Source organism: Bos javanicus, chromosome 8 (assembly GCF_032452875.1).
Source record: "Bos javanicus breed banteng chromosome 8, ARS-OSU_banteng_1.0, whole genome shotgun sequence".
Lineage (NCBI taxonomy): Eukaryota > Metazoa > Chordata > Mammalia > Artiodactyla > Bovidae > Bos > Bos javanicus.
In genome coordinates this window covers 20,385,473-20,529,651 of record NC_083875.1, presented here as the reverse complement: position 1 = coordinate 20,529,651, position 144,179 = coordinate 20,385,473, and the positions used below count along the sequence as shown (strand labels likewise).

The following is a 144,179-nucleotide window of genomic DNA, read 5'->3' as shown; positions in this document are numbered from 1 at the left end:
TGTAATTGTCTTTTTAAAACCAGAGTTAGAATTTTTCTTCTTCCCTCAATATTATGGAGTGCATCTGGAGTATGACTTAATTTTGCCTCAGCCTCTATTAGGGTGCTTTGTGTATTAATGTTCACAATAAAGTCTCAATGAATAAATGTACACTTAATAAATATTCATAGTATTTAATTATCCTGATCCTTCAAGGTAGCTCCTTTCCATGCTGGTTTACACAGACATAAGGACAGTACTTGGGGATTTTTAGTTTTCTCCTTCTAGACTCTAGGAATGCAGTTATTCTCTGTTCTGTGTATATTTATATACTTTTCAACTAAAACAGCAACACTACTTTTTCAAATAATATCCCTAATCCTACTGGTTCTACCTGTGAAGTTGCACATGTGTCCTCTTTCGCATGCCTGATGTAGAATAATCTTATATACATCTCCTATATATCACTGTATTCTGATGCAAGTAGGAAAGAAAAGTAAGTGTTTCTGATTGATCATTCTTTTTGAATTGGAGGCTCTTTTGTTTGAATGACCTAGTGGAAAGAATGTAGATAATAAAGTTACCAGGCCAGAAGGCAGATCTTTTATGTGTTTGTAATCTAGGTGATAATATTAGTTATGAATCATTCATTCATTCACTCAGCTCTCACTGAGCACTTTCATGTACTGGGCATAATTAGCAATAAACTCCCTGCCTTCTTACAGTCAAATTCTGTTTGTGTGTGTGTGTGTGTTTTATAAAGCTAAAAAATAAATTTAGAACATAATTTCTATTAGTGATAAGAACGGTAAAACTATATAAAGCAGGTTAAGAGGATAAAGGAGAATGATAATAGTGGGCCCTAGAAAAGGTTTGTATGAGAAGACATTTGAGCAGAGAACTGAGGTAAAGTGTAGAGTGAGACGTGGATGTTGGGGAAAATGGTCTACAGGCTGAGTGAACAGCAGATGCAGAATTGAGAACAAGTCTGGCATGCTGGATGAAGAGTAAGATTTCCGGGGGTAATGGAGTGATTGCAGTGACTGAGGAGGTGAGTTTGACAAATGGGCTGGCCCATTATTGTGGGTGTGGTAGCTGCTTAGTAAATGGACACTGTTCTACTCTTATGCTTAAACCTTTCAGTGGCTTTTACTGCCCTTAGGAAGAAGATGCAAGAGCTTGAATGAAAGCTTAGTCTTCCAGCTTCATCAGGCATGCCATCTTTTCCTAAATTCCCTCTGCTCCAGACACAACCCACTACCTCCTCCACACCCCACGGTCTTTTAGTCCTTCTCTCTTCCTGCTCTTCTCACCACAGGGCCTTAGTGTGTGCCAGTCTCACTACCTAGAGGACTGTCCAGCTACACCCTCAAGCCTTTGCCCCTTCACATCTCAACTTCATTATCAATTCTGTAGAGAAGATTTTTCTGGCCCTCCAATAATCCCTGTTATTATGCTGTCAGAGTATCATGTACCCCTTTTCATTATGCTTACCAGCATTTCAACTTTACATTTGTGTGGTTCTTTGTCTTTTTCTACTACCAAATTATAAGCTCCATGAGGCCGGGAACCAGACTGGTTTTTTCCCACTACTTTGCCTCTGACACCTGGAGCCAGAGTCTGTCACACAATAGTGGCTCAATAAAGCCCACTTGAATGGGCTTCCCAGATGGCTCAGTGGTGAAGATTCTGCCTGCAAGTTCAGGAGATGCAAGAGATGTGGGTTTGATTCCTGGGTCAGGAAGATCCTCTGGAGGGAGAAATGGCAACCCACTCCAATATTCTTGTCTGGGGAAATCCCATGGACAGAGGAACCTGGTGGACTACAGTCCATGGGGTCAAAAAGAGTTGGACACGACTTAGTGAATAAACAATAGCAACAACACGTACTTGAATAGTTGATTAAAAAAAAATTCTCTTAGCTTTTTTCCACATTTTATTTCTCTTTTTCTGAAAATTCATATTTATCCTTTTTCCTTTGTTCTCTATCTCTCATTTCTTCCTTCTCTCATCTTGCCTGATGAAGACTCACTGCTGAGTTTAAGATTCTGTATATAAGTGAACATTTTCTAAAGACTAAAGGAAAAAGGTAGAAAAGAGTTGGTGGCATTTAATAGCATGTTGCCAGTGTATGTGAAATCAAAGATAGCCCTTCATAAGAGAACGTGGCTATTATATCTTCCTTAAAATGAAGACCTACCTCAAACACTGCGGCAGGGGTGTTTTTCCATTTCATTTCTTTTGTTCTGCTTGTGGCTTTGCTGGATCCATCTATCATTAACATTTATAATTTAGCACTGTCTTCTGGCACAGCGTGATGCTATCTGTATTGCTGACAGATTTGTCTCAGTCTTGGTCTTAGGTCTTTCAGCTGTCTGGTTTCCCAAATTTTGCTTATCCAAGCATTTCATTTGTCACACTACCTGCCATTGTCACCACGTTTTTCTTTATCCTCAGTCATTAGTTTTCTATGCTCTGTCTTAATCCCATTACAGGGCTTGTTCTTGCTATTTTTATTTGTCACGGTATCTATTTTGGTAACAGATGTAGTTGTCAGAACAGCTCCTTTACTCTCATTACTGGTGTCACTTGTGTGTTTGGTGTGAGAGTTTGTCTTGTATGCTATTCTGGATCTTTCTGTGTACACATGTTAGTCCACTTCATTGTTCTAACTGTATAAAATTTTTCTTTCTATGATGATACATAACTGTAGTTTATTTCTACTCGCCATTCTGAATATTGTTGACTTGCTGTCTCTAAGGAAGGCATTTTGGGGAGGCCAGATCCATAGAGTAACAGATGAGAATGCAAATTGATGAGTGTTTGCTCTTAACATGTGTGCATTCAGTCAGAGAGCTGAGCTATACAGTGTGTGTGCTTTTGATCATGTTAGGATAGTATGTTCATTGACTGAGTTTAATTTTTAGTATATGCTCTTCACATTTGGTTTAATATCATATTCAATGGGATGCTATTTATTTATTTATTTTTTACTGTTTGAAGTTACTGTATTTCCATGGTAAATGAAGTTTTGAAGGAAATACACTTTGTCTCTCCTACTCTTGCATGATGAGTTAACAAAGCACAGCATAACAGATTTATTCTAAAGTGAATTTATTACTTGAAGAAAAGCTTACTAAGCAGCATTTAGTGAAAAAATATAAGATGAGGAGAAACATGGAGGAGTGCAGATAATAAAAATAAATAGAATTTGTCTTGAGGATGGATACAAAGAGGATTAGCTTCTCTGAATTAGCCCTCTAACCTTTATAATTTATTCTCAAATAATTTAAAATAACTAAGGGTATGTGAGAGAACTTCAGCTTACTAAAAGATAGAAGAAGAACTCATTCCTCAGGGTTGTGGGTACTCTCTCAGTGAGATTAGCTATAGCTTCTCTAAGGTTAGGTCTAATCCAATTTGTGAAAGAGAGGAGAATGTATAAACAGGTTAAATCTTGAAATCTTGCAAGTGTATAAAATGTTTTATGTTCAATCAACTGACTTGGAACCAGACCATGATGAAATTCACATTCTTCCTCTGCTCCATGATTTTATGATTGCTTTTCAGTTGATATTTGAACTGCTTTGTTAGTTTGATTCCTCTAAACTGAGAAAATTAGAGTATCAACCACTTGTGGGAAAAATTCAGTTTCATTGTGGAGTCTTAGTAGTCAAGGAATTCAAGGGATAGTAGATACGTAAAAGTTATGAAATACAACAGTGTAGTCCCCACTTGTCAGTATCTGCCTCCCATTTCTAATTTTTATAAGATATGAGCTAGCAGGGAAGCTCTCTAACCATTAAATGGTAGGAAAATGGGGTTTTGTAGGTCAGAAAAGGGAAATGTTCATGGGAGTCTGGATTTTCTATGACTAAATGACACTCAGCAGTTATGAATTTGAAAGGCCTATATATTGCTCCTCAAGTGAACAGGAGAATGTGTGCATGTGTATGAAGTCGCTTCAGTCATATCTGACTCTTTGCAACCCTATGGAACATGGCCTGCCAGGGTCCTCTATCCATGGGATTCTCCAGGCAAGAACACTGGAGTGGGTTGCCACACCCTCCTTTAAGGGATCTTCCTAACCCAGGGATCGAACCAGCATCTCTTTAAGTCTCTACATTGGCATTTGGGTTCTTTACCACTAGCACCACCTGAAAGCCTGTACAGAATAGCCTCCACATTTTTCCTGTGAAGGAATAAAAATACACAATAGCAATTTGTGAAGAAGAATATTTCATGTATATATTTAAATATCATTTCAGAAATCTCCTTATCTATTCTGTGGCATTTTCTCTCCTTTGTACTGCTGTGGTGTTTGGTGTTCAGCTCTTACATAAGACTTTTCATTGCATCCCGATTGCATATCTTCTACCACCCTGGCTATGAGCTCTTTGAGTGTGAAGCTTACTTATCCACTATTTATTAATGTCAATGCTTTGTGAATAATTGCTTTTCAATATATGATTGGAAATGAAGAGTTACTATTTTATGGTTTATGCCAGGTAATTGTTATGAATACATGCTTTAAAACATTTATTTATCTGATTGAAGATTTTATAATCTTAAATGAGTTAGTGAAAAAAAAATCTATGTTGAAATATTTGAGGCAGGCTTCTAATCTTTGTTTTTGCATGTAAAATACTTGAAAAGGTAATTTAAAGCAAAAGAAGGTCTTTGAAGTGCCAAACGTATAGTCCAGACAGGGCAGGACACTATCTGTAAATATGACTTCTAATTTACTCCTTGTAACAACCCAGTGAGGTAGGGATTTACAGTAGATAATTCTTAGTGAGCTGCTGACTCAAAGTAATCTCCCTTTTTCTAGAGAAATACATATGAGCTCTCTGTGATGACATTTCTACTCTTAACTCTAAACCTCTGCCCGTAGTTTGTTGATCCAGGATTTGGGTATGATCTAGGCAGGGATAGTCAGATTTTATCTTTCAGAAACTGGAATGTGAGACAGAAAGAGACTGAGAATTGTTGCAACTGAGTCATATAATCAACAGAGAAATTTCCTTCCTTCATTCATTCAACAAATATATATTGAATGCTTTAAGTGTTCCAGACACTAAGGAGAGGTTGGCGATTAAATGAAACAAAATCAGACATAATCTCTGCTCTTAAATACTTATAGATTACTGAGAGAGGAAGACTGTAATCAAAATCTCATAAAGTTAATTAAAACTATTAAGTGATATAAATGAAGAAATGGAATATAGCTTTCTGATAGCAAATAACAGTAGAACCTGCAGTGGAGAAAGATTGAAAAGGCTTCTGCAAAGAAATAAAAGTCATTTAATTTACAAAGAGTGTTAAATAGGTGAAAATAGTGGATGTGGTTGAGAATGAGACATTTCAGGAAGAGGCAGCAGTGTGGTAGAGGCTCTAAGGTACTAGTAGGAAGCATTCAATTGAATGTTTTTCATCACATATCTAGTATAATCATGTTTGTCACCAGATTTACTCCAGGGAAGAGTGGATGTTAGTTTTCTATGACAAGAGCAATAGAGTAGGAAGAGAAATGGATGGGTTTGAGAAATATAAAGGAAATAAAGTCAACAGAATTTGGTGATAGAATTTATGTGGTGGGTAAGAAAAAAGTGTCAAGTATGATTTCTAGATATTTAGCATGCAGAATTAGAGATAAAAAAATTTAGCAACTGACAAACAACTGATCTCAAAAATATACAAGCAACTCCTACAGCTCAATTCCAGAAAAATAAACAACCCAATCAAAAAATGGGCCAAAGAACTAAATAGATATTTCTCCAAAGAAGACATACAGATGGCTAACAAACGCATGAAAAGATGCTCAACATCACTCATTATCAGAGAAATGCAAATCAAAACCACAATGAGGTACCATTACACGCCAGTCAGAATGGCTGTGATCCAAAAGTCTACAGGCAATAAATGCTGGAGAGGATGTGGGGAAAAGGGAACCCTCTTACACTGTTGGTGGGAATGCAAACTAGTACAGCCACTATGGAGAACAGTGTGGAGATTCCTTTAAAAACTGGAAATAGAACTGCCATATGACCCAGCAATCCCACTGCTGGGCATACACACCGAGGAAACCAGAAGGGAAAGAGACACGTGTACCCCAGTGTTCATCGTAGCACTGTTTCTAATAGCTGGGACATGGAAGCAACCTAGATGTCTATCAGCAGATGAATGGATAAGAAATCTGTGGTACATATACACAATGGAGTATTACTCAGCCATTAAAAAGAATACATCTGAATCAGTTCTAATGAGGTGGATGAAACTGGAGCCAATTATACAGAGTGAAGTAAGCCAGAAAGAAAAACACCAATACAGTATACTAATGCATATATATATGGAATTTACAAAGATGGTAACGACAACCCTGTATGCGAGACACCACAAGAGACACAGATATATAGAACAGTCTTTTGGACTCTGTGGGAGAGGGAGGGCAGGGGGATGATTTGGGAGAATGGCATTAAAACATGTATAACATCATGTAAGAAACGAATCTCCAGTCCAGGTTTGATGCAGGATACAGAATGCTTGGGGCTGGTGCACTGGGATGACCCAGAGGGATGGTATGGGGAGGGAGGTGGGTGGGGGGTTCAGGATGGGGAACACGTGTACACCCGTGGTGGATGCATGTTGATGTATGGCAAAACCAATACAATATTGTAAAGTAAAAATAAATAAATAAATACTAAATGGTATTTCAGCATTGAAGAATGTAGGAATTTTGTGTGACCATTTGAAATGGTTATGATGGTCACGGATTTTTGTTTCTAGTACTTATAAATGATAAGTTATGTAAATTCTGATGTTCAGTGTTTGACTGTAAAGAGCTTGACTAGCAAAAGATGGTAGTTAAGATTTTTTAATTTTCTAGATATTTCCAAGAGAAATTCATGAATAGTGTTCACCCAAAGTGAACCAGAATGCCATCTGGTGACTATTTATAAAAATAGCAGGCACATGTTCCCTGAGGACAAACTTATAATAGCTAACATTTCCTGAGAAATTATAAGTGCTTGGAATCTGTGCTAAGCAATTATATGGCATCACATTTATTAACACTCTAAAGCATACTGGATTTTAAATGGCAATATAAGATAACATTAGATATAAAGAAATTATATAATTGCATGGCACATGAATGATTTAAATTAAAAAGTGTTATGATTTTAGGTTGCTTCTGTGTCCTAGCTATCGTAAATAGTGCTGGAGTGAACACTGGGGTACAAGTGTCATTTTCAGTTTTGATTTCCATGTTGTAAACCAGTTATCCTCCAATTAAAAATAACCAAATTAAAAAAAGAAAAATTCTAAGGACAAAAGGAAAAAAAAAAGTCTGGTGATTTCAATAGGTTAATGAATTGCACTCTTCCTTTTGCCTAAAATGCATATGCATTTATATCACCTGTTCAGCAGGAGAAAATGTGGAATCAATTCTGTTGTAGGATTTGTTGTCTTCTCTCCTAAAGAAAAAAGGAATTATTTGCAGCTCTTGAGTTATGCTTTTCAGTGTAAACCAGGCTTTGAAAAAAGTCAAACATTATTTTGCATAATTCAACCATTCATTTACTCAGCAATTATGGTTGTATATTGAGCAACTATTATGATGGGGCACTTTTCTACTGAAGATGCAACAGTGGAAAAAATACGCAAGAACTCTTATCTTTATGGAATTTTCCATTAGGAGAAATAGAAAGTGACTAGTAGAATATATAATATGTCAGATACAATTAAGTGCTGAGGTAAAAAACAAAGCAGAGAAAGAGAATAAGTAGTGATGGTAGAGGTGCAATGGTGTTGCTCTTTTAAATAGATGCCAGATCTCATGGAATAAAAACTTCAAAGGGGTAAAGAAATGGACCATAGGAACTTTTGAGGTAGAGTGTCCTGATAGAAGGGCCAGAAGGTGCAAAGACCGAGAGGTAGAAATATTCCTAGTTTAGTTAAGTAAAACCAAGAAGACCAATGTGGCTGGCGTAACATAATTTAAAGAATAAATTAGAAAGTATTCCTTCTGCTTCTATTTTCTGGAGGAGATAGTGGGAAATTGGCATCATTTCTTTCTTAAACATTTGATAGAATTCACAAGGAAAACCATCTGGGCTTAGTCTTTTATTTATGGGAGATTATTACTGGTTCCACTTCTAAACCTGATATAAAGCTCATTGAAGTTATCTGTTTCTCTTCCTGTATGTTTCAGTAGATTGTGTTTTTCAAGGAATTGGTTTATTTTATCCATGTTATCGATGTTTTGGGCTATAATGTTTCCAGTGTTAATTTATTTTACTTTTAGTGTCCATGTAATTAGTAGTGATGACCCCTCTTTCATTTCTAATATTGATAATTTGCGTCTTCTTTCTTTCCTTTTTTGGCTAGCCTAGCTAGGTGTTTAGCAACTTTATTGGTGTTTTCAAATAACAGTATTTTGTTTTGCTGATTTTCTCTATTGTTTTCTTGTTTTTAATTTCATTGATTTCTGCTCTGTTTTGTATTATTTCTTTTCTTCTGCTAGCCTTAGGCTTAAATTACTTTTTTAAATATTGAAGGACAATTGCTTTATAGAATATTGTTGTTTTCTGTCAAACCTCAATGTGAACCAGCCATTTGTATACATATATCTCCCTCCTTTTGAACCTCCCTCCCATTTCCCTCCCCGTCCCACCCCTCTAGGTTGATACAGAGCCCCCGTTTGAGTTTCCTGAGCCATACAGCAAATTCCTGTTGGCTATCTATCTTACATATGGTAATATAAGTTTCCATATTACTCTTTCCATACATCTCACTCCCTCCTCCCCTCTCCCCATGTCCTAAGTCTATTCTCTAAGTCTGTTTCTCCATTGCTGCTGTAAATAAATTCTTCAATACCATTTTTCTAGATTCCATATGTATGGGTTAGAATATGATATTTATCTTTCTCTTTTTGACTTACTTCACTCTGTATAATAGGTTCTAGGTTCATCCACCTCATTAGAACTGACTCAAATGCATTCATTTTTATGGCTAATATTCCATTGTGTATATGTACCACAACTTCTTTATCCATTCATCTGTTGATGGACATCTACATTGCTTCTATGTTCTAGTTATTATAAATAGTGCTGCACTGAACAATGGGGTACATGTGTCTCTTTCAATTTTGGTTTCTTTAGAGTATATGCCTAGGAGTGGGATTGCTGGTCATATGGCGGTTTTATTTCTAGTTTTTTAAGGAATCTTCATACCGTCTTCCATAGTGGCTGTATCAATTTATATTCCCACCAACAGTGCAAGACCATTCCCTTTTCTTCACACCCTCTCCAGAATTTATTGTTGATAGACTTTTTGATGATGGTCATTCTGACTGAGGTGAGGTGATATCTCGTTGTTTTAATTTGCCTTTCTCTAATAATGAGCGATGTTGAACATCTTTTCATGTGTTTGTTAGCCATCTGTATGTCTTCTCTGGAGAAATGTCTATTTGGATCTTTTCCCCACTTTTTGATTGGGTTGTTTGTTTTTTTGGTATTGGGTTGTATGAGCTGCTTGTATATTTTGGAAATTAATCCTTTTTTAGTTGTGTCGTTGCTATTATTTTCTCTCATTCTGAGGATTGTCTTTTCATCTTGCTTATGGTTTCGTTTGCTGTACAAAGGCTTTTAAGTTTAACCAGGTCCCACTTGTTTACTTTTGTTTTTATTTCCATTACTCTAGGAGGTAGGTCATAGAGGATCTTGCTTTGATTTATGTCATTGAGTGTTCTGCCTATCTTTTCCTCTAAGAGTTTTATAGTTTCTGGTATTACATTTAGGTCTTTAATCCATTTTGAGTTTATCTTTGTGTATGGTGTTAGGAAGTGTTCTAATTTCATTCTTTTACATGTAGCTGTCCAGTTTTCCCAGCACCATTTATTGAAGAGACTGTCTTTGCCCCATTGTATATTCTTGCCTCCTTTGTCAGAAATAAGGTATCCATAGGTGCATGGGTTTATTCCTGGGTTTTCTATCTTGTTCCATTGGTCTGTATTTCTGTTTTTGTGCCAGTACCATACTGTCTTGATGACTGTAGCTTTGTAGTATAATCTGAGATCAGGAAGGTTGCTTCCTGCAGCTCCATTCTTTTTTCTCAAGACTGCTTTGGCTATTCAAGGTCTTTTGTGTTTCCATATGAATTGTGGAATTTTTTGTTCTAGTTCTGTGAAAAATGCCATTGGTAATTTGATAGGGATCACATTAAATCTGTAGATTGTGTTTGGTAGTATAGTCATTTTCACAATATTGATTCCACCTATCCAGGAACATCGAATATCTCTCCATCTGTTTATGTCATCTTTGATTTCTTTCATTAGTGTCTTTTAATCTTCTGTGTACACCTCTTTTGTCTCTTCAGGTAAGTATATTCCTAGATATTTAATTTTTTTGTTGCAATGGTGAATGGGATTGATTCTTTAATTTCTCTTTCTGATTTTTCATTGTTAGTATATATAAATGCAAGTGATTTCTGTGTATTGATTTTGTATCCTGAAACTTTTTTAAATTCACTGATTAGCTCTAGTAATTTTCTGATTCTATCTTTAGGGTTTTCTATGTACAGTATCATGTCCTCTGCAAACAGTGAGAGCTTTACTTTTTTTCTTCTAGTTTTCTAAGATGAAAACTCAGAGTTGTAGATCATTGTTTTCTCCTAATATATGCATTTAATGCTATAAATTTCCATCTAAGCAATACTTTCAGTATATTTCACAAATTTTCATATATTCTATTTTTATTTTCATTTAGTTCAATTAAAAAAACATTTTCCTGGAAACTTCTCCTTTGACCTTGTATTTATAGAACTATGCTATTTAGTACCCAAGTATTTGGATTTTCCAGCTGTCTTTTCTAATGCTAGTTAAAGCCCATGATGGTCTGTGAACATGCTTTGTATGATTTCTATTCTTTTAAATTTATTAAGGTGTTTTATGCCCCAGAATGTGGTATGTATTAGTGGATGTTCAATGTGAGAAGAATATGCATTCTTCTCTTATTGAATGGACTATTCTATAAATGTAAATTAGATCAGATGGATTGATAGTGCTGTTTAAGACAACTATGCCCTTACTGGTTTTATGCCTGTTTGATCTACAAATTTTTTTTGAAGGAGAGCTGTTGAAGTTGAAAAAAGTAAGAGTACATTTGTCTTTTTATCATTGCAGTTCTATGAGAGTTTGCCTCACATATTTTGCTGTAGTACTGTTAGGTGCACATATGTTAAAGAGCATTCCGTTTCCTCGGATAATTGGCCCCTTTATCATATATTATGCCACTCTTTATCCTTGGTAATTTTTCTTGTTTCGAAATATATTTTGTCTATAATTATAGTAAATCCAGCTTTCTTTTGTTTCATGTAGGCCTGCTACAACTTTCTCTATCCCGTTACTTTAAACCTCTCTGAGTTTTTAAAGTAGGTTTCTTGTACATAACAAATAGTTCGGTCTTATCTTTTACTTCTAGGTGTTCTGATAATCTCTGCCTTTTAATTGGCATATTTAGATCTTTCATATTTAGAAGGATTATTAACACAGATTATATAACTTATATTTGAAACCATTTTCTTATTTATGGCATTCAGATTTGTTTCTGTTATTTTTCTCTTTTTATGCTTTTTCTCCTTAAAATTGAGTACTTTTCCCTATTTCATTTTGTCTCTTCTCTTTGCATATCAATTATACTACTGTAAAAAAGATTTTTAGTGCTGTTCTAGGATTGCAATACACATTTTAATCTAATCTAAGTGCATATTCAGTTCAGTTCAGTCACTCAGTTGTGTCTGACTCTTTGCAACCCCATGGACTGCAGCACACCAGGCCTCCCTGTCCATCACCAACTCCCAGAGTTTACTCAAACTCAGGTCCATTGAGTCAGTGATGCCATCCAACCATCTCATCCTCTGTCATCCCCTTCTCCTCCTGCCTTCAATCTTTCCCAGAATCACGGTCTTTTCCAATGAGTCAGTTCTTTGCATCAGGTGGCCAAAGTATTGGAGTTTCAGCTTCAACATCAGTCCTTCCAATGAATATTTAGGACTGATTTCCTTTAGGATGGACTGGTTGGATCTCCTTGCAGTCCAAGAGACTCTCAAGAGTCTTCTCCAACACCACAGTTCAAAAGCATCAGTTCTTCAGTGCTCAGCTTTCTTTATAGTCCAACTCTCACATCCATACATGACTATTGGAAAGACCATAGCCTTGACTAGATGGACCTTTGTTGATAAAGTACTGTCTATGCTTTTTAATATGCTGTCTAGGTTGGTTAGTTTTTCTTTCAAGGAGTAAGCATCTTTTAATTGAATGGTTGCATTCACCATTGGCAGTGATTTTGGAGCTCCAAAAAATAAAGTCTCTCCCTGTTTCCATTATTTCCCCATCTATTTCCCATGAAGTGATGGGATGAGATGCCATGATCTTAGTTTTTGAATGTTGACTTCTACGCCAACTTTTTCACTCTCCTCTTTTACTTTCATCTAGAGACTCTTTAGTTCTTCTTCGCTTTCTGCCATAAGGGTGGTGTCCTGTGCATATCTGAGGTTATTGATATTTCTCCCAGCAATCTTGATTTCAGCTTGTGCTTCATCCAGCCTGGCATTTCTCATGATGTACTCTGCATATAAGTTAAATAAGCAGGGTGACCATATACAGCTTTGATGTACTACTTTCCTGATTTGGAACCAATCTGTTATTCCATGTCCAGTTTTAACTGTTGCTTCTTGACCTGAATACAGATTCGTAGGAGGCAGATCAGGTGTCTGGTATTCCCATCTCTTTTAGAATTTCCCATAGTTTGCTGTGATCCACACAGTTAAAGGCTTTGGCATAGTCAATAAAGCAGAAATAGATGTTCATCTGGAACTCTCTTGCTTTTTTGATGATCCAGCAGATGTTGGCAATTTGATCTCTGGTTCCTCTGCCTATTCTAAATTCAGCTTGAACATCTGGAAGTTCTCAGTTCATGTACTGTTGAAACCTAGCTTGGAGAGCTTTTGAGCCTTACTTTGGTAGTGTGTGAGATGAGTGCAATTGTGCAGTAGTTTGAACAACCTTTGGCACTGCCTTTCTTTGGGATTGGAATGAAAACTGACCTTTTCCAGTCCTGTGGCCACTGCTGAATTTTCCAAATTTGCTGGCACATTGAGTGCAGCACTTTCACAGCATCATCGTTTAGGATTTGAAATAGTTCAACTGAAATTCCATCACCTCCACTAGCTTTGTTCATAGTGATGCTTCCTAAGGCCCATTTGACTTCACATTCCAGGATGTCTGGCTCTAGGTGAGTGATCAAACCATTGTGGTTATCTGCATCATGAAGATGTTTTTTTATATAGTTCTTCTGTGTATTCTTGCTACCTCTTCTTAATATCTTCTGCTTCTGTTAAGTCCATACCATTTCTGTCCTTAATTATGTCCATCTTAGAATGAAATGTTCCCTTGGTATCTCTAATTCATATTCAAATAGTATCAAATTGCTTAATGTGTAGTGCAGTAATTTATAAGAAATTATTGGGTTGGCCCAAAAGTTTATTTAGGTATGGAAAAACTCTAATGACTTTTTGGCCAATCCAATATGTCCAATGTCTTACTCCTCTCCCTCATGATATTGCTATCATGCATTTATTTTCAGTTTGTTCAACTTTACTTATATAACTAAAAGTCATGACTTCTAAGCTCTTTACATGTTGAAGTGGAAAAATGGAAGTGGATCGTTTCTTTTTAAAAAAAATAATTAGCTGCTAATAGTTGTCCATGATTTTTTTGAGCTGTGGGTCAGAACTATTTCCTTGCTTTTTTAATGCCCTTTCACTACTGCAAGTATCATAGTGGAAAGCATGTGTCCTGGAAATGCAAAAGAGAAAATAGCAAGCTTTTAAATCTATCTATCAGTCTAATCTAGTTCTGTATTACTATCTCATTTTAAACAGGACTTATCGACCACTATGTGGTCTGCCCTGGTGACTCAGAGGTTAAAGCATCTGCCTGCAATGTGGGAGACCTGGTTTCAATCCCTGGCTCTGGAAGATCCCCTGGAGAAGGAAATGGCATTCCACTCCAATATTCTTGCCTGGAGAATTCCACGGGGTCGCAAAGAGTCGGGCATGACTGAGCGACTTCACTTTCACTTCAGTTCAGTTTAGTTCAGTCGCTCAGTCATGTCCGACTCTTTGCGACCCCATGAATTGCAGCACGCCAGGCCTCCCTGTCCATCACCAACTCCCGGAGTTCACTCAGACTCAGGTCCATCGAATCAGTGATGCCATCCAGCCATCTCATCCTCTGTCGTCCCCTTCTCCTGCCCCCAATCCCTCCCAGCATCAGAGTCTTTTCCAATGAGTCAGCTCTTTGCATGAGGTGGCCAAAGTACTGGAGTTTCAGCTTTAGCATCATTCCTTCCAAAGAAATCCCAGGACTGATCTCCTTTAGAATGGACTGGTTGGATCTCCTTGCAGTCCAAGGGACTCTCAAGAGTCTTGGAAGCAACCTAGATGCCCATTAGCAGATGAATGGATAAGAAAGCTATGGTACATATACACAATGGAGTATTACTCAGCCATTAAAAAGAATACATTTGAATCAGTTCTAATGAGATGGATGAAACTGGAACCTATTATACAGAGTGAAGTAAGCCAGAAAGAAAAACACCAATACAGTATACTAATGCATATATATGGAATTTAGAAAGATGGTAACAATAACCCTGTGTACGAGACAGCAAAAGAGACACTGATGTATAGATCAGTCTTATGGACTCTGTGGGAGAGGGAGAGGGTGGGGAGATTTGGGAGAATGGCATTGAAACATTTATAATATCATGTATGAAACGAGTCGCCAGCCCAGGTTCGATGCACGATACTGGATGCTTGGGGCTGGTGCACTGGGACCTCCCCAGAGGGATGGTATGGGGAGGGAGGAGGGAGGAGGGTTCAGGATGGGGAACACAGGTATACCTGTGGCGGATTCATTTCAATATTTGGCAAAACTAATACAATATTGTAAAGTTTAAAAATAAAATAAAATTTAAAAAAAAAAGAGTCTTCTCCAACACCGCAGTTATGGACCACTATAAATGAAAAAGTTGGAGTGTGAACAGAGCAATACAGTTCAAATGACACAATAATAAGATTTACATATTTATCAAATATGATTAATTTTTGTACTTTTCCAGTAGTTTTAGCTTTCTGTTATACTTTTCTATTTCTAAGCACTATATATATATTAAAAGCAAATAAGTGAAAATCCTAGTAAATATAAGTAATTTAAAACTTATAGGCAAGAGTAACCAAAATAAAGTTGCATTTAGAGCTGGGGGGTCAACCACATAATGTGGGTAAATATCCACATTTCATGTTTTAAAAAATTTATGTTAATTCTCTATTTACATCATTCTAGAAATTTCAATGTCTTTCTTTTCCTCATTGCATTTATTTTTCATGTTTCCTATTGCTCAGAAACAAAGGTATTTACACAACTATTGATATGCTAAAAGTTTTGTTTGCTACCTGCACAATGTACATTAATAGTGAATAAATACTTTGAATGAAGCTTGACTGATATCCTTCTGCAACACACAGACAGAATGGGGCACCTTGACTGAAATCGGCCCTGATGATTTTTGAAATCTGAAAAGTTAGGGCTCTACAAGCCACCTTTTCAAATCTCTAAGCGGTTTTGATCTTTCAGAACTGAAGCCTTCAATTCATCCTGAGTGCAAAGTACCAGTGCTAATGCTTCCAGTTCACACAAGAGGTTAACTGTGCTGGTGTGCTATATGTGTCAGCTCCCTCAATTCATTTTTTTTTTTTTTTGGTGGAGATATTTAAAAAAATTTTTTTTTGGCTTTCTATGTATTTAGAATGCACTGTGCCATATGCAAACCGTGACTTATTCAAGCAGAGTTTTGGATATTTTTTCATTTGTCTCAGTTTGATGAACGATGATGAGTACAGGTGGAGAGAACTGGAGGTGCCACTCACTCATGCTAAATTAAAAACTAAGAAAGGAACTGGGATGTTAAAATCCTACGCATAGTGTTAGTAACGAGTGGATAATCTATAACAGAGTAATGATAGTCTGTTGGTTTGGATATTATGTCCGCAGACTTAGGCCATAACTAAATGGGTAGGTCGAAGGTGATAAACAGCTTATAATATAGTTATCTTTATTCATGTACTTCTGAGAAGTCATAGAACTCCTTTTATAGTCGCTAAACTCAGGACTCAATTCACAACTAATGAAAGGGTTTAGAGAGCGTCAGCTGGGATGTCTGTCTTTAGCACCTTCTTGGTGTCACTGATGTCAGTTAGCTGCCCTGAAGAGAAAGGGCAGCCCTGAGTGGTGTGGGGGTCGATGGGTGGATAAGAAATTCTTCCTCCCTTTGAGCATTTTGCAAGGCTGGTTTCTGAGAGTAAATGTATTTGTAACACTGGTAGTGGTAGGAGAGTAGGTGGTTCCTTTGTGAGAAACACACAGGAGGAGCCTATCAGAATGACGCCCAGTAAGGGAATCGGAGGACCATGAAATGCTACATATAATCGTCCTAAGTTATTCTTGAGCTGCTTTTATTTTAAACTTACAAGCTTTCAAAGATGCTTCTTTAAGAATGATGTCTTAGTTTTTATGTGAAGAATTAAGGACAAGGCTTGCCCTATATTGGGTAGAAGAAGGGAAGGAAATAATTTTTAACAATTTAGACTAGTGATTCTCAATGGGAGTAATTTTTGCCCTCCATGGATGTCTGGCTATGACTGGAGACATTTTTGGTTGTCACAATGTGGGTGGAGGAAGGATTTAATTGGTAGTGGTTAGGGGTGTTGCTCAACCTCTTACAATGCACTGGACAACTTTTTATAACAAAGGATGATCTGGTCTAAGTCCATAGTGCTGAGATTGGGAAACCCTGAATTTTAGATATTTTGAAGGAATTCCTGTGTGGGCATATGCACGTGTGCTCAGTCATGTCCAACTCTTTGTGATCCTATGGACTGTAGCCCGCCAGGCTCCTCTGTCTATGGGATTTTTCAGACCAGAATACTGGAGTAGGTAGCCATTCCCTTCTCCAGGGAATCTTCCCAACCCCAGGATTGAACCTGGGTCTCCCACATTGCAGGTAGATTCTTTAACATCTGAGCCACCAGGGAAAAAGGATTATATTCCACATTTAGTCTGCATGTTGCAGTTACACTGTAGAGCCTATGAATATGTGTGCATCAGTTCAGTTCAGTTGCTCAGTTGTGTCCAACTCTTTGCAACCCCATGAACTGCAGCATGCCGGGCCTCCCTGTCCATCACCAACTCCTGGAGTCCACCCAAACCCATGTCCATTCTGTCAGTGACGCCATCCAACCATCTCATTCTCTGTCATCCCTTTCCCTTCCTTGCCCTCAATCTTCCTCAGCATCAGGGTCTTTTCAAATGAGTCAGCTCTTCGTATCAGATGGCCAAAGTATTGGAATTTCAGCTTCAACATCAGTCCTTCCAATGAACACACATATATCAGAAATAAGCTTTCCTGCATTACCTTCTCTATCATAAACATTGCAAACACCTTTGTAAATTATATTGTATCTAATAGTCCATCATCACTGCATGAAGAGAAATCAGCAAAGCTCAAGTTGGTGGTCACAAAGAAAAGGACCGTTGCTTCTTATGATCTTGACTGAAGTTAATGCTTTACTTTGCCTTGAAGTTTTCTTTTAAAAAATTATTGATCAAGTTTTGTCTTTGTATTTCCTCTGTACCTGGATACTTTGTATTATTATTATACATACTAATTTTTAGTGATTGTAGAATACGATGAAGTGTTCTCTGGCTCTTCTATAAATTGGTGATAGATACTCCTGGAACAATTCCAGAATTTGAGATAAAACATTCCTTAGAACATGGCCTTCTAATGAAACCCATCCCTTTCTTTCACTCCGATCAGCAGCAAAGTAAAAGTTTTACTTGCCACAGATGATGACGGGAATGCTAGATGTCAGTCTTGTGCTGATAGTTCTTTGATCAATTTGACCTGTCAGTAAATCAGTTCAATTTATGGTCTAACTTTAAGAATATCAGAATTGAAATGCAATTTTATGCCCTACCTTAATTTCTGTGATTATATTAATATTATTAGAGAAGGCATTTTATACTAATTTAGACAATTAGAAATAAAAGAAATTCTAGTGATAATATAGTCTTTCTTTTTTAAACCTCTCTGGCCTAACATAGCCTTTCCAGAAAGAGTAGCACCAAATGCTATGACTGCTAAGGTAGTTTCGTAGGCCATATTGTGACTCTCCTGGTGGTAAAGAAGCTGTTGTCATGTGACAGGTCTCCCATGGATAACCATTACCTCCTGTCAGTGAGAAATGTGAAGATTAAAAACAGTGTCACCAAACACCGACACCATCCCGTATTTTTTATTTAAGAACTGCTGAAAGATTTCCCGCTGGCTGATCAAATATGTGAACAGCTGGCTCCTGACCATAACCTGTCACTTGCAGCACATTTCAAAATGCCCATTTAAGAGCAACATAACATCCCTGGGACCTTCAAGCTAGTCAAAGGGGCAAGAGAACGTATAAGGAGGCACAAAGCTAGCCAAAATCTTGGGTAGCCCAAACACCATTGCATGGTTTTTGAGTATCCAGTATGACAAGTGAAGGCAGAGGCTACCAGCATAGATTCTGGCATGGATTGTAAATCCTGGGACTGAGTCTTTGAGAGTTTAAATTCTTTTGGATGATTAAAAGAGTGTTAAATGACAGCTTATTATCACCTAAATAGCACAAACAGTGGTCTGGAATTTTAAAAAAGAATACCATAGATATGCTTGCTTATTTATCTAACTGTCTAAGGACCTATCATCTCTTTATGAGATTTATAAATAAAAAAGGGGAATGGTTGTTTCATTCTTTTCTTATGACCCCAAATTAATCCTACTCTCAGCTATCAATCAGAGATTGGAGTGCCAGTTTGGCTGATATCCCTGTAATAGAAAGACTCATTTGAATGGATTGATCAGCTGGATAACTTAGATAAAATGCAGTCTGCTTTTATTCATCTTTCTATTTAATAATGAGCTGTCTGGAATTTCTACTCCTTTGATATATGTTGTATTCTAATAAAAAGCAATCGGTTACAGAATTTGCTCAATTCTAACACCTAAGCTTCCTTGCTTATTGTTGTAATGTTAAATGCTCTTTTTTGAATCAAGTATAGATATAAGCCATTTTAAAAATAAATTTCCAAAATGTTGAGAATGCTTTCTAATCTGAAATAGAAGTGACCCTCTTTGGCTGCTTTCTCAAAGTCAACCTAGAAAATTGCCATCTACCTCCACCCAAAATGAGACTGGAAAGGCAGACAAGAGTTCATTTATGAAAGGCCTTATTTTACCAAGATAGAATGCACGGATCCTGTCCTTTATGACGGTGAGCTAGGTGAGATGTTTAAGAAGGGACTGATATGATGCATTTCTGGTAGAGTACAAAATTGCAATGATAAAACCAAAAAGCAGCTGTTTGAAGTAGCCAACTGAGGTTTCCTCAGTGATTGAAAATATACCGTATCTGAATTCCCATCCGCAAATTTGTCAGTAATATATATTAGCACTTTAAACATATGATACCCTTTCTTCCATCAATAAGAGGTATTTGACTATAGAGTAGGAAAAATACTTGAGAACACAAATTTTATTGAAGACCTATATTGATTAAATGAATAGTACCTTTCTATCTTTCACTTTATTCTACACTCATTTAAGTCAATTTTGCTGACAGGGGGAAAAAACAACAACAACAACACCTGTTTTCTAGAAGAACATGGAGAAGTAGAAAGGATGAATGAGAAATAAATGTTTGATATGATAAACTCAAAGGAAGAAGTAAAGACCCTTAAAGACCCATATTACATGTATGATTATGTTCAGGATTGAAACTTATGTTTAAAAAATACTGGAACATTTGAAATGTCAATATTATTGTTTTTCCAAAAAGTTTATGTTATTTTAAGGCAAAGTTCATACTTTTATTTTCCGTAGAGCAAAAACATCATGAATGCTACACAGATTTTCGGTAATTACTTGGTGATTGACAAATTATTTGCAAAATTTTTTGAGTACTAACTCTGAGCTAGGTACTATGGGGTGTTGAAAAAGGCATAAGATAGAGATAACTGTTTCATACATGTTACACTGAATTCAAACCAAATAGAAATGAGAGACACATATGCCCTTTAGGATCACATAATAGTATAATAGTAACATCTGTTTCTCTCTTTTTGTGTCTCTAAAGAAAACACAAGGGATATTCACAATAGCACAGATTTTTAGGAGAGATTGTTGTGAGTCTAATGAAATTATATTTGTGTCTTATGTAGTGCATTCTTAAACTTTATTAAAAAATACATCAGTATGCCCAATTAATATCTGAGGGAAACCTTTGCAACAACATATACACAAAATTGGAATCAGTATTAAAACTGGAATCCCTTAACAATGAACAGAACTTATTTTCATATTGGTAGGTCATCATCACACTTTCCTCCTATATCACATCAACTTAGGACACTGAAATATCCTCAAAGAACAGTCTAGAAGGAGTTTCTGAGGGATTGGACGTAGTTTTCCTATAGCAGAAGCTTCCCCATTTACCATCCATCAAGGAAAAGCAAGAATACTTTGGGCAGTTGTTCTCTTTACTATTGGTGCAGAGCTAGGATGCACTTTTTAAAGTAAGTCTTGGGAGAGATTTCAGATCCTTTTTCAAACCATGCTGGAATTTTGCTCCTTTTTCTGACCATTTTGGGTTGTGTAATGATAACTTTTACATGAATCGTTATAATACAAAGACATGTCCTACAAATTTAATAATGGCCACCATGAACGCCAGCATGCAATAAGGTTTCCTCAGCAGGGACATATTCTTTCTGGAAGGGAAATTTAATTATCTAGCTTGACTACTGTGTAATTCAAACGCTAGCTATCGTGGCTCTTTTATACTACACACTGGTGTTAGTGGCAGACAGAAGAGTGATGGTTACCTCCCTACAGGCAAACTCAGAACTGAACTGTTCAGTGTTTTACTTTTACCCCATTTTTGAATCCCTATCCAGCTCTTTAGGCATTCCTCGCTCATAAGCCATGTATGATAGAAGAAAAAGGGGGGGGTTTAATTCTGTGGTGATCATATGCCATCCTCTATTTTTCTTCCATTTCATCTTTTACCTTTTGGTAGAGGCAGGTGGTCAAAAAGGGAAATTACTGTGGAGTCAAGCAACTTAACATAAAGGGAAAGTCAGGCTCACCACAAGACCTCCCTACCCTTTAAGCAATTAAAACAGTACTCTGGGCTTCTGAAAACAGAATGAGAAAAAACAAAGCTATATAAACCGAAGGTTGTTGTTATTTCTGTGCTCAAACTCTGAAATGTATAATTAGCCTGTTAAGAGAACGGAATTCCACAGGAGATGATGGGATGGAAAGGGGAAATTTGCGAGGAAAAGTGCTATGAGATCATAGGGGGCGCCCATGGGATTTATCTCTGTCATGTCCTGCTTTACCTGACTCTCCTCAATTGCTGAGTGCAAGAACAGATTGGAGAGTTTAGGATGACCTTGCCCAATCCATTAGAAACTAGTTAGCTTGGCTTTCTGGAATTTTATTATAGCAAAAATGTACACATGTCTATTATCTCCTACATATTTAGTATTGAATATAATGGAAAAAAGAATAAGCCCAATGCTATAGCATTTGGATTCTGGAACTACTCCTTTTGATATATATATGTATGGGAGATAAAAGGATAGGTCCTGCCTAGCTCTCCAGCTCCTTACAGAGATGCTGTGTTGATTATATGAAATACTAAATTTGAAAATAGTTTATAATTTATAAATATCCAAGAAACATGTGATATTATTATTGTTGTTAATTAAGGAGAGCGTGGTGCCTAGTATAAAATTAAAATCTCTTGACTTTCTATCACTTTAAAGTGAATATATATTCTGTGCTTTTCTGCTGAGAGGAGGAGATGGTGCTAATTTATTTACCCTGGCATTTTCTTGTGCACAAATGTCACCCCTCTCTGTCCAAAAAAATCTGCTTGCTGGCATTTCTTATAGATTGCTTCTTTCTCTAGCTGCTGAAGTGAGACCAAAGGACATGTGTATGTAAGTCTAGACTATTTTTGATATTGTAAGTGATATAATCATTGCACTTTCCTGTGTAAAGTAGATGGCAAGGCAAAGAGTTGTTAAACACAGTTGGCCCTAGATTCTGAGAAACTGTTCCCTGAGCCTGATGATTGAGACTGTCTTCACAGTCAGGGTACACACTAATCAAATCATGCCCTTCCCTGCCTATAACTTTTCACTGAAACTCATCACCTTTAGAGAATAAAATCCAGGACTGTTTGCAATGCATGCAGCTCACAATTGAGGTTCTTATGTACTAGACTCATCATCTACTTCTTATACTTTTGTGAGCCACCAGGAAAGCCCCTCTTATACCTCAGACTTCATTAATTTCTTGGCAGTTATCCAGAAAATATCACCATTTTATTTATGACTTTACACATGCTACTTCCTTTGCCAAATATACTCTTGCTGTCTTGCCTTCATGGAAAACATCTACTTACTCTCAAGAGCAGATTCAGTCACTTATTCCATGAAGTGTTCTCTGCCTGTCCCATGCAGAGAAGTTCCCTACCTCCTCTCTGCCTTCGTGTACTTCGTGCATGCTTCTGGTGTGGTCTGATTGAAAACTGAAGATGAAACTTCATTTCCTAAGTCTGAAGATGAAACTAAGAACAGGGCTTTTCCTCCAACTGAAGAGACAAAGAACAGAGACTTACACCCTAAGAGCTTATTTAGCAGGAACAATCAACTCCCACTTCTCATCCATCTCAGAGGGGAAGAGGGCTCGGCTTCCCACCACACAGGCGGGTACATGCTGATATTAGAATGTTTTCCAGGCAGAGCCGGGAGAGGGCTTCTTTTAGCACATCCCTGCAGATTCAAATAGTGATAGCCTGGAAAGAAACATGTCCTGCTGTGTTCAGTAGCTCTAGGGAGAAGACCAGGGGCTGTTCACATTCTGAAGTTGAGTATGATTTTTGCTCTTTAGAGAGCAGAGAGAGATTTCAGAGAGGGACTACAGATGCATGCAGGTAATCCAGGGTCCTCTGATGTAATATCCATCAACTATATCATTCTCTTATGATTCAGACACAGCATTTGGGCCTAAATTCAAATTATTTCTTTATAACTAAATAATATTTATCTTAGTATGTAGAACCTCAAATAGACTTCAATTCTTGTGGATTAGGAGACCATCTTGTAACCAAAGGAAAATGTCAGTTGCTGGAGCATTTTCTAGGAGGTCATGGACCTTTCAGGACAAGTTTCCCCCTTGCAGAGGAACTGTAGCTGTTGTTCAGTCACTCAGTCGTGTCCAGCTCTTTGCAACTCCATGAACTATAGCATGCCAGGCTTCCCTGTCTGTGACTATCTCCCTAACTTTGCTCAAACTTATGTCCATTCAGTCAGTGATGCCATCCAACTATCTCATCCTTTGTCATCCCCTTCTCCTCCTGCCATCAATCATTCTCAGCATCAGGGACTTTTCCAATGAGTTGGCTCCTTGCATGAGGTGGCCAAAGTATTTGAGCTTCAGCTTCAGCATCAGTCCTTCCAATGAGTATTCAGGGTTGATTTCCTTTAAGGTTGACCAGTTTGATCTCCTTGCTACCATTTTCATTGGTAGGGGATTCAAGTCCAAGGGACTCTCAAGAGTATTCTCTCGCACCGCATTTCAAAAGCATCAGTTCTTTGGTGATTAGCCTTCCTTATGGTCCAATTCTCATAGCCATACATGACTACTGGAAAACCATAACAGAGGAACTGTCGATGTCTTTAACTCCAGTTAGATTGTGTATCTTTTGGTACCTGAATTCTTACAATGGTACTGCATTCTTACAATGCTACCCCTGATGATGATGCTAATTTTCTGGCAAAGGATGTTTCACTTCATTCAAAGGTTAGGTTTCTTTCAAATCCCAAAGGACTATGGGAAACTTCTGGGAAATCACTTCAATACATCTAAAGCCTCACACTGCCTTGTTGTGAAGGCCAGTTGTGATCAGGGTCAAGTTTTCTGCAGTTCGGTGAGGTCACCTCCAAACTGAAACATACTGGGAGAACGCACGCTCTTTTTCTGACCTCTCCACTTTTGTACTTCATCTTGGCAACAAAGAGTTTTACTGAGAATGAATATGTAGTTATACGCCTCCTGATTTTCTGTGATAAAAGTGAAGAACTAAGTGTATCCAGTTGTGTAAAATAATGATGGATTTCTACATTAAGCAATGACAAGCCCCAAATGGTTTTATTTTCACGTGAATTATTCAGGTTAAATCTCCCAATTTCACCTTCTTGAGAAGGTGCAATGAAGAAAGCCCTCTCATCATTTAACCTTGAGAGCTGAGAGCAACTTGAAAAATCTCCCTTCTACAACCAGTTAACTCTCTGGTAGCAAGCACTGCAGCTATCTGCCACTGCTTCTCAAGCTGTCTACGGATGTGTACAAAGGATTTCTCTAAGCCACCTAAAACCCTGGTTAAATGACCCTTGCCTCACACACTTAAGTACACACTTAAGGCCACCCATAGTGGCAAGACAGTGAGATAATTTCTATAATTCTATTTTTGGAAAAGCAGAAAAATGAGTTTTCTCTCCCCATGCACAATTTAAGTTGGCTCAGTTTTGCTTTGTGGATTCTCCTATTTTTGTGTTTTCATTGCTATTTCTCATCACTATCTCAGGCTCTTTTCTATCTTCAAACATACTTTTTGAGTAAACTCATCCATTTTCATGATTTTAATTACTATCAATGAAGATTAACCCCCAAGTAATGTTGGAAGCTGGATTTTTTGTTAGGGTCAGACTCTTAATATATATTTTCTTGACATCTCCACTTGGATATCTCACAGAAACCCAAATCTCAGTGTTTCCAATAATGAACTTACCCTCTTACCCTGATTCCCTTCAAGTGAGCTTTCTCCTGGGTCTTCACTGTCAGTGAATGAGGCCAGCAGTCAGCTACTGGTCTAGCAACTCACGAAGGAGACTCATCCTTCTTCTATATGTTCTATGTCATTATCAAATCTTGTCCAGCCTACTTCTCTTAAAACAGTCATTATTTTTTCCATCCATTTGTCTTATTTTATTCAGGTCACTACCATATAGAAGGTCCTCAATGAATAAATGAGTCCAAATGTATTTTCATTGGTAGGGGATTCAAGCTAACTGATGATTTGTACATATTGGGTTTTCCTTTTTGTCTGTTTGTTTTGTCCTCAAGCCCTGATATTGTTTCAAGGACATAGTTTATGTGCCTTTCTATTTCGGCATTTCTCAGTACACTATTGGGGGGGTTTACTGGGAGAATAAATTGCCCTTCTAACTGAGTCCGACTGAGCGACTGAACTGAACTGAACTGAGTTCTGCAGTTTTTTCCAAAGTCTTTAAGAAAGTGAGTCATGTGATCAATGCCATGACCTCTAAATCTGGATTATTTTTTTGTGACATAGTTCTGTTTTTATTTTTGGCAAATGTGGACACTTAACGTTTATCTTCTCCTTTTAAAAATTAATACTCAATTCTATAACAAAAGTGTGGCAAATAGTAGTTTTTGTTTTTTAATAGTAGTACATAGTATTTAATACAGTAGTAAACCATACCCTGGGCTTTCCAGGTGGTGCTACTAGTAAAGAACTTACCTGAAATGCAGGAGATGTAAGACATGCTGGTTCAATTCCTGGTTTGGGAAGATTCCCTGGAGAAGGGCATTGCAACCGACTCCAGTATTCTTGACTGGAGAATCCCCATGGACAGAGGAGCCTGGAGGGCTATAGTACATAGGGATGCAAAGAATTCTACACAACTGAAGCTGCTTAGCATGCACACAAACCATAGTATATATAGTTTAATATATGTAGTAAACCATATAGTAGTAAATCATACCCAAGCCATGATCTTCGTTTTCTGAATATTGAGCTTTAAGCCAGCTTTTTCACTCTCCTCTTTCACTTTCATCAAGGGGCTCTTTAGTTCTTCTTCACGTTCTGCCATAAGGGTGGTGTCATCCGCATATCTGAGGTTATTGATATCTCTCCCATCAGTCTTGTTTCCAGCTTGTGCTTCCTCCAGCTTAGCGGTTCTCATGATGTACTCTGCATATAAGTTAAATAAGCAGGGTGACAATATACAGCCTTGACGTACTCCTTTTCATGTTTGGAACCAGTCTGTTGTTCCATGTGCAGTTCTAACTGTTGCTTCCTGACCTGCATACAGGTTTCTCAAGAGGCAGATCAGGTGGTCTGGTATTCCCATCTCTTTTAGAATTTTCCAGTTTATTGTGATCCACACAGTCAAAGGCTTTGCCATAGTCAATAAAGCAGAAATAGATGTTTTTCTGGAACTCTCTTGCTTTTCTGATGATCCTGCAGATGTTGGAAATTTGATCTCTGGTTCCTTTGCCTTTTTAAAAGCCAGCTTGAACATCTGGAAGTTCACAGTTCACGTATTGTTGAAACCTGGCTTGTAGAGTTTTGAGCTTTACTTTACTAGTGTGTGAGATGAGTGCAATTGTGGGGTAGTTTGAGCATTCTTTGGCATTGCCTTTCTTTGGGATTGGAATGAAAACTGACCTTTTCCAGTCCTGTGGCCACTGCTTTTTCCAAATGAGCTGGCATATTGAGTGCAGCACTTTTACAGCATCACCTTTTAGGATTTGAAATAGTTCAACTGGAATTCCATCACCTGCACTAGCTTTGTTCGTAGTGATGCTCTCTAAGGCCCACTTGACTTCACATTCCAGGATGTCTGGCTTTAAGTGAGTGATCACACCATCGTGATTATCAGGGTCGTGAAGATCTTTTTTGAACAGTTCCTCTGTGTATTCTTGCCACTTCTTCTTAATCTCGTCTGCTGCTGTTAGGTCCATACCATGTCTGTCCTTTATTGAGCCCATCTTTGCATGAAATGTTCTCTTGGTATCTCTTAATTTTCTTGAAGAGATCTTTAGTCTTTCCTGTTCTATTGTTTCCTCTATTTCTTTGCATTGATTGCTGAGAAAGACTTTCTTATCTCTCCTTGCTATTCTTTGGAACTCTGCATTCAAATGCATATATCTTTCCTTTTCTCCTTTCCTTTTTGTTTCTTTTCTCAGCTATTTGTAAGGCCTTCTCAGACAGCCATTTTTCTTTTTTGCATTTCTTTTTCTTGGGGATGGTCTTGATTCCTGTCTCCTGTACAATGTCATGAACCTCTGTCCATAGTTCATCAGGCACTCTGTCTATCATATCTAGTCCCTTAAATCTATTTCTCACTTTCAGTGTATAATCATAAGGGCTTTGATTTGGAGTTAAAGCTTAACATTCAGAAAACTAAGATCATGGTATCCGGTCCCATCACTTCATGGTAAATGGAGAAACAGTGGAAACAGTGGCTGACTTTATTTTTTAGGTCTCTAAAATCACTGCAGATGGTGATTGCTGCCATGAAATTAAAAGACACTTACTCCTTGGAAGGAAAGTTATGACTAACCTAGAGAGCATATTCAAAAGCAGAGACATTACTTTGTCAACAAAGGTCCGTCTAGTCAAGGCTACGCTTTTTCCAGTAGTCAGGTATGGATGTGAGAGTTGGACTATAAAGACAGCTGAACACTGAAGAATTGATGCTTTTGAACTGTGGTGTTGGAGAGACTCTTGAGAGTCCCTTGGACTGCAAGGAGATCCAACCAGTCCATCCTAAAGGAGATCAGTCTTGGGTGTTCATTGGAAGGACTGATGTTGAACCTGAGACTCCAATACTTTGGCCACCTGATGTGAAGAACTAACTCATCTGGAAAGACCCTGTTGCTGGGAAAGATTGAAAGTGGGAGAAGAAGGGGATAACAGAGGATGAGATGGTTGGATGACATCACCAACTCAATGGACATAAGTTTGGGTAAACTCCAGGAGTTGGTGGTGGACAGGGAGGCCTGATGTGCTGCGGTTCATGGGGTCACAAAGAGTTGGACATGACTGAGTGACTGAACTGAACTGAACTGATCCTATGATTTCCTTAAGGTAATGAAGATCATGGCATCTGGTCCCATCACTTCATGGAAAATAGATGGAGAAACACTGGAAATAGTGTCAGACTTTATATTTTTGGGCTCCAAAATCACTGCAGATGGTGACTGCAGCCATGAAATTAAAAGACACTTACTCCTTGGAAGAAAAGTTATGACCAACCTAGATAGCATAATCAAAAGCAGAGACATTACTTTGCCAACAGTCTGTCTAGTCAAGGCTATGGTTTTTCCTGTGGTCATGTATGGATGTGAGAGTTGGACTGTGAAGAAAGCTGAGCACCAAAGAATTGATGCTTTTGAACTGTGGTGTTGGAGAAGACTCTTGAGAGTCCCTTGGACTCCAAGGAGATCCAACCAGTCCATTCTAAAGGAGATCAGTCCTGGGATTTCTTTGGAAGGAATGATGCTAAAGCTGAAACTCCAGTACTTTGGCCAGCTCATGCAAAGAGTTGACTCATTGGAAAAGACTCTGATGCTGGGAGGGATTGGGGGCCGGAGGAGAAGGGGACGACAGAGGATGAGATGGCTGGATGGCATCACCGACTCGACGGATGTGAGTTTGAGTGAACTCCGGGAGTTGGTGATGGACCGGGAGGCCTGGCGTGATGCATTTCATGGGGTTGCAAAGATTCGGACACGACTGAGTGACTGAACTGAACTGAACTGAACTGAAGCTCTTTTTTACTATTAAAGTACTATTTGGTCTTTAAGTGAACAATTTTTCTAAATCCATTGTTAAACCCCCAGGTGGTAGATAGAGTTCATTTTATAGCCTAGATAAACACTTACTACCTATATCGATATAGAATAGAATAAATGCATACTATGGCTATGTTTAGCATCAGGTCAAGATTTCTGTCAAGAGCAAGGAAGCTTTCATGTCTCCCTTTGAACTAAATGGGGAATGGAGAGTGAAAAGTTTCTTGCTTTTTGGTTTCTAATCTATTTGTGCTTAGTCACTCAGATACATCTGACTCCTTTATGACCCCATGAACTGTAGCCCAGCAGGCTCCTCTCTCCATGGGCATTTTCCAGGCAAGAATACCAGAGTGGGTTGCCATGCCGTCCTCCAAGGGATCTTCCTGACTGAGGGATTGAACCCCGGTCTCCCGCAACCCCGGTCTCCCGCATTGCGGGTGGATTCTTTACTGTCTGAGCCACCACAAGGCCTTTTTACTCAGGGAGCTTTCCTGGTGGCTCAGACGGTAAAGAATCTGCTTGCAATGCCGGAGACCTGGAATCTATCCCTGGGTCAGGAAGATCCCCTGGAGAAGGGAATGGCTACCCATTCCTATATTCTTGCCTGGAGAATTCCATGGATAGAGGAACCTGGTGGGCTACAGTCCATGGGGTCACAAAGGAGTCAGATACAACTGAGTGACTAACACTTTTCATTCAAGGCAAATGAAAATTACTAATGTTAATGGAAATGCATCTAAGACAGGTTAGGTTTGGGATAAGTTGTAAAGCAAGACGGTTATCACTTCATATGTCTAGTATCTTAAAGCGATAGCATAATTTGGAAAGAACATAAATCCCTAAATTTCCCTGGGTAATGTGCTAATCTACCTGTAAATTCTATGCCTATGTATGTCTAATTTTGAAAATAGCAAATTTTCTTGAACTGACAAGCAGAGTATGCAATCTATTTTCTCTAATTTTACATTCTAAATAGCAAATTTATTAAAAGTAACTAAATAACAATTTTCATGAAAAGTAAAGAAAAATTTAGAGTACATCCTAGAACTTTGTAATTCTAGGTGTCTGTTATCTGTGTTTTCCTTCTACATTTTTTCTTAAAATGTTTTCTGTATAGTTTCAAACTGTTTTGACCATCATGTCTTTTGATTACTCAATTTTGTTAAATATTCCCTTTTCCATCTCTAATGTCTTTAGTAATTCCTCATTTTTTATGTCCTGTTCAATTAGTTCAGTACTTTATTTGCAATCTATCAGCACATTCACAATCTTTAGTTTTCTTTCCTATCTTTCATAATTAATTTCAGTTATTCCTTCAGGCAGTTATCTGTCTTTTCAACCATTAACACTGTTTTAACACTTGCATAAAAATATGCAAAGATATATATTTAAACAGACAATATATATTTGTTTATATATGTTATATATGTTTGCTTATATTGTTACAGAACAATATAATATTAATATTTATAAATGTTTGTTATATGTATATTTATTTATATTTATAGAGGGAGCAGACATATAAAGGGGATTATAGTGTGCAGAATTTTCCAAATTTATTTCATCGCAAATCTGTCCTACCCTGCTTTTTAGCAGAGCATCTCACAGGAATAGTGTTTCATCGAATATGGTTTGGAAGATGTCATTTATTTATCCAGTCTATCAACAAATGTTTATCTGTCAGTTAACTAATAATACAACAGAGTTAAAACAATAGGAAAAAAGATCCCTACCCTCATGGAAATTACATTTTGATGAAGATAGTCAATAAACATAATAACAAAAAATTATAAAGTATATTAAAAGGTAATAGGAGCTGTGGTGTGAAATAAACCAGAGAAGAGACAGAGAGCGCCAGGAACAGGGCTAGAATTTGAAATAGGTGGTCTTAGAAAAATTTGTGGAGAGAGGAATGTTTGAACAGAGATTTGAATAAGGTGATGGAGAAAACCATGTAGATACTTGGGTACTGGGAGGCACTCCCTGCAGAAGAAAGATCAAGTGTCCTAAGGTTGGAGAGATTTTAAGACTGGCAAAGACAGCAGGATGGCTAGATGATAGGGAAAGGGTAGATTGCAGAGATAAAGTTGAACAGATAGTGAATTCAAGTTCTGTAGATAATTGTAAGCTTTGGGGCTTTGTCCTGTGCCATTAGGGGGTTTTCAGACATGGGAGTAGTGTACTATCTGACATATTTAAGGTGGATAACTCTGGATGCTGAACAGAGAATAGATAGGACAGGGTGTGGATTAAAGCAAGAAGACTTCCTAAAAGTTTTTTAAAGTAACGTAGGCAAGAGTTGCTGGTGACTGGAACCAGAGGAGAAACTAATGATGAATTTGTGAGAAAAGGTTAGATTCTGTGTATATTTTGATAATAGAGAAAATAGCGTTTGCTGATGGATTGGATATAGGAAAGGGAAGAGACAGGAGAGAAAAGGAAAGGAAAGTAGAGAAAGGGAGATGAAAAGAAAAGAAAGCTATCGCTGAGGCACTGGAAGAATAGAGCTGCCCTTGACAGAGATGAGGAGGACTCTGAGTGCAACAGGCTTAGGTGGGCATGGGCAGAGGAGATGAGTTTTGAATATGTTGTGTCTGAGATGTGAATTTCACACCCACTTGGGGATATTGATGAGGTAGTTAGATGTGCCAATCTTGAACTGAGGGATAGGGTTCAGGCTACAGGTAAACTTTCTGTTTATGTGGAGAAAGAAATGGCAACCCACTCCAGGATTCTTGCCTAGAGAATCCCATGGACACAAGAGCCTGGTGGGCTACTGTTCATGGGGTCACAAAGAGACGGACTCGACTGAGTGACTAAGCATGACTTTCTGTATTCAGAATTACATTATTCAACTCTGGGTAATTTTGTACCCTGGTAGTGCAGAATAAATCCTGCTCTGGTAGTATGAAGGTAAAATGCCTGTAACAACTTTACTTGCTTATCTGCTGCCTTCCACACCATACCACAGAAAACTGAGGGTTGCATGACACTGAATCATTGATGGGCTGATATATATATTTGCAATAGGAATCATGGGACATAATCAAATTAATATATTCTAAATGAAATGTGCACAACAGTGGTAATAAAGCTTAGTGGACAGAGAGACCTTGATTCAAATCCTAGATCCTCACTAGTGTTATGCACCTCAATTTTCTCATCCAAAATCATAGGTCATATTACCTTCCATATAGATTTATTGTGAGTATTAAATTTTACACATGCTTCTGAGCATAACCGTTCAGCATAAAATAGGCACTCCATAAATACAAACAATTATACAACTTTTGACCTGTTTCAAAATAATAAAAATGTAACAGTGGTAATGCTGTTCACATTACTAAATAGCATATGTTGGCAGTAGTGATAATGGTATAAAAATATATCCAGATGCTTCCTTTTTTATGACTGGTTACATGTGAGAATGTGTAGAGAATAAAGGAGTACTGGTTAGTGGCAAACTTCTAAATAATTGTCAGTATAGTAATCTTCTCTTTGCTTTTAAAAAATATATGTACTTATTTATTTAAACTACTTTATTTTTAATAAGTAACGAACACACATGAAATACTGTAAATAAAACACCAGCAGTGAGTGCTATTCACGGGCCCTACTAAGAGGTCTGATACTGAACACCACCCCAAGGATGATGTTTATCATCCTCATAGGCTTCTGCATTGTAATGGCGCTATCTTTCCTGATTTGGATCAGAGTCCACTAATTCTTCCTGGTCCATTTCATCAGTCTCTTCTACTTCCTTCTTCTCAGGCAGAAGTTTTTCCAGCAGAGTTTATCAGGAGAGAGAAAGCCATTCTCAGGAAAGTTTACCTTAAATTCAATGATTAGGTGACCCTTTTCATATGGCCTATGATAAATTGGCATGCCTTCCTTTAGCAAACACTTGATATCTCCCTGCTGGACAATCTGACCTGGATGAGAAGTGATGACTATGGTTCGGGTGTCAAGAGTAGATATTGGCTTCTGGAAGCCACACAGTGCCTCAACCAGCTGTATGTCCATACACATGAAAAGGTCTTCTCGTGGAGTAAAAACAGCATGGTCCTTCTGATCTAAAGCAATGATAATATCTCCTGGCTCCAGTCCGGGTTCTTGGTCTCTTTCACCATGGAATGTTATCTTCTGGCCATCTTTCATGCGTTTTTCAATATGAACTTTTATAATTTTCTTTTCTCAAACTATCTTCCTTCCATTGCAGCTTTTACATCTATCCTTAGGACTGATCTGCTCCGCATGGCCCTGGCACCCCATGCATACAGACTGAATTTGCTAAACCATTCCAGGTCCCGTTTGATGAATTATTATTTGCATTCCAGTACCTTGGTAATTGGACAGCATTCTACTGCTCCTTTCTTACCACTTCGGCCTTCATATTTGTCACAAATCACATTCTTTTGCAGAGCTAGTTTTCTGTTGCACCATTATATAAAATCTTCTAAGGTTACTGTAAGTTGACGCACAAGGTTTTTACCTCTCCTCTCTCTCTGCCTCCTTCCTCCTGCTCCGAAAAACATATCAAAGATGTCCATGGGGGAGCCAAAACTAATGACTGCTCCACCGTCTTTAATTGCCTGTTCTCCTCCTTTGTCATATAATTCCCTTTTCTTTGCATCAGAGAGCACTTCGTAAGCTTGAGAAATTGTTTAAACTTCTAGCCTTCATTTGGATTCTTATCAGGGTGGTACTTCAAGGCCAAGTTCCTGTAAGCCTTTTCAATTCTTCTTGGGTGGCATTGGGTTTGACCCCCAAAACATCATAGTAAAGTGGTTTCTTTAACCATTTTCTACAGCTGGTGAGCAGGCCGATGCCGGTGTGGGGGACCTGGAAGGAGCGTGCTGCTGTGCACAGCTCGGGCAGCTGCCGATCCTCTGCCTCTCACTGAGCGTTCTGGAAAGTTTCACTTTATTACTATTTTTACAGAAGAATAACTTTAAGGGCAATTTCAAATAAATGGCAACTTATCAGGGAAATCTGAAGTACCAAAGCTACTCTCTTGAAATGAAGGTTGATTATTTGCAGTTATAAAAAGGTCACTGCAACAGTTGCTGGTAATCAACAAAGAGATAAATTTATACAGTTGTTGCTCTCAGACATAAGTTTTTTCTCTCATTGTCTGCTGGGCATATTTGCAAATGCCAAATTGTGCTCAGTCTTTATCATATCACTAAGAATATTTTAAGACGGGGGTCAAACCCAATGCCACCCAAGAAGAACTGAAAAAGGTTTATTTCCCATATATATGTGTGGTGAGAGGAAAGGTACATTTCTGGATAAAATAATGATGAATGTAAGTTGATGATTCACATTGGTTTAGATGAGCATTTGGTAGATTTAGATGTGACAAATATGTTTCCTTCTAAATCAAGCATATGAAAACATTTTAAACTTAAAAACAAATTGAAGATCATATGAAGGGAGATAGGGGTCGGATTTAAGAAATGACATTCAGCGCAAATGCTGCACAAAAGTAATTTTGTTGCTTTGTGGTCCTTATGGCTTCTCAATGTCAGATCAGAAGGATTTGTTTCTGTTAGGTCAAGCTTCCCACAGTTCCTACAAATTTACTTCTCTATATAGTTAGCAGTTTGACTTGGGAGTGAAATTTCAGAGAGAATGTCATTTCTTTGAAAATTTATGAATATCCCTATGCTTCAGTTGCTAATGGGAGTGGAGGCAGGTGGTCTGCAGAGGAACAGATTATCTAGTTTGGGCAGATACTTCCTTAAACGCTGTTAGAAATACCCACAGCAATGCAAGGCCTTATACTTACTAGGTGGTCAATAAATATTTGTCAAATAAATGAAATAATTATATAAAGCAAAAAATGAAGACATATGGAATGCTTTGGGCAAGCTGCTTAACTGCTCTGATCTTCGGTTTCATCATGTATAAGATGGAGACAGTATTACTTACCTTATAATAATTGTGAGGATTACATTGTAAAATGCAGGCAAGGTATCTTATACCTTGCCAAGCACATAGCAAAAGTTCTGTAAATATTAACTGTTATGATGATTGTTTTCTTTATATAATGAAGGAGAGAATTTCATAACTTTCATTAGTACTTTCATTCATAGTATAAAGCAGAAATAACATTTTATTGAAAAAGTCAGGGCTTTTTAACAACAATTTTCTTCAAAGACAACCAAATAATTTTCATTTGCTTTGCCATGTGTTGTAGTTAATATTGGTTGCCAAAATGGCACCTTGAATATTAAGTCATTTAGTCACGGCTACACTTTATCTGGGCTCCCCAGATGATACTAGTGGTGAAGAACCCATCTGCCAATGCAGGAGATGCAGGTTCGATCCCTGGGTTGGGAAGAACTCCTGAAGAAGGGCGTGGCTATCCACTCCAGCATTCTTGCCTGGAGAATCCCATGAATAGAGGAGTCTGGAGGGCTCTAGCCGATAGAGTAGCAAAGAGTCAGACATGACCGAAAGGACACACTACTTTATCTGTATCATTAGTGTTGAAAGAAACTGCACTGTTGAGTGGATTTCATTCAAAACTGACTTGAAGATTATACGTATCTTACACATGTCAATGCACTCTTAGATTTCCCCAGTACTTTTTTCATGGACTTTGACCATTTTAACCTAGTTTACCCTTCTAGAAAACTGGGCATATATAAAATAAAATTTGAGCATACTAACTAAGTAACTATCTGATTAGAAACTTACTAATAATTAAAAATGGCATATGACAAGCATAAAATAAATCTTTTCATAGGGAAGTCTAAATTCTCTATACCTCTAAAATTCTAATCTATTGATACATTTCAGTGCGGCCATGTATTTGAAACAGAAGGACTTTTTCACAGATGAGTTCTTGAATCTCAGCTGGCATGATTAGCTCTTCTCTTAAAAACAAAATAATTTATTTATTTTTGGCAACAATAAGTCTTCATTGCTACCTGCAGGCTTTCATTAGTTGTGGCTGTGGGTGGGTGGGGGCCTGCTTTGTTGTGGTGCTCAGGCTTCTCTTTTCTTTTTTTTTTTGTTTGAGATTTGACATTTTTTGTTGGCAGAAAAGGAAAGAAAAACAGCAGGAAATAAGATTCATCTTATATTTGATTTTTACACTTTCCAAGATAAATTTAAACAGAAACTTATTTAATGCATGAAATGTTTTAATTATTTGGTTATTTGTATCTATTTAATATTTTAATTGACATGTAATTGGCTTACAATAGTATATTAGTTTGAGGTTGCTGCTGCTAAGTCGCTTCAGTCGTGTCCGACTCTGTGCAACCCCATAGATGGCAGCCCACCAGGCTCCCCCGTCCCTGGGATTCTCCAGGCAAGAACACTGGAGTGGGTTGCCATTTCCTTCTCCAATGCATGAAAGTGAAAAGTGAAAGTGTAGTCGCTCAGTCGTGTCCGACTCTTAGCGACCCCATGGACTGCAGCCTACCAGACTCCTCAGTCCGTGGGATTTTCCAGGCAAGAGCACTGGAGTGGGGTGCCATTGCCTTCTCCGAGTTTGAGGTTATGGCACAGTAATTTGATATTTTATCATTACAAAATGACCACTGTGGTAACTTTGGTGACCGTCTGTCACCATACAAAGTTATTACAATGTTGTTGACTCTATTCCCTGGGCTGTACATTATATCTCCGTGACTTATTTACTTCATAACTGGAAGTTTGTACCTCTTAATCCCCTTCATCTGTTTCACTCATCCCCCAGGGCGTGGTGGCTTCTCTTGTTGAAGAGCATGGGCTCTAGAACGTGGGCTCAGTAGCTGAGGCGCATGGGCTTAGTTGCCCCATGGCATGTGTCTTCCAGGACCGTGAATTGAAACTGTGTCTCCTGTATTGGCAGGTGGATTCTTAACCACTGGACCACTAGGGAAGTCACTGATTAACTCTTATATTCAAGACCTTATATCTCATATAGTTAATGACGGTTGTTTCCAAAATAAGATGATAACTCAAAGATGAGAGTCTGACGTTTCTGGTCAGCCAAGATATTAGAAAAATAAAAGCAATGTGGTATGTTCTCCATAAATTTAAATTCAGTTTTTATAAAAATTTGAGATGTTTTATCTCAATTTTGATGTTAGATATCCACTATAAAAGGAAATGGTGATAATAGATAACAGCAATCCTTATATATCAGCCAAAAAATGTTGATTATTCCATGCGTGGCTTGTAGCATTTTTTTTCTTTTTCTTAGCTGGGTATAGAGTGAGTTCTAATCTCTCTTAGGGTTACACTTCCCATTCAGCTAATGACCATCCCTCCTCTATGGTATGATATTCTATTAGAACCATACTGCATTTATATTTCTATATTATTATTTGAATTCCACTAAATCCACTATTCCTTCCATGAATATTGAGTTCTCTCTTTATCCTTCTGTCTCTTTGTATGTATGAGTATATATATACTCACACACACACACACACACACAATGTGTATAGGTAGTGTATCACTAGTGTGATGTATAATCACTGGGTATTTGATAACTACTGCCTAGCACTACACCTAATTTGACATTTTTCTTATTTTAAACTCTTTAGACTATCACCTTTTTACTTCTTTTCTATTTCCTGATACCTTGTTCAAATAAAACAGAGAAACTGGTTTACAAGTATAAAATTGAAGGGAAATTAGAAAGCGAAGAACAAAAATGTCACCATCAGAATTTCAACAGTATGTTCTATATTCACCTAGAAATAAAAGAATAAAAAGTACCTAAATTAAAAATATATCTTAACTGAACCCTGCAAAAGTAGTATAGAGTCTGAATTATTTTTCTTAAGAAAAATTAGACCTTCACATCATTGAACTCCAGATTTGGGGAAAGGTTCTAGCCCACTACTTTTTGGCACTTGAATCGGCTTAAAGGGAATTGTCTGCTGTGCTTGATGGTTTGGCAGATTTCGGAAGCTGCTGGATGTTCTGGGCTCAATGGAGTAGAACACCAGAGGCTAAAACTGATTCATGATCCAGTTAGGGGAGAAGAAAAAAGTTTTTACCTGGGAGAGTTATCTTTTCCTATAGCATTTTGTCCTGGGTTGTGGTTTGGAATAATTTCACTATATTCTGAAGTAGAAATATTTTCCCCATGCTTTCAATATTGTGGTTGATGCCTTTGGGTGAAAAGCTAGTGCTGTCCATAAACTTAATTTTTGACTTAGCTTCACAATTAATTTTGTTGTTGTTGTTTAGTATTCTCATTTAAAATAGTTTGAAGTAAGACTTACAAGTTTAGAAAAATCTGTTTTCTTTTCAAATTATAAACTAAAAGTGAATTCAGGAAATCTACAAAAATGCCTTTGGCTTTTATAGACTAGAAGAGTTCAGAAAATGGATGGTGGTTCCATAAAATACAGATAATTTTATTTGATGGATGGTGGTTCCATAAAAGAGATGTAAGAGGTAACTTGTCTACACTGGCTCAACTCTTATGTGTCCCAAGATGTACTGTCTGATTCCAAGTTTGGAATCTTTCTATGAGAACTGACTACCTCTAATATTCTTTATTTTTTTCTCTCATTTGAAATATTTTTTCTGTTTTATCTACTCATTCTAACCTGATGATCCAGTTGAAAAAATTATAAGGATGCAAAATCTCCTTGATTATTTGCTGTGTATGTTGAAGCTTTTTCATATATTCATTATCTTAGATATTCCTTATCTTTTACCATTTTAATTCCTTTTCTGTGTTTGGAGAAAAATCATGGTTTATGAAAGTCACTGAGAGATAATTATCTGCCTATAATTGATGGTAACTACTCAGAATTTTCCAGGGACTATCGGATTATGGCTGGTCATCACATTAGAATCTGTCTCGTGGGGTTCCATCGTACTATTTGGAAAACTGTGAGGAATAGTAGGAAACGACTAAGAATTTCAACCTAAAGTGACCTGAGAGGCTTTCTCTGGATCCTGTGTGATATTTTTCATTTTTAATATGAAGACTGGGATTTGTGATTTAAATTTTATTTTGTGAAGAACTTCCAGCTGAAAACTTCAGCTTTATTTTGTCTAATTTTTATTTCTCTGCTTTCTCCCATTTTATTATTAGAGAATTAAAATAAGATGTAAAGAATAACTTCCCCAAAAAACCTTTTTGATGAGTGCCAGCAATTTCATTCATCTGTCCTTGTTCAGCAGTTTGCATGATCATGAATTATCTTTTGTTTTCTAATTAATGTTTATATTTGGTGCATCTTTACATCCAGTTCTCCATCCTCTGAAATAGGATATGATCTCTACTTTGTTTCCCTGATAGTTATTGTGACAACATTACTGAATTCTTGTCCTGGAAAGAATGCGGGTAGAAAAAATTTTAAATGTATCAGATGTGCCACAGACGATGCAATATAAGAGAACACTGTATCAGAGGTATATGAAATTCTCAGATATCCCCCAAATTTCCTTAGCTTAGAGATTCTATTTGTACCCAATCACAATTTATAAAAGTCGATTTTATTATGAATGTAATGGACATATGGAAGAATGCATAAAATAAATAATATGGGTGCAAACATTATATCCATGTCACTACCACCTAGGTTAAGAAACAGAACATTGCCAGAATCCCAGAAAAATCTCTATATTATTTGTCCCAACTTTGGTGACATTTATGCTATCCACTTCCTAACTTTCCTTTAAATTTCGTATCAATCATGCGGTCTGTAGTGGATGCTGTTTGTTCTCTACCCTACCTCTCACATCTCCTTTAGCAGATCCTGTGAGTTTTGCATGGCAAGAATTCACAGCTGCCCACTTATTTGGAGAACTGCCCTGGGCCAGATGGGAACTGCTACCTGGGAAACTGTGTCTCTTCTGTGCAGCCCCAGGACCGACTGACTGGCAGTATGGCCCCCAAGGGCAACCCTGGAACTCAAGGTTCTAATTGTGTGATGCTCTGGGATATCACTTTGGGATTGACTGATGCTACTTTCTAGCTGAGACCTTGTTCTTGCAGGCTTCTTTCCCCTACCTTATCCTGCTTCCTTTATTCCCCTTCTCCTGACAGCACTTGTCCAATAATGAATCCTTGAACAAGAATCTCTGTCTCAAGTTCTGATGCTAGGGAACTGGAGTTAGGACACCTCCAGTATTAGTTTCCTGTTGTTGTATAATATATTACAACAGATTTTGTGTCTTAAAACAACATTCATATTTAAACTCATAGTTTCTGGAAGTCAAGAACTTCCAGATGTGGCTTAACCAGGTCCTTTGCAAGGCTCCCGTCAAGATGCTGGTTCAAGTGGGGATCTCATCTGAAAGTTTGACTCCACAAAGATTTACTTCCAAGCTCACTTGGGTTGTGATGAAATTCACGTCCTTCCAGTAGGAATAAGAGCTTCATCTTATTGCTGTCAGCTAGGAACACTTGCAAGAATTCAACTGTAAATCCTTGCTGCATGGGTCCCCCAACATGGCAACCTGCTTCATCAAAACTTGAAAGGAAAAGAGACTCTAGAAGGACAGACGTTAGTCTTATGTAACATAATCATATATACATAATTGAGTACATCTCATTGCTTTTGCTGTATCCTTTTGGTTAATAGAGAGTCACAAGTTTAGCCTAGATTCCAGAGATGGGAATCACACAAGAGTGGGAATCTCAGGAGCTGTGAATTATGGGGGCTACCTTAGGAATCTGCCTGCCACACATCCCCCCTAGGCAATTTAGACTATTTTTGCCTGTTCTTGAATTTATATATTCAGGATTGCACATTGTATATTTATTGTGTCTATTTTATTATTTCCCTCTTTTCTGTTTATATGCATACCCACTTTTCTCAAATCATTAACTGTATTTTTAAGATTTATCTGCATTTTGCATGTGGTTGTGGTTTACTCATTTTTATTTCTATGTAATATTGTATTTAATGAAAACCAATAAATTATTTTTTCATTCTACTATGTTAGACATGTTGTTGAATTGAATTGTTTCCATTTTGTTTTTTGCTATAGCAAATTATGCAATTATGAAAATAATAATGCATGTTTCCTGATGCATATAATCTCACTTCTCTGTGAAACTGCTTCTCAAACTTTAGCACACTTCAGAATTATTCACTGGCCTTGTTAAAACCCAGATTCTGGGACCCAACCATAGAGTTTCTGTTTCAGAGGGTCTTGATGGAGATTTGAATCCTATCATTTGCCCCAGATGATGCTGATGCTGCCAATCTGGGGTCCACGCTTGGGGAAGCACAGCTGTAGAATGCATTCTTAGGTGTAGAATTGCTAGGTCAAAAGTATTGGTGTTTGTAAATACATATTTTTGTTGAATTTAACATTTTTTATTGGTTCAGACCATTTCTCTAATCATTTTTCTTACCTTAAGATTTGTTTTCTTTGCTTCGTACCTTGAACTCACACTGGTCATCTGTTTTACATATGGTACTGTGTATGTCTCAATGCTATTCTCTCAAATCATCCCATCCTTGCCTTCTCCCACTGAGTCCAAAAGTCTGTTCTTTATGTCTATGTCTCCTTTGCTTCCCTTCATGTAGGACTGTCGGTACCATCTTTCTAAATTCCATATATTTGCATTAATATACAATATTTGTCTTTCTCTCTCTGATTTATTTCAGTCTGTATAATAGGTTCCAGGTTCATCCTTTAATATTACTATAGTTGCATTTGAACTTTGGAAGAAATTTGTTTGATTGAGTTTTCAAAAATCATTTTACATTCAAGATTTTTGTAAATGTCAACTTCAAATGTGTATATTATAAAGGGCTAGGATTAGTTATTATTTTTTAAAAACCGGTATAACAGTCAGTGCTTTCAAACCTGTGTGTAGTTAGTTTACATTTAATGAAATTACCAAAATATTTGGTTTTAAATTGATTATATTCTTATGTGATTAGTAATTGTTTTGCCTGTTCTATATTCTCATGTTTTCTTTGTTGTTGCACGCACACACACACACACACACACATACACATACACACACAAATATTTAAGAGCTTAGAAGTTATAAATTTTTTAACTGCCAAAATTTTAAGTGCTTCCATTTATGCACTGATAATTTATCAAGGGTTAATAATTATCTTTACCTGAAAAAAAGATAATTATCTTTATCTTTCAGAAAATGAAGATTTTAGCACACTTTAATATTCAATTACTTTTTCCCAATTTATATGCTATTATTTTATGTATTTTAATTATTTTTCTATATATTAAGTCCCACAAGAGACTTTTAATTTTAGTTTCTATAATCAGTGCTCATTTAAATTTACCACATATGTACCATTTTCCTTGCTCATCACACCTCCCTGCATTTCTGAGGTTAAATCTCCATGAATGTAGTGAGAATGGTTATTTTATTGTCTATACCTGCTGATTCCAGCATCTGGATTCCCAGTTGTCTCTTTTGGTTTTCTATTGTTCCTCCTGATCTGACTCATTTTGTCTTATGTGTCTCATTCTCTTTCTTTGTTGGGCATTATATTCAAAAATTACTTTCTGACATAATTTGAGGCCTGAAATAGCATTTGTTTTCCAGAGAAGATAGAATGGTCAGGGCCACAGCAAAAACAGTGTTCCCTCGAAAAGACTGAGGACTATTCACAAAGCATTGTGGCCTAGAAAACCAACAAAGGGTGTTGAGTCCCCTAGTCTGAGTTTGTAGGGACACAGGCTGGTTCAGTGGAGGGAGGCCAACTGAAGGCCTTCACTTGTGGGTGGAGGCAGCCATTGCCAGAACTGCAGCCCCAAAGCAGGAATGGGGGTGGGGAAGGCAGTGTCCTAATGTCTCTGTCCTCCCACCCTCTGATCTTCTGCCCCTGTTTCCCTTTGTCCAAAACCAACCAGAAGCCAGAGAACAAGGAAGTCTGGACAATGCAGTTTGTTATGGGTCAGTGATACTGCAAAGAGCAGGGAAGATAAGGGTAGAAAGTAGCTCTGGAGAGCAAATGTGGATAGCAACTATAGTGGATGTATTTTTCTCTTCTCTTAGGCTCCTTGCTGGGGCCAAGGCTTGAGTTTTTTCTGGAACATGAGAAATATAGTCCAGTCACTTACTGTCAGGGTGGAGAACCTCCAGACCCCAACCCAGAGGAATGATGACTTGCCCAAATTTCCTGTCTTGGTGGGTACTATATGCTACCCTCTGCTCAGTGAGTCCACTCAAAGCAAAGTTCTACCTTTCAGCTTCTGTCAGTCAATGTGTAAAATCTCCAGCACAGAATCAGGGCTCAGCTGTAATGTTCTTTGACTTCCTCCCTTTAATGTTTGACCCACTCCCTTTAATGTTTTTTCTAGAAATTTTGGAGGGAGATAGGGGCAACCTAATTATTTTGTTTGTCTTCAGTAAGAGGGTTGGACAGGGTTTTGCAAACTATGACTCATGGGACATATCCTGCCCAATGCTTGTTTTTGTAAATGAAGTTTTATTGGGGGAAAAAAAAAAAACCTCAGCTATTATTAACATATTGTTGATGGCTGCTTTCATTCTGCAAGTCAGAGTTGAATAATTGTGATAACGACAATCCATGTCATGCTCAGTTGTGTCCGACTCTTTGCGACCCCAGGCCAGGGTCCTCTGTCCATAGCATTTTCCTGGCAAGAATAATGACAGGAAAATCCTATGGACAGAATATTGAAGTGGGTGCCATTTCCTCTTCCAGGGGATCTTCCCAACCCAAGGATCGAACCCATATCTGCTGCATTGCCAGCAGATGCTTTACGGCTGAGTCACTGGGGAAGCCCATTAGGGACCATCAGAACCTTAACACTTATATTTAGCTTTTTACAGAAAACCTTGGTTGAATTCTGCTAGACATGCCCTCCATTTTCAGAAACCAACCATCCCCACAAGAATATTTAAAATATATATAATTCACAGTGTGAAGCACCTTCATACATATCATCTAATTAAATTTTAGTGGCAGACTAGAGTTGAGAGCTTCTTTTCCATATTATCACAGATCTATCTAATGATGGTGATATTAATGAGATGTTCAGTACTCAAATTGAAGTTAATTGGAAGGGAAATAAGTGGAAAGAAGTGGTCCAGATTATTGGAAAAACCTAATCAAACTGCCACTGATAAAGATAAATAGAACACTATAACTTTAAGGTAATTAAAATCTGATTAAGAGAGTTAATTAAATGTGCACATACATAAATATAGACATAATCATTTAAATCACACTTTGATAATTTCTAGCACCTACTGTGTGGCTGATAATGTGCTAAATTTTAAATGTGTACTATCCTGATTAAGTTCCAATCTCTAAATCTCTGTTGAGTTAATTATAATTCTTCTCACTTTACAGATGGGTAGACTGAGTTCCAGTAAGTTTAAACAAAGTTGATTATGATTTCAAGCTTGCAGGTAACAGGGGATTTGGATCCACTTCAGAAGAACCAGCCAGGGCCATTTCATGTACTTACTTTAGACAACAATGCAGCCCCAATACGTTTTGTTTATATTAAACCCAGTAACAATCACATCTCTAGCTTTTTAAATATATCTCTTTCAGTTGTATGCCAGAAAAAAAGTCAAATGGCCCAAGCAGAAATATTTCCTTCTAAGAAACAGTAGGACCATTCTGATTGATTCGGGCTGAGAGGTACTGACAATTCAACAGTAGCCAGCTGAGATTGCCTTTCCAACTGAAGTGGTTAAGCCTGGCCCAGAGCACTGCAGTCAGCTTGCACCTGCTGCCCAAATCCTCCTAGTGCTTCAGAGGCAACATGGGTCTTTGAGGCGTCTTATGGCCCTGTTATGTATTTATTAATATTATGTTCGTGAATATCAAAGAAGTGGAGGGCAAGTTTGGAAGCTTTAAATAAACTACAGATAGGCTCTGGAAACTTCTAATTGCATTTTTAAGTTGTACTTTATGGTACTCTTTAGAAAACATATTTTTTTCTGCCCAGAAATTCCCAAGAGACTATTCCTTATCCTGAATTGAACAACTGGAAAGTTTTTATCTCTTAAAATCCAATTGATTTTTAGGTTTTCTGTAACTTCATAATGTCCTCAATTGCTTTTTAAGCAATATATTTGTACTTAGAGGACTTTGTCTTGCTTTAATTTTGCCAAATATTTGCCCTGAGCCTGAGGCCAACATGGAGTTGATTGAGTCCCCGGAAGGACAATTTTATCTTGACTGATAAGTAGTAGAAAATGGGGGTTTTATTGCAGAAGACTTAAAGGTTTCACTTTAGCAGTTGCAAATACTGCAATTGATTTAAAATGTTTATGTTTTTAAGATAATTAAGTAAAAAATGCATAATTCTAAACAATGTTATACCAGTAGGCATGTTTACAGATTATAATTAGTTTGAGGTGAAAAATTAGCAATGTAGGTGACTGAACCACTAGAATGTTTCCAGTGTTAGTGTTTCAGCATTTCCTTCTCTATTTTCTGTTCCACCACCCCCCCACCCCCTGCCAGTTTTTAAACTGGCAATGGTAGAGAGAGGTAGAAAGTTAGTAATTAAAATTTTTTTTATGGAACTACAGTTGATTTACAATATTGCATGTTTCCAGTGCACAGAAAATTGGTTCAGTTACAAATATTTTGTACAAGATTTTTTTTACCACTGTAAGTTATTACAAAATATTGACTATAGATCCCTGTGTATGCATGTGTGCTCAGTCATGTCCAGTTTTTTGTGACCCCATGGACTGTAGCCCACCAAGCTCCTGGGATTCTCCAGGCAAGAATACTGGAATGGATTGCCATTTCCTTCCCCATAATTTCCTGTGTTATATAGTAAATCTTTGTTCTCTATTTTATATTTAGGAATATATATCTGTTAATCCCTAATCCTAATTTATCCCTCTCCCTACCACTTTCTGCTTTGGTAATCATAAATTTCTTTTCTATGTCTGTGAGTCCATTTCTGTTTTGTAAGTTCACTTGTATTATTTTTTATATTCCACACATAAGTGATATATAACATTTGTCATTGTCTGGCTTACTTCACTTAGTATGATAATCTCTAAGTCTATCCATGTTATTGTAAATGGAAATATTTCATTCTTTTTATGGCTGAGTAATATTCCATAGGGTATATATACTGTATCTTCTTTATCCATTCATCTGTTGATAGTTAGGTTGCTTGCATGTCTTGGCTATTGTAAAAAGTGCTGCTATGAACATTGGTGTGCATGCATCATTTTGAATTAGAGTTTTTGTCTCTTCTGGATATATGCCTGGGAGTGGGATTGCTGGATTGTATTGTAGCTCTACTTTTAGTTTGTTAAGGAATTTCCACAGTGTTTTTCATAATGGCTGCACTAATCTATATTCCCACCAACAGCCTAGGAGAGTTCCAAAAGGTTAGTACTTTCTCATAAAGGAGATTGTTAGATCATAGACTATCACTGGAGAATCAAGCCACTTAGAGATTCAAATATATGATCTCAACATAATGTAGCATGAGAGACTGCAGAAAGTTAATCTCTGTGTTTTTCATAATGTATCTTTCAACAAGCATACAGTAACTATACTATCTCTGGAAGAGCTGATCAGTGCATGAAGTCTTCTCTCACACAACTTGAAAACACTGAAAAATATTTTTGTGAGTTACCTTTACATGTCTTCTGTAGGACAAAAACAAAATAAGGAGATGGCCTAGAATATTTTTTAAGACAGTGAAATGGCCTTTTAAGGATAGAGAAAAGAATATCAGTCCATTCAACCAACTTTGTTTGCTTGCAATAATTTTTTAAGTTTCAAACCCTCTTCTAGTTAATGACTACTCTGTCATGCACACACACACACACACACACACACATGTGCACACACATCCATACCCATGGGTTACTATTATCTTGATAGTTGCACCATCATAGGTTAGTTTTGGAAACTTACGCATGTGGAATTATACAGTATATGTTCTTTTATATCTTTGCTTTTTCATCCATGAGATTCACCCACGTCATTACATTTAGTTTTAGTATATTCATTCTCACTGAAAATAGTCTTCATACTATTCATTGTGTGACTATACTAATCAATATTTATTAATTTTACTTTTGAAGGTATTAGGTTTGCTGGGCCACCCCTAAGGTATGAAGAATTCTGGAAAATGTTTGTTTTTTGCCTGTATAAATGATTCAGTTAAAAACTAATTACAAATTTGTGGGCCCATATGCATAGGATGATTTACCAATAAATGTTTGAAATCATAAATAGAGAAGAGGTACTTACCTGTCTATTGTTCAAGCAGTAGACATAAAGATTCCTCATAATGTTCAGGCCTAGGAACTGTATCTTCATGTTCTTTATCATCAAATTTCCTATTCCTGGCTAGTAGTATCCTTATTCATGACATAAGGAAAAGATAACAGCACTGTTACTATCCATTATGTCTTGGCTCTTCAGACCTGTTCGTATTGAAGCAATATAGATCTTCTTGCTTTTGCATTACCCTAGTAGCTTTTATTAAATGCTGGTTACCTCATTACTCATGATTTTGCATCATCCACTGTGCCATCTGTGAATACCGGCTTCCAATGACTCAAAGAATGTAACTTCACTTTGTTGATTATGATCACAAATGTAAGTCTTATCCATAATATGTAGAAAACAGTTGACAATAATTCGTTTTCTAGTCATGTTAAATTTACCATTTATCGTTTTATAAGATAAACACATGGAGAAGGCAATGGCACCCCACTCCAGTACTCTTGCCTGGAAAATCCCATGGATGGAGGAGCCTGGCGGGCTGCAGTCCATGGGGTCACTAAGAGTCGGACACAACTGAGCGACTTCACTTCCACGCATTGGAGAAGGAAATGGCAACCCACTCCAGTGTTCTTGCCTGGAGAATCCCAGGGACGGGGGAGCCTGGTGGGCTGCCATCTATGGGGTCGCACAGAGTTGGACACGACTGAAGTGACTTAGCAGCAAGATAAACGTAAATCAACACATCTTATAACTGTGTCTTACCTTGAACTCTTTTGACCGTGATCACTAAAGTCTTAGAATGTGGTATCTTTCAATGCCTTCTGCCTCCTCTCACCATTGGGAAAGAGAGGCTAGGAATCTGTCAGTAGAGCGAACAGTGTGGTCTCACGTACATGAAGGATGTCTTTGCCTTGTTCAGTACATCTCAAGACCCATCCAGGGAAGCATTATGTTGTCCCACCTGTTGAAGCAAGAAGAGATACAGATCGAGGGGACCAGTGAGCATTACATAGTATCAGCCTGGATGGCCTATGGAGGACATAGGCATGACTAGTCCTAGAGGACTGGCTGAGATGTCATTTACGTTCTGTGGAGAGGTTCTACTATGTGTTCCGGGTGGAATGTGTGCTGCAAAACCCATCACTGCAAAGTATAATAGCTTAGAGGTGGCACTGAGGTAAGAGCTGGTGCGCGAACATACAAAGGTGACTCAAGTTCAAGGGTTGAGAGCAGACTATTGGTAGCCCGGAGCTGGAATCTATCATGTGTCACCCAAAATTAGTGTATTAGTACTATTCTGGTGACTCAGTCTCATTTGACACAATAAAACAACAACAAATCCAGCATTTGCCAGCCAAGAAGTTCTTGATCTCCTTGGAGCGACTAGTCAACCTCATGAGTGGCATAGAGGGTTGGAAGGTACCTAGAGGGAGAAAATAGGACCAGCACCCATGTGAGTCCTAGTCTGGGCTCAGACACACCTTGATCTCCTTGGAGCGACTAGTCAACCTCATGAGTGGCATAGAGGGTTGGAAGGTACCTAGAGGGAGAAAATAGGACCAGCACCCATGTGAGTCCTAGTCTGGGCTCAGACACACCTTGATCTCCTTGGAGCGACTAGTCAACCTCATGAGTGGCATAGAGGGTTGGAAGGTACCTAGAGGGAGAAAATAGGACCAGCACCCATGTGAGTCCTAGTCTGGGCTCAGACACACCACATGGGTGGCATTTCCAACTCCAGCTCATCCTGCCCACTAGAAAGAGATGAAAGTTTTAACAATGACACTCCAAAGCATGAGGCTTCTTGAGGCATTGCTAGATAGGGCACTACTTGTTTAGGGACAATACTGTTGGGTCATTTCTAATTTCAGCTAGTACAGATGAAGCTTCTATGAACATTCTTGGTGCACATATAAACTGATTCCTGCTTGTTTTATACCTAGGGTGGGATTACTTGATTATAACTAATTATAATTGAAATAATGTGCATGTTAACTTTACTAAAGTTAACACATTAACTTAACTTCAGTAAAGTTAAGTTTAGTAAACAAATCCTGACAGTTTTCTAGAGCGTTTAGACTAAGTCACGCTCCCAGTAGGATGATAGTACCAGAACTCCACATTCTTTTCATATTTGGTGAGGTCATTGTCATTACTTAAAAAAAGAAATATAGCTCTTCTAGTGGATTCGATGGTACTTCATAGAGATTTTCATTCACATTTTCCTGAATAATAATGATTTAAAGTACCTTTTCATATGCTTATTGGTTATGTTGATATCCTTGTTGAATTACCTGTTCATCTTTTTTCCTTATTGCTTTGTAGAAGTCTTTTCTTACTAATGTATAGTAGTTCTCAGTACACATCTTTAATACTCACCTATTATTCATATGTGAATAATATCTTTATTATTATTCAGCACATATCTTTATCCTATTAAGGCTTGCAGTTTCATTCTCTTAATGGTGTCTTTGAGTGGCAAAACCTTTTAATTTTAATGCAATTTAATTTATCAGCATTTTGTTAATTGTTAGAGAACATTTTCCTCTTTGAGAAATCTTTGACTCATGGGTATGGATATACTCTCTTTTGTTTTCTTCTACATGCTTAATTTTTTCTCATTATTCCAGTTGTTCTAGCAGCAGATTTAAAATGAACACTGTTTCACCCACAGCATGTTTGTGGAAAAGCAAGTGACTGTGTTAGCAGGATTCTGGACTCTCTTTCCTGTTAACCTTGTACCATTACTGCAATGTGTTAGTTTTACTATAGTTACAGTAGAAATCTTAATATCTGGGCGTGTATTCCCTTTAAAATTATATTTTAAAACTATATTTCCTTTAAAATCATATTGTATTCCCTTTAAAATTATATTTTTTAAAAGATATTTCTTCAGTAATCTTGATCTTTCTGACATCATTCATATATATGTATATTATCAAAATTTCTCTAGGATTTTTCTTATACTTGAAAAATTTCCTTTCCTTTTTAATTTCAGTGTATGCATCTTAAAAAGATGCATCTCAGATTTATTTTAGACATTTTATTGTCTAAAATATGTTTATTTTTGCCTTCATTTGTGAAGCACATATTTGCTGATGTAGTGAATTCTAGATGGGCGGGTTTCTTTTCTTTAAGTTTCAAATTGTTTTCAAGAAACGGGTTTTTGTTGTTGTTGCTGTTTGCTCTCATTGTTTCTGATAAAAAGTTAGCAGTACTTACGCCCTTTGAAGAGAATTTTAATTTTTGTTTCATTTTTTTCTCCCTTCTGCCTGCCATTTTCTTAAAAAATTTTTTTAGAATGGCTTTAGATTAACAGAGGAGTTAGGAAGACAATTACGAGAATTTTCATATTCCCTTTACCCAGTTTCCAGTTAACATGCTACATTAGTGTGGTACACTGGTTACAATTCCTGAACCAATATTGATACATTATCAACAGAAATCCATACTTTATTTAGATTTCCTTATTAAAGCCATCTATTAAATTTTTAATCTCAATTGCTTTTGTTTCTGTTTCAATTCTAGAACTAATGTAAGATATGTCTCCTGTGTAAATCCACAGCATTAGCCTAAGAAGTAAAATGGAAGAGGATCCTAGGCTTAAATGGGCAATAGTCGTATTATAGTATAATTCTTTATTTAGAAGTCAACCATAACAATTAAAAATACTTATTTCACATTTGTTTATTTTAAAATGTTTAAAAATACATACATACATATAAACATTCTTGGTAAAACTCCAGAATTTCACATGAGTCCCCGAAAGGCTATCCCATAGGTAAAAGGTAATTGCCCTAAGAATGGGTGAAACCAAGACTTTACTTTAGCAATGATTGGCCCTTCCTTTTTTGTCTATGAGAAGATAACTGAATCCTTTCTGAAGAAAGATATCACCTAAATGCTTGTACACAGTGTCCAGCATCCAGTCAAAAGGTATACCAAAATTAAAGAGCATGTAATCAAAAGCCAAATGAAAAACATAAAACAGAGTCTTTGGTAAGACAGATACTGGAGATACTAGACAGACTTTAAATAAATACAATAAAAATTTCAAGAAAATTAAAGTAAAAATGAAAAATTTCACCCATTTAAGCCTAAGACCCTCTTCCATTTTACTTCTTAGGCTAATGCTGTAGATTTACCTAGATGCCATCATTTAAACAGATTCTTGGGCTTCCCTGATGGCTTAGCAGGTAAAGAATCTGCACGAAATGCAGGAGACCTATGTTCGACCTCTGGATTGGGAAGATCCTCTGGAGGAGAAAATGGCAACCCACTTCAGTATTCTTGCCTGAATATTCCCATGGACAGAGAAGCCTGGTGAACTACAGTCCAAAGAGTTGCAAAAATATGGACAGGACTGAGTGACTAAACACATAAAGAGATTCTCAATGTATAAGAGCTGTTCATTCATTCAACAAGTATCTGTCGAATGCTAACTCCATGCCAGATTCTATGCTATTCTAGGCATACTATGGTGAGCAAAAAGCATGTGGTCACTGTCTCCATGAAGCCTACGGTTCTAGGGTAGGAAAAGATATTAATAAAATGGCATACAAATAGAAACTACAAATTGTGAAAATTGTTGAAAAGTAAATGTGCACCTCTGTGAGAGCATAGAGGGATCACATATTGTCTGGGAGTTGCCAAACAAAGCCTCATTATGTTGAGATTTTACCTAAAGTAACATGTAATTTCTGTCATTACCCTAAATAATCAGCAAGGTGAATGATTTTCAGTTACAACTGAAGTCAAAGCTTTTTTTCTGAATGTAGCACAAAATTTCTAATAACCACAAGATTGCAATAATAAAATTCCAGTGTGTAGGAGGTATCCCACAAGACTATATAGTATGTGGGTAGGATGTCCTTTATTTTTAAGAATTGTTCTATTTAATGGCATAGGTGGGTGGCATAGGGATAGAGAAAAAAAGAGAGTTCTTTGTTACATAGTACTAAGTATTCAGTGTATTATTTTAAAATTTCATTTATGTTCCAGGTTGGTGCTGATAGATGGAAAGAAGGATGTACTAATATTTTTTCAAGTCACATTTACTCCTGGTCCTTGGGCATAAATTTGCATGCATATGCAAAAATGGTGAAAGTTGACTATCTCAGAAGAGAATTCCTGCAGACACTATTTTCGTTTGAAATGCTACTAATTTTACTCTTGCAGTTTTGCCAAGGAAGTGCTATGAAAAAAAGGAATGGAGGCATAAATGTGTGTTGTATTCTCAGGGAATGGCAAGCATGACCAAGACGTGGAAGAGAGGCAGAATGGAGTAGAAAAAATAGATTGTACCAGATTACGGGTTGAGGGGTACCTTGCAAAAAATTGGTAGGTAGTCGGGGAGCCACTGAAATGGTTGCGTGTATGTGTCAGGGAAAATATCTGTTATTTGGTAAGATTGCTCTGAGAAACCTCAGAAAGGAGATTGAAAAGAGGAAAGCTCTAGACTGTGAGACAGGTTGGAGCACATTCTCAGTCTGCTAAGAGGTGACGCTCAAGTGTTTCAGAAATATCATCTCTGATTAAAAGTCATCTCTTTGTTTTTGTTTGTTTGCTTCTGGAAAAAGTCCAACAAATGGGAATTTTAATGAATCTGAATGGATTGAGAAATACTAATGGTTTGAAAACCCTCACTTTTAGGAGAATTGATCTGTTTGAATAATTTGAGTTCTTTAGATGATTTTCACATTACTTAAAACATTCTATGTTCTGACCTTTTGCTTTTTGACTCCCTGAAACCTTGCTGCCCCACAATTTAAGAATACATCAATATAAATATATAAGGAAGTCCTCAACTTTATCATTTGCTACTGCGCCCTGGACAGTTCTGATGGAAATCATTTCAGAAGCCTCCCTAATTAAAATGGAAACCCATTGTGTCAGTTTGTGTGACAAAGCTGGAGCACATTTGAATGTTTGTTTGAATACAGCTTTTAGGCTATTGACAGAAATTTGAGACCAAGGCCAAGCTTGGTAGCATGGGCCCTGAGAAAGACCAAAGCCAGACATGAATGTTTACTGACAGGCGGTTAAGCAAAACAGCTACTCTGCTGTTTGTCTTTGTCCTGGATATTTGCTTCTTATTAATCTTTTAGGATGTATTCTTCCTTTGCTGAATCCATTATTAATCAGAGAATAGACATTGTGTTCCCATTGTTTGTTCTTGCTCAGGTCGATGGAGAAAAAAAAATGTGTTAGATATAGTTAGAAGAAGTTGTATTTTCTAATTATAATTACAACAAATAGAACAAGATTTCTAATAAGATACTTTGTACTTTTGGTTGGTTTTAGGTAAGAAAATGTATATCTTAACACTAGATTGCAAAGAATGATCTCACAAATTCTCTAAAATCTTTCTCCTGTTCCCTGGGAATTTTAGTGACTTATAAAAGCAATTATGCTGATAATTTTTGTGATATAAAGAATACACTGGATTTTGTGTCTCATAGGCCAACTAAGCATTGTTATTTGAGATGATGTTGCTATATTTATCTGCAGCTTAATTATTGCTTTGTAATAATAGAATAATATTATATTGTTTTTAATATTATGGATATATGTATTTATAATTATCTTTCCTTTAACAACCATACAGTTTCGAGATAAAGTGACTGTGGCCCAGAGAGTTTAAATAACTTGCCCAATATCAACCACCTATAAATAAAGACATTGATATTCAAATTTAAGTCTGTCTCCAAAAAGCCTATTTTTTCCTAACACATCCTGCTGCTTTTTTATAGAGATAAATGTCACACCAAATTATTTTCCTTTTTCTACTAAGGGTAGGAGGATGAGCAAGGAGGAGCAGTGCCTTGACAACATGAAGCAGCAAGACCTCATTGTAATAAAAAATGGCAGCCAATCTTCTGGTGGCCTGCTCATTAGCGTCTGAAAATAAAGAATTCTGTTCTGGTGGTGGCAAATTCTTGGCAAGAAAGAAGCAAAATACGAACACTTTGAAGTATGCTTCTACTGTTACTTCTATGTGAGGGAATTATACTTTCTGTCTTTTTATTTTCCCAAAGTGTTAATTTCAGGAAAATCAAATCTCCACTTCAGTTTGACCTAAATGGAATCTGTGAAGCCTTGTAACTTACTGCCTGATGGATGATGTCGTGGTGAGTGGCATGTACAAGGATGGAGTCAGTGATCCCAAACTTTCCAAAGCTTGATTTGTATTTTAAGAATGCATATGTCTAGCTGAAAGGAAAGATACATTCAGTGGTAAGGAAGCAGATTTGGGCATTTTAAAAATCCGTATTATTAAATAGTGCAATTGGAATTATATCAGGAATTAGCCAACCACAGCCCCTTGGACCAAATCTCCATCATCTGAGATCTGTTTTTATATACTCCCTCCAAGTTAAGAATGCCCTTTACATTTTAGAGGGTTGTAAACAAAACAAACAAAAATCTCCAAAAGCAAAGAATATGTGAGAGACCTTATGTGGCACTCAGAGTCTCCAAATGTTTGCTCTCTGCCTATTTACATAAAAAGTTTGCCTATTTCTGAACTAAACAATGGAGGTTAAGCTATCTGAACATATATCAATTCTATTCCATGTAGCTTGCCTTAGAGAAACAATAGATTTGGGCTTGAATCCTATTTACTGCTTGTGTGAACTTGGGCAGAATACACAATGTTTTTGAGGCACCGTTACTCATTCTTGAAATAAATATAATATTACCTATGCCATAATATAGTCAGAGGAGTCTATATGTAAAGAGAGTTTTAAGTGCCAAAAGCAGATTGCAAAGTAGAATATTGGGTATAATCTCTTTGTCTTAAAAATGTTTGTTTTTATGATTATAATCACGTGAAAAATGCCTGGGAACATAGCCTCTGAATTGTTAACAGTGGCAGGCAAATCCTGGAGAGTGAGAATAAAATAAAGATGTTTACTCTTTATTCTGTATAGTTCTGTATGAAAACTTTTATAAGGCACTGCTTTGTTAATTGTCACCTAATGGTAATTTAAAAGTTTTTGGCGTACAGTAGGGATAGGCCAAGTGTCAATCCTTTCTTGCTCCTTAAAGAAGGGAGAAACATTCTCCAGATAGCTGATTCTAACTTGTGGATTGGAACAGCATTAAGCTCAGATTTTTTTAGGAGAATAAACATGCAGTGTTTTAAAATGCATTTTATAATTTAACAGCTTTGACATCTTGACTTCTAAAAGGGAAACAAGATTCACTAATTCATTTCCGGGTTTAGCCTCTAACTATCTGGCAAGATAGGGTGTCTTCACATTCAGTTCAGTTCAGTCACTCAGTCGTGTCCAACTCTTTGCAACCCCATGAATTGCATCACGCCAGGCCTCCCTGTTCATCACCAACTCCTGGAGTTCACTCAAACTCATGTCCATCGAGTCGGTGATGCCATCCAGCCATCTCATCCTCTGTCATCCCCTTCTCCTCCTGCCCCCAATCCCTCCCAGCATCAGAGTCTTTTCCAATGAGTCAACTCTTCGCATGAGGTGACCAAAGTACTGGAGTTTCAGCTTTAGCATCATTCCTTCCAAAGAACACCCAGAACTGATCTCTGGAATGGACTGGCTGGATCTCCTTACAGTCCAAGGGATTCTCAAGAGTCTTCTCCAACATCACAGTTCAAAAGCATCAATTCTTTGGTGCTCAGCTTTCTTCATAGTCCATCTCTCACATCCATAAATGTCTTTACATTAGGATATCATTTTCTCATGTCTCATGTGGGGAAGATTCCACCACTTGCATGTCCTTCTGGAGTCTCTTTTGTCCCTGAATTCAAATTCATGGATAGCTTAGTCTAACCTCAGGAACCCAACACTTCTGTTATTGTAGGCTGTTATTGAAATTCTATCTGTAACTAATAAGAAATTAAAGGCATAGTTAGTCACCTTCTCTGGAGAAGGAAATGGCAGCCCACTCCAGTATTCTTGCCTGGAGAATCCTATGGATACAGGAGCCTGGTGGGCTGCTGTCCAAAGGGTCGCACAGAGTCAGACACGACTGAGACAACTTAGCATGCATGCATGCACTGGAGATGGAAATGGCAACCCACTCCAGTATTCCTGCCTGGAGAATCCCAGGGACGGAGGAGCCTGGTGGGCTGCCTTCTATGGGGTCGCAGGGAGTCGGACATGACTGAAGCGACTTAGCAGCAGCAGCAGCAGCAGTCACCTTCTCCTTACATTATAGATTAACTGGGGCTCCACAAGGTCTGTAAAAATCTAGGATTCTCTTAGGCCGATAGGCAGCCTTGTTTGTCATGGTTTTGCTGTGTATAAGCTTCATTCAGATATATAATGAAACTTGAAAGAGCCCAGTTTCACTTGAAGTTGAATAAACATGTCCATTAGCATTATTCCTAAATTTCATGACTTCTTACTAATGCTGCTAGAGTTCTAAGACTTCCAAAATCCCCTCATTAAATATCTCAAAATAACCCAAACTTCCTCTCGGTCCCCAAAACCATAGGATCCTAGGTAAGGTCACTTAAGGAGTTTCTCACCAAGACTGATGACTGCTCTTGTCCTCTGTCATTGCAGTGCTCTTTTATTTTTTGCACAGACCCTGGATATCATGTCCCGTAATGCCCATTCTTCCAGGACCAGTTTGCCTGTCTCAGGTTCCTCTCCAACTAGGATTCTGACTCGCCCTCACCCTCTGTCTTCCAAGGTGGGTCATCCATCTTCACCATCTCTTTTCACCTGTCCCTAGGATTGCCATTATTCATCTATCCTTTGGACCTTTATGGAGAAGCCTTTCTCTTTCTGGACACATTTCTTTTACAGGATGTAATACAGATGATTTAATTTTATTATTCAGCTCTCTTGAATACAATTATCTCAATGGAGTGACTCTCTCCTGTCAAAGGTGTGTAAGCAGTTTGGAGACAGGAAGGGGAGAGACTGGTTAAGTTCAAGTTCAATTTAACTTTGCTTCCATCCCAAGCCCTGGTAAGGCCTAGTGAATCTCACTTCTCACCTCTCAGTGATTATCCCTTAGAGTGCTGGCTTGTCTCCCTGAGTCTGACTGAGCAGCACCGTTGTCCTTTCTCAATCAGGTCTCCATTTGGTCTGCAGTTGTGAGCAGGGATTTAGTGAAAATTGTAAAACGTACAGAGTTCTCATTATACACCTCACCAAGTTTTCTCTATTGTTAACATTTTACATTACTATAGTACTGTTGGGTAGTTACAATAGGAAAAAGGAGTCCAGAATGGTGGTGACTAAAAGACAAAGAAGGGAAAACCCTGAGAAAATAGAACAAAGAAAGGTCCGAGGTGCACACTCCCCGGACAATACGTTTGTCTCCTCTTTAGCAGACAGCTTGTGACAATTAGTTGCTTCGCTGACAATTAATTGCAGTATTTTCTAGGTGTGTCCTGATCAAATGATTTGAAAGGGTATGATTAGGGACAAACTTTTTTTTTTTTTTTGCATTGTATCAGCTTTTGCCTTTGGCGTTTTGGGAACTCCATAGTAAGAGGACAAATTAGGGTAGCCTGAGTCTTCTTTTACTAAAGTCTTTGCTGAGAAAGAGTAGGCTAGGGTAATTGCTCCTGTGGGGCTCTATGGGACAGAAGCTGAATTCAGGCAAAACTGAAAATCTGGGCAGTAGGCATTTAGGTGAGGCTTTCAAATAGGGAAGAAATAAAAATCATATTGGATAGAGCAGAATGAAATAAAACAACTATCAACTTGAAAACATGTAAAACCATTAATGTGTCCAAAGAAATTATGGTTGATGGTCATAAAGTCATTATATATATATATATATATATACTGTACCTTCTTAAAATATAAAGTTTATCTCTATAAATGTTCTGAAGGTGTGTGTGTGTCTGAGTTATAGTGAGCAACTACCTATGGACCAGACACTGTGTTAATTACTAGAGATACTGACTAAAGAAAACCATGTTCTTATCCCCAAGAAGCTTATGGCCTGGATGGCGATGATCTTACATATATATAACCTAACTAGTTTTCCTTAACTGTTTCTTTTCCTCCAATTTGTACTATATTTTATCTGGCAGGGCAGGAGATATCCAACAATGGGTGATATGACCATCATCAAAAATGTAATTATCTGCTAAGAAAGTGACACAAACACCAAGTGTCACCCTCATTAACAACTATCCATTAAGCGCTTGCTCTCTGTGGCACACTTTGCAGCCATTAATTAGGCAAATAATATAAGACCACGTGACCACCCTCTCTTACCTTGTTACTCAGGGTGTTTCCTAAAACGAAGAACGATGATACAAGGTAGTCTCAATTAGTTCTAAAGAGTATTTCAGATCTAAATTCTCTAGGAGATTAGAAAATGAGGCAATCACCCCTACCTGGAACTGGCAGGTGAGGAGGCTTGGTGGAGGAAAGCTTCTAGTTATGTCCAGAAATAAAGCCCTACATGTGCCCAGGGTTTTCAAGGGTGGAATTAGACTAGCCAAGTTTATTGAATTGCCTTCCCTTCCTTTTCTGGCCTTTTTCTTTTACTTCTTGCCTTCTGTGTGCCAAGGTGACTGCATTTGGTGCAGTCATATGGTGACCCATCGTTCATTTCTTGTTAGCTGAATTAGGAAAAATGGTTGAGGTGGATTAAGATGGGCAGCAGCAGCCTTCATGCCATCCTGAGAGTAATTAAATGTAAAAGAGCAAGTAAGGAAATAATCCTGGGTGCTTCACTTCCCCGAGTTCCGATTCAGGCCTTGAAATCCCCCTATGCCAATGATTAGCTAACTGGTTATCTGGATGTTGTGCCACAATGAAGACTTTTGGCTTAGAGTCCTAGTTCATGGTAGAAATGAACGGTCATTCTGTACTTTGCCTTGATGTCTTCAGATGTTGTTTCACCCATAGGATATAATTGGAGAATTTCTGTCGTAATTCTGTCATACTATTTCAAGTTCAGCTTTTGGTTTCCTAATAGTCTAAATGTCACATGCATTTTTATTTTACAAATGTAAATGGTCCACAGTTTATTGTGCTACTTTCCTGTGTATTGTGAAATGTATGTCTGTGTGTGTGTATGTGTGTTTATGTGTGTGTGCGTATTTCCTCCCCCTAAAGAGGTGAATTCTTTAAAGGAAATGAAAATAAAATTTTCATAGGGTGTAGGGCAGAGCAAATGCTCATCACAGACTTATCTGACAAGTCTCTTTCAAGAACCTGTCCACAGACTGAAGATTCACTCTTTGCTCAATTTGCATCCTTGGCCCAATAAATGTTTTATGACCTCCCTCTATGAGCACTCACAGCCAGAAGGAGGTAATGCAAAATTGATCTGTATATTAAAACTGCTGAGCCAAGCGGGCTTGCTCCTGGAATTACACTGATTATGTGTATGTGTGATTCAACAGGCCCTATTGAAACACCAGAGTATTTGAAAAGACACCCACCAGCTGCATTTTTTATACATATAGCTTCTTCCTTCCCTCTTCCTCTTAACCCTGTGGACTAACTCCCCTTTGGGCTCATGAATAGCAATAATGTTTGCAGAAAAGAAAATACTTCCCCATAAGGCTTCACAGTCTATTATTTCTAGAATGCAAAGAAAGACATGGACCTCGGACTCAAACACACAAGGGTTGGAATCCCACCTTCATCATTTATTTGCTGTGTGGATTTGGGCCAATTATTGTATCTCTCTGGGCCTCATATTGATATTTTAAAGTGGAGATAATAACATCCACCTGCTCAAATTATTGCAAATACAACCAGTATAGTTAGGCTTCGGCTGTCTGTAATGTAAAATGATGTCTATTTCCTTTACTATCCTTGTTACAGTGGCGTGAGTTAATAGTAGCATGATGGATCTCCTTAAATCATGCCCTAATTATTTCTGGAAATGACACCAGGTTCTCTCTTACATGGGCTGAGAAAAGGTTCTTCATTCTGGTGTTTTTTTCACATGCTGCCGAGATATTCATTTATATAACAGCTGTTTCTTATTGAGTACCTATTTTATACCAGGAACTTCTCTCACCCTTGGGTTATGTCATGAGTGGGACAGACAAGATCCCTGATTTCCTGAAACTTAGAGATGATTGCAAGTAACAGGCGAGGAAATCACACAAGAAAGATAAATAGTTATAGGTAAAGACAAATATTCCAAAGGAAATAAAGCAGTGACTCTATAGACATTGACTAGAAAGGTGGTATAAGGGAGCAACATTAGAGATAGTGGTCAGGAAAGTCTTCTCTGATGAGCTGACATTTGACCTAAAACCTACATGGTGAGATGGATCTTACATGTAAAGATCAGAGGTAAAGGAAGACCATTCCAGACTGAAGAAACAAAGGGAAAGAACCACCGAATTAGACTGATTGAGGGAAGGGGGCTAAGATTCTGGTCACGCATTCCAACATTTGTGTTTTCCCCCATGCCTTCAAACAATTCTCCAACACTAGCTGTGTGTCCCAGAATTTGACACTCTCTACCCAAAGAAAGCATCAGACTGTTCCCCACTTCAGACTGTTACCTGCACTTCTTATTCACAGGCTATTAATCGGTGCTTCCTATTTCCCCATCTTTGCATTTGATTAGTTTGCTAGAAGGTCTCACAGAACTCAGGAAACCAGTTTATTTACTAGACAGTAAATTACAAGCCAGTTTATTACAAAGAATATGGGAGGATACATAGCGCAAGTTATGGAGAACAGATGCAGAGCTTCTGTGTCTTCTCTAAGCAGGTCATGTCCCCAAATCTCCAAGCGTTCACCAATCCAGAAGCTCTCCAATCCTGTCCTTCTGGGTTTTTATGAAGACTTCATTACACAAGTACAATTGATTAAATCATTGGCTACTGGCAATTAATTCAACCTCCAGCCCCTCTTCCCTCCCCAGAGGTCAGGGGAGTAGAACTGAAAGTTAAAACTCTCTAATCCTCTGGTTTCTCTGGTAACCAGCCTGTATCCTTAGGTGACCTAGGGTCTTTCCAAAAGTCACCTCATTAACATAACTAAAGCTACTTTTATCATTCTTCTCACTTAAGAAATTTCAAAGGTTTAAGGAGAAGGCAATGGCACCCCACTCCAGTACTCTAGCCTGGAAAATCCCATGGATGGAGGAGCCTGGAAGGCTGCAGTCCATGGGGTCGCTGAGGGTAGGACACGACTGAGCAACTTCACTTTCACTTTTCACTTTCATGCATTGGAGAAGGAAATGGCAACCCACTCCAGTGTTCTTGCCTGGAGAATCCTAGGGACTGGGCATCCTGGTGGGCTGCCGTCTATGGGGTCGCACAGAATCAGACACGACTGAAGTGACACCGCAGCAGCAGTACCAGAAAAAGAGAGGAACACCAAGTATATGTATTTCATATTATAAATCACAATATTACAGGGAGAAAAAGTGAGAAAAAGATATAGTGGTACAAGATGACCCTGAGAGTTATGCAGGGACCTGATCATGTATGACAGTAGGCAAGTAGAATGATTGGAAGAGGGACTTCCCTGGTGGTCCGGTGGCTAAGACTGCACTCACAAAGCAGGGGGCCCAGGTTTGATCCTAGGTCATGGAACTAGGAGGGTTTCCCTGGTGGCTCAGATAGTAAAGAATCTGCCTGCAATGCAGGAAACTTGGGTTCAATCCCTGGTTTGGGAAGATCCCCTGGAGAAGAAAATGGCAACCCATTCCAGTATTCTTGCCTGGAGAATTCCATGGACAGTCTGACAGGCTATAGTCCATAGGGTTGCAAAGATTCAGACAAGAATGAGTGACTATCACTCACATGGAACTAGAAAGTGTTAGTATCACTACAAACAAAGCTAGTGGAGATGATAAAATTCCAGCTGAGCTATTTCAAATCCTAAAATATGTTGCTGTTAAAGTGCTGCACTCAATTTATGTCAGCAAATTTGTAAAGCTCAGCAGTGGTCACAGGACTGGAAAAAGTCTGTTTTCATTCTAACCCCAAAGAAGGGCAATGTTAAGGAATGTTCATACTACCATTCAATTGCTCTCACTTCACATGCTAGCAAAGTAATGCTCAAAATCCTTCAAACTAGGATTCAGCAGTACGTGAACTGAGAAACCAGATGAACAATCTGGATTTAGAAAAGGCAGAGGAACCAGAGATCAAATTGCCAAATCTTCTGGATAGTAGAAAAAGCAAAAGTATTCCAGAAAAACATCTGCTTCACTGACTATGCTAAAACTTTCAACTGTGTGGATCACAACAAACAGTGGAAAATTCTTCAGGAGTTGGGAATGCCAGACCAATTTACTGTCTCCTAAGAAACGTGTATGCAGGACAAGAAGCTACAATTAGAACTGGACATGGAAAGACAGATGGGTTCCAAATTGGGAAAGGAGTATGTCAAGACTGTATATTGTCACCTGCTTATTTAACATCTATGCAGAGTATATCATGAAAAAATGCCAGGCTGGATGAATTACAAGTTGGAATCAAGATTGCCAGGAGAAATATCAACAACCTCAGATATGCAGATGATGCCACTCTTATGGCAGAAGAGGAACTAGAAAGCCTCTTGATGAGGGTGAAAAAGGAGAGTAAAAAAGTTGGCTTAAAACTCAACATTCAAAAAACTAAGATCTTGGCATTCAATCCAATCACTTCATGGCAAATAGATGGGGAAAAAATGGAAACAGTGACAGATTTATTTTTCTTGAACTTCAAAATCACTGTGGACAGTAACTGAAGCTATGAAATTAAAAGACACTTGCTCCTTGGAAGAAAAGCTATGACAAACCTAGACAGTGTATTAAAATGCAGAGTAATCATTTGGGTGACAAAGATCCATGTAGTCAAAGCTATAGTTTTTCCAATAGTCATGTTTAGATATGAAAGTTAGACCATAAAGAAGGCTGAGCACTGAAGAATTGATGCTTTCAAATTGTGGTGCTGGAGAAGACTCTTGAGAGTCCCCTGGACAGCAGGGAGATCAGACCAGTCAATCTGAAAGGAAATCAATCCTGAATCTTCATTGGTGGACTGATGCTGAACCTGAAGCTCCAATATTTTGACCACCTCATGCGAAGAACTGACTTATTGGAAGAGACTCTGATGCTGGGAAGATTGAGGGCAGAAGAAGAAGGGGTGACAGAGGATGAGATGGTGGGATAGCATCACTGACTCAATGGATATATATTTAAAAATACATTATTAAACTCAATTTCACTGGTTTCTTTTGCTTTCTTTGATGTATCTACCAGAAATTTAAAATAATAAATGCAACTTAAATTATACCTCTGTTGGACAGTACTGTTCTAGACTATTCAGACCATAAATAAAGATGATTATTTGAAAAAATAGGAAATATTAATTTTAGTAATCTAGAAAGACCACACACATGTAGATATTTAAGAGAGATTATATGATCTAAAGTGCAATCCATACTTCTTAGATTAGATACATTTAGAGATTTATTCTCATTCTGACTTAGAATCTTATTTCTTACAATTTTTTTTCAGCTTCTTTTTTTCTAGTAAACAATTGGATTTATAGAATTTTTCTTTGATTTTCAGTATACCTCTCCTCCCTTTCATTTTATTATCTCTGACCAGTTTCAAGGCTTTGAAAATGACCTATCTATGACACTCCTCAATAAGTTCTGAGGATCCATTGAGAAACTATCATTCTAAAGTTGAGTCTCTGTTTCTCACTGCTGAGTTATTTATAGCTTTCCATTCATAGCCATCCCCTGAGCATTGCAATTATGTCTCTCAACACCCACATCTTCTCCCTCCCTCCCTTCACCTTCTTGTGTTGTGTGGGCATAGGCACTTTGGATTTTGTATATCTTCAGACTGTATGCTGTTTAAGAATGAAAACTAATCTAATGTAAAAGCTTTAATAAGGAACACATTACCAGACAAATACTACAGTAGAGGATTTTGTTGAATATCAGTCAGGAACCCTGTTATATTTGAAATTAAGTAGCACCTAGTACTGTTGACATGAATGAAGTTGATACTTGGAAATGCAGCAAATTCACTGCATATAAATTTAAATATTAAAGAGCAATGAGGTTATACATGTCTGAAAAATTGCTTTGGCCCATGCCCAGTAGAAATTTGCATAAGCTTAGAATTATGCAGTTATTTCTATATCTCTGAAACCATTACAAAAGTTAAGTAAAAGTTGTATAATTGAATGGACATTTTTTGATGGTTTATATATTTTTTCTATAGATTGAAGTCTTATTACAAAAAAATTTTATATACTTATACAAAAATACAAAATTAAAGTAACTCAATAAATGTAATATGTAAGCTAGTTTATAAATGCAGAAGGGTCTGCTAAATATCTGGGAATGATAAGGTTCTTACACTCTACTTATGTACTTTAGATGAAAATATAGTCACAATTTATAATCACTTAAATTTAGCCTATGTGCTTCTATATGTGTATCAGTTCAGTTCAGTCGCTCAGTCGTGTCCGACTCTTTGTGACCTCATGAATTGCAGCATGTCAGGCCTCCCTGTCCATCACCAACTCCCGGAGTTCACTCAAACTCACGTGCATTGAGTTGGTGATGCCATCCAGCCATCTCATCCTCTGTCGTCCCCTTCTCCTCCTGCCCCCAATCCCTCCCAGCATCAGAGTCTTTTCCAATAAGTCAACTCTTTGCATGAGGTGGCCAAAGTATTGGAATTTCAGCTTTAGCATCAGTCATTCCAATGAACACCCAAGACTGACCTCTTTTAGAATGGACTGGTTGGATCTCCTTGCAGTCCAAGGGGCTCTCAAGAGTCTTCTCCAACACCACAGTTCAAAAGCATCAATTCTTTGGTGCTCAGCCTTCTTCACAGTCCAACTCTTACATCCATACATGACCACTGGAAAAACCATAGCCTTGACTAGACGGACCTTTGTTGGCAAAGTAATGTCTCTGCTTTTGAATATGCTATCTAGGTTGGTCATAGCTTTCCTTCCAAGGAGTACGTGTCTTTTAATTTCATGGCTGCAATCACCATCTGCAGTGATTTTGGAGCCCCCCAAAATAAAGTCAGCCACTGTTTCCACTGTTTCCCCATCTATTTCCCATGAAGTGGTGGGACCGGATGCCATGATCTTCATTTTCTGAATGTTGAGCTTTAAGCCAACTTTTTCACTCTCCACTTTCACTTTCATCAAGAGGCTTTTTAGTTCCTCTTCACTTTCTGCCATAAGGGTAGTGTCATCTGCATATCTGAGGTTATTGATATTCTCCTGCAATCTTGATTCCAGCTTGTGCTTCTTCCAGCCCAGCATGTATAACAGTCCATAGAATAAATAGCAACATATTATATCATTAGAGCTTAATTTTGAGGTATAATGGATGAAATATTTACATGCATGTTTACTGCATAGGTTTCCTGAACGTCTACTCTGTGCTGGTGCTTCTCTACACTAGCCTAATGTAGCCACTGATACTGATGGTCCTCTTGTGGTTATGTGTAAAAGCATTCCTGTTTTAAAGTATTTGGGTGTGATGGGATATCAGGTCAACAACTCAAATTGTTCAGGAAGAAAACAGTTCTTTGTATTATATGTACATATTCTCTGTAAATTTGATTTTTTTAATAGAAGAAAAGAATTACTTTTAGCTGTTTGAACTTGGGAAACTCACTTCGACAATCAGTCTGGGTTCTGTTTCCCTTTGTGTAAAATGGAGATACTAATACCTTAAGAAGCTGCTTTAAAGATTAAAATTGCAAGTCACTTAGAGACATGGTTTTCTTCTTTATTCAGTGGTCTATAATCTGTTTCTCTCTTTATTTACTTAGATGTTCAAATTGTCCCATATTTGCTAGTGGAGAATGAAAGCTCCTTCTAGATGAGAGCCCATTTTCTTAACATCCTTGCAATGATATAATACCGTTTTATAATTTAAAAGAAAGCTTTATGTTGTATCAGTATATCACATCAAAAAAGTATACATTAGGTAAGGACATTTTCAGACATGTCAGAATAGAGATCCAGACTGTGGTTTGCAATAACACAAAGCTATTATAAAATACCTGAAGAACCAACCACCTCATTACGGAGGATGCAACACCTGTAGGGGGTGTCTGTGATAGCAAGCACTGGAGCAATAACCTAAAGTGTTGTTTGCTCTATTCATAGGTGGGAGGCTGGGATAACCCTCTGATTTTTTTTTTTTAATGAAGTTTATTACTTGCTTCCAAAAATATTAACCCCCTTAAAGAAGTAAGAGCATAGTTACCCAAATAGAATTCTAATATTAAAAAAAATTGAAGTATAGTTGTTTTACAATCTTGTGTTAGCTTCTCATGTACAGAAAAGTGATTCAGTTGTATGTATATAATGTATATATATTATTTTTCCAGTATCATTTATTACAGGATATGAATATATTTCCTTGTGCTATAGTAGGACCACATTATTTATCTATTTTACATAGGTTGTGTACCTGGTAATCCTGAACTCCTAATTTATCCTTCCCCCGCTTTCCCTTTGGTAACTATGTTTTCTGTATCTGTGAGTCTGTTTCTGTTTCATAAATAAGTTCATTTTTGTCATATTTTAGATTCTACAAGTAAATGATATATGCTATTTGGCTTTCTTTTTCTGACTTCCTGCACCTAGTACGACTATCTCTAGGTTCATCCATGTTGCTGTAAATGGCATTATTTCTTTTTTTTATAGCTGAGTAGTATTCCATTGTATATTTATATACCACATTTTGTTTATACATTCCTCTGTTGGTGGACATTTAGATTGCTTCCCTGTGTTGCTATAAACATTGGAGTGAGTGCATCTTTTTAAAATAAAGTTTTCTCCAGATACATGCCCAAGAGTAGGATTGTTGGATCATATGACAACTTTAGTTTTAGTCTTCTGAGGTACCTCCATACTGTTTTCCATAGTGAGTGTGCCAATCTGCATTTCCACTAACAGTGAAGGAGGGTTCCCTTTCCACCACAGCATCTCCAGCATTTGGTAGACTTTATAATGATGGCCATTCTGATTGCTGTGAGGTGGTATTCATTGTAGTTTTGAATGGTGTTTCTCTAGTAATTACCAATGTTGAGCATCTTTTTATATGCTTATTGATCATCTGTATGTCTTTGGAGAAATGTCTATTTAGGTACTCAGTCTTTTTTTTTTTTTTTGGATTGGGTTGTTTGATAATTTTGTTATTGAGCTGTATGAGCTGTTTGTCTATTTTGGAAATTAAGGCCTTGTAGTTCACATCATCTGCAAATAGTTTCTCCTAACCTATAGGTTGTCTTTTCATTTTGTTTATGGTTTCCTTTGCTGTGCAAAAGCTTATAGGCTTGATTCAGCCCAAACCAATTTTTGCTTTTATCTCTACTGTCTTAGGGGGATTGACCTAAGAAAACATTGGCAAAATTTATGTCAGAGACTATTTTCTAGGAGTTTTATGGTGTCATATCTTACATTTAAATCTTTAAACCATTTTTAGTTTATTCTTTTGTATGGTATGAAAGTGTGTTCTAACTTCATTGCTTAACATGTGGCTGTTGAGTTTTCCTGACAGCACTTCCTATAGAGACTGTTTCTTCTCCATTACGTAGAATTCTAAAGTTTTTGCTCAGATTTTCAGGAAGCTGAAGAAATGAAATTACCAGAAGGAAATATGGGGTGAGTGGGTTGTAATTTAGTTCTTCTTCCTACCTTTAGGGAAAATTAGATTCAAGCTATTCTAGACACATGATATTATTTCTTAGTTTAAAGACCTCCTGAAATAGGAGATCCCATAGCCTTCTATGGGATAGAATAGTCCATTTTGACATCTACTTATACTTACTGCCTGAAATTCTGTGTTTCTATGAGTACTGTGGCCTACTTGGAGATTAAACCCTCTCTTCTTGTTCTGTACTCAAAGAAAATTAAAATTCTGGTCATGTTCTCTCCAAAGTGTCTGTAAAAGAGTAGTGTTCAAATTTCTGGTCACTTAATATACGTAGTCTCTACTTCCAAAGGGAAGTGACCTACCATTTCCTAAATTTCTAGAGAGGAAATTTTACTAACATTTTTTTAGTATTTAGAGTCCCTTGGACTGCAAGGAGATCCAACCAGTCCATTCTGAAGGAGATCAGCCCTGGGATTTCTTTGGAGGGAATGATGCTAAAGCTGAAACTCCAGTACTTTGGCCATCTCATGCGAAGAGTTGACTCATTGCAAAAGACTCTGGTGCTGGGAGGGATTAGGGGCAAGAGGAGAAGGGGACGACAGAGGATGAGATTGCTGGATGGCATCACCGACTCGATGGACGTGAGTCTGAGTGAACTCTGGAAGTTGGTGATGGACAGGGAGGCCTGGCGTGCTGCGATTCATGGGGTCACAAAGAGTCGGACATGACTGAGCGACTGATCTGATCAGGCAAAGACTGTTACATGTACTTAACATGTTTGAACTTATTCAGTTTCCAGAGCTACCCTCTGTTTTCAATCTCCTAATAAAAATCACGTGGCTGGATTATTTCTTGAAGTTGGCACAATTAGCATAATAGTTAACTTTATGTGTTAACTTGATAAGCATGGGATGCCCAGATATTTGTTTAAATAATATTATTTATTTAAATATTATTTCTAGATGTATTTGTGAGGGTGTTGTTAGATGAGGTTAACGTACATTTGAATTAATAGACTGAGCCCTATAAACAATATTTGTGACTCTGCCAAAATTCATATGCTAAATCCTAATGTCTAATGTGATGGTACTTAGAGATAGGATTTTGGGAAAGTGAGTCAAGAGTGTGGAGCCCTTATGGATGGAATTATTACCCTTATAAAAGAGACTCCATAGAGCTCCCTTGCCCCCTCTACCACTTGTTAATAGACAGCCATCTATTAACTAGGAACTGAGGTTTCACCAGACACCAGAAACTTCTCAAGAGTGATCTTGGTCTCTCTAGTCTCCAGAAATAAATTTCTATAGTTAATAAAGTACCTAGTCTATAGTATTTTTGCTAAAGGAACATGAATGGGCTAATACACTGAGTAAAGCAGATTGTCCTCTCCATTGTGAGTGGGGCTCATCCAATCATTTGAAGGCCTGAATAGAACAAAGAGATGAATAACAAAGAATTCTTTCTCTGCCTGACTGTCTCTCAGTTGGGACATCAGTTCTCTCCTGTTTTCAGACTTAAACTCAGACTGGAGGTAATACCATCTGCTCTCTTGAGTCTGGATTTGTCAACCTCCTATGTGAGCCAATTCTTTATAACAAATCTCTATCATCTATCTGTCCCTCTGTCTATCTATTTATCTATCTACCTACTCACCTACCTATCTGTCTCCCTACCTATCATCCATCTTATCTATCTATCTGTCATCTATCTCCAGTTGGTTTTATTTCTCTGGAGAATCCTGACTAGCACAAGAGGCAGAGCTTGGAGTCAGGGCATTTTCCCTTTAGTATTCTTGCTCTTAACTAATTGTATTAAGACAGCTTAATACAATAAGCTGTCTCTGATTCAGTAAATATTGTATAACCTTCACAGTACAGCAAAGTCAATGGGATTTTTTCCTCTCCATTTTATAGACTTAGTGAAGTGAAGTGAAGTAGCTCAGTCATATCCGACCCTTTGCAACCCCATGGACTGTAGCCTACCAGGCTCCTCCATCCATGGGATTTTCCAGGCAAGAATACTGGAGTGGGTTGCCATTTCCTTCTCCAGGGGATCTTCCTGACCCAGGGATTGAACCCAGGTCTCCCACATTGCAGGCAGACGCTTTACCATCTGAGCCACCAGGGAAGTTTATAGACTTAGAGGAACCCAAAACTAGGAGAGGTTAAGCAATTTACTTGTGATCAAATAGCTAAGCTAGTAAATGGTGGTGGTGGTTTGGTCACTAAGTTATGTCTGACTCTTGCAACCCCGTGGACTGTAGCCCGCCAGGCTCCTCTGTCCATGGGGTTCTCCAGGAAAGCATACTGGAGTGGGTTGCCATTTCTTTCTCCAGGAGATGTTCCTGACCCAGGAATCAAACCTGGGTTTCCTGCATTGCAGGCAGATTCTTTACCGACTGAGCTACAAGGGAAATGAGTAAATGTCATCCACAAATTCAAAATTCAGATAAACATGGCTCCAAAGTCAGTGGTATTTTATTTTTCAGATTTACTGCATTTCTTCCATGTAGTTTATTTTGGAAGGGAGAATGTTACTTACAGAAAGGGACTTCTAGGAAATAACCAGAACTATTACTTTTTCTGGAGAATAGCTGCATTTGTTAGGTATATACCATCATAAGAGCCCCCAGTTAGATCTATAAAAGGCTACAGAGGTGAGAAGACTTTCAGGTCCCTTCCTGAAATAACAAAGTTAGTTACCATTTAGGGAAGACCTATTATATGTCCATTCCTGGGTGCAATAATATATCATTTAATCTTCAATGCAAACTTTTGAGGCAGTTTATTTTCTTAGACTGGGTTTCTCAGAAGCAGAGATGTAAGAATCTGTAATGTAAGAATTCAAATGCAAATGATTTTTTAAGGTAATACTCCCAGGAGAAACAATAAGCATGTGAGGAAAGCAATTCTGGTCAGGGAAAGAAAGCAAGCAAGACTGAAGATTTGGGTAAGGGCTCAGAGAAAGTAACTTCAGCTTGGTCCTACAGGGGATCTCTGGAGTGTAGGGCATACCTCAGTGTTTATCCGAGTCTGAGGCATAGAAGCTACACTTTGCCTCACCATTCATTCTCCATCCTTGGAGAAGGGGGGATATAAACTTCCAGGCACTTTATGAAGCCTTGTGTTTAGGGACAAGAGCCTCAAGGCAACTGAGGGTAGCCTGAGGAAGAAGAGTTGCATATGTGGGCAGGAAGGAGACGAAACCAACATCACCGCTGGAGAGGGGTTCAGAGGATGGTAGAAGAATCTAGGGGGATCTGGTGAAGCTATGATGTTATGAAGGGTAGAGTTCGGAGAGAGATTTCTCTGATGCCTGGGTGCTTTTCCTACCACCCCATTCTGCCTCTTTTTGTTTCCCTTACACTAGTCTGCCTCTGACGACTCTTGACTCATTTAGCAGCCTCAGATCTCAGGGCTGAGTTGCCCTGCAGCTTGGCAGCAAGAGAACTGATAGGCTCAGTTCCATTTCCTAGAAGGTTTAATAGCCTTCTAGAATTAGAACTTCAGAACCAGGAATTTAGGAAAGTGACCTCATATGTTGTAATTGATGAAACTTTAAAAAATTTTTAAACTTATGAAAAAACACTTTTAAACCTTATGAAAAAATTTAACAGTGATAAAAATAAAACTGAGCCTCTTACATGCCGGCCAGATCTCTGTCTTTCAGAGCATTGATTCCTTTTGTGAGTACTTTGGGGGCCTTCCTTTTTCTGGATTTCACTGCACTGAAGTTCCAGCTTGGATTACTTGTACTCCCTGGTGGGAGTGGGTTCTGGACAAAGATAAGTCACCAACTGCCGTAGGGTCCAGATACCATGAGGATTTCAGACATATGAATGCACAGAAAACAACAGATGGGATCTCTGAATTTTGGATTTTTCTTTTTTCTGAAAGTCTCCTTTCTTTTTCTCTGACAAATCAGATTTATGTTTCTCTAAGCTTGAATTATGTAAAGCTTTGTGGTCTTGTGTTGGCTGCACCTTGACAAACAGAGACAATAGCACTACGTAAAGGTGTGAAGAACAATTTTACATTTTTATAGCATTTTTCACAACCATTGTATCCTGAGGCACTTCACAGGAAGTAGCAACAGCAACTTCTATAGATCCTATTGGGGTGTGAATTCTGAAACCCAGTTCTGACCTTCTATGGTTCATTTGATGGTGCGAGAGACTCTAAAAATGGCACTCTCTGGCTTTTTTTCCTCTTTCCTTTTTTTGTTACATTCCTTTGAATGTTTCTCTTTGATATTTTTATGCATCTCTCTTTTAAATAAATTTTATTCATTATCTTGCAATATACTAAACAATGGGGATAAAATGGCAAATGAGATAATTTTGAATTTCACTTTTTCCACTTACTAACTTTGTGTCTGAGCGTCCCAGGAGGCTCTGTGGTAAAGAATTGCCTGCCAAGCAGGAGATGCAAGTTTGATCCCTGGGTCGGGAAGATCCCCTGGAGAATGAAATGGCAACCCATTCTGGTATTCTTGCCAAGGAAATCCCATGGACATAGGAGCCTGGCAGGCTATAGTCCATGGGGTTGCAAAAGAGTCAGACATGACTTAGTGACTAAACAAACAAAAAACAACTTTGTGTCTGGGTTTCATTTTCCGTAACATGGAAATTACATATGTCCTGTGGGGAGTGAAATGAAGTAGTGTGTATAAACGTCTTAGAACAATATCTGACAGTTAGTCAATAGTGAGGCATTGAGAACTGATTGTGTGTGTCAGGCACTGCTCTAGGGAGTATGAAAGTAATACAATGCTACTGTCCTCACAGAGCTTACTTCCAGTAGTAGCAGATAGATAATGCAGAAACATACAAAAATCCAAAATCCAAAAAAAAAAAAAAAAGTGCAATGAGGAAAATACAATAAATACAACACAATAAAATGATAATCAATTAGAAGTGTGCTGTACTCAGTTGCTAAGTCATGTCCGACTCATTGTGACCTCATGAACCACAGCCCACCAGGCTTCCCTGGTGGCTCAGATGGTAAAGAATCTGCCTGCAATGCAAGAGACCCAGGTTCAGTCCCTGGGTTGGGAAGATCCTCTGGAGAAGGGAATGGCTATCCACTCCAGTATTCTTGCCTGGAGAATCCCATAGACAGAGGAGGCTGCCAGGCTACAGTTCACAGGGTTGCAAAGAGTTGGACATGACTGAAGTGACTTAGCATGCACACATGCATAACTCTAAGAAGTGTTACTATATTAGTTTTACTGATGGGGAGCAGAGACACAAAGACATTAACTAACATACCACTAAACAGTTTTGAATAAATTAGATTTTGAATCTAGGTTGTACAGCTGGTAAGATATGGACCCAGGACCCAACCCCAGCAGTCCAGCTCTTGAAACCATGTGCTTAACCAGCATCCATCCCTTCCTTAGTCTAAGCCATAACAAATGTACATTCCACAAAGCAAAATACTAATTGACTGGAATACACAGTTTAAATTTTTCATCAAAAGTAATCATAGATAAAAAAACACAAACCACAAACCAGGAGTGTGTGTGTGTGTGTGTGTGTGCATTATATATATATATAATGCATGAAACCAATCAAATGATTAGTATACAGAATATATGAAAGTAAAAGTCACTCAGTCTTGTCTGACTCTTTGTGACCCCATGGACTATACAGTCAATGGAAATCTCCAGGCCAGAATACTAGAGTAGCCTTTCCCTTCTCTAGGGGATCTTCCCAACCCAAGGATAAAACCCAGGTCTCCCACATTGCAGCTAGATTCTTTACCAACTAAGCCACAAGGGAAGCCCAAGAATACTGGAACGGGTAGCCTATCCCTTCTCCAGCGGATCTTCCCGACATAGGAATTGAACCAGTCCTGCATTGCAGGCAGATTCTTTACCAACTGAGCTATCAGGGAAGCCCTGAATATATACAGAATATATAGACAGATCTTAAAAAGAAAGAAAATCACAAAGAATTTCATAGGAAAAAAGGGCAAAAGACCTGAACAGCCATCTATCACAGAAGGAAAACATAAGTCATCTATAAGCTTACTAAAAGTTACTCAATCTTCTTAATAATTATGAAAATACCAATTATAATCATAATAAGTAGCCACTTGATACTCAGTACATTAGCAAACATTAAAATGTCTGACAATAATAAGCTTTGGGGAGAATATGGAGCAATTTATTCTGTTTTTAGGATGCAAGCTAGTATAGTTACTTAGGAAAATATTTTGGTGTTACCTAGTAAAATTACCTAGGCTTCAGTAATATCACTACTAAGTATTTGATCTAGGAAAACTTTGATGCATGTTTACTAGAAGAAATATCTGAAATGTTTATAGGTTAAACAATGAAAAAAAAACCCACAAAAACCCAAATCTGGAAATAACCCCAATATTTGCTTTGTTGATATGGGAAAGATGAAATGAATTGTAATATATTTATGCAATGCAAAGCTTCTCATTGTACTGCTGTTGTTGCTATAGTGTTGCAATGTCAGTGTTTTGTTTTTCTTTTTTTTTTTAAGATTAGTGGTATAAGAAGATGCTAGCATGCTGGTGTAAAGAGTTGAAAAGAAAGTGCTGAATTGATGATACAGCACAGAGAGAAAATAAGAGTAGAAATAAAGCTCCTGAGATGGCAAGAAGAAATGAGATCAAAAGCTCATGTGTGCAAGTGGGCTTTAGGAGCAGACAGATGGGAAATAGGTGGTTGTGTACTTCTGTGAGTTGTACATGAGGTGGTAGTAGGGTGAGGCAGTTCCTTGTTTGCTTTTACTTTTTTCTGTGATGTTTGAAGTTATTGGCTGGGTATACTATGGGGAGACAGACTGTCGGAAAACTGAGAAAGAAGGGGAAAGCATTAAACAAAATTCCCAGAGTATGGGAAAATGAGTAAAACAGTTCTCAGGATAGTGACACTCTCATATAGAAATGAAACACAATGCTCAAAAAAAAATTAAATAAATTTGATACATTTCCATAGCTAGGCAGCAACAAAACTAGACTTCCCACACGACTTCCTTCTCAGCTCTAGTGGTTTTCTCCTATGTCTCAGTTTCTGAGAGGCAAAAATTTGCTTTCTCTGTGAAACTTACTCATCTCTGGAAATTCTGGGTGAATTGGAATTGTTTCAAAGGTATGCTTGCTCCTAAGAGGCACTGTCAAGGTGGTCTGATACATTTAGCAGCACTGTCTTGTTATTTGGCTTTATTTTAGGAGTGAAAATACAAGGAATGAATGAGTGCTTATTACCAAGTCCAAACACTGCATAGCAGGCAGTGAGTTGAGAGACAAGGTTTTGGGACAAAGAAAAGTGACTTCTAACAGAAAGCCACCAAAGCGAGAAGATGGCAGACTAATGGCCTAAAGAATCATCTTAATTCAAGGTAGAATTCAAGCCTCTTTTATGTCAGGGAAGAGGGAAGCAGGAGGAGTTTAAGGTCAGGAAGTGACAGATAATCACAAACATCTGGGTGCCAGCAGGGACCCAAGGAGGTTTGTGAAAACCCTTTGTTCTTGGTAAGTTGACTTTGATTGAGGTGAGTCTGATCATGATAGTCCTGCAGAACTCAATAAGACAAATGTTAATTTTTCTTGTTCACATTTCCTTGTCATTGCAGGGGAGACACTTTCTTTGGAAGGAGGCTACCGCCTATACCCCAAAGTGGAACAAAATTCCTTTCAGTTCAGTTCAGTCACTCAGTTGTGTCCGACTTTTTGCGACCCCATGAATCGTAGCACACCAGGCCTCCCTGTCCATCACCAACTCCCGGAGTTCACTCAGACTCACATCCATCGGGTCAGTGATGCCATCCAGCCATCTCATCCTCTGTCGTCCCCTTCTCCTCCTGCCCCCAATCCCTCCCAGCATCAGAGTTTTTTCCAATGAGTCAACATTTTGCATGAGGTGGCCAAAGTACTGGAGTTTCAGCTTTAGCATCATTCCTTCCAAAGAAATCCCAGGGCTGATCTCCTTCAGAATGGACTGGTTGGATCTCCTTTAGTGGCTAACATATCTATGTGTAGGGCTAAGCTGAGTCTTATGACTCAGGTTAAAGCAGCAGAAAAAGATAGATGAAATATAGAGGCAGAGATGGCAAGCTTCTTCTACAAACAAGAGGCTGGTAGGGAACATAGTGGGAAAGGTGGGTAGGTCTTAGTTCCTAAAGAACGACTTATCCAACAGATTGTTACGTATATTCCTTGAGTAGGAACTAGAACTCTGCTTTATTTTGAAACTATTGGCATTACTCTTTTCAGTTCAGTTTATTTCAGTCGCTCAGTCATGTCCGACTCTTTGCAACCCCATGGACTGCAGCACGCCAGGCTTCCCTGTCTATCACCAACTCCCGAAACACGCTCAAACTCATGTCCACTGAATCGGTGATGCCATCCAACCATTTCATCCTCTGTCATCCCCTTCTCCTCCTGCCCTCAATCTTTCCCAGCATCAGGGTCTTTTCCAAGGAGTCAGTTCTTTGCATCAGGTGGCCAAAGTATTGGAGTTTCAGCTTCAGCATCAGTCCTTCCAATGAACACTCAGGACTGATCTCCTTTAGTATGGACTGGTTGGATCTCCTTGCAGTTTAAGGGACTCTCAAGAGTCTTCTCCAACACCACAGTTCAAAAGCATCAATTCTTCGGTGCTCAGCGTTCTTTATCTTTTTCTTATCTTATTTAACTGCCTTACTTTTTACTTATTTAGCTTTACTTTTCTTATCTAACTGCTTTTCCTTTGTTTCTGCATTCCTTCACTTATTCTCCTCATTAGTCATTGCCTGTGCCTGCTCTTCGGAACTCAGGGAAGGCCTAGGAGGCAAAAGCCTTTTCAACAAACAGGAAATGGGGACAGGGAGAGGCTTTTGTACCCTGAAGGGCCCTGCAGGGTCCATTGCTTTGTGCCTGTTCCAGGATTTTTATTTTTATAAAAATTTTGAAACACTGAGCACCTACTCTGTGCTCTAAAATAACTATGTGCCCTAAGATATTCATGAGTACCTCCAAGTACTTTCTGTATTTATTCATTCATTCATTGAACATATTGAGCATCCACCACATGTATTAAATTCTAGTATAGGTGGCAAAAAACAGGCAAATATGTCAGATGGTGATAATTTATGTGGAGATAAATTAAGTACAGTAAGGCCATTGAGGGAGAATTTGGCATTTCATTGGTCTGCTGAGTGGACAGGCTTGACAGGGGAAGCATAGTAGATAGGCAAAGGTCTTCTGAGAAATTTCACTGTAAAAGAGAGTGAGATGAAAGAGTAATTGGAGAGGATGTGGAGGTCAAGGGAGAGAGGTTTTGTTTTGTTTTTTCAGGTGGAAGATTGTGATGGTTAATTTTATTAATGGTCAACTTGACTGTGCCACGGGGTCCAGATACTTGATTAAACATTATTCTGGGTGTGTCTGTGAAGGTGTTTCTGGATGAGATTAACTTTTGAATCTGTAGACTGAGTAAAGCAGACTGTACTCCAAATTTGGGTGGCCTCATTCAGTCCACTGAAGGCCTGGATAGAACCTGAGTAAGGAAGAATTCATTCTTTTTCTGCCTGTCTTTGAGCTGGGACATCAGTCTGCTTTTGCCCTCAGACTTGAACTTGGACTGGAACTTATACCACTGGCTCTCCTGAAACTCAAGCCTTTTGAATACAGGTCTTTTGGACTTCTCAGCCTCTATAACCATGTGAGCCAATTCCTTATATATGTGTATATATAAATTAGAATGCTCTAGTAGGAAGGAAAACTGGTGATTCTGCAAAGGTACCGTATTCTTAGCTAACTGAAAGGATGTGTGTAAGCGTGCCAGGTTGCTTCAGTCGTGTCCGAATCTTTGCGACTCCATGGACTGTGACCTTCCAGGCTCCTCCGTTCTTGGGGATTCTCTGGGCAAGAATACTGGAGTGGGTTGCCATGTGCTCTTCCAGGGGACTTTTCCAACCCAGGGATTGAAACCGCATCTCTTTTGTCGCCTGCACTGGCAGGCAGGGTCTTTACCACTAGCCACCTGGGAAGCCCAGATAGGTAGAGGTAGTGGTTGCTATCCATAGACAGTTTATGTAAAAGCAGGAAGTCAGGAAGAACAGGTGCAGGTACAGGATGTGGTGGTGGGCACCTGTAGAAGTCCTTTTTTGGTTGCCTCCTTTCTTTTAGTGAGAGAGAAGGGAAATTCCACAGGTTGAGTGAGAAGGGGATGCAGGTGTTACAAGTTCGATAACAGGGTGTAGCTATTTAGTTGAAAAGTAAGCAATTTTAAAGGAAAAAATATAATAGTAAATAGTGCCTCAGATGAAATGAATTTCTATACAACTTTAAAGTGTAATGTGTGTTTCTAAGTTCCAACCTCCTCAAACAATGTAGCATTCTATCAAAATCTTAACTGAGAAAATTATACTTTACTCTTGTGTAGAGTGGATGATAAGCAATAAATATGGACAAGATTAATGAAGACAGTGGGGAAAAAAAATCAAGGACATTTAGTTATCCACAAAGAGATCACTCTTCTGAATCCTTTCCTTTCTGATAGAGGTTGAGTTTGTACTCTGAAACTGAACTATGGGACTTGATATATTTTCAGCTTCTTTTTTTTTTTTTTAAAGAGGTTCAAGCATTTTGCCTTGTGATTTCCATTTTTCTTTAAAGTGGAAGAATGGTTTCACGTTTATCTATGTGCAAACATTACTCTTGTAATCCTAGAACGTTATGGAGATCTTGGCTTATCCTTCTCATCACTTTCATTTGCCCATGGGTGGCTTCGTCTTGTGTATATTCAAAATTTCTAAGTAGCTCTGCTATTTCCAGACGGATAATAACCCATTTTTATTGATCTCCAATCTTGACCCCATGTATCTGTTTCCCTGACAAAAACCTATGCCTGTGTACAATAAAGTATTCATGTTGAAGCACATAATTCTGAGTTTTGACATTTTAAAACACTAAAACTTTAACTTCTGCGGTGCTAAGGTATGGGGAGAGGAGGGTCCTGAGTCATAACTAGGTAGAAACAAGTAGGAGTGGATAAATCTAGGTGGAGAAATCAAGCCACCCACGGGAATCGCCAGAAATAGACTGAGCAGTTTTTTATTCCCCTTCCACTTTTGCCTTTCTTTCGGCTTTGTCTATAAGATTTTAAATTTGAGCATGAAGAGCTGTTGCAGTCTTTTTGTGAGTTTTTCTCATTCAGGTGAATCTTCTAATCCAAAATAAACTTTCTGGCTTTTATTAATTTCTAGCAACATCATTCTGAAAGCCAAGCATGCTGTCTTATTGTTGAAAAACATTAGCTTAATTTGAGAAGTACTTGGCATAAGTAGATTTTGTTCCAATGATGTATTGATTTTTTTAACTTCTTTTTTTTTCAAGGTACATGTGTCCATATGATTAGTGATTATAATATTATTTTTTATTTAGTGGAGGCTTCTCTTTGGGTTATAAACTGCTTTCTTTTTTTGGTATGTCATTGTGTATGTTTTTGTGGTATATTTATGTAAAAAAAGAGATATAATTACCACCCAGGAAATCAGTAGCAAGAGTACCTCAGAATATGTTGTTGTTGACAGTGTTTAATTTTATTTTGCATATATATTATTTATGAAAACTTTATAAATCCTGCCAAAGCACATTTCAGCAGAATTGGAAATTGTATCACAAGAAAAATTGCCTGGTATGGATCAACAGGCTTTGAGGTCTGTTTTGTAAATGTGCCTTTTTGTTGTTTAATTTATAAATCATGTATGTAGAAAGAAGAAAAAGAAAGATTTATTAAATGTTTATGAGAAACTCTAGTACACCCTGTTTTTAAAGTGCAAGGAATAGACAATTAGCTCAGGGTTTTGTCACTGAGGTTATTGATCACAATGGGAGTCTAAATGAAGGGAAAACATGAATTTCTCAAGTCAGCAGTCAATATAGACATGAAATAACCCTAATTTTGAATTCCCTTTCCTTCTCAAAAGTTTTTTACCACTCAACTTGCCACACTGAGACCTTTTGCCTTTGACCAAAAGAGACAAGAATAACTGAAGAGAACTATATTTATCCTCTTTTATCAGTTTCTATGAGGAAAGAAGACTTGTTTTTGTCCCTTTTCTTGCTTAAGAAAAGGTGGGCATAGTGTTATAGATCTTGTTTGCTGTGAAAGAAGAATAACTGTATCAATTTGATTGAAGGTGTCAGAAATGCTTTGGGAAATAGCAGAAACTCTGAGGTGGGAAAGGTTTGACATATAGCAGCAGCAGAGCCTGCTTTGTTTGTGTTTTGATTTAATGTACCTGCTGGGTTTTTAAGCATATTATGTCAGAAGAGCCAATTGCTATTTGCAAAAGCTGGCCAGAGTGTTTTATGGACATTTGTCCTTGTTTTACCTCTGTGTTTAAGTAAATAAATTTAATTTTTAAATTTTGGGGAGGGGTCTGGTAGAGTTTTCCCCCTTGATTGAAAGCCTTAGACATTTTATAGGCTTCTCAGTTGAATGGAAAAGAGGTGAAGGGTGTTCTAGGTAACAGATTGTTTTAATAAAAGGTGTCCCTAACCCACAGAGATGCTCTGTTGCACGGATGGCTGCTGTTGGAAGTATTTGCCTTTTAATGGAAATAAATAGTTAAAAATCTGGGCTGACACTAAAGAAAGCGAATCACACCCATAATTATCCTTATATTCTTAATTGTTTTCATTTGTTTACTTCTATGCATTTTGATGAGGCACTTCACTTCCCAGTGCCTTAGTTTTCATATTCACATGGTGGGGTCCATAATGTGCTTTTATAACCCTGCTGGGAGGATCAATGAGGTCCCTGTACATGAAGGGGCTTACTAAATGGTATGTGATTTGAGCTTTCTGGATGAAAGGTGCTACGTGAGTACAAAGTAGAGCAGCCTCCCACAGGTAATGCCTTTGCCTGGATAACTCTGATTATAGGCTTTCTTTATCTCTTCAAAGCAGAGATTTTTCTCCTTGATTCCTTCCTGTATCTTCATTTCAGAAGCTAAAATGCCTATTTACTCAGTGCCATTTTCTTTTGAGCATGCATACACCAATCAAGGAACACACTTGCAGAAAGATTTGTTTACTTAGTGCACACATGGTCAATCACATAAATGCAAATAGGAAAAAGGAACAGTACGAAAGAAATGTTCACATCACATCAAACCCCCAGATGGTTCTCAGAACCTCTGCCATCTCAGGTGGAACTGAATTCTGGAACATGCATTTTCAAGTGAAGAGACTGTATCCCAGGAACATTGAATCAAGGCTTTGTTAGGTCTATTTAAATTTTACTTCATTATGTTCCCATTTTTTCTGCAGTTCTAGAAAAAAAAAGTAATAAAAAGAAATAATTTTATACAACACTTTTAAATGTTTGAAGAACAGTTTTACAAACATTATTTCATTTCTTTCTCTCCAACAACCTTGTGATGTAGGAAAGACCTGTGTGCTCAGAAAGGTTATGTAACTTGTCAAAATACCCCTCTGTTAAGTGGTAATATGTAAATTGGAATAAACATCTTCAGTACTTTCCCACATTTCCAGGGATGGCAAGTGAGTTTTATCACACATCTTATAATCTGATTAACAAGTAGTGACTGTCTGTAGTGCTTTGCTTAGGATTTTTAGGCTATATTCTGTACCTGAGGGAAAGACAGCAGTAATTGATTAGTGATGTCTGCTCTGTATGTGGGCATTGACCTGGGTCATGAGTAATGCATACCTGCCAACCCAGAAATGTACTATAATGTGGGTGTTACGGACTAAAATTTCCCCCAACCAAATTTCTTTGTTAAAATCTAGTCCTTAATATAATGGTATTTAGAGGTTGGGCAGTTGGGAGATAATTAGATCCCAAAGGGGTAGCCCTCATAAACAAGATTAATGCCTTAGAAGACAAGACCAGGAAACTAGCTGCTTTTTCCATTGTACAAGGACAGGGCAAGAAGATGACCCTCTGTAGAAGAGAGGAGATCACTCATTAGAGCGTGGTCATACTGGTACCTTGACCTTGGACTTCCAGCCTGTAGTACTGTGAGAAATAAATTTCTGTTGCTTGTAAACCATGAAGTCAATGGAGCTTTGGTATAGCAGCCTGAATTGACTAAGATAGTGGTTTTTTTAAAAAGCGTTTTTTGAATAATCAATTTGTCTCTATAGTACTCAAGTAAAACAGGTTCTCTCTGAACAATTGGAAGTCCAGGTAAGGACTGAGCCTGTTAGTTAGCCATGGAATGCAAACATAGCTTCTTGATCTAGAAGAATTTAATTGAACTACTATTTGTCTAGATTTATGATTTTGAAACGTGGCAGAAACGTAACATAGGTATGTATTTCTTTGATTTTTCTCTTAGTCTTATTTGTTGTTTGTTTGTTTACTTATTATCACAAAAGCTCCTCCTTATCCTTTAGAAACTTAGGCAGTCCTTGGATTAGGTGAAATCCGTTTTAGAAAAGCTAATGCATGAGAATGTAAGGATGGTGATGAACAAAATTCTTTCTAAATATTCATTGGTAATATGAAGGAGAATGTGGGGGAGATCTTTTGAAATAGAAGTAATATGGTAGAGCATTCTACACTCCTAGTATTATATCAGGTAGATGACAGTCTATTTTTGGTATTGGTAAGGAGAGCATTGATTGCTGGAGTAAGTTACTTTGGAATGGCATTAATATTATGGTAAATAATTTAGTCCTATCAACCACAGGAAATATCCTTTTAAAGAAAAAGATACGTCAGAAGACATGACTTTTGGCTTTTAAGAAAACGATAAAAGACTCATATAGTTGAAATTATGTTTGAAGCTGACTACCACTGGGTGCATAACTGTCCTGATATTTTCCATTCAGTTTGCAGACAACTGACCCACTTTGGTGATGAGTCATCCAGTTACACTTTCAAACTCGGCTTTGAAAAATACACAGATAACTCTAGTGTGAAAAAAGGTATTTCCATATTCTTGCCTTAAAGTTAGATTTAGAACTATACTACCTGTTATTTTGTTTCTTCCACCAGAAGGTTTTAGCAATGACATTTTTATAAAATTAGCTGTAACACATTTTTATAGTTGAAAAGGACCATTTGAAAATATGAATTGGAATTCATCATTGGATGGTCAGCTTCAAAATTTATGTCTTCTTTGAATTCCAGAACATATGATACTAATACAAAAGGATATTTGAAGTGGAGTTAAGCAATAAATGTAGACATCATCTCTGATACTTGCTTATCCCTGGCCCCCCTACAAAAACTCATCACCATGTACCATGATTTTACTTCCTAAGTATCTCCAAAATCTGACTGTATCACTCTGGCCTTACTAGTAGCAACTTTAGGCTTAAGCTTAGGCCAAGCTACCAATCTCTCCTTAGGCTTTTAACGGAGTCATAACTGATTTTCTTCTTTAACTTAATTTTTCCTCTCTCCTATTCATTCCTCAAAATGAATCTTTTTAGTGAAGCTGGTATAGATTCTTCTCCCCAACACTGGAGTGTTAGGAACTTTTATTTCTATAAACAAATTAAATGTGCTTCAGGACCCAGCTACCCTGGGCCTTGGGACATTCAACCTCAGACAGCACAGTGGATTTAGACCAGGAAGGCCGGAGTCAGACTCTCTGAGCTCAAACAACGAATTTATAAGACATATGCTTTAAGCAACTACTTATCTCTTAAACTCTCATGCTCTTTCTTGGATAATTGGATAATAATAGTCTTCAACTTACAGATAGTCATAATGAGGTAATCCTAGTATAGCTTTAAGTACAGTACTGGCCATGAGGAAGTGAAGATGGCATGGCTGCCATGGCAGCCCTCACTGCCTTCCCCCACTACCTTCCCCCAGCCTCTGAGCAGGCAGTGTTTGGCCACACCCACAGGAGCCTCTGTGGAGGAGGAAATGGCAACCCACTCTAGTATTCCTTTTTGGAGAATTCCATGGACAGAGGAGCCTAGTGGGCTACAGTTTACGAGGGTCGCAAAGAGTCAGATGCTGAGTGACTAATACACACACACACACACACACACACACACACACACACAAGCCTCTGGGCCAGCAGTGTTTGGCCACACCCACAGGAGCTCTCACTGTGGTTTTCCTGGCATGATTCATATTGTCCACCTCCTATAGACGTCCTACAGTAAAAAATCAAGACCTGGGACTCTGCTGTCATGCAAGGTTATCAACCTCCTCCCGTAATGTCTTCCCTTCTCTACTCTAACCCCTCGTCGTGGACCTGATGGTGGTGTGGAGGTGTAGGGAAAGGGCAAGGAGGTGGAGATAAAAAGACTACTTAGTCCTTTGAATAAATAATTCTGGGCCCCTCTTTCCTTATGTCAGGATGGGAAAGGAGAAACTTTTTTTTTTGTCTTAGTAACCTTTCTTGTTATCCCAAACTCAGTGCTTACCACAGCAGTGACCTTGATAGGGTAATCCATTGAGGCTGAGTTCCATCCTGGCACAGAGCCTATGCTCATACTGTGCCCGTGCTCTTCCTCTCTTCACCTGGTGAATTTCTACTGGTCCTTCATATCTCAGATCAAAGTTACTGCAGAATCCAAAAAGAAATGATACAAATGAACTTAACTGCAAAATGGAAACAGACTCACAGACTTGGAGAAGGAACTTATGGTTACCAGGAGGGATGGATGTGGGGAAGGGATAGTTAGGAAGTTTGGGACGGACACAAATACACTGCTATATTTAAAATGGATAACTAACAAGGACCTATTGTATAGCACAGGGAATTCTGCTCAATGTTATATGGCAGCCTGAAAGGGAGAGTTGTTTGGGGGAGAATGGATATATTCATACATATATACATATGTATATGTATCAGTTCATTTCAGTCTCTCAGTTGTGTCCGACTCTTTGAGACCCCATGGACTGCAGCACACCAGGCTTCCCTATCCATCTCCAACTCCCAGAGCTTACTCAAACTCATGTCCGTTGAGTCAGTGATGCCATCCAACCATCTCATCCTCTGTCGTCCCCTTCTCCTCCCGCCTTCAATCTTTCCCAGCATCAGGGTCTTTTCAAATGAGTCAGTTCTTCACATCTCATAGTTTATAACGATTTTTCTTTAAATGTAGATATGATACCTGTCTCTCACCAGACTGAAAGCTCTAGGTGGGTAGGGACCATGTCTGTAAAGACAGAAATTTGTGAAATTAACAGGGTGCTTGGCATGTAGTAACAATAAATACTTGATAGCTGATGGAATAGCTAATTTTTCGTGAGCACTGAGAATTCATATTGTCTGTAGACCCACTCCAGTACTCTTGCCTGGAAAATCCCATGGACAGGGGAGCCTGGTAGGCTGCAGTCCGTGGGGTTGCTGAGTCTGATACAACTGAGCGACTTCACTTTCACTTTTCATTTTCATGCACTGGAGAAGGAAATGGCAACCCACTCCAGTGTTCTTGCCTGGAGAATCCCAGGGACGGGGGAGCCTGGTGGGCTGCCATCTATGGGGTCGCACAGAGTTGGACACGACTGTAGTACCTTACTGCCTTTTAATATTTTCTCTTAATTTTAAGGTTTTTAAATCTGCAAAGGACAGCAACTATGCAGTAATCTATTATTAATTATGTTATAGCTGAAGAACAGTTTTCGTGTTTGGGTTTTCCTGTTACCTTCATTGACCAAGCATAGGAATTAGTCATTACTGCTTTCTGTTGTCTACATTGTTTATTGCAAACTATTGGTATTTAGAAGTGATCTTTTGATAAAACATTGTAAGCTTACATATTGATTTACAGCTCTGCATGTACACACACACATACACACAAAGATGGATAATAAATTCCTTTATTGCTTTTGGTCAGTTCAGTCACTCAGTCATGTCTGAATCTTTGCAACCCCATGAACTGCAGCATGCCAGGCCTCCCTGTCCATCACCAACTCCTGGAGTCCACCCAAACCCATTTCCATTGAGTCATTGATGCCAACCAACCGTCTCATCCTCTGTTGTCCCCTTCTCCTCCTGCCCTCAATCTTTCCCAGCATCAGGGTCTTTTCAAATGAGTCAGCTCTTCGTATCAGGTGGCCAAAGTATTGGAGTTTCAGCTTCAACATCAGTCCTTCCAATGAATATTCAGGACTGATCTCCTTTAGGATGGACTGGTTGGATCTCCTTGCAGTCCAAAGGACTCTTAAGAGTCTTCTCCAACACCACAGTTCAAAAGCATCAATTCTTCGGCGCTCAGCTTTCTTCACAGTCCAACTCTCACATCCATACATGACCACTGGAAAAACCATAGCCTTCACTAGATGGACCTTTGTTGGCAAAGTAATGTCTCTGCTTTTGAATATGCTATCTAGGTTGATCATAACTTCCCTTCCAAGGAGTAAACGTCTTTTAATTTCATGGCTGCAATCACCATCTGAAGTGATTTTGGAGCCCAAAAAATAAAGTCAGCCACTGTTTCCAGTGTTTCCCCATCTATTTGCCATGAAGTGATGGGACCATTTATTGCTTTGCTGCTGCTGCTGCTGCTAAGTTGCTTCAGTCGTGTCCGACTCTGTGCGACCCCATAGACTGCAGCCCACCAGGCTCCCCTGTCCCTGGGATTCTCCAAGCAAGAGCACTGGAGTGGGTTGCCATTTCCTTCTCCAGTGCATGAAAGTGAAAAGTGAAAGTGAAGTTGATCAGTTGTGTCCATCACTTTATTGCTTTAGGATGATATTAATCATGGATGGTAGAAATCTTCCTTCTCCTATTTCCTTCTTTCTCTGTCTTCCCTGTTTTCCTCCTCTCCTCTCCATCTGTTTCTGTCTCTCTGTCTCTGTCCCTCTCTCTCTCACACACACACTTCCTGATGTGAACTTATAATTGTCAGAAATCATGGACACACCGGTCCATGTTAGCTTCAAGATACATGCAATATTGGGACTTCCCTCATGGCTCAGTGGTAAAGAATCTGCCTGCAATGCAGGAAATGCAAGTTCCAGCCCTGGGTTGAGAAGATCCCTTGGAGAATGAAATGGCAATCCACTTCAGTTTTCTTGCCTGGAAAATTGTACAGACCCAGGAGCCTGGCGGGCTACAGTCCAGGAAGTCGCCAAAGAGTCAGATGCTATTTAGCAACTCAACAACAACAACACATGCAATATTGAAACATTCTCTTAGAGTTCGCCATTGTGATTTAAAATTTTGCATTATCACTTTAAAAGATTAATTTTATTTGGTTGTCCTTCCAGGATTCTGCTCTTAAAATCACTTTGGTAATTAACACATGCATTTGTTTTCCAAATCTGCTCAGCTCTGCACCTTCAGCACCAAAGTGCTCTGAGCTTACACCCCTCACTCTCTTCTTGCCACCCCAGTTAACTCAGAGGAGGAATACATCCTCAAAAAATGTAAAAAGGTTATTCCGCGATCTCTCCTTTTCTCTTTTGCAGGGAGAATTTTGTTTGACAAATTTGGCATGTGTGTCATCAGTCAATTAATAATTAACAAAATGTGGACCAGAATAAAATTAATCTTCAGGATATTGGCAAATCAGTGGCACTTCTGCTAATATGAATTCAGCGTGGATGAGAATCTTATTGGAGACTGAATATGTCTGTTCATTATGTAGATACATTGATTGTTTCCAGCCTACTCTGCTAACTGGCATAGGTGTAATTTACAAAGCCAAGTCTGGGTAATATGTTGGTCTTACCTTCCATCGATGCTAAGAAGATCACAATAATTATAGATGAGGTGATGTTGGAAATAATTCCATCCTCCTCAGCCCTTCAAATGCTCAGAAGATTCCTTAGCCCTCTTAAATTTTGCCAAATTTTAATGTTAGGACAATAATGTACAGGGCTACTTTTAAAATATGAGTTTTATTGTATTAAGTGTAGAAATACCCAAGAGACATTATGGAATGGCAAAAAAAAAAAGAAGAAAAATGAAATTACTACTATACCACTGCAGTAACACATCTAATATCATTTTGATGTGAACTCTTCTAAATTATTTTTTGCATGTATTTTAAAATAGTTGCAATCATAATTTAACATAATTATTTTTCCTTGATACTATTTCAGAAATACTTCCACAATTTAGAGTTTTCAAAGTATCAATATTATCTTGCTAATATATATGGAATTATTTGCTAAACATGTCTTATTGTTGGTCATTGACTGTTTGCAACTTCTCAACATTTTAAATAACATTGTAATGACTTGTTTTGTGCATAGATATTTTGATTTATTTTTCTTAAAAGAGCTCCACAAAGTGGTATTATCACTGCTTGACTTTTGAAAGGTTGAGATTAATAACATTATTATTCTTTTTGAATTGCCATAGACTCTCAATAGGAGAGAAATGTGTATTTACATAATAATTCTATAAGAGCTTTATTCAACTGAATAGTTTCAAATGCCCTTTCAATGGTCTTTCTTATTTTACTTTTCTTGGAATAAGGTGAATCAACTTCATTTGTGGAGATATCAACAACAGCAGCAGAAACTCCAAACTGAATACTTATGCCAATGTTCCACGCCATTTTTACATTATGCTAATTCATAATCTTTGACTGTGTGGATCACAATAAACTATGGAAAATTCTAAAAGAGATGGGAATACCAGACCACCTGACCTGCCACTTGAGAAACCTATATGCAGGTCAGGAAGCAACAGTTAGAACTGGACATTGAACAACAAACTGGTTCCAAATAGGAAAAGGAGTACGTCAAGGCTGTATATTGTCACCTTGCTTATTTAACTTGTATGCGGAATACATCATGAGAAACACTGGGCTGGAAGAAGCACAAGCTGGAATCAAGATTGCCAGGAGAAATATCAGTAACCTCAGATATTCAGATGACACCACCCTTATGGCAGAAAGTGAAGAGGAACTAAAAAGCCTCTTGACCAAAGTGAAAGAGGAGAGTGAAAAAGTTGGCTTAAAGCTCAACATTCAGAAAACGAAGATCATGGCAGGAAATATATGGGGAAACAGTGTCAGACTTTATTTTTTTGGGCTCCAAAATCACTTCAGATGGTGACCGCAGCCATGAAATTAAAAGACGCGTACTCCTTGGAAGGAAAGTTATGACCAACCTAGATAGTATATTCAAAAGCAGAGACATTACTTTGCTAACAAAGGTCCGGCTAGTCAAGGCTATGGTTTTTCCAGTGGTCATGTATGGATGTGAGAGTTGGACTGTAAAGAAAGCTGAGCGCCGAAGAATTGGTGCTTTTGAACTGTGGTATTGGAGAAGACTCTTGAGAGTCCCTTGGACTGCAAGGAAATCCAACCAGTCCATTCTAAAGGAGATCAGTCCTGGGTGTTCTTTGGAAGGACTGATGTTGAAGCTGAAACTCCAGTACTTTGGCCACCTCATGTGAAGAGCTGACTCATTTGAAAAGACCGTGATTCTGGGAAAGATTGAGGGCAGGAGGAGAAGGGGACGACAGAGGATGAGATGGCTGGATAGCATCACCGACACAATGGACGTGAGTTTGGATGAACTCCGGGAGTTGGTGATGGAGAGGGAGGCCTGGAGTGCTGCAATTCATGGGGTCGCAAAGAGTCAGACATGACTGAGCGACTGAACTGAACTAAACTGAACTAATAATCACAACAATCCCATAAAGTAGATACCTACTTTTTAGAAGAAGAAAGGAAGGTTCAAGATGGTTAGATAACTTACCTAAGGACATATCAGGTAAATGGTAGAACTGGGATTCAAGCCCTACTCTGGTGACATATATCATGGCTTTATTATATGGATTCTCTAAAATTATGGACACAGTTTTTCAGAGTGTCCCAAAGAAGAACAGAAACTTTATGCTATGTACATTTTAATTCCACTCCAAGTGTTGATTCAAGTTAATAAATGCTATTTTACCAGGTGAATAAGGACTCTGCAGAAACAATAGTCACTTAAGGAGAAACACTGGGTATAATTAAGTCATGGGCCATATATTTCTGGATATCTGAGTGGATAGATTGAAAACTTCATAACCAGAAAACCATGTCTCATTGTTCACTCCTACATTTCTTATCTTAAGCACAATATTCAGGAAGAGTGCACACTCACTGTATTTTGAATGAATAAGTACTGAACTGCACATGCTAACCAGTTCTTTCAAAGCAATTACTACCCACAGCATCTGAGCCATTTACTGAGTCTTGACCAAATGTGCCTGTAAGTTGCTCAGGATCCTTTTTTAGACATTAAATCCCTTTTTTCATATAAAACTAAAATACATTTTTTGGAAAACCGCAAAAATTTGCCAGTTAGAAAAGCAAAACAAAGCAAAAAAAGAAACAAAACATAGAGCCAGCAGGCCTAGAGCATACCATGATACTTGCATGGGGTTGGGGAGGGCGGGGGAACACACAGCTGAAAATAATTGTAAACCTATAGAATAAAAATTAATGAATATTTAAGTAGATACATAAAATGTAACAGTGCTGTGTAGTCAAATGCAATTCCACTCATTTCTTGAACTGTTATAGATTTATTTTTGGCTATATATGAGTGTGTTTTATCACATTTAAAACGACGTGGGGTGGTGCCTCCAATATTAAGAGTTCCCACAGCTGCAAAAGTTGCAACACACTGTAGCACTGCTACCTGGTTTGAGTAAAAGACAGCTCATTAGCTCTGTCCTTATTTGTTGATGGCCAGATTCCAGAAGAACAAGTGTGAGTCTTTCTTGCTGCTAGTGGTTGAGGGTCAGGAGTTGATGAGCCTCATGAAATAACATGGGCTTCCTATCTTCAGTTAAATCCCAATAGAGCCTAGTATAGTCTTTTCCTTTTTCTAATTTTATTTGGTCAAATATGTGCATGCATTTATACTTCATGAAATTGTTTTCTGCTTAAGGGATTACAATGAGGTATCAGATACCTCATGAACTTCACGGAAACTATCCTCCACATTTGGATCCTCACCCTTTCCTGTGGAAAAACTTTACCCTGGTGTGGAAACTATTAGACTTTCTCCAACCAGAAGCGTTAGGTTCTGCCTTGAGTCAATTCTGGTTTGGGGCTTGGTTCTGGATCTCTCAGCTGGGCTTTGCTACTCATCTTTGGTTGCTATGGTTGGGTTTCCACCATGATGGCTAGATCCCCAGATGCCATCTATCAGATTGATTGACCCTTGGCTGAACACCGGCCATCCGAGTCTGCTAATGATAAACTCTGTTCACCTGCAGGTGTTGTTTACTTCTCGACCTCTTTAATGCTTGACAACTGTCTGCCCAAACTTTCTTTACTGTCCCCGCAGTCTTTAGTTTGCTTCTAGGCTTTTCCCCACAAAAGCCGAGAAACTTTTCTTTTGGTTTGTCTGGCTTGGCCTCTAAGGGATAGCCTAACGTCTGTGTCCAGCCTCCTCCAGGCTGGCCAATTGTGACACTGACGAAGTCCCGGATCCTGAAGCAAAAGAGAATGATATACAGTTGAGCTACGTGAGAAGCAGAAACAGTGAGTAATAATATTAAGCAAATGCATTTGTAATTTTGTTATTTAAAAGCATGCTGAAACAGATTTTTTTTTTTCAAGACTGTCTTCACCTTAACTTTCTCATTTATTCTGTGTAGAAATTTTTGGTTTCAGGCAAATGGAGTCAGAATGAAAATGGATGCTTTTTCATTTTTTGGAGTGTGGGGGGAGGTGTGGTGTCTTAATTACTAAGGTATATAACTTATTGGAGAAGGAAATGGCAACCTACTCCACTGTTCTTGCCTGGAAAATCCCAGGGATGGTGGAGCCTGGTGGGCTGCCATCTATGGGGTCGCACAGAGTTGGACACGACTGAAGCGACCTAGCAGCAGCAGCAGCATAACTTATTGAAGAAGAATCATACAGATTTCAACATGGAAACTTTTATTTTTTTAAATATTTTCTATCTCAGGTTGAACTTTAAGAAAGTTCCTTCAGTGACTTTTTCCCCTCTTACTGCTTCTCGACCATAATGCCTCAAGCTGCCTTGCTTTCTCTCAGAGAAGTTGCTTCCTCCTTTGCTCACTATCTAGTTTCTTGTGGTTGTCATTCAGTCGCTAAGTTGTGTCCAACTCTTTTTTAATCCATGGACAGTAGCCCACCAGGCTCCATTCTCCAAGGGACTTTTCAGGGAAGAACACTGGAGTGAGTTGCCATTTCCTTCTCCAAGGATCTTCCTGATGCAGGGATCGAATCCACATCTCCTGCGTCGGCAGGTGAAAACCACTAAGGAAGACCCAGTATCTGGTTAGACAGTTACTAATGTTGGTTACGGCGGTTTGCTTTTTTTTTTTTTCTGGAGTTGGAGACTTCGGTCTTGACTCTGGCCAGTCATCCTGTAAATATGTGTGGTATATTTCAGTGGGAACAGGCTAGAGAATAGGATTGAATTTGAATGTAACACGCACATGAACAGTGCTTCTGATGGAAGGTCAGTAACATCGCCTTGGTATGAAGGAAAGATTTATTAAGTAATGAAACCACTTTCTTGGCTTTTTCCTCCTTTTTATTTATTTTTTTGTCATCCACTGATGGTGGATTTATCAGTTGGTTGATTGGGAGTAGAATATTTTTACTCTTGTTCTTATTTGGTGCTTGGCTTCATCTGAAAAGAAATAATGATTTTCCTCTTAGATTCATTTGTATATCTTATTTCCAGTGCTCTTATGAAGGAAGAAAGTACAACTATGGTTCTATACAACATATGGTGTGCTGTTTAGCTACCTGTGGGACCTTTTCTGCCATCTAATAACCCTTAGTATACTATCAAAGATAGAGCTGAAATTGTGGCTCCAACTGGCTACCTTCTTTTAAAAAAATGAAAATGGAATGAGGCCAAGTAAGATGAAACAGGAAAGTTATGCCTTTTAATCATAATTGCCTAAAACTATGGTTGCCCTTTCCTTCTGGTGTCCAAGTGGTTGCGTGGCTTTCTGTTATCCAAACATCAATTACTCAGCCTGAAGTGATTTAGATTTAAAGCAGAAGTCATACCCTTCTGTAATTATGGCTATTTGATAAATGATCTTGACATTTTTGCGTTTTCAGTATTGTGAGGAAAAAATCCAGTTTTAAAATTTGCCCTTTTAGAAATTAGAAAATTAAAAATTAATCAGATTGAATGTTGCATGTCTGCAAAAAAGAAAATTCCAGATGTCATTTCATCCATTAAAGGACAGGTGTTCCCTTTTTAAGATTTGATGTATGCAGTGAATACCAGCTTTACTATTTTAATAACACCTTGGATTGAATAGTTAAAATTTTTGTCAAATATTTCCATATAATCTTACATAGCTAATGGGGTTGAAAAATAAGGCAACCTCTGATGAATGGATATTGCCAATTAAAAAGATTTCCCCAAAGTGCTCTATGCTTCATGAAACTTTTATTGGCAAGTTACATATTAAGTAGTGAATCCTAATTTTCTAATTCTGTATTAGAATGATAATTTTTATATACGGAATGGTATATAATTTATAAAGAGTCTATTTGGTAAATGGCATTCATACTCAGATTGAGAACAAAACAATCTTTTAATAAAATACTGATCTGGGACTCATTTGAGGACTTCAGTGATCTCATTTTCCTATTTATTATTTTTGTTCCTATCCCCCACTCCAAAGACATAAGTCATTCCTCTACACTGAGAGGTGAAACATAGAGTGTTAGGAAATGGATAGACTTTGGAATTATAAGGATATGAGGTTGAATTTTATCTTTGATTCTTTTTTTTTTAATTTTATTTTTAAAACTTTACAATATTGTATTAGTTTTGCCAAACATCAAATTGAATCCACCACAGGTATACCCGTGCTCCCCATCCTGAACCCTCCTCCCTCCCCATACCCTCCCTCTGGGTCGTCCCAGTGCACCAGCCCCAAGCATCCAGTATCGTGCATCGAACCTGGACTGGCGACTCGTTTCATACATGATATTATACATGTTTCAGTGCCATTCTCCCAAATCTCCCTACCCTCTCCCTCTCCCACAGAGTCCATAAGACTGATCTATACATCAGTGTCTCTGTGGGCAATTTAACAACTCTTACAGAGTAAAATTTTTCTCACCAATATTACTATAAGAGCAATAGGTAATATTGCAATTAGCAATAGCTAGATAATATATGCTAATTCCTTTAAGACAAATTATAAACATAATCTAGTTTAATTTTCACAATACCACCACAGGACAGCTATTATTATTTACATATTACATATGAGAAAATAAAGTCCTGGGCTAAGTAATTCTTCCCATTTCATTCAGTAAGTGCCAAGAGTCAATATTCAAACTCAGACCTCTATTTCCCTTTGTGAAAAGTGGCATTATATTCTCTTGCAAGGTTGTGAGAATTTAATGAAATAATGTAGTATAATTGTGTAAATGGCACTGTGTAAATGCTCTACATTTTAAAATCATATTTAGCCTTCTTTTTTTTTCTCTACTTCTAGTCATTTTCTAATTCCTGCTTTTTATATCTTTTAGCCTTCTTTTCCCTCTTCTTTTTCTCAATATTACTGTCCTATTTCATGATATCATTTTTTTTCCTTTGCATTGTTTTCCCTGGCCCTGCTTCTTAGCATTTTATCTACTTTCCCTTAACAACATATCCTAAGAAATATTCTAAGATAGAATTTCAGTCATATGACAACCTCTATACCCTTCTCCTTGTAAGCCTTTATAGAAACCTAGACTAACTCCTCATGACTTATAAAGCAGTTTTAATTCTTGGCACAACTTTTAGGCCCTTTCCAAAGTGGACATGTACTACTTCTCTAAGCTTTGTTACACTTCACAGCTGCAAACTTAACTAATCTCACTTTCCTTGAGCAGAGTGTATATCTGTCTAATTTTTGGCCTCTCTACTATTGCACATATGATGATTTCCATCTGATAGGTCTTCCCTTCCTTCCCCTCCCTGCTCCCACTGCAGCCTGCCATTTCCACCCACAAAGCCATTTGAAAACCACCTCTTGCATGATGCCTTTCCTACCTTTAATCAGAATCTTCCCTCTGTCTTTCATCCCTATTTGATATTCTGTTAAATTACTTATAAAGTTTTCCTTTTACTAATATTAGTTGTACCCACATCTTCCTCCAGTGTTAATTTTATTAAGTTAAAAAAATTTAATCCCTTTGAAAAGAGACACCATACCTAGTTTGTCTTTCCATGTTCTAAGTAGCACCACATACAATACCTTATATCCAGTAGAACTAAGATCAACTGAATTAAACAGAAGTTCAAAAAGTTTTGGCCACAGCAATCAGTGCAGAAAAAGAAATAAAAGGAATCCAAATTGGAAAAGAAGAAGTAAAACTCTCACTATTCGCAGATGACATGATCCTCTACATAGAAAACCCTAAAGATTCCACCAGAAAATTACTAGAAATAATCAATGACTATAGTAAAGTTGCAGGATATAAAATCAACACACAGAAATCCCTTGCATTCCTATACACTAATAATGAGAAAACAGAAAGAGAAATTAAGCAAACAATTCCATTCACCATTGCAACAGAAAGAATAAAATACTTAGGAATATATCTACCTAAAGAAACTAAAGACCTATATATAGAAAACTATAAAACACTGGTGAAAGAAATCAAAGAGAACACTAATAGATGGAGAAATATACCATGTTCATGGATTGGAAGAATCAATATAGTGAAAATGAGTATACTACCCAAAGCAATATATAGATTCAACGCAATCCCTATCAAGCTACCAACAGTATTCTTCACAGAGCTAGAACAAATAATTTCACAATTTGTATGGAAATACAAAAAACCTCGAATAGCCAAAGCGATCTTGAGAAAGAAGAATGGAACTGGAGGAATCAACCTACCTGACTTCAGGCTCTACTACAAAGCCACAGTTATCAAGACAGTATGGTACTGGCACAAAGACAGAAATATTGATCAATGGAATAAAATAGAAAGCCCAGAGATAAATCCACACACATATGGACACCTTATCTTTGACAAAGGCAAGAATATACAATGGATTAAAGACAATCTCTTTAAAAAGTGGTGCTGGGAAATCTGGTCAACCACTTGTAAAAGAATGAAACTAGACCACTTTCTAACACCATACACAAAAATAAACTCAAAATGGATTAAAGGTCTAAACGTAAGACCAGAAACTATAAAACTCCTAGAGGAGAACATAGGCAAAACACTCTCCGACATACATCACAGCAGGATTCTCTATGACCCACCTCCCAGAATATTGGAAATAAAAGCAAAAATAAACAAATGGGACCTAATTAACCTTAAAAGCTTCTGCACATCAAAGGAAACTATTAGCAAGGTGAAAAGACAGCCTTCAGAATGGGAGAAAATAATAGCAAATGAAGCAACTGACAAACAACTAATCTCAAAAATATACAAGCAACTCCTACAGCTCAACTCTAGAAAAATAAACGACCCAATCAAAAAATGGGCCAAAGAACTAAATAGACATTTCTCTAAAGAAGACATACAGATGGCTAACAAACACATGAAAAGATGCTCAACATCACTCATTAACAGAGAAATGCAAATCAAAACCACTATGAGGTACCATTTCACACCAGTCAGAATGGCTGCGACCCAAAAGTCTACAAATAATAAATGCTGGAGAGGGTGTGGAGAAAAGGGAACCCTCTTACACTGTTGGTGGGAATGCAAACTAGTACAGCCACTATGAAGAACAGTGTGGAGATTCCTTAAAAAACTGGAAATAGAACTGTCTTATGATCCAGCAATCCCACTGCTGGGCATACACACTGAGGAAACCAGAAGGGAAAGAGACACGTGTACCCCAATGTTCATTGCAGCACTGTTTATAATAGCCAGGACATGGCAGCAACCTAGATGTCCATCAGCAGATGAATGGATAAGAAAGCAGTGGTACATATACACAATGGAGTATTACTCAGCCATTAAAAAGAATACATTTGAATCAGTTCTAATGAGGTGGATGAAACTGGAGCCTATTATACAGAGTGAAGTAAGCCAGAAGGAAAAACATAAATACAGTATACTAACGCATATATATGGAATTTAGAAAGATGATAATAATAACCCGGTGTACGAGACAGCAAAAGAGACACTGATGTATAGAACAGTCTTATGGACTCTGTGGGAGAGGGAGAGGGTGGGAAGATTTGGGAGAATGGCATTGAAACATGTAAAATATCATGTAAGAAACAAGTTGCCAGTCCAGGTTCAATGCACGATACTGGATGCTTGGGGCTAGTGCACTGGGACGACCCAGAGGGATGGTATGGGGAGGGAGGAGGGTTCAGGATGGGGAACACATGTATACCTGTGGCGGATTCATTTTGATATTTGGCAAAACTAATACAATTATGTAAAGTTTAAAAATAAAATAAAATTAGAAAAAAAAAAAAAAAGCAGACACCCTGGAGTCAAAGAGCAGAAGCTTAGGAAGCAGGTAAAACCAATTTAAATAATACATCTGCCAATTGAGAGCTTAATTAGGCCTCAGTTTTCATATCCATAAAGTGGGATAATAGTGTCTATCTCAGATAATTGTTGGAAAGATTGAAGTAGCATATGCCAAGAGCTAACACTTCAGTATATGCTTGCTCCTAGTGCTTTACATATATTGATTCATTTAATCCTTATAATAGCCCTGTGAAGTGAATGCTATTATCTTGTTTTTAGAATGAGCAGTCTGAGGCAAAGAGGAATTAAGTGTCTTGGCCACAGTTACACAGCTAATGAGTGGAAGAGTTGGGATTTGAATGCAGGCAGTCAGGCTCTAGAAAGCACATGTTGCCCTCTTAGTTCATTTCTCCTTTCCATGACTCGACAGAGGGATTATTACAGTCAATGATCCAGCAAGTGCTTGTGGATGTCAGTGTTCCAGGCAGGCTGTGGTCTCTGGCCCTCCGCTGTGTCAGTGTCACGGGACAGGTAGACACTAGGTAAGCAGTTTGACGAGGCCTGTGGTAGCAGTATTCACAGCTTGCTCTGAGGACAAAAATATTTACTCATCACTCAGGTTTTTATTTTCTAAGAGTGTCCTTTACAAGGGAAATTTCTCTTTTCTGTTCTTGATGCAGTAATACTTAAATGATTTAGAGAAATCCTAATATGAGGTTTATAATTCTAGGCCCTAAATAGTCTATGAGTCTCAAGGCCTCATTAATATCTTTTTTTTTTTCTGTTGCTTAGTTCTTTGACTTTTGAAAATCAGATGGGCTGCTTCATGGACTTTGGTCTATAAATCAAATGAAACCTTAAGAAAGACAGTTTTTGTACACTCACATGAAGACCCTAGTGAAGAAGTTTACCTGTGCTTGAAACAAAATGTGGGTGAGCAAATCTTACTCTTGTTCTTGTGTCCTAGGTTGAATATTCCCAAACCAGGGGTGGGGAATAGCCATATAGATGTGAGACCCTGTGCCCCAGAATTGGACGTCTTCAGTGGTTCATATTAAGGTTGTTCACCACTCTATCCTCAGTAATTATCCCCAAAGTAATAGGAAGTGAATACACACACAAAGAAATATATTCCAATAGCACTTATCCAGTCTAATTTAAAGTAAAATCTTACACACGCACACACACACAATTTCCTGGCAACTAGCCAGCTACCAAGTACCCATTTGGCAGAATAGCTGATTTCCTTTCAGAATGCGATTTGTACAAAAATAAGCCTTGAAGGAGGAGGTGAGAGATGGGAAATAGGCTGAAGAGAAAAAGATCTTATTTAGTATGGGTACATCCTTCAGTGCTTGTCATGTGTGCTTTTGCTTTTGATACTATTAGCTTTCATGTTTATTATGGCTATAGGCATGTTGATTTGCAATTTTCACACTCAGTCCATAAATGTTCACACTCAGTCACATTTCTGTCCATTAATGTTCTTTCAAGATAGAGGGGAATTCTCTTTGTTTAATAGATTTCTGAGAAATGGCAGCACACAAAGCACTTGGTGATATCCTAGGAGTAGAAGTGAGACTAGTTAGAATCCCTGAGAAGTCGGAATTATTCCAAAAGCTACCCTAGCAGGGATAGAAATCCTTCCCAAGCAAGTAGGGCCTATGTATAAAACTCTAGTCATCGTATCTAAAACATAAAATGAATATCAAGGTTAAAAAAGAGAAGAGAAAATACACCTTTTCCCCCCTCTTAGTATGATGGCTTTTTGCTCCTCTTTTCCCTAACTCCAGTTCAAGAGAGGTGTGATTGGATGAGATGAGATGAAGGCCAGCATCATATGTCTCAGTACAATGGTGGTATCCTCACTAAGATGCATATTAGAACTATTTTAGGTGCTTCCAAAAAAAAAAATAAATAAATTTCCAGGGCCCCACCCCATATGTATTGATTTTCTTGGTCAGTGGTGGAATATGTAGTTTTAAAGAACTTACCTAGGGATTTTAATGATCAGCCATTTTTAGAAAACTAATATCAAGAATTTGGTATTTTTAAAGTTTCACATCATTCTACTGTGTGGTCAGGAAAGAGAACTACTGTACACCATTGGGGAGGTCAGATGTAGGGGAAAAGTATAGATGGGTATAGAGTATGGAAATCAACTAAATAGAGATACTTGAAGACAATAAAAAGAAGATAACAGATTTGGAATCAGTGATGTCTGAAGCCCTTTTTGTCTTTAAAATTCAAAGGCTCAAAGCACTGAGATTGATAACCCTGCAGTATTTCATTTATGGCTTGTCTCCAATCTGTGATGTACCTTTGCATTCTCATAGGGCTTCCTTGGTGGCTCAGATGGTAAAGAATATGCTTGTGATGCAGGAGACCCGGGTTCAACCCCTGGATTGGGAAGATCTCCTAGAGAGGGGAATGGCAATCCACTCCAGTATTCTTGCCTGGAGAATTCCATGGACAGAGGAGCCTTGTGGGCTGCAATTCATGTGGTTGCAAAGAGTCAGATGTGACTGAGCAACTAACACTATAGATGAAAAGAAACAAACAAAACTAATACTAGTGTGGTTGTTAGAGATAAGGAGTGTGCCAGTCACTGTGGAGATGGAAAAGAAGGCTAGGTAGTGACCATATTTGTCTAAAAATGAGGGAGAGTGATACCTCTTACCCAAATATGAGAAAGATAGAACTCTCTTTTACTTAGTAACTACTATGTGACAAATATTTTGCTGCCTTTATATGAGTAAAAATCATAGTAGTAGCCAACACTTCCATGGTCTTTTTCTCTGCCAGGCATTGTTCTTAAGTAGTTTATATGTATTAACCTATTGAGTCCTTAAAAATAATCTTAAAATTTGAGACTGTTATGTTCCCCATTTACAGATGAGGAGCATCTGTAGGAGTAGCAACTGAGGCCCGGATAGACTGCAACTTACTCCAGTGTCACAGAATTAAACAGTAGCCCCTGATAGTTCAGTTGGTAAAGAATACGCCTACAATGCAGGAGACCCCGGTTCGATTCCTGGGTTGGGAATATCTGCTGGAGAAGGGATAGACTACCCACTCCAGTATTCTTGGGCTTCCCTTGTGGCTTAGCTGGTAAAGAATCTGCCTGCAATGTGGGACACCCCGGTTCGATTCCTACATTGGGAAGATACCCTGGAGAAGGGAAAGGCTACCCACTCCAGCCTTCTGGCATGGAGAATTCCATGGATGGTACAGTTCATGGGGTCACAGAGGTGGACACGACTGAGTGGCTTTCACTTTCATGTTTAGATTAAACCTCAGTTCAGTTCAGTTCAGTCGTTCAGTGGTGTCCAACTCTTTGTGACCCCATGGACTGCAGCATGCCAGGCTTCCCTGTACATCACCAACTCCCAGAGCTTACTCAAACTCATGTCCGTTGAGTTGGTGATGCCATCCAACCATCTCATCTTCTGTCATCCCCTTCTCCATCCAACCATCTCATCTTCTGTCATCCCCTTCTCCATCCAACCATCTCATCTTCTGTCATCCCCTTCTCCTCCTGCCTTCAATCTTTCCCAGCAACAGGGACTTTTCTAATGAGTCAGTTCTTCGCATCAGGTGGCCAAAGTATTGGAGTTTCAGCTTCAGCATCAGTCCTTCCAATGAATATTCAGGACTGATTTCCTTTAGGATGGACTGGTTGGATCTCCTTGCAGTCCAAGGGACTCTAAAGAGTCTTCTCCAACACCACAGTTCAAAAGCATCAATTCTTTGGTGCTCAGCTTTCAGCTTTCTTTATAGTCCAACTCTCATCTCCATACATGACTACTGGAAAAATCATAGCTTTGGCAAGACGGATGTTTGTTGGCAAAGCAATGTCTCTGTTAATATGCTGTCTAGGTTGGTTATAGCTTTTCTTCCAAGGAGAAAGTGTCTTTTAATTTCATGGCTGCAGTCACAAACAACAGTGATTTTGGAGCCCAAAAAAATAAAGTGTGTCACTGTTTCCATTGTTTCCACATATATTTGCCATGAAGTGATGGGACTGGATGCCATGATCTTAGTTTTCTGAATATTGAATTTTAAGCCAACTTTTTCACTCTCCTCTTTCACTTTAATCAAGAGGCTCTTTAATTCTTCTTCACTTTCTGCCATAAGGGTGGTATCATTTGAATATGTGAGGTTATTGATATTTCTCCCAGCAATCTTGATTCCAGCTTGTGCTTCATCCAGCCCAGCATTTTGTATGATGTACCTGCATATAAGATAAATAAGCAGGGTGACAACATACAGCCTTGACGTACTCCTTTCTCAATTTGCAACCAGTCTGTTGTTCCATGTGCAGTTCTAACTGTTGCTTTTTGAGTGCATGAAGATTTCTCATGAGGAAGGTCAGGTAGTCTGGTATTCCTATTCCTTGAAGAATTTTCCACAGTTTGTTGTGATCCACACAGTCAAATGCTTTGGTGTAGTTGATAAAGCAGAAGTAGATGTTTTTCTGAAACTCTTGCTTTTTTGATGATCCAGCGGATGTTGGCAATTTGACCTCTGGTTCCTCTGCCTTTTTAAATCCATCTTGCACATACAAAAGTTCACGATTCATGTACTGTTGAAGCCTGGCTTGGAGAATTTTGAGCATTACTTTGCTAGCGTGTGAGATGAGTGCAATCGTGCGGTAGTTTGAGCATTCTTTGACATTGCCTTTCTTTGGGATTGGAATGAAAACTGACCTTTTCCAGTCCTGTGGCCACTGCTAAGTTTTCCAAATTTGCTGGCATGCTGAGTGCAGCACTTTCACAGTATCATCTTTCAGGATTTGAAATAGTTCAACTGGAATTCTATCACCTCCACTAGCTTTGTTTGTAGTGATGCTTTCTAAGGCCCACTTGACTTCATATTCCAGGATGTCTGGCTCTAGGTGAGTGATCACACAGTCATGGTTATCTGGGTCATGAAGATCTTTCTTGTACAGTTGTTCTTCTTCTTGCCACTTCTTTTTAATATATTCTGCTTCTCTTAGGTCCATACCATTTCTGTCCTTTATTGTGCCCATCTTTGCATGCAATGTTCCCTTTGTATCTCTAATTTTCTTGAAGAGATCTCTAGTCTTTCCCATTCTATTGTTTTAATCTATTTCTTTGCACTGATCACCGAGGAAGGCTTTCTTATCGCTCCATGCTATTTGGAACTCTGTGTTCAAGTGGGTATATCTTACCTTTTCTCCTTTGCCTTTCACTTCTCTTCTTTTCTCAGCTATTTGTAAGGCCTCCTCAGACAACTGTTTTGCCTTTTTGCATTTCTCTTTCTTGGGGATGGTCTTGATCACTCTCTCCTATACAATGTCACAAACCACCATCCATAGTTCTTCAGGCACTCTATCAGACTAATTCTTTGAATCTGTTTGTCACTTCTACTGTATAATCATAAGGGATTTGATTTAGGTCATACCTGAATGGTCTAGTGGTTTTCCCCACTTTCTTCAATTTGGCATAAGGAGTTCACGATCTGAGCCACAGTCAACTCCTCGTCTTGTTTTTGCTGACTGTATAGAGCTTCTCCACCTTTGGCTGCAAAGAATGTAATATCTGATTTTGGTATTGACTATCTGGTGATGTCCATTTGTAGAGTCTTCTCTTGTGTTGTTTGAAGAGGGTGTTTGCTATGACTGGTGCCTTCTCTTGTCAAAATTCTGTTAGCCTTTGTCCTGCTTCATTTTGTACTCAGCCTAGAACTGTACTTTTCCAGAGTCCCTGCTTTCAATAGCTTTCCCTCAAAAATGGACTGAAGGAAAGGCTCTGTAATTTGTGTCTAGATGGATGAAAGAAAGATCGAATTGCTTTCTGAGGAAAATATGTTGTTCAGGACATCGATGCCCACGTTACTCGTTAGTGTGCCTCTCAACTAATCTTTTTTTTCTTAAAGCAAGGGTATGGGCAAAAAAATTACAATATTCATAGTGGATAGAATCACAAGAATCTTATTTAACCGTGATGTCAGTGCATTAAATTTATTAGTTGCCGAATTTATCATTCTTCATTTTTATCCTATATATGTTTCTCCCTTTAGACATTTGGATTTCTTGTTGGATTTACCCTTTCCAAATGCAATTTTTCTACCTATCACCTCCAGGAAAAATATAAAAAGGTCAAACAAACAAAAAATAAGCACTCTGTGACATCGAGTGACAACAATGTAACAGAGGAGTCCATTTTTATTTATTCTTTATGTCATATTATATATTTCCTTTTACCATCTCTAGTTTGCTCATCTCTCTTATGCTATTGTGAGATTGTTCTGATCATCCGAGTAAGGGATAAATCTGTTTTATATACATTACCCAAATATCAGCTGGTTAGATATCGTATGCCCTCTAATATTATAAAGAAGCAATCAAAATGAACTGACAAACAGACATCCTACCACCACAATCATGAACTGCCAACCTACCCGTTTTGGTGGAAATCCCATTCTTCACCCACCCCTGAGAATTCATGGATAATTTAAGTTTTTGCCTTGGTTTCTTATTTTCCTCTGAGTTGTAAAATCTCTTTTGTGCATTTCATTTCCTTCAATGTTTCTTTTATGTTTATCAGGACTATTTTTGCACTTTTGCCAAGATAACATTAGCAAAGGCATTCTGCACTTGAAGATTTTATTGAGGGTTTGGGGGCATCAGGAGTTTGTTATGTTGTCTCCCAGCACTGTCAACAAACTGCATTTGTATTTTAGATGTCCCTGTTTTTAAAATCCTCAGGCTTTACCCTCACCAGTATTTCCTAGTGATTAACTTTATCACAGGGTCTTCAGCCTTTTGCTTGAAGGACAGGTAGTTTGCATTCTTAGATTATGCCACAGCTACCCAAATTCTTAGTTTGTCCTCAAGTTTTTTCCATGTCCTTTGGGTGGACTCTCGGGGAAAAAAAAAACCAGGCTGTGAGGTCATAATATGACATTCTTTCTCCAATATACAACTTGATCTACTATCATTAATGCTCATAGAACTAGGATGGCTCCATTTCCAAAAGATAAGCTTATGTAAGTTCCAGTTGAGAGTGAAAACACAAAGTGTCCTGGAAAATGTTTACATCTTCCTCTAGGATATGAGAAATTATGTAGGCTTGCTATTTTGAATTATTTCTTTAGGAAATAAAAGCAGCAAGTCTCTCAGTGGCCCACATGAGAAATGAAAAGCTGTAATTGAAAGATGCTCTGTACATTTATCTTGGTTATAAAGCAAAATATTGAATCACCTCACCATCAGGGAAAGTTATGTTCATAGACTTTGACCATGGAGGATCTCTCTTTGCCCACCTTAGTTCAGAAGGCAGGGATTGTCCCTATTTGGACTTTTGTAAACAAAAGGAAGGAATCTTCCTGGCACATTACTCGGATAGCTTTATTGGTAGTATCTGATTATTCTTTAATAGTCCTTCAGTAAAAAATTAAAAAGACTTTAATGAAAAATGTCTTTTACTGGTTATCTGTGTCTTAAAATTCTAAATCTCTTATTTAGAGGAGCCAACTAATTATAGAGGACATTGGCAAGGAGAAATCTGCTCTGATATTTAGCTGAGAAACCCTGAAACTTCCCCCAAGCCTCAAACTCCCAAGTCTAGCTTATTTTTATCTGCAAAATAATTCAGATCTCCCTCATTTCTTCATTACTTCCCAGTCCTTTCTATGGGCTAATCTTTCCACCTTAAAACCACCCATCAAGGTGTTTTGTGAAACTAAAATTCTCACCATTTGATTCATTATGTGACTTTCTAGAAATAACACTTTTCCCCCTCAGTGGTACAGGGTCATGCTATGCTGCAATGCATGTTTACCTTGCAAAGGGCAGTCACATACGGCCCATGTTTTTACATTAGTTGTAAACTGCCTCTTCCTTCTTCTCATTCTCCTCTTGATTATTTACCTTTTAGCCTTTCCTATCCTATTTAAGTATTCTTATCTGTAAGATCTGAAGTCCTTATTAAGAAACACTTTCTGAACCAACCTCGGTGTCACTCCCTCTGCCACCTCTGCCCACACCCCCACATACCATTGTGAGCACAGGAAATGTAGCTTCAACACTTGGACTTTCAGGATGGAGTTGAGAAAGAAAAGCAAAGCAGCCTGCTTAGTGTTTCTTGGCCAACATAGTTCATTTTGTAAAATGCACTAAGTGAATTGATCTCATCATGCTGTTGGAACAGCATGAACAATGAGGAGTTTTAAATAAATTCATATTATAAATTTTGTTGACATGCATGGGGCTTATGGTTTTGAAAAACACTTTATTTTAATCATTATAGATGAAAGGCAAACTATTGATATAACCATTCCTGTGAACATTTCTCTTAGAATTTGGTTAATAGGAGGTATGCCTTCAAGTGAAAGGAGAAGTTTCATTATTTTATTTCTTTATTTCCCCATCAGATCAGATCAGATCAGTCGCTCAGTCGTGTCTGACTCTTTGCGACCCCATGAATTGCAGCACGCCAGGCCTCCCTGTCCATCACCAACTCCCAGAGTTCACTGAGACTCACGTCCATCGAGTCAGTGATGCCATCCAGCCATCTCATCCTCTGTCGTCCCCTTGTCCTCCTGCCCCCAATCCCTCCCAGCATCAGAGTCTTTTGCAATGAGTCAACTCTTCCCATGAGGTGGCCAAAGTACTGGAGTTTCAGCTTCAGCATCATTCCCTCCAAAGAACACCCAGGGCTGATGTCCTTCAGAATGGACTGGTTGGATCTCCTTGCAGTCCAAGGGACTCTCAAGAGTCTTCTCCAGCATCACAGTTTAAAAGCATCAATTCTTCGGTGCTCAGCCTTCTTCACAGTCCAACTCTCACATCCATACATGACCACAGGAAAAACCATAGCCTTGACTAGATGAACCTTTGTTGGCAAAGTAATGTCTCTGCTTTTGAATATGCTATCTAGGTTGGTCATAACTTTCCTTCCAAGGAGTAAGCGTCTTTTGTTATCACCTTTTATCCTCCTGGCTCTTTCATATCTTAAAAAGTATTAAACTTGCTTATATTTATCAGAATTATAGCTGCAATGCATTTTTCTCCACACTGCCCTGTTGCTTACACACAGTGCATGCACGCACAAAAGCCATAGTCGAAGTCGGTCAGCTTCTCGTTGAGCTGTTGGCACTGGCCTGGTTGAAGTTTTCTTTCCATTTAGAGGTTAATATTATTTTTCCCCTACTCTTTTTTTTTTTTTAACCAGCTGGCTTTAAGTGGAAAAAGAAATACAAACAACTGTGTAAGTAGAAAGTAGTGGGGAAGATTCCATACGGACAATACACCAGTCTTAACCCTAAATCTGTCTTAAAAAATAGTAAAGATTTTACTGAATCTCCAAAATAAGAAGACAGTAGAGGAAGAGGGAGGTTTAACACAACACAAGGATTTATAAAACCCTTCAAAAACTTGCAGAAAGGAAAGAAAATTGTTGTCAGTGAGAAGAAATAATAATTCTATGAAGTGGGGATAAATAACTTTAACAAGAACTCATTACACATATAGGATATACATGTGTGTGTGTGTGTGTGTATACACACACAAACATATACACGTTGTTGTTCAGTTGCTCAATCGTGTCTGACTCTCTATGACGTCATGGACTGCAGCACTCCAGGCTTCCCTGTCCTTAACTATCTCCCAGAATTTACTCATACTCATGTCCATTGAGTCTATGATGCCATCCAACTGATATATATATACACACACATACGCACACATATAGATATATATATATTTATATCAGAGCATTTCATTTGCCACTTCTGTAAAGTACTCTGGAAAACAGCTTTCCAAGGTACCACTTGATGAATTACAGTTTCCATCCTTTAAATAATCACTTAATAGCATAAACAAAGTAATGAATGATCATAATGGTGGTTTTAGTGATGAGAATGAGTATTGGAACTCATTTAATACATTTTTTAATACAAACTGATGCTAGTTAAAAGTCCAGATTAAACAACAAAAAAATTTAGGGTTAACAAAAATCTCTTCAAAGGAATCTATTGTCTTGTTGCAAATAAAAGCAGGTTTAAGATTCTCTCTGTTCAAAAGTCAATTATTGCCAATTTCATGGGCTCCTCAAACATGGGAGTTTCATTTAGCAGATCCAACTTCATTTTACCTGCCAAAAGCCCATAAAATGGCCCCTTTCCATCTGATAAATGTTCCACAATGAAATTAGAACTGTTGGAAAATAATGGAAATCTATGGACATATGTATACTGTGACTGAAATGTGAATTTGTTAGTAATATCTGGTGTAAATTACTTATTTAAAAATCAACGTTAAATCTTCTAGACCAGTAAAGCTTGATTTTCTATATTATAGCTGGTGTAATCTCCTACCTCCTAGTAGAGGTAACTCAAATCCTTCTACAGAAATAAGAGCCCCCACCCTGACAAACAGTGATTCTTAAATGTCTTTGGTGAATGTCATGACCCTCTGAAAGATCAGATGAAAACTACAGACACTCACCCCAGGAAAACAAGATACTATGCAAAAATTAGAAGCAGTTTGAAAATTAAAAAAAAAAAAAAAAAGGTCCTATTCCAAATAGTTTCTGAAAGAGGAGTTCCTCACTCCTTTAACGCTTTTTAGTATTTCTCAAAAGGAAGCTCTTTTCTTAAGTCTAATGTATAAATTTAAATAATTTCCCATAGGTTTATTTACCCAGCTCTGTTTATATTACTGACTTATCCCCCTTTGAAGATTTAAGTGAGTTTCTCATATAATTTTCTTTACTCTGTGAATGGGTCACAAAGGAGTTAGCGCAACTAGTAAAAAATGGCTTGCCTTGGTCCAAGGTACCAAGAAAAGAAAAAGCATAACTAAATTGTGTGTTCCATGTGTACCCCTAGCTGTAATTCAGAGAAGGTGACTTGGCTTATCCATAGGTATGTAGGTAAGACCCCAAAGAGACTATATGGATTGTTAATTGATAAGATGCAACATGTATGGATATGCCAGCTCCCTGCTTTCTACTTCCTTTTGAAAACAATAGCAGCAATAACAAAACTCTTAACCTCTGAATCATGACAGTTTTTATTATTTTATCAGATGTTCTTAGTAGAAGTAAAATGATTTCCAAGGGCAGAAAGAACTTTCTGAGGCTTTCAGAGGAGGAAAATATTCTGACAGGGGAGATGGGGACAACGGGATGATCCTTAGGCAAAATCAAATTGTTCTGAAATGATTGGTAGCTCTTCCTAGAACAGGAAATAGGGTTGTTCAGAAGATGCTTCTGGAGACTTCAAGCTGGTTTGCATTTACTTTCTCAATTCATTCCTAAGATCAGTGAATCATTTCTTAAATGGTTCTGTAGTATGTTATTTTCTAACCATGTGGAGGGCACCATCAACCAAATGGTTTCTTTTCCTCTTTGAGCCATTATGTTTACATGGTGATGGCAGGGAGAAGTCCTTTCAGACTCAGAGAAACCACAAGATTATCTGCATTGGCAGCTGCTCATAAGATCGTGTTTAGCAGTAGACCACCAACACCATTTTCTTGATTCACAGCATAAAGGGAATTCCAGTTCACTTGGAAGCGTGTTCAAAATATCCTTGTCCATCTATTTTACCCCCAAGCCAACTCATTTTTTAGACCTGCCCTTGGTTAGCTTTGACTGACAGAAAGGCTTGGGAAACCATTGAAATCTTATTTTAGAAGGGATTGAAACCTTACCTTTTTGAGTTTTTCAATCTCTGTTTGGAGACCAAAGAATCTATTTCAAAAGACTTGTAGAAACCTGTATTTGGAACTGGGGCTTCTGTGGCAGATTTAAAACCCTTGGGTTATTTGAGATTTCCAAGTTAAGACCTGATGGAGCAAGGGATGTAGGGACGCAGCTATAATATGGACAATGCACCTATAAATTTTTCTTGGAAATAAGAATAGCTTCTTGATCTGTCATACTTAATACAAAATGAGAGTAATACAAATGAAGACTTAAATTGATGAGGCACATGTGTAAATTGATAAAGGAAGTTTGGTGCATCATAACATTGAAATTTATCTAAATTCAATATTGTTAAACATTCTTAAAGATCAAATGAATTATACATGAAATATATGGATTATTTGTCCCTGGCAAACAATGGTGACATTTCTGTCTGTCACTTAGTATGACAAGGTTAGCATGTTTTATTCAAAACTTTTAAACAGTAAAATGATTTGTATGCATTACTCTTTCTTTGGACTGTCAGGGAAAGCAGAGAGCAACACAGTTATTCTATGACATTGAGTCAGCATGTGCATAAAAATGACAGAAAAGGATTGCCTCTGACATCTATAAAGCTCATACTTTTGCTTTCTAATCATCTGGTAGAAAAACAATAAAACCATAAAGACAGAAGTATTTCCCTTTCACCCCCACCCCCACCCCACAAAGGAACATTCCATTGTGTATTGAAATATAAATGTGATATTTGTGATATAATAAACATAGAATATTCATGAATGGGAATAGATTCCTGGAGATATAATGATTTGGGTTTTAAAGAAATTTAATGACAGAATATTTATTTTTTTCAATAAAGCAGTTTCAGGTTACATTGTTCCTTTCAGTGTTAAAATGCTGTGCAGTGATGGGATGGGACAGTAATTTAAGAATCTTTGGACTTCGTGTTCCCTGTGTATGTGGGATGAGCATATGGAAAGAAAGGAATAGCAGAATAGAAAGATGCTGCTTGACACCTGGAGAGACAGGTGTCTCTCCTGTCTCTGTAGAGACAGGACTTTAGTGACTTGTCTGTAGTTTCTGTCACAGCAGTCTGACACTGGAGGGTGTCAAGGTTAAGTCCTGATAGAATAAGTCATAGAAGAGAGGCGACTGCTGAGGCAGCTCTAACATTGCCCCATCAACCCTGGCCCCCCAAACTAGGACACCAGAGGAACATGTACTTCACTGTTGCTGTACTCCTCTTCCTCCTCCTCTCTTTGAGTTTCTAAAGCAGAAATGAGTTTTGGGGAGATTATGCTAAGTTGGGGTTTCCCTGGTGGCTCGTTTGTAAAGAATCTACCTGCAATGCAGGAGACTGCCTGAAGCACAGGAGACCTGAGTTTGATCCCTGGATCTGGAAGATTTCCTGGAGAAGGAAATGACAACCCATTCCAATATTCTTGCCTGGAGCATCCCATGGACAGAGGAACCTGGTGGGCTACAGTCCATGGGTTGCAAGAGTTGGATATAACTTAGCAACTAAACCTCAACCACCATGTTAGGTTGGAATAAGGTAGGACCTAGGGATCTGGTACAGTATAAATACCCTGGGAGAGAGAACACTTGAGGCTTTTATTCAGTCCTTTCCATTCACAGGTCACTTAGTGACCTCGATGATGCTGTAGCCATCCCACAAAGAACGTTGCACTGACACTTTCTGAGAAAGGACTATGAACCAGTGACTCTCTTGGGAATAAAATGATGCCTGAGATAAGCTCTTGTCTTTCAAGTGTTTACAATAAAGGAAAAAGGACACATTAGCAAATAAGCACAGTGGTGATATGGATGCTGTTGTGGCTAATCGCACAGTGTGAGTGGAGAGGGAAGTAGATGGCTACTATCAGAGGAAGGGGCCAGAATACCATACTTGACTGCTCCCTGCTCCTCCACTCCATACCCTGGGATGTTAACCACAGAGGAGAATATTTTCTTTCATTGCATTAGGCAATATGTTTACCACATCTTTGAAAACCAAATTCATGGTTTTCATGCTTGCATTTTATGTTTCTTCCATACCTGCCCAGGGCCTGGAGAAAAGCTAGCACTTTAGAATATGTATTAAGCTTTTTTGATTATTATGATAGGTAATGGTTGCAATTGATTAAAAACTGTCTAAAGCAAAAGACTGAGGTAAGCATTGGGGGAGATTATTTAAGAGAAATAACTTTCTTCCAAAATTTTTCTTTTGACCAACCTAGACAGCATATTAGAAAGCAGAGACATTACTTTGCCAACAAAGGTCCATCTAGTCAAAGCTATGGTCTTTTCAGTAGTTATGTATGGATGTGAGAGTTGGACCATAAAGAAAGCTGAGTGCCGAAGAATTGATGCTTTTGAACTGTGGTGCTGGAGAAGACTCTTGTGAGTCCCTTGGACTGCAAGGAGATCTAACCAGTCCATCCTAAAGGAAGTCAGTCCTGAATATTCATTGGAAGGACTGATGCTGAAGCTGAAACTCTGATACCTTGGCCACCTGATGTGAAGAATTGACTCATTTGAAAAGACCCTGATGCTGGGAAAGATTGAAGACGGGAAGAGAAGGGGATGAAAGAGGAAGAGATGCTTGGATGGCATCACTGACTCAATGGACCTGAGTTTGAGCAAGCTCCGGGAGTTGGTGATAGACAGAGAAGCCTGGTATGCTATAGTCTATGGGGTCACAAAGAGTCGGACATGACTGATCAACTGAACTTGACTGAACTGATTTTAGAGACTGTTTAATTCATTTGAAAAGACTCTGATGCTGGGAAAGATTGAAGGCAGGAGGAGAAGGGGATGACAGAGGATGAGATGGTTGGATGGCATTACCGACACAATGGACATGAGTTTGAGTGGACTCCAGGAGTTGGTGATGGACAGGGAGGCCTGGCGTGCTGCGGTTCATGGGGTCGCAAAGAGTTGGACACAACTGAGCGACTGAACTGAACTAATGAAAGAAAAAAGAAATTTTACTATATACTCCATTTTTCTGGATATACACTTAACTCCTGTTGAGCCTGAAACTCATCAATGTTAACACATCAGCTACAAGGTAGATACTACTTGAAAAGATGATTATCACTATTTCACTTTAATTATACACAGAAATTATACCCAACCTATTTTAATCCTTTATCTCAATCTACCTGCCCCCTGCCAACTTCCAATAAACTTCACATCAATCTAGATTGTTAGAAAGAATGAAAGAACTGTATTGTTTTCAGAAAGATTTTTCCTGAATCGGTAAGCAAATTTACAGAGATAGCTGAGAAGAAAATTATAATAACCTATTGCCAAAAAGAGACTTGCAGGTGCCACCAGACTTTCAGGATGCTATGCAGCCTGGCAGGGCTGTCATTTTAAGAAATGTTGTTTCCCTAGAGGAAAGTGTTTTCAGAAATACTCTGACCTTTTCTATTTTTTTTTTTTTTAAAGCATGGAAGTGAGGTCATCTAAGAAGAGCAATATTCCAAGTAAATGTGGTGAGCCTTTAGATTGAAATATTCATCATGTTTCTGTTGTGAATCTAAACCACTGCTAAAATTCAGTTTTCTGGTCTATTCAGCTTATTCATTTCATGCAAATCCCAATGTGCATGAAATGAACAAAAGAGTTCCTTTCTATTTGTATGTATTGTTAAGTTTTCTATTCCATTTTTGTTCCCAAACTTGGCTTTCTTTCTTTAAGAATTCATACTTTATTCATTCTTTCAACAAATATTTGTAGCATCCCTAGGCCTGATTGAGGCACCAGAATGAATAGTCTTGTCCCGGCATGGTAGTCAGCATGACCCACAGGTTTCATTTTTTATGCCTTTTTAGTTATATCATTAGAGAATGCTGAAGATTTCTTAAGGCCACATCTGTGATGAAGGCAATGATTTGCTCAATTATGTGTGACTGCTCTGAGCATGATTTGGGGGCTCATTGCTTTCCTGACTCAGGGAGTGGGGGGTGTACACTTGGGAGTCAGACTGATAGGAATTCCCTCAGTTGCTCTGCTCCTTGCAAGCTCTGACCTGGAATGTTAGCTCTCATTCTGAGTGAGTTTCCTTATTTGTAAAAGGAGAATGCCTCCTTTTACAAATGCCTCCTATAATGTGGTTAAATGAGTTACCAGAGTGTCTACATCTAGTTGGTGTTTTAGTTGCTAAGTTATGTCTGACTCCTTTTGAGACCCCATGTACCTACTATAGCCCACCAAGTCCTCTTTTCTATGGGATTCTCCAGAAACCATGGATTGCCATTTCTTTCTTTAGGGCCTTTTCTTGACCCAGGGATCAAACGCGTGTCTTCTGCACTGGCAGGTGGATCCTTTACCATCGAGCCAGCTGGAGAGCCTATCTACGCCTATTTAGTCCAGTTCAGTTGCTCAGTCATGTCTGACTCTTTGTGACCCCATGGACTGCAGCATGATCCAACTGATGTTGGCAATTTGATCTCTGGTTCCTAGCCTTTTCTAAATCCAGCTTGAACATCTGGAAGTTCATGATTCATGTACTATTGAAGCCTGGCTTGGAGAGTTTTGGGCATCACTTTGCCAGTGTGTGAGATGAGTACAATTGTGCGGTAGTTTGAGCATTCTTTGGCGTTGCCTTTCTTTGGGATTGGAATGAAAACTGATCTTTTCCAGTCCTGTGGCCACTGCTGAGTTTTCCAAATTTGCTGGCATATTGAGTGCAGCACTTTCACAGCATCATCTTTCAGGATTTGAAAGAGCTCAACTGGAATTCTATCACCTCCACTAGCTTTGTTCGTAGTGATGCTTTCTAAGGCCCACTTGACTTCACATTCCAGGATATCTGGCTCTAGGTGAGTGATCACACCATCGTAATCATCTGGGTCATGAAAATATTTTTTGTACAGTTCTTCTGTGTATTCTTGCCACCTCTTCTTAATATCTTCTGCTTCTGTTAGGTCCATACCATTTGTCCTTTATCGAGCCCATCTTTGCATGAAATGTTCCGTTGGTATCTCTACTTTCCTTGAAGAGATGTCTAGTCTTTCCCATTCTATTGTTTTCCTTTATTTCTTTGCGTTGATCACTGAGGAAGGCTTTCTTATCTCTCCTTGCTATTCTTTGGAACTCTGCATTCAAATGGGTGTGTCTTTTGTTTTCTCCTTTGCCTTTCACTTCTTTTCTCAGCTATTTGTAAGGCCTCCTCAGACAACCATTTTGCCTTTTTGCATTTCTTTTTCTTGGGGATGGTCTTGATCACTGCCTCCTGTACAATGTCACAAACCTCCATTCGTATCTAATCCCTTGAATCTATTTATCACTTCCACTGTATAATCATAAGGGATTTGATTTAGGTCATACCTGAATGGTCTAGTGGTTTTCCCTACTTTCTTCCATTTTAGTCTGAATTTGGCAATAAGGAGTTCATGATCTGAGCCACAGTCTTCTCCCGGTCTTGTTTTTGCTGACTGTATAGAGCTTCTCCATCTTTGGCTACAAAGAATATAATCTGATTTTGGTATTGATGTCCACGTGTAGAGTCTTCTCTTATGTTGTCAGAAGAGGGTGTTTGCTATGACCAGTGCATTCTCTTGGCAAAACTCTGTTAGCCTTTGCCCTGCTTCAATATGTACTCCAAGGCCAAACTTGCCTGTTACTACAGGTATCTCTTGACTTCCTACTTTTGCATTCCAGTCCCCTATAATGAAAAGGACATCTTTTCTGGGTGTTAGTTCTAGAAGGTCTTGTAGATCTTCATAGAACCATTCAACTTCACCTTCTTCAGCATTACTTGTTGGGGCATACACTTAGATAACTGTGATATTGAATGGTTTTCCTTGGAAACAAACGGAGATCGTTCTGTCATTTTTGAGATGGCACCCAAGAACTGCATTTATGACTCTTTTGTTGATTATGAGGGCTACTCCATTTCTTCTAAGGGATTCTCGCCCACAGTAGTTCACTCATTCCAGTCCATTTTAGTTCACTGATTCCTAAAATGTCGATGTTCACTCTTGCCATCTCCTGATTGACCACTTCCAATTTATTTTGATTCATAAACCTAACATTCCAGGTTCCTATGCAATATTGTTCTTTACAGCATCGGACCTTGCTTCTATCACCAGTCACATCCACAACTGTGTGCTGTTTTTGCTTTGGCTCTGTCTCTTCATTCTTTCTGGAGTTATTTCTCCACTGTTCTCCAGTAGCATATTGGGCACCTACTGACCTAGGGAGTTCATCTTTCAGTATCCTGTCTTTTGCCTTTTCATACTATTCATGGGGTTCTCAAGGCAAGAATACTGAAGTGGTTTTCCATTGCCTTGTCCAGTGGACCGTGTTTTGTCAGAACTCTCCACGATGACCCGTTCATCTTGGGTGGCCCTGCATGGTCTGTGTCATAGTTTCATAGTCCTACACCTATTTTAGGATTCCCTTAATAAGTGATCATTGTCAGTGCCTTTCCTAGGATCTAAAATCTAGTGTATACGTAAATGAGTAAAAACTTTAATAATAATAGAGGGTCAAATATGTCACATTAATGCAGACACAATAATGTGTTCTGTGATTTCTTGGAAGATTTGGTAAATTACAGACTGTCTGATTTCTCTTCTCTTTCGATTTTCTCTTAGATGTAATGGATTTCTATCATGGGAATTTTTAACTTAATAAATTCTAACTGTAAATACACAGTAGGGAGCAAGAAAGAAAGGGACTGAACATGAATTTAAAAAGTTTAAATTGCATAGCTGATTATACATGTGTTTCCATTCAAGGAATACTTCTATCTGACTCATCTTGGGAGCATCTCCCCATAATAAGTCCACTCATATTGTTTTAAAGACATATATATATTTTATATTATATGATCCCAAATTCAAGCTCACTCAAATAAACACTGATTAGTTCCAATGCTGGAGGAAAATGACTTTGTGAGACTTATTGAGAGATGGCTTGTTTCTCTCTTCTATGGCACCTTTCTAAGGAATTAGCCAGGGCATTTTCAATTATGCATGGTTATTAACTTATTGGCACATAACATTTAAGTTCACTGTACTTCCTGGCTTTAATTCTTTATAATTCCTTTCATCTTTTGCTTGAATGTCTAGATTTTCTTTTTCCCCACATAATCTCAGTCAGTAGACTGACCTGTTTCTTGCTTGGTTTATCTAATTGCTGTTTTATTATTTAATTTTTCAAAAACATCACAGGGCCATGTCTAGAACTCAAATCCCTGTGTGTAATGTCTTAAGTGGGTTGTGGTGCTTATGGCATTATTTCCTTAGGAACACCTGATGAAGTTTTTGTGTTCCTGGAGTGATAGGTGACCGTTTTGAATGTTAGAGTGAGCTCAGCAGTCTTTTTATAACATTAAAATAATAATATTATAAAGCACTCTTTGCAGCCTGATGCTTGTCTGTTTTTATTCTGCCAACACAAAGGATCTTTAGACTGTTAGCACAGGGATCCAAAGCTCTGATCCACAATAAAATGCAAAGACCACAGAGCAGGTAGAACATTTATCAGTTATTTACATGTCTGTGTGAATCCAGTGTGATAGGGATAGAACAAAAGGCCCAAGGTCTCTCTCAGCAGGTCTCTAGAAAGGCCTGGGCTGGGGTCTAAGGCCAGCCTTCCTACCTCACTGCTCTGTCACATGCTGCTGTTAACACTGTGGGACCTCTCACTCCACCTCTGTCCCCTTTCTTATGTCTGCCCTTCTCCTTTCTCTTATTCTGTCATGCATGGTTTTCATTTTTAGTTACCTTTCTTGAAGGGTCTTCTTTTAGAATCTTCATGCCCATCGGCATTAATGTTGAATATTCTTCATTAAGAATAATAACACCAATGTTTAAGCACATAAGATTCTTTATGAGGAAAGACACTTTATAAATGCCTCTAATTTTCAAAATAATTCTGTGAGGAAAGTACTTTCATGTTAAAATGAAAAAAAAAAAAAAAGGGAAACAGAGACAAAGTAACTAACCATGTAATTTAGCAGATGAAAGAGGTGGATGAGAATCCATGTGCCTTTCTTGCCTGTGCCCTCTCCACTGTCCTATGCTGAGTAAGAGAGACAGAGGGAAGGTACACTTCTCAGTTTTTCTATCTATACGTACATTTTTAAAAACCATGGCTGACTTCCAGAAAATTTTTGCAGTGCTCGAAAACCAGTGTTGACAGGACTTTGAATTCAAAGATTGCCTCCCACCCCCACCAAAGTAAGTTGAAATTTGATTAGTTACAATTCATGTAGTCAATGCCTTTTTCCTCACTGATACAGTTTCTCCAAATGAAACAGAACTTTATACAATTTTACTTTTTGAATAAAGCATTTCCAGGGCTGGCAATTGCTTTGGTCCTCATTGGCTGGTCTGTGAAGGCTGTAATACTATTTTCTTTAACATTATTTGCTCCTTCCTATCGGAGAAGGCAATGGCACCCCACTCCAGTACTCTTGCCTGGAAAATCCCATGGACAGAGGAGCCTGGTAGGCTGCAGTCCATGGGGTCGCTAGGAGTCCGACACGACTGAGCGACTTCACTTTCACTTTTCACTTTCATGCAATGGAGAAGGAATGGCAACCCACTCCAGTGTTCTTGCCTGGAGAATCCCAGGGATGGGGGAGCCTGGTGGGCTCTGAGGTCGCACAGAGTCAGACACGACTGAATCGACTTAGCAGCAGCAGCAGCTCCTTCCTATAAGGTGTGTCACCCCTTTCATGCTGTGTCCATTGAAGCAGTTTCTCTTTTCTGAAATTTTAATGCTTATAAGATGGGGAAAAAAAAAAGAGGGAAAGAAAGACCCAGGAGTGATTTAAGATGATGATTCTGGACTGAAGCATCTTGCTACTTAGAGGAACACCATATTTCATAGTGTATTTGCAGAAATGCTTCATGGCACAAACTCCTATTTCATGTCCTTGAAGGCCAGTGGGGTAACGGAGTTTCTGCTTCAGTGCCTACCTGATCAATAATCCTATGACTTTTCGAAGTTGCTATCTGTCTTGTGATGCATTCTTACTGTGTCAAGGTGCAATGACTAATACCTACATGCATATATTTTTGTCTCTTGCCAGCTGTAAATTATTTTTTAAATATTTTTACAAGTTCTTAAATTTATTTATATAAAACAGCTTTCACTTGATTTCACTGGAGACAAATACATAAATCAGTTTTACTTGAAACTATATTTGGAATTTCACATAACTTCTCTTGGGCTTGACCTTAATTCAACACATAGTAATAGGATGTTACCTATATAGCAGACAGTATGCTAGGCCCTGGTTATTCAGATGAGTGAAACATCAGATCAGATCAGATCAGTCGCTCAGTCGTGTCTGACTCTTTGTGACCCCATGAATCACAGCACGCCAGGCCTCCCTGTCCATCACCAACTCCTGGAGTTCACTCAGACTCATGTCCATCGAGTCAGTGATGCCATCCAGCCATCTCATCCTCTGTCGTCCCCTTCTCCTCCTGCCCCCAATCCCTCCCAGCATCAGAGTCTTTTCCAATGAGTCAACTCTTCGCATGAGGTGGCCAGAATACTGGAGTTTCAGCTTTAGCATCATTCCTTCCAAAGAAATCCCAGGGCTGATGTCCTTCAGAATGGACTGGTTGGATCTCCTTGCAGTCCAAGGGACTCTCAAGAGTCTTCTCCAACACCCTGACTATTCAGAGTTCACAAGCTTCAGGCTTGAAATGGTAGTTAAGAGTGTGGATTTTGTCACCACTTTGCCTTACTTTGAATCTTTTCCTTACAACTTATTAGTTGTTAGACAAATTATTTCACTTTTTATGTCTTAATGATCTCATCTGTAAAATGAGAGTCATGGTAAATGTTACCTTAAGACTTATGTGATTATTAAATGAGAAGGCAACGGCAGCCCACTCCAGTACTCTTGCCTGGAAAATCCCATGGACGTAGAAGGCTGGTAGGCTGTAGTCCATGGGGTTGCTAGGAGTTGGACACGACTGAGCGACTTCCCTTTCACTTTTCACTTTCATGCATTGGAGAAGGAAATGGCAACCCACTCCAGTGTTCTTGCCTGGAGAATCCCAGGGACGGGGGAGCCTGGTGGGCTGCCATCTATGGGATCACACAGAGTCAGACATGACTGAAGTGACTTAGCAGCAGCAGCAGCAATGCCTCTAAGGCAATAGAGGGATGCCGACACATACATCTCAAAAAATTCTGGGTACTTTTGTCGATTGTTATTGATATTACTATTATTATTATATGAGTTACAAACTGCTAAATATTGCTTGCCATAAGTATAAATTAGAAATTTGTTTAAGAGGAGGGACTACAGAACTCCATCATGAACTGCCAAGGAAGTTTTCATAGGAGAAATGAGACTTACGTATATATAATTTTTGTCTTTTGCAACTTGAGACTTGAAGAAGGACTAAAAGAAGAAACAGTATTTCACTATACATATAAAGAAAGTCAAAACGTCTCAGGCAGCAAAAATAGCATTTGAAAAGTAGAAAGCCTTGAGATAGTTTGCCCACTCAGCAAACTGTTGGTGGGGCCATGTATGTAATTAGGAGTAAGGTAAAGGGTAAGGTCGCAAAGAGCCCTGGGTGAGAGACTTAAGTATTTAGACCTTAATCACATTGGCATTGAAAATCATTAAATAATTTTTTAAAAGAAAACTAATGTGGTTAGATTTACATTTTAGAAATACCCTATTCAACGTAGAGGATAGATTAGAATGCTAGCTAGAGGAAGGTAAGACGTGAGACTCAGTTCAGTTCAGTTCAGTCGCTCAGTCGAGTCCAGCTCTTTGCTACCCCATGAATCCCAGCACGCCAGAACTGCCTGTCCATCATCAACTCCCGGAGTTCACTCAAACTCATGTCCGTCGAGTCAGTGATGCCATCCAGCCATCTCATCCTCTGTCGTCCCCTTCTCCTCCTGCCCCCAATCCTTGCCAGCATCAGAGTCTTTTCCAATAAATCAACTCTTCCCATGAGGTGGCCAAAGTATTGGAGTTTCAGCTTTAGCATCAGTCCTTCCAATGAACACCCAGGACTGATCTCCTTTAGAATGGACTGGTTGGATCTCCTTGCAGTCCAAGGGACTCTCAAGCGTCTTCTCCAACACCACAGTTCAAAAGCATCAATTCTTCACACTCAGCTTTCTTCATAGTCCAACTCTCACATCCATACATGACCACTGGAAAAACTATAGCCTTGACTAGATGGACCTTTGTTGGCAAAGTAATGTCTCTGCTTTTGAATATGCTATCTAGGTTGGTCATAACTTTCCTTCCAAGAAGTAAGCATGTTTTAATTTCATGGCTGCAATCACCATCTGCAGTGATTTTGGAGCCCCCCAAAATAAAGTCTGACACTGTTTCCACTGTTTCCCCATCTATTTCCCATGAAGTGATGGGACCAGATGCCATGATCTTCGTTTTCTGAATGTTGAGCTTTAAGCCAACCTTTTCACTCTCCTCTTTCACTTTCATCAAGAGGCTTTTTAGTTCCTCTTCAATTTCTGCCATAAGGATGGTGTCATCTGCATATCTGAGGTTATTGATATTTCTCCCAGCAGTCTTGATTCCAGCTTGTGCTTCTTCCAGCCCAGCGTTTCTCATGATGTACTCTGCATATAAGTTAAATAAGCAGGGTGACAATATACAGCCTTGACGTACGCCTTTTCCTATTTGGAACCAGTCTGTTGTTCCATGTCCAGTTCTAACTGTTGCTTCCTGACCTGCGTTTGGTTTCTCAAGAAGCAGGTCAGATGGTCTGGTATGCCCATCTCTTTCAGAATTTTCCACAGTTTATTGTGATCCACACAGTCAAAGGCTTTGGCATAGTCATAAAGCAGAAATAGATGCTTTTCTGGGACTCTCTTGCTTTGTCGATGATCCAGTGGATGTTGGCAATTTGATCTCTGGTTCCTCTGCCTTTTTCTAAAACCAGCTTGAACATCTGGAAGTTCATGTTTCACATATTGCTAAAGCCTGGCTTGGAGAATTTTAAGCATTACTTTACTAGCGTGTGAGATGAGTACAATTGTGCAGTAGTTTGAGCATTCTTTGGCATTGCCTTTCTTTGGGATTTGAATGAAAATTGACCTTTCCCAGTCCTGTGGCCACTGCTGAGTTTTCCAAATTTGCTGGCATATTGAGAGTAGCACTTTCACAGCATCATCTTTCAGGATTTGGAATAGCTCAACTGGAATTCCATCACCTCCACTAGCTTTGTTCATAGTGATGCTTTCTAAGGCCCACTTGACTTCACATTCCAGGATATCTGGCTCTAGGTGAATGATCACACCATCGTGATCATCTTGGTTGTGAAGATCTTTTTTGTATAGTTCTTCTGTGTATTCTTGCCACCTCTTCTTAATATCTTCTGCTTCTGTTAGGTCTATACCTTTTCTGTCCTTTATCGAGCCCATCTTTGCATGAAATGTTCCCTTGGTATCTCTAATTTTCTTGAAGAGATCTCTAGTCTTTCCCATTCTGTGGTTTTCCTCTATTTCTTTGCATTGATCACTGAGGAAGGCTTTCTTATCTCTCCTTGCTATTCTTTGGAACTCTGCATTCAGATGCTTATATCTTTCCTTTTCTCCTTTGCTTTTCACTTCTCTTCTTCTCATAGCTATTTGTAAGGCCTCCTCAGACAGCCATTTTGCTTTTTTGCATTTCTTTTCCATGGGGATGGTCTTGATCCCTGTCTCCTGTACAATGTCACGAACCTCCATCCATAGTTCATCAGGCACTCTATCTATCAGGTCTAGTCCCTTAAATCTATTTCTCACTTCCACTGTAGATTTTTGTAATTGGTAACTTGACAACTTGATTATATCCTTAAGACTGTCACTATGGAAATAGAAAAGGAGGAACACATTTGACATACAGTTAAGAGAAAGAATTGATAGTGCTGGAGGATCATTTGTCTGGAAAGGAGGACTAGAGGGGTCCAGGATGATGTTCAAGTTGAAGTTTGGGCCAGTTGGGTGAATGATCATGCTATTGGTAAAGATAAGGAGCAGATTTGATGGGCAGGACAGAGGCAGTCTGCTGGGTGGGGATAAAACTGGAAGCAATCATCACCTTCTCATGGGCTGGTGGAGAAGAAAAAAAAAAAAAAAACAGAAAAAAAGACATAAGAAATATACCAGAAGTAGAGAAAGAATCAGATGTTATAGAATCAAAGGAAGAAACAATTGTTAGGAAAGAGATTTGTTAAAAAAATTCAGAATTTATTGGTGATCTTCATGAATATATTCCAATGGTATAAGAGATGAAATAAAATGAAGAGAAGACAAGTAAAGACTATTGTCAAGTAGCTCAGCTGAGAAGGGGCATAGAAATGAAGATGATTTTTTTCCTCCTCAGGGAAATAAACTTTAGAATTTTTGTATATGATGAGGGAAAAGTCACCAGAAGAGAAGATGGAAATAGAGGAAAAAAGAATTCCTTTGAGAGAAAATGATTCATCTCATCAGAACATAAAACGATTAGTTTTTAACAAGACGAAGAAATTTGATTCATATATATGGGAGGCAAGAATGGAATGCATGAGGATATGTGGTTTGTGCCTGCAACAGGAATTAGAGTGGCTTCATTTCTATTTGTAAAATAGAAGGTGAGGTCATCTTCATGTTGTAGTCAAAGTTTTCTCTCTTCTTTCCCTCATGTTTATTTTCTTTTGTCTAAGTCCTTCCAGAAACTGAACAGTAAAATAAATAACATGTATTTTAAGGAATCTGCAGTTCCTGTGGGTTTCTTGTTATTTCCTAGACTTAATGTGTGTGGCTTTTTTCTAATGAAGCTTTATCAGTTGAAGTGTAGCAGTAAGATAGTTTCCACTATGTCTCTTTGAATTCTATTATAAATTGAGGGGCTGCACAGATCTCTGTAAGAGCTAACCATCATGTCATTATTTTGGTCAGGGTCACCTGTGTGCTCTCTTGAGCATATTAGCAGGAAAAAATGACCTCTGATATTTGGGGTTAGCAGTATCTCCAGTCTGGACTCTTTCATTTAGACTCTTTCATTTAGGGCAAGTGTGGTGCCTGTCATTAAGCATTCTTCATATCTACTAGATGTTACTAAAGGACCCAGTGGTGCTAGTGTAAAGAACCCGCCTGCCAATGCAAGAGACAGAAGAGATGCTGGTTCGATCCCTGGGTTGGGAAGATCCCCTGGAGGAGGACACAGCAACCCACTCTAGTATTTTTGCTTGGAGAATCCCCATGGACAGAGGAACCTGGCAGTTAGAATTCATGGGGTCACAAAGAGTCAGACATGACCGAAGTGACTGAGCACACACACACACCCAAGGCACATCTCTATTTATTTTAGAATCAGGTGGAATATTATATCAGACAAATCCACTGAGGATTAAAGATGTATGACTCCCAGTGTTAGGTAGGCTGTTTTACATCAGATTTTTATTACTGTAAAGTTTGTTTTAGACTCTATGGTATTCTAGTCCCAAGCTTTATGCTCTTTGAATCTAGTTTTGTCTTTTGCAGTAAAACAAAATGATTCTACCTTTTTATCCACAGAACATTATTACAAATCATTAAATGTTACTGTAATTATCTTTCTATCATCTTTAACCCCCTTAATTTTTCCTCACAGATAATGTTTGTAAGCCCCTCCAATACCCAAGAAGCCTCTGTAATAAACTTTAGTTCCCATTTTATGAAGCAAATGCTCATATAGTAGAAGTAGGATTAGACTTTAAGTAGCATTAGACTTGAACAAAGAGGTTGAGTTCTGTTTTAGCAAATTCTGGAATTTGAAACTTCAACAGACAATTATCTTCTGAGTCTCCATTTATAAAGGAGAATGGCACCTTAGTCAAAGGTTTTTGTGTGTGTTTTTTTTTTTAAGCAGTTGTGTTTGTGTGTCTTTTACGTACATATACCAAATTCACCCATCTAAAATATGCAATTGGATAGTTTTTAGTATATCTATAGTACTGTGCAAGGATGACCCCCTAATCTCATTTTAGGACATTTTTATTACCTCCAAGAAACACCGTAGCCATTAGCAAGTCACTGTTCACCACCCCTGTCTTTTCTCTCCTCACCCCCAACCCTAAAACCTTTCAATATAGATTTGCTTATGATATACATTTCCTATAAATGGAATCATACATCAGTATGGTCTTTTGTGACTGGTTTCTTTTACTCATTGTAATGTTTTCAAGGTTCTCCTATGTTATGACATCAATATTTCATTCCTTTCTGTAGCCAAATAATATTCCATTGCATACATAAATTACATTTTGTTTACATATTCATCAATTGATGGACATTTGGATTGTTTCCACATTTTAACTACTATGAATAATTCTGCTATGAACATTTGTGTACAAGATTTTATGTGGACATATGTTTTCATTTCTCTTGAGTAGAATCCTAGGAGTGAAATTGCTTCATATAGAAATTTTGCCTTCATATGGTAACTCTGTTTAACATTTTGTGAGACTGCCAAACTGGTTCCTAAGTGGCTGTACTATTCTAAACTCCTACTTCATTTTGATGAAGACTAAAAGACTGAGTTCATAAAGGAAAAGCTAAATGCTGAAGCACTACCCATGGCTACTTTTATTATTATGTTTTGTCTAACTCCTCACAAAAAACAAGCTGTAAATACATATTTCGCACGCGCTTAAAGAATTCCCCAGTCATCTGCAGGTTAGGTATTTCCTACATTTAATGTTTGTGACTTACAGGCTCACATTTTGCTAGTAGGGCCCACAACAGATGCAAATCTGGAATATTCAAGTTAACTCTGTAGTTAGCTATGTGTCTTTTTTTTTTTTTTTAACCACAATTATTATATTCTATTTAAAGGTTTTAGAGGATTAGTGACAGAGCTCACAAGTTATCTGAATCATTTAAAAAAGCAAAGGGCAAGAATTAAAAAAACAAAATCGCTTCTATGAAGACACCTTATTTGTTTCTTAAATTGTTGAAGAGAGCAAAAGAATGCTTATGATCTTAAAGACAAAAGTTATAGACATGCTAAAGAATACATTAAAACAAACAAGACCGAGGGAAAATATATTGTGTTATAGGTTATATCCTGTTATAAATGAACATTATTTCTATGAAACTTTTTTTTTAAGCCTTGTAATGTAGTTACTCTAAAATTTGAGGAGACATTTGAGTTTCACTCTGAAGATATGGAAAAAAAAAAAAATAATGTTGAGCGTCACATTCCCACACCCTCATTCTGACCAGGCCAAATAAGTCCATGTTGCAAGCACATTTCTCTTCTCCCTGTAATTTTGAAATTAATATAAGAAGAAGTGACATCAGGTGTTCACTTTGAGTGATGGCACAGAGTGGGCCTGAGAAACCTGTCAGGCGGAGCATCCTGGGGTCAGAACAGCCTAGGGAGGTGTTTTGAGGGGAACGCAGGGCTCTGGGAAGTAATCAGTCAGTTGCCCGTGGGTGCTGCGCCGGGTCCTGCCTGCAGGAAGAGGCTGCAGGAGAACACCTGCAATCTGTTCTGTCACTTTTCCAGGGCTGGGATGCCATCCATCAGGACTTTATGCTTGTGGATCAACCCCATGACTTGGTCAGGGCTGCTACTGGTGTAGAGGGCATCTGTGGACTGGGTCAACGAGGGGTCAGACTTGCTCCAAGGGAAAGCCTAGCCACCCACATGGCCACCCTTGGCCGTGAAGCCAAAGACTCGTTAATGTGTTAGACTTGCCTCCTGTTCAGGAAATTAGAGACGCCGTCATCCTTTTGCGAGCTCTAGATCCGGAAGTTGGGCTCTGGGAGTTGGCGCAGCGGCTCAGCGCAGAGCGTGGAGGCAGGGCCAGGCGTCAGGTGGCTCTGCGTGTTGTCCGCCTGCAGCGTCACATCCAAATGTGGAGGCACAAGCCACACGTGTTCTCCTTGCGCTGTGCCCTCGCTTTGCTGGCCCACTGGAAGCCAGCCACCTCGCTGTCCTTGACCTCCTTAGGTAGTGCGTACCCTTGGTGACTCTGTGAGGGTGGTGGGATCAGTGCTGGCCAGCCCAGAGCCCCACAGTGTGTGGACCTCGGCGGTATCCCACTTGTACTTCTTGGCGGGGGAGCTGGTCCACTAATCCAGCTCCTGGCGGGCAGGCACCTCACCCTTGTCAGTGTCCTCTGCTTGGCCATCAGTGAAAGACTGCGTCCTCAGGTACAGCCGATTGTGCTTGTTAGGGTACTTAGACAAGAAGAGCAAGCTTTACTCCCTGGTGACCTCACAGTACCAGAGGGCTGTTGGATTTCCTGATGGAATATGGACTTGGTCCCCTCTCCTCAAGGAGTCAGGGAACTTGAGATCCGACTTGGCCAGTCTTCTGCACCTCCTTCATCCAGTTTGGTTTGGTGGGTAGGCCGGGTTGTTGGCCTCCACAATAATCCTGTCAACTGGACCCAGCTCCTCCGGAGTTTCATCACCTGCCTGCAGTGGATGTGCTCTGAGGTGGTGATGATTCCTGCCTTTGTGAGTGTGGATGCTCAGCAGATTCATGATGATGTTTCTCAAGGCACATTCTCCTTGGATTCTAGGTAACAACCCATTAAAGGGGTAGTTTTCTGAATCAGCTTCAGGTACAGATTCTCCTTCCTTCACGTATGTTTGGGGATGTGTATTGTGGTGATCATTTTGCAATATATACAAATATCGAATCGTTACATTGCACCCCCAAACTCCTATTCTAATTGTTGATAGCTGTTTCTCAGGGTCAGGCCAGTGATTTCATAGATGTGTGGATCAGAGAGCAGTTGTCCTCAGTCTCATCCCAATATGACTGGGAAAATAAGTTGTTATGGTTGTTCTAGTGATGGAGAGTGATTACTATGGTAGTACGAATTAAAATACCTAAGTTGTAGACTTCTAAGGAGTTTGTGAGAGTATGACTCAGAGAAGGGAACAGTCTTTCATTTTACAAGACTGTACTCTTTGGGAACAAGAATCACATCATACCCAGTTTTGTTTCTGCAATGACTATTACTTAATATATGATCATGCTGCTGCTGCTGCTGCTAAGTCACTTCAGTCTTGTCTGACTCTGTGTGACCCCGTAGATGGCAGCCCACCAGGCTCCCCGTCCCTGGGATTCTCCAGGCAAGAACACTGGGATGGGTTGCCATTTCCTTCTCCAATGCATGAAAGTGAAGTTGCTCAGTTGTGTCCGACTCTTAGCGACCCCATAGACTACAGACTACCAGGCTCCTCTATCCATGGGATTTTCCAGGCAAGAGTACTGGAGTGGGATGCCATTGCCTTCTCCATATGATCAAAGTATTAAGTAATAAAACCAGGAAATTGTATATCTACTACAAACTTGAACATTTCATTCATACTTCAGTACCTAAATTGTGAGAAGTGCTGATTCCTTTTTTTTTTTCTTTTTACTTTTTTACAGATTAATAAACAGAAACTCAAATCACTTGCACATACTTACAAAATCCCATGGATGGAGGAGCCTGGTAGTCTGTAGTCCATGGTGTCGCTAAGACTCGGACACGACTGAGCGACTTCCCTTTCACTTTTCACTTTCATGCATTGGAGAAGGAAATGGCAACCCATTCCAGTACAGATAGGCCCTCATTAATTTTTGAATTGTTAAAACCAAAAAATCAAGAATACAGTCACTTTTGTAACAAAAATAATTCCACTTTAATACTTTATCTAGTAGGAAATTCTCAGTAACAAGTTTTGTTAATTATCCAAGATGGAAGTGTTTATTTAGAATCATTTGACTGGATAGAATCTGTTTTTCTTAAGTTACTAAATAGTTTTTGAGATTAGATATGGAAAAGTGGTTTCTGTAAAGGGTGACTTGAGATGTTGCTCTGAATTAAGTTGGGGAAGACAGTAAGTATTTTGGATAACAGAGATGAAAACAAAGGGAAAAAAACTCAGTAAAATGATCTAGACAAAGCATAACATTTTTGTGATAAACTGTAATCTAACATCTGAGTTTAAATAGTCAACCATCTAAGCAAATGTTGGGTAAAACCTAGTACAGTAAGTTCATATGAAAAAATCATCTCCTGTTGTTCACTGAACAGAAATTTACAGTGTATCATGGTTGTCACCATGTCTGTGATAGGGTTAGTGGCCTGAACAAATGAAGTAATAGCTCTGTGAGATTTTATTTATTTGTTTTAGTTCTGTTGTTGCACTAATTTAGCAATACTCAGAGCACCTCATTGTCAGAAGTGTGTGCCCTAGTCTCTTAAGTTCTCTCTTTCAAGTTCTTGGGGTATCAGTAGCAGCAAAGACCTCAGTGTTACCTTTTGCCTTTTCAGTTTTCTAATGCCTGGGTAATGATTCTTTTAATTAAATTCTATTAAAATAACTTGTGTGGTTTTTATCTTCTGCCTGAATCCTGATAACAACTGGAGATGAGTAGATGATGGAGTATGGTTGATGAATACAATTTTTCAAACATGAAAGACTTGCATGCGAAAAGAAAATATATTAGCTATGCTTCACATGACTGGTTTCCTTATATTTCCTTCTTGGAGATTGTCTGACCCTATACCACCATACACAGTCATGTTCTGAAGTATGTGACCTAATTCCACGGCCACAGCTGATTGGACCAGGGTGGGCACTTTACCTAGGGACAACAGATTCTGGGCTAGTCAGTTACCTACGACAAGGTTTAGCCTAAATTGTTCTGCCCAAAGATAGATAAACTGAGCCAAATGGATTCTTTCTTTTATGACTTTTAATCAAAAGTCTCAGTTCAAAGCTGGATCAAAAGAAGCATGTGATGCAGTTGAATCGATTAATAGAAGAGTCTAAGTGGTTCATGAATTCCTGCCATAGAGTTTTCCAGAGACATTTGACCTATGAATCATTCTCCTCTGCCCTCAGCAAAAGCATTTCCATAATTAACACTGGGTTTGCTTTTTGAGATGGCTGTATCCCTATCATATAAATGTTCAAGCAGAGACTAGGTAACTATCACGTTTGTTTCAGAGGGAATTTCTTCAAGGGAGGTTTTTCATGTTAAAATATAAGATGTGCTTGTACTTCTAGACTCTGTTCTAGATCTCTTGAATAAGAATATCCAAAGAATGGAGGCAAGTCATACACATTAAACATACAATAACAATGGGACTAACTTCTTCTGCTATGTTATGTTGAAGTAGCTAGTTTGTAGATTAGTCAGATGTAGGAAGAAAAGGGCTATCTGTTCTTGATATCTATTGCTGAATGACAGACTGTCCCGACACTTACTGGCTGACGACTTTTATTATATCTTATGACTTTGTGGATCAAAAAATCAAGCACTCTGCAGGGCATTCTTTTGTACCATCTAGATTGATGAGAGCTACCTATGCTATGCTATGCTAAGTCACTTCAGTCGTGTCCGACTCTGTGCGACCCCACAGACAGCAGCCCACCAGGCTCCCCCGTCCCTGGGATTCTCCAGGCAAGAACACTGGAGTGAGCTGCCATTTCCTTCTCGGATGCATGAAAGTGAAAAGTGAAAGGGAAGTCGCTCAGTCGTGTCCAACTCTTAGCGACCCCATGGATTTCAGCCTAACAGGCTCCTCCATCCATGGGATTTTCCAAGCGAGAGCTACCTAGTGATACTTAACTGGAGACTCTGTCTATCTGGAGCATGCAGGATGGCTTCATTGGTGTCTTGGTGGGGACAACTGAACCCCTCTTTCTCTTCTACAGTTCTGGACTCCTCCATGTAGTTTTTCAAGCAAGTCAATTGAACATCTTGTGTGGTGCCTCAGTGCTCTCCTATGCAAGGTAGAAACTGGGGGTCCACTTTAAATAGTAGGCCTGGATCTGGCATCATTCATTTTGTTCAGTCGTGTCCAACTCTTTGCGACCGCATGGACTGCAGCATTCTACGCCTCCCTGTCCATCACCAGCTCCCAGAACTTACTCAAACTCATGTTCATTGAGTCGGTGATGCCATCCAACCATCTCATCCTCTGTCATCCCCTTTTCCTCCTGCCCTCAATCTTTCCCAGCATCAGGGCCTTTGCAAATGAGTCAACTCTTCGAATGAGGTGGCCAAAGTATTGGAATTTCAGCTTCAGCATCAGTCCTTTCAATGAACACCCAGGACTGATATCCTTTAGGATGGACTGGTTGGATTTCCTTGCTGTCCAAGGGACTCTCAAGAGTCTTTCCAACACCACAGTTCAAAAGCATCAATTCAATTCTTCAGCACTCAGTTTTCTTCACAGTCCAACTCTCACATCTGTACATGACTACTGGAAAAACCATAACTTTGACTAGATGGACCTTTGTTGGCAAAGTAATGTCTCTGCTTTTTAATATGCTGTCTAGGTTGGTCATCACTTTTCATCCAAGGAGCAAGTGTCTTAATTTCATGGCTGCAGTCACCATCTGCATTAATTTTGGAGCCCCAAAAGATAAAGTCTGACACTGTTTCCACTGTTTCCCCATCTATTTGCCATGAAGTGATAGGACCAGATGCCATGATCTTAGTTTTCTGAATGTTGAGTTTTAAGCCAACTTTTTCACTCTCCTCTTTCACTTTCATCAAGAGGCTCTTTAGTTCTTCACTTTCTGCCATTAGGGTGGTGTCATCTGCATATCTGAGGTTATTGATATTTCTCCTGGCAATCTTGATTCCAACTGTGCTTCATCCAGCCTGGCATTTCTCATGATGTACTCTGCATATGAGTTAAATAAGCAGGGTGACAATATACAGCCTTGACATACTCCTTTTCCTATTTGGAACTAGTCTGTTGTTCCATGTCCAGTTCTAACTGTTGCTTCTTGACCTGAATACAGATTTATCAGAAGGCAGGAAAGGTAATCTGGTATCCCCATCTCTTTAAGAATTTTCCAGTTTGTTGTGATCCACACAGTCCAAGACTTTGGCGTAGTCAATAAAGCAGAAATAGATGTTTTTCTGGAACTCTCGCTTTTTTGATGCGCCAAAGGATGTTGGAAATTTGATCTCTGGTTCCTCCACCTTTTCTAAATCCAGCTTGAACATCTGAAAGTTCACCATTCATGTACTGTTGAAGCTTGGCTTGGGGAATTTTGAGCATTACTTTGCTAGTGTGTGAGATGAGTGCTATTGTGCGGTAGTTTGAGCATTCTTTGGCATTGCCTTTCTTTGGGATTGGAATGAAAACTGACCTTTTCCAGTTCTGTGGCCACTGCTGAGTTTTCCAAATTTGCTGGCATATTGATTGCAGAACTTTCATAACATCATCTTTTAGGATTGAAGTAACTCAACTGGAATTCCATCACCTCCACTAGCTTTGTTTGTAGTGATACTTCCTAAGGCCCACTTGACTTCACATTACAGGATGTCTGGCTCTAGGTGAATGACCACACCATCATGGTTATCTGAGTCATGAATATCTTTTTTGTATAGTTCTTCTGTGTATTCTTGCCACCTCTTCTTAATATCTTCTGCTTCTGTTAGGTCCATACCATTTCTGTCCTTTATTGTGCCCATCTTTGCATGAAATGTTCCCTTGGTATCTTTAAGTTTCTTGAAGAGATCTCTAGTCTTTCCTATTCTATTGTTTTCCTCTATTTCTTTGCACTGATCACTGAGGAAGGCTTTCTTAGCTCTCCTTACTGTTCTTTGAAACTCTGCATTCAAATGGGTATATCTTTCCTTTTCTCCTTTGCCTTTCATTTGTCTTCTTTTCTCAGCTGTTTGTAAGGCCTTCTCAGACAATCATTTTGCCTTTTTGCATTTCTTTTCCTTGGGGATGGTCTTGATCCCTGCCTCCTGTCCAATTTCCTGAACCTCCTCTCATATGCAAGGCAGAAACTGGCAATCCCCTTTAAATGGTAGGCCTGGATCTGGCATAAGCCACTTCTGTTCTTCATTGGTTAAAGTAGACATAAGCTAGCACAAATTCCAGGGGAGGGAAAATAAACCTCTTCTCTCCATTAGAGAAGAGTTAATAAAGGATTTGTAGACATATTTTTGGATTGAAAATAGGTAATATTTGCTGAATTCTCACCAAAAGTATGCCAGTCAATGTTGTCAATCATCAGTAATAATGATAGTAACTATTATTTCACTGACTTCATTTTGCTTTTCAAGTTAATATGAATATATGCATTTTTTGCATTTAAACAATCTTTGTCTTTTTACTAAGATGGGGAGTGAGGAGAAATATTTAGAATTCCTTTTGATTTTTAAAAGCTTTCATGCTACTGCTAAGTTGCTTCAGTCATGTCCGACTCTGTGCGACCCCATAGACGGCAGCCCACTAGGCTCCTCTGTCCCTGGGATTCTCCAGGCAAGAATACTGGAGTGGGTTGCCATTTCCTTCTCCAGTACTTGAAAGTGAAAAGTGAAAGTGAAGTCGCTAAGTCATGCCCTACTCTTAGCGACCCCATGGACTGGAGCCTACCAGGATCCTCTGCCCATGGGATTTTCCAGGCAAGAGTACTGGAGTGGGGTGCCATTGCCTTCTCAAAGGTATCATAAAGCCTAATAAATAGGATCACTATTATTTTTCTTGGAGAGCTGAACTGATTTCATTTCTCCCATGTAGACTTAAGTTTTTGAATTGCCTTTCTTAAAGTCTCAGCAACTTACTCATTTTGAAATATGAAACGTGCTGTGATAAACTTGTTTTCCTCCTTTATTGTTGTGAAATTGCATTTGTGAGCTATTGAATGATCTATTGGTGTTATTTATACTTGAGAACAGATTAACATGTTTTTATTTATATTAATTGTGAAACTGAGGCATTTGGGATAAATGTTTGGTTTTGTTTGTCTTTCTTTTTATTTATGTAACTTTTCCTCTTGCTAGGCATTGGTTACTACTTTGCTCCAAGCTGCTGGGTGATTCAGAAATGAAATTGACATAAACTATTCAGTATCAAGTATGTTGATGTAAATTAACAGCGTGGGAGAGAGTTTCAATGAAAATACAAAGGCATTTAATAAATTAACATGTGGGACCAACTCAAACTGAAGATTGGTTTAATAAAATTGCTTAAAGTTTTATGTTGTTCAGTTAAAGACTAGAGAATGAAATCCATTATATTGGTATTCTCCAAAAATGATAATGCTAAAAATCCAAGTACTTAGAGTTATGTCTTAAAACATCCACCTCCCAGCTCCAAATCATCTCCTGAGTTACAGAACTCTCCAAATATAACGCTGTTCCCGACTTGACAGATTGGCAAAGTAATTTGCTTATGGGAATATCATGTATTTCCTCTGTGGAAGATGATTAATATGGATGCCTTTCATGCATCATTTAAAATCCTCTGACCATACTTTCTATTCCAACCATGCTGCAGAAGTAGTCTGTAGGCTTTCAGTGTTTTCGTGCAGGTGAACCTAATAGCACCTTGCCAGGACATCTCAGAGTCTCTGACCTGAACTGAGTGTCTCTGCCTTCCTGGTTCAGATCTTCTCTGATCCCACATCACAGGAGACTTATGGGAACTCCTTTGTACTCTTGCAGGTACAAACTAGAGGTATGTGGCAGTAGAAGTGTATAAGTGCATATAGGTGTCTCCCCACTTTTTTTCCACAACCGAACAGGGGGTTCCTTGACATACTGCTTAAGCTTCTAAGATGACCACTAAGGGATTAAGCTGTTTTCCTTTATAGTAAACAACTATATCCTTGTGTTGGCTCTCTTTCTTTTTTCCTTGTTTCATTCCCCTATTGCACTCTCCTGTTACTTGGGATCACATTCCCAAATAAATTGCAAACACAGACACCTTTGTGTTAGATCTGTTTTGGGGGGTAAACCAGAGCTGAGACAGGCCCTGTAAAACTTGTTTCTTTCACTTAAATTATCAGTAAGGTGTTGGGATTTAATTAGGGGATGTTTCCTCTAAATTGGAACTGAGAATATCCCAGTATATGAGATGTTCAGCATGTTCAGCATATGTTCAGCACACTGTAGTAACCATCTTTATCTTGTTTCACTCTTCTCTCTGCTGTTACATCTATGACCTTTGTTCTCTTGGCACTAAGACAAGAACTTCTGGACAAGCTCTGTCTGCTTATGAAGTTAAATGTTAGAGATATTCCAAATTTCAGATGTCTGTAAGTTTTCATGAAAATTTTAGTTAATTTTAATTTTCTCTCCCAAACAGTAGAATGGCACCGAGTCTGGTAAAAATCACACCATGTTTTCTCCTCCATGAATTCTAAATATTATATAATGTGTTAGTCGCTCAGTCTTGTCCAACTCTTTGTGATCCTATGGACTGTAGCCCACCAGGCTTCTCTGTCCAAGAAATTCTCCAGTCAAGAATAATGGAGTGGGTTGCCATTTCCTTCTCCAGGGGATCTTCCTGACCCAGGGATCAAACCAAGGTCTCCAGCATTGCACACAGACTCTTTACCGTCTGAGCCACCAGGTCTGCAAATATTATATAGTGGAGAAGTAAACTTGAAAGGATCCACAGTTTAAGTTGAAGATTACGCAGTCCCCAACTTTATAAATAATCACACATTCTTTCTCAGACTCAGTCGTGGATTTGTTGAGATTAGATTTATGTCTTATAATTTAATTTTTCCTCAAATATTATTCTAGTATTAAATATACTTAGTTCTGGGTGTATAAGCTGGGAGACATATATGCATCTCACTGGAATAAAGCTTTACAGCATCCTAAACTATACTATTCAAAATTATATTGTTTTTGAAAATATATATTGGTCACCATAATGAAATCTGTGTAGAATAACATTTTATTTTGCTTATTCATTTTTGAAATATCATATTTATGTTGGTGGTTAAATTTTAGGAGGCTTCAAAAATATTTTAAGGTCATTATACATTGTCTAATTTCAATGGCACCCCACTCCAATACTCTTGCCTGGCAAATCCCATGGATGGAGGAGCCTGATAGGTTGCAGTCCATGGGGTCGCTAGGAGTCGGACACGACTGAGTGACTTCCTTTTCACTTTTCACTTTCATACATTGGAGAAGGAAATGGCAACCCACTCCAGTGTTCTTGCCTGGAGAATCCCAGGGATGGGGGAATCTGGTGGGCTTCCGTCTATGGGGTTGCACAGAGTCGGACGTGACTGAAGCGACTTAGCAGCAGCAGCAGCAATTTTATTAAAAGATAAAAAGGATTTCAAAGTTTAAGGCTAAAAACTAACCATTTACATTTGAACATCTCAGTTTATTGGTTGGAAAGATTTCTGACTGTTTTAGAAACTTGAAGCATTATAGAATCCAGAAAAAAATCAGTTGGTCAGTTCAGGTGCTCAGTTGTGTCTGACTCTTTGTGACCCCATGGATTGCAGCATGCCAGGCTTTCCTGTCCATCACCAACTCCTGGAGCTTGCTCAGACTCATGTCCATCAAGTCAGTGATGCCATCCAACCATCTTATCCACCGCCATCCCTTTCTCTTCCTGCATCAATCTTCCCCAGCATCAGGGTCTTTTCCAATGGGTCAGTTCTTCACATCAGGTGGCCAAAATATTGAAGTTTCAGCTTCAGCATCAGTCCTTTCAAGAATATTCAGTACTGATTTCCTTTAGGATTTATTGGTTTGAGCTCCTTGCAGTCCAAAGGACTCAAGAATCTTCTTGATTTTTGAATCTTCTTGAGACTCAAAGGTCTCAAGAATCTTCTCCAACACTGCAGTTCAAAAGCATCAGTTCTGCAGTGCTCAGCCTTCTTTATGGTCTAGTTCTCATATCCATACATGACTACTGGAGAAACTATAGCTTTTAATAGATGGACTTTTGTCAGCAAAGCAATGTCTCTGCTTTTTAATGTGCTGACTAGGTTGGTCATAGCTTTTCTTCCAAGGAGCAAGCATCTTTTAATTTCATGGCTGCAGTCACCATCTGCAGTGATTTTGGAGCCCAGGAAAATAAAGTCTTTCACTGTTTCCATTGTTTCCCCTTCTATTTGCCACGAAGTTATGGGACCAGATGCCATGATCTTAGTTTTCTGAACGTTGAGTTTTAAGCCAACATTTTCACTCTCCTCTTTCACTTTCATCAAGAGGCTCTTTAGCTCTTCTTCACTTTCTGCCATAAGGGTGGTGTCATCTGCATATCTGAGGTGATTGATATTTCTCCTGACAGGCATTTCTCATGATGTACTCTGCATATACGTTAAATAAGCAGGGTGACAATATACAGCCTTGATGTACTCCTTTCCCAGTGTGGAACCAGTCTGTTGTTCTGATAGTTTGTTTGAAGTTAAAGATTAAAGTTATTGGGAATATTAGATATTTGATAATCTAGGCACTGAGATAAGTGTTTTATGTGCAGTTGACTCATGAGATTTGTTATTATTAATCACTTTTAAATACGAAAGAAAAATGAAACTTTAAAGCAGTTACTTTGATTAGTTTTATCCATCTATTAAGTTGTAGGTCTGAAATGTTTATTTCTTTTCTAATTCCAGTTCTGGTGCTCTGAATGGTTGTTTCCTTAGGTAAGACCAAAACCTGATAGCCACTCCCAGAAAAACCCAATTGGTTTCCTGACCAAATTGGCTGTTGCTGGCTGTGAAAGTAGATTCACTTGAAATAAAAGCATGGGAATATAAGAGAAAATTTAGAGAATGAAAGGTGATACAGGATCTAGGATTCAAAAGGGGAAGAAATTTAAAAGAAAAGTGGAAAGAAAGTGGAAGAAAGAAGAGTAGACAGATAAGTATCTGGCCAATAGTATAAATGGTATCAGAGTGACCATGGCATTGGTGATTGAAAAATGATGGTCACATCAGCGGGACAGAGGAAGAGCTGTAGTGAGCTCGTTTAAGGTTCTTCTGTGTTTTTTCAGGTTTGATTTGTCTTTTAAAAATTCAAACTGAGTAAGTATGTTTAACCTATTTGCTGTAATTTCAGTTTTTCTATGACTTGTTTCTGTAATTTTTGATCACCTTTATTTACCATGCTTCTGGTTTTTAATTTTTTCTGCCATTAGCGATAACAAATATTTATGACAGCCAGAAAATTACCTGTTAGTTTTGAGATCCATAATTATATGTTTTTTCTCTCCATGTCTATTGTTTCACCCAAAGGAATTCTTTTGCACATATTGCTATTGTAAGGAATTTTAGGATTGTACTGTCATCCCTTTTTTAGTTACAATGCAGATTTTTTATTCTTATTTGCAATATAACACTTAATTATTTTTCTATTCATTTTCTTCTTACAGTACTGTATCTTTAAAAAATCTTTCAAAAAGAATACATGTGTAGTAAACATTTCTGAGAATTTTTATGTTAAAACCTTACTTTACCAATAAATGTGTATATTAACTCAGATAAATATTAAAATAATGGTTCAATTTTGTTTCCCTTCAATATTTTCATTTTATGGTGCTATTGAAGAGGTAGGTTACTATGAATTTTTTAAAAATTCCTTTGTATGTAATCTGGTTTTGGCATCTTTGTAGGGATACGTCTTGGTGTGACTTTTTTTTTTTTAATTTAATTTTATTTTTAACCTTTACATAATTGTATTAGTTTTGCCAAATATCAAAATGAATCCGCCACAGGTATACATGTGTTCCCCATCCTGAACCCTCCTCCCTCCTCCCTCCCCATCTATCTCAGTACACTATCACTCTTAGACTATACTGACAACTATGAAAAACAACACTAAAATCTAGGTGCTTAAAAATCTGTAAAGATATGGTTTTCACTCTCCTCACAGCCGCAGCTAACTGTTTGGCAGGCAGTTGTTCCATACGGTCATTTATTCTCTGGCTTCTTTGATCTAGAATTGGTCATTTAGCTCCACCTAAATACAAGGGGAAGGGAAGGAAAATATACTCTTCTGTGTGCCCAGGAGGTCAGTGAAACAATTTGATACAAAGATTTGTCTCTGTCATAAAATGCTATCAGACTGAAGCTTAATGTAAAGACTTTTTCGGTTTTTGAAAGACTTTTCTTTATAATCTTATCACTATTTTATCCCCTGCCTGCAGTCTTTATTTTCTCTTTTGGTTTTCCAACTCAGTGGATTTTGACATCTCTATTTCTTTTTTCCAGCATTCTTGTCTTTTCCCCTTATTTCCCCCCTTCTATTTCTCTGTCTTTTTCTCATGGCTTTTGGGAGAGTTCCCTGACCCAGTTTTTCAGTTAAGTAATGCAATTTTATATGTATTCATTCTGCTACCTCACAGGATTATTTATTTCAAAAATATTATCCTTCATGTCCAATAATTCTGTTTTATAAATATCTGATTGTCCTGCCACATGTTGCAAATATGTTCTTTATTTTTTGGTTTGAGTATATTTTATTTTTAAAAACTTCTTTTCAGTCTCTGTACTGTCCTTCCCTTTAGTTCATTTTCCTGCATTAAGAACTTTCCCTTTTCTGTTTTCTAAAATAGTTCTCATGTTCCTTAAGTGTCTCAATTTTTCTCTGTATGGCAAACTTTATTTCCTGAAAAGAAAGGAAACAACAGATGGCCTGCCTATCAACTCTTGGGTGGGTTAAATTGACAATACTGGCAAGTTTGGGGCTATGCTCACTGCTCCCTTATTTCGTCTATCACAGAGTACTTTCTGATCTCTGAACTCAGGCTTAGTTCTTGTCCTCAAGCAGCAACCTTCTGTTCTAATTCGTTAGTCCTAGGAAATGTGAGGAGGACTCTCGGCGGGCATTGACTGCCCCAGTCCTTATTGTGGCTCTCTATGCCAGCTGAACATGGCTGACATCCTTGATGTTATCCTACAACCTCCAGCTAGAGATCTGGCCTTCCTGTCCTATGTTATTACATGGTGGACAGTGAGTGGGAAATAAGGATTTCAAGGTGATAGGGAGAAGTGAGTTTGCTATCTTTTTTTTTATTTTGACTTTTTTGGCCTTTTTAAAAAATTGATTTTTTTGGAGTATGGTTGATTTACAATGTGGCATGTACTGTGCACTTTGCTAAATGGCAAAGTGAATCGCTTGTACATGTACATGTATTGACTCTTTTTTAGATTCTTTTCCCATATAGATCATTACTGCAGAGTATTGAGTAGAGTTTCCTATCTATGCAGTAGATCCTATTAGTTATCTAATTTATATATAGCAGTGCCTTTGAACTTGTGAAGTAGGATGAAATAGTAAAAAACACAAAATTGAAGGAGAGAGGAACCTATGTCCATTTGCCCCCCTTTTTTTTTTTCCCATTCATCAAATGTTCGTGCAACTGTTTTTTATTTAATGAAATTTATCAGGGACCTCTGATGGGCCCAAAACTGTTATAGTGAACTAGAAATTTAGTAGTAAACAAAACAGAAGAAATACTGCCCTTGTATTTGGGGAATGGAGGAGACAAACCTATTTGATTTGTTAGGAGAGGCTAAACACTGTAAGTGAAAACAACACTGTTCTGGGTTAGAAAATGTCAGAGGCTAGGAAGGCAAGATTTGAGTGGAGACCTGAATGGAGAATTCAAGTGTATTTACTTAGCCTCTACCACTTATAAGCCATGTGATTGTGGGCAAGATTTGTTGTAGAGATTGACTGGGGAAGGGACCTATTACATGTAATTGAATAGGGACTCAAAAACGGGAACTGCTGTTACTAAAAACACACGTTATTAATAAATCTGTTTGTAATTAGAATTCTGCTTAAACATATCTAACTTTACTGTTGCTAAAGTTGCATTTAATTTGCTGAAAATTTCTGGGTGGGCAGCAAACTCCTGTAGCAAATCATAATCACTTTGTTTTTATAAGTGAAGGTCATTAGTCATGCTCTTGATCACATACAATGAAGTTAAAAGATTCCATTGGCAGCAAGCAGTATATTTTAAGGACCAATCGCAGTTCAGTATGAATTAGTGAAATCTATAATGAGGTGATAGCTAACAAACATTTGCTAAATTCTTTCTGGTTCTTTAGAAGGAAATATGAACATCCTTCCCTCTTCATCTCGCTTTCTCATACTCATGGGCACACACACACATGTTGGGCCAGCAGAAGATTTAGAATAATTGGTGTGTTAACATTAAACTCTCCCATCCAGGATTCCGTGTAAGTACATGAGCAATGCTGAATGACATCTTTCCATCTCCCAGCGCCTCTCTGGCCCTCATGCACGTGGGAATTGAACACCTCATTGCTTCACAGTCACATTTGATAAAGCATGATATTAATTATCCAGCTTAAACTCTTATCTTGAACATCAGAACTGGTCTGAATAAATTGACTGCTTTGTAAGAAGGTCAGCTTTTAAGAGTGGAATATTTTCTGTCAAAGAAGAAGCTAAAAGGTTTGGACTGTCTTGTCTAAAGGCACTTTCCAGAGAAGTTTCCAAAATGTTTTGAATGGCTGCAGCATTGCAATAAATGTATAATCATTGAATCTCACTACTTTAGAGGAAACAGAACTCATTTACATAAGTGGTCTCCAATTTTTAATATCCAATTTTTTTTATTCCAAAGATCATTTTAGAGACAAACACTTTTTTTCTTGCTGAAATTTGGTGGAGGGAACGGTAATGTTGAGAAGCTCAGATGCCATGAACCCTAGCAACCCTCTAGGGGTCCATGGAACACTGTTTGGAAACTGCTGATTTAGAAGCTGAATTCTCCAACTCTTATTTGCTGGTTAAAAGGGGGATGGATGTGGTCGTCACTAACTTGTTCTCCATAACACAGACTTACCATGTCCAAATTAACTTGCTGTTTCCTATTACACATTTTGATTTGGGGAGAAAAAGACAATACTACTCAGCCATTATAATGAAGCGTCCCACAAATACATGCAGGTTCTTTAGCCATTCAATAATCTCTTAATGAGGAGTGGGTAGAAATTAATATACAATCATCCCCTCTCTGCAGTAGATGCTGACCTAAGCATAATAGTTTTACAATGTTTAAATATTTTAACTTTGCATAATCACTTGTGTCTGTCTATTGTTATTTATTCAAGAAATAGTTTTTATTTTTTTAGGGAAAGCTTATACTGCAATTGCCTTTATTTTTTTTCATAGCTCAAAGCTGTATCTTTATTTTTTTTTAATTTTATTATTATTATTTTTTTTACTTTACAATTTTGTATTGGTTTTGCTGTACATCAACAAAGAAATTGTTTTTAAAACCTACTTGCACACAAGGACTAGACTGAGGGCTTGAAGACAGAAAAAGAAAAAAAGACAAAGTCTAGGTTTTTGGCACTTGCAGAAACTATACAACTTATTTTACATGAAATAGTTACAATTAAAAAGGACAAGTGCATTTTGGCAGTGAAAGTCATATTTCACTTTCAAGTTTGCTAAAATTATCAGAAAATGCTGTTACAATATGATTGCTTTAATAATTCTCACTGATTTAATGATGTGTACTTTTAAACATGTGGTAGTTCCTACCTGAAAATTTTCAGGGACTGATTTTTGGTGAGACAATAACCAATTATTTTCTATACTTATGTAATTTATATAGATTAAATGATATATATTATTTACCAGTATCTTTCATCTGTCTCTTAATAGTGGCTAGTGGTCTTAAATACAAAAAGAAAATTAGGTTGAATTAAGAGAATCCTATGTGAGAGATGTTTTATAAGTATTTCTCCAGAAACTCAGTTCAGTTCAGTTCAGTTGCTCAGTTGTGTCCAACTTTTTGTGACCCCATGAACTGCAGTACGCCAGGCCTCCCTGTCCATCACCAACTCCTGGAGTTTACCCAAACTCATGTCCATTGAGTTGGTGATGCCACACAACAATCTCATCCTCTGTCATCTCCTTCTCCTCCTGCCTTCAATCTTTCCCAGCATCAGGATCTTTTTAAATGAGTCAGCTCTTCGCATCGGGTGGCCAAAGTATTGGAGTTTCAGCTTCAACATCAGTCCTTCCAACGAACACCCAGGACTAATCTCCTTTAGGATGGACTGGTTGGATCTCCTTGCAGTCCAAGGGACTCTCAAGAGTCTTCTCCAACACCACAGTTCAAAAGCATCAATTCTTCGGCACTCAGCTGTCTTTATGGTTCAACTCTCACATTCATACATGACTACTGGAAAAACCATAGCCTTGACTAGATGGACCTTTGTTGGCAAAGTAATGTCTAGGCTTTTTAATATGCTGTCTAGGTTGGTCATAACTTTTCTTCCAAGGAATAAGTGTCTTTTAATTTCATGGCAGCAATCACCATCTGCAGTGATTTTGGAGCCCCCCAAAATAAAGACAGCCACTGTTTCCACCGTTTTCCAATCTATTTCCCATGAAGTGATGGGACCGGATGACATGATCTTAGTTTTCTGAATGTCGAGCTTTAAGCCAACTTTTTCACTCTCCTCTTTCACTTTCATCAAGAAGCTCTTTAGTTCTTCTTCACTTTCTACCATAAGAGTGGTGTCATTTGCATATCTGAGGTTATTGATATTTCTCCCTGTAATCTTGATTCCAGCTTGTGCTTCTTCCAGCCCAACGTTTCTCATGATGTACTCTGCATAGAAGTTAAATAAGCAGGGTGACAATATACAGCCTTGACGTACTCCTTTTCCTATTTGGAACCAGTCTGTTGTTCCATGTCCAGTTCTAACTGTTGCTTCCTGACCTGCATACAGGTTTCTGCTGGACATTTTATTCACTAGATATGTGAAGTGAAATTCAGCCTACCCAGTTGTATACTGGAAAGCTTTTGATGGGTGGGATGAGTTATTTCTGTAAAGCAATCATGTCCTTTGCTTTGCCAATGATACTAGTACCATGGTAAATAATTGATATTCAATACTTTATTCACTGGCTAATGGCTTGAAACCTGAAACTATTGGCCATGAAGATCCTCCTCCTGCTGCTGCTGCTGCTAAGTCACTTCTGTCGTGTCCGACTCTATGCGACCCCATAGGCAGCAGCCCACCAGGCTCCCCCGTCCCTGGGATTCTCCAGGCAAGAACACTGGAGTGGGTTGCCATTTCCTTCTCCAATGCAGGAAAGTGAAAAGTGAGAGTGAAGTTGCTCGTTTGTGTCCGACTCTTCACGACCCCATGGTCTGCAGCCTACCGGGCTCCTTTGTCCATGGGATTTTCCAGGCAAGAGAACTGGAGTAGGTTGTCATTGCCTTCTCTGAAGATCCTACTAAGAGAATATTATCCTAAGAAGCATTACTTGAGGGTCATTAAGCTGTACAAGTTTCTTACTTCAAAGCCAGATACTATGCATTGACATTCTGGACAATTTTATTTCCTCAACTTTTGCAAAAAAAAAAAAAAAAATCTGTTTCAAAAATTCAACCACTATCAGCTCCAGTGAATGACAGTTCATAGCTGCTTTCTCAGCCCTACTTGGAACCAGGTTTTCAGGAGGGCATGCAATTACCCTTAGACTTGCTTCTAAATTTTACTGAGAATATTGTGACTTGTTAGCTGGGATGACTCAGATGAAACCCCCTTTTAAAAAGATGACTCAGTGGTATTTAAAAGATTCTGTTATGTAAACTAGAAGAAAAGTTTCTTGGCAATTTTATATTCTTTCTTTGAACTGATTTATGATATCAGCTGACAGTATTGCTATCTGTGACCCATTCTTATGTCTCTTCTGGTGCTGTTGATGCTTGAAGGGGTGGTTGCAAATGCAATAATGTTTCATGAGCCCAGACCTGCTTATTCTTGATTTGGGATTGTTTCCAAGGGATTTGTCTGAAATGTAGTTACTCTTGTCACTTCCCAAAATATCTTACTAACAATAGTAAAAGTCTTAATAAGATTTCTGTAGTCACTTTGATTGAGAAAGAAAATATGTTCTACAGGCTGTTTAAACATTTGTTAGACTGAAAATCATTATTAGATCATACCTGTATCTTACAAATTGCTAGTTGTGTGATCTCAATTTCCTTGTGTGTAAAACAGTGATAAAAATAGTATATACTTTCATCTCCTTCATCCATTAAGTGGTGGTGTGGTACTCATGGAGCCTGCATCATGAAATGGTGAATGGTAATGGGTTAGTAGACTTCCGTGGTGGCTCAGATGGTAAACAGTCTGCCTGCAATCGGAGACTGGGATCTGATCCCTGGTCAGGAAGATTCTTTAAGTGCTTAAGCAGTACCTGGCATATATACTTCTTCCAGTGTTTTAGCTGTTTTTGAAAATTATTATTATCAGTATACTAACTACTATTTGTTAGTAATACTGCATAAAACATTATTTCTGGGCCTCATCTAACCATTGGATAAGAAATTTAGTCTAAATCTATGAATTGTAATGATTTGGATCAAGTTTATGCTTTCAACAGTAACATAAATGTACTAAAATAGCTATTTCACTAAGATAGGCTTTCCTGCACTAATGAAGTTTCTCACTGTTCTAGTTTTTATGCTAAGAATCTGAATTGCTCTCACAACATATGCCCAGTATTATTATAATATATGCAAGCACCAATTGTCGCTTATAATCACATCAAAATGAAATTGCTATAATTTTGTTTTATTCGTAGTCATTTTTCTAATTTCCTAACTCCTTTTCCCTCAGTGTCCTTACCCTTAACTTTAGTAGTAATGAACTTGAATACTTGGTGGAGGTAGTATCAGATGAATTGTTATGCTTGATTTAGACGAATATCCTTTTAACTGAAGCAGCATACACTCCTCTGCCTTCGGGTGTTTGGGCCTAACCTGCCTGCTAATGCAGGAGACAGAAGGGATGCAGGTTTGGATCCCTGGGTCAGGAAGATCCCTTGGAGGAGGAAATGGCAATCCACTCCAGTATTCTTGCCTAGAGAATCCCATGAACAGAGAAGTCTGGTGGGTTACAGTCCATAGGATCTCAAAGA

At 38.4% G+C, this 144,179-nt stretch overlaps 1 pseudogene; it reads right to left on the bottom strand.

The window, feature by feature from the left end:
* Positions 1-32,430: 32,430 nt before the first annotated feature.
* Positions 32,431-105,993, bottom strand: LOC133253364 (dnaJ homolog subfamily A member 1-like; annotated as a pseudogene).
* Between the last annotated feature and the right edge of the window lie 38,186 nt (positions 105,994-144,179).